The sequence below is a fragment of the Nothobranchius furzeri genome, chromosome 8, assembly GCF_043380555.1.
Source record: "Nothobranchius furzeri strain GRZ-AD chromosome 8, NfurGRZ-RIMD1, whole genome shotgun sequence".
Taxonomy (NCBI): domain Eukaryota; kingdom Metazoa; phylum Chordata; class Actinopteri; order Cyprinodontiformes; family Nothobranchiidae; genus Nothobranchius; species Nothobranchius furzeri.
In genome coordinates this window covers 58357626-58495125 of record NC_091748.1, presented here as the reverse complement: position 1 = coordinate 58495125, position 137500 = coordinate 58357626, and the positions used below count along the sequence as shown (strand labels likewise).

General features: G+C 41.3%; 2 protein-coding genes and 1 long non-coding RNA gene across 3 annotated transcripts; 2 read left to right on the top strand and 1 right to left on the bottom strand.

Annotated features, from left to right (window-relative positions):
* The first annotated feature begins 7168 nt into the window (after nucleotides 1-7168).
* On the top strand, nucleotides 7169-24285 carry LOC139061620 (uncharacterized). Its single transcript, XR_011521405.1, has 3 exons — nucleotides 7169-7302; nucleotides 7904-7953; nucleotides 24148-24285. It is a non-coding gene; the product is annotated as an uncharacterized lncRNA (long non-coding RNA).
* A 693-nt stretch (nucleotides 24286-24978) lies between these two features.
* LOC107392652 (cortexin-1) lies at nucleotides 24979-25637 on the top strand. The gene has a single exon (XM_015970544.3). It carries the CDS (start codon nucleotides 25200-25202, stop codon nucleotides 25488-25490), a length of 291 nt encoding a protein of 96 aa, XP_015826030.3. The 5' UTR covers nucleotides 24979-25199; the 3' UTR covers nucleotides 25491-25637.
* Nucleotides 25638-30629: 4992 nt separating this feature from the next.
* fbn2b (fibrillin 2b) lies at nucleotides 30630-117175 on the bottom strand. The gene is made up of 65 exons (XM_015970542.3): nucleotides 117057-117175; nucleotides 109551-109868; nucleotides 104569-104651; nucleotides 104341-104442; nucleotides 90754-90849; nucleotides 90460-90555; nucleotides 73673-73870; nucleotides 69522-69647; nucleotides 62847-62972; nucleotides 57481-57633; nucleotides 56664-56981; nucleotides 56438-56581; nucleotides 56146-56265; nucleotides 55929-56054; nucleotides 55726-55848; nucleotides 55344-55619; nucleotides 55205-55258; nucleotides 55009-55134; nucleotides 53453-53578; nucleotides 52518-52637; nucleotides 51532-51669; nucleotides 51107-51157; nucleotides 50867-50992; nucleotides 50555-50782; nucleotides 48942-49067; nucleotides 48735-48863; nucleotides 48495-48620; nucleotides 47939-48064; nucleotides 47719-47841; nucleotides 47512-47637; nucleotides 47229-47354; nucleotides 46512-46634; nucleotides 46274-46396; nucleotides 45965-46090; nucleotides 45752-45874; nucleotides 45365-45487; nucleotides 43078-43239; nucleotides 42895-42963; nucleotides 42693-42818; nucleotides 42485-42610; nucleotides 42264-42413; nucleotides 42108-42179; nucleotides 41898-42023; nucleotides 40629-40754; nucleotides 40105-40230; nucleotides 39903-40019; nucleotides 39115-39243; nucleotides 38892-39011; nucleotides 38640-38765; nucleotides 38404-38556; nucleotides 38261-38326; nucleotides 38036-38161; nucleotides 37033-37152; nucleotides 36829-36951; nucleotides 36569-36700; nucleotides 36373-36498; nucleotides 36013-36219; nucleotides 35751-35876; nucleotides 35497-35619; nucleotides 35186-35302; nucleotides 34917-35045; nucleotides 34691-34810; nucleotides 31589-31820; nucleotides 31314-31467; nucleotides 30630-31227 (listed from the first exon to the last, which is right to left on the bottom strand). Exons 2-65 carry the CDS (start codon nucleotides 109727-109729, stop codon nucleotides 30850-30852), a joined length of 8742 nt encoding a protein of 2913 aa, XP_015826028.3. The 5' UTR covers nucleotides 109730-109868; nucleotides 117057-117175; the 3' UTR covers nucleotides 30630-30849.
* Nucleotides 117176-137500: the final 20325 nt, after the last annotated feature.

The window sequence follows — 137500 nt, the reverse complement described above, 5'->3', positions numbered from 1 at the left end:
ATCTATCTATCTATCTATCTATCTATCTATCTATCTATCTATCTATCTATCTATCTATCTATCTATCTATCTATCTATCTATCTATCTATCTATCTATCTATCATTTATCTATCTATCTATCTATCTATCTATCTATCTATCTATCTATCTATCATCTATCTATCTATCTATCTATCTATCTATCTATCTATCTATCTATCTATCTATCTATCTATCTATCTATCTATCTATCTATCTATCATCTATCTATCTATCTATCATCTATCTATCTATCTATCATCTATCTTTCATCTATCTATCATCTATCTATCTATCTATCTATCTATCTATCTATCATCTATCTATCTATCTATCTATCTATCTATCTATCTATCTATCTATCTATCTATCTATCTATCTATCTATCTATCTATCTATCTATCTATCTATCGATCTATCTATCTATCTATCTATCTATCTATCTATCTATCTATCTATCTATCTATCTATCTATCTATCTATCTATCTATCTATCTATCTATCTATCTATCTATCATTTATCTATCTATCTATCTATCTATCTATCTATCTATCTATCTATCTATCTATCTATCTATCTATCTATCTATCTATCATCTATCTATCTATCTATCTATCTATCTATCTATCTATCTATCTATCTATCTATCTATCTATCTATCTATCTATCTATCTATCTATCTATCTATCTATCTATCTATCTATCATTTATCTATCTATCTATCTATCTATCTATCTATCTATCTATCTATCTATCTATCTATCTATCTATCTATCTATCTATCTATCGATCTATCTATCTATCTATCTATCTATCTATCTATCTATCTATCTATCTATCTATCTATCTATCTATCTATCTATCTATCTATCTATCTATCTATCTATCTATCTATCTATCATTTATCTATCTATCTATCTATCTATCTATCTATCTATCTTTCATCTATCTATCATCTATCTATCTATCTATCTATCTATCTATCTATCTATCTATCATCTATCTATCTATCTATCTATCTATCTATCTATCTATCTATCTATCTATCTATCTATCTATCTATCTATCTATCTATCTATCTATCTATCTATCTATCTATCTATCTATCATCTATCTATCTATCTTTCATCTATCTATCATCTATCTATCTATCTATCTATCTATCTATCTATCTATCTATCTATCTATCTATCTATCTATCTATCTATCTATCATCTATCTATCTATCTATCTATCTATCTATCTATCTATCTATCTATCTATCTATCTATCTATCTATCTATCTATCTATCTATCTATCTATCTATCTATCTATCTATCTATCTATCTATCTATCTATCTATCCATCTATCTATCATCTATCTATCTATCTATCTATCTATCTATCTATCTATCTATCTATCTATCTATCTATCTATCTATCTATCTATCTATCTATCTATCTATCTATCATCTATCTATCATCTATCTATCTATCTATCTATCTATCTATCTATCTATCTATCTATCTATCTATCTATCTATCTATCTATCTATCTATCTATCTATCTATCTATCTATCATCTATCTATCTATCTATCTATCTATCTATCTATCTATCTATCTATCTATCTATCTATCTATCTATCTATCTATCTATCTATCTATCATCTATCTATCTATCTATCTATCTATCTATCTATCTATCTATCTATCTATCTATCTATCTATCTATCTATCTATCTATCTATCTATCTATCATTTATCTATCATTTATGTATCTATCTATCTATCTATCTATCTATCTCTATCTATCTATCTATCTATCTATCTATCTATCTATCTATCTATCTATCTATCTATCTATCTATCTATCTATCTATCTATCTATCTATCTATCTATCTATCTATCTATCTATCTATCTATCTATCTATCTATCTATCTATCTATCTATCTATCTATCTATCTATCTATCATTTATCTATCTATCTATCTATCTATCTATCTATCTATCTATCTATCTATCTATCTATCTATCTATCTATCTATCTATCTATCTATCTATCTATCTATCTATCTATCATCTATCTATCTATCTATCATCTATCTTTCATCTATCTATCATCTATCTATCTATCTATCTATCTATCTATCTATCATCTATCTATCTATCTATCTATCTATCTATCTATCTATCTATCTATCTATCTATCTATCTATCTATCTATCTATCTATCATTTATCTATCTATCTATCTATCATCTATCTATCTATCTATCTATCTATCTATCTATCTATCTATCTATCTATCTATCTATCTATCTATCTATCTATCTATCTATCTATCATCTATCTATCTATCTATCATCTATCTTTCATCTATCTATCATCTATCTATCTATCTATCTATCTATCTATCTATCATCTATCTATCTATCTATCTATCTATCTATCTATCTATCTATCTATCTATCTATCTATCTATCTATCTATCTATCTATCTATCTATCTATCTATCTATCTATCGATCTATCGATCTATCTATCTATCTATCTATCTATCTATCTATCTATCTATCTATCTATCTATCTATCTATCTATCTATCTATCTATCTATCTATCTATCTATCTATCTATCATTTATCTATCTATCTATCTATACTCTATCTATCTATCTATCTATCTATCTATCTATCTATCTATCTATCTATCTATCTATCTATCCATCTATCTATCATCTATCTATCTATCTATCTATCTATCTATCTATCTATCTATCTATCTATCTATCTATCTATCTATCATCTATCTATCATCTATCTATCTATCTATCTATCTATCTATCTATCTATCTATCTATCTATCTATCTATCTATCTATCATCTATCTATCTATCTATCTATCTATCTATCTATCTATCTATCTATCTATCTATCTATCTATCTATCTATCTATCTATCTATCTATCTATCATCTATCTATCTATCTATCTATCTATCTATCTATCTATCTATCTATCTATCTATCTATCTATCTATCTATCTATCATCTATCTATCTATCTATCTATCTATCTATCTATCTATCTATCTATCTATCTATCTATCTATCTATCTATCTATCTATCTATCTATCTATCTATCTATCTATCTATCATTTATCTATCATTTATGTATCTATCTATCTATCTATCTATCTATCTATCTATCTATCTATCTATCTATCTATCTATCTATCTATCTATCTATCTATCTATCTATCTATCTATCTATCTATCTATCTATCTATCTATCTATCTATCTATCTATCTATCTATCATTTATCTATCTTTCATCTATCTATCTATCTATCTATCTATCTTTCATCTATCTATCATCTATCTATCTATCTATCTATCTATCTATCTATCTATCTATCTATCTATCTATCTATCTATCTATCTATCTATCTATCTATCTATCTATCTATCTATCTATCTATCTATCTATCTATCTATCTATCTATCTATCTATCTATCTATCTATCTATCTATCTATCTATCTATCTATCTATCTATCATCTATCTATCTATCTTTCATCTATCTATCATCTATCTATCTATCTATCTATCTATCTATCTATCTATCTATCTATCTATCTATCTATCATCTATCTATCTATCTATCTATCTATCTATCTATCTATCTATCTATCTATCTATCTATCTATCTATCTATCTATCTATCTATCTATCTATCTATCTATCTATCCATCTATCTATCATCTATCTATCTATCTATCTATCTATCTATCTATCTATCTATCTATCTATCTATCTATCTATCTATCTATCTATCTATCTATCTATCTATCTATCTATCTATCTATCATCTATCTATCATCTATCTATCTATCTATCTATCTATCTATCTATCTATCTATCTATCTATCTATCTATCTATCTATCTATCTATCATCTATCTATCTATCTATCTATCTATCTATCTATCTATCTATCTATCTATCTATCTATCTATCTATCTATCTATCTATCTATCTATCTATCTATCATCTATCTATCTATCTATCTATCTATCTATCTATCTATCTATCTATCTATCTATCTATCTATCTATCTATCTATCTATCATTTATCTATCATTTATGTATCTATCTATCTATCTATCTATCTATCTATCTATCTATCTATCTATCTATCTATCTATCTATCTATCTATCTATCTATCTATCTATCTATCTATCTATCTATCTATCTATCTATCTATCTATCTATCTATCTATCTATCTATCTATCTATCTATTTATCTATCTATCTATCTATCTATCTATCTATCTATCTATCTATCTATCTATCTATCTATCTATCTATCTATCTATCTATCTATCTATCTATCTATCTATCTATCTATCTATCTATCTATCTATCTATCTATCTATCTATCTATCTATCTATCTATCATCTATCTATCTATCTATCATCTATCTTTCATCTATCTATCATCTATCTATCTATCTATCTATCTATCTATCTATCATCTATCTATCTATCTATCTATCTATCTATCTATCTATCTATCTATCTATCTATCTATCTATCTATCTATCTATCATTTATCTATCTATCTATCTATCTATCTATCTATCTATCTATCTATCTATCTATCTATCTATCTATCTATCTATCTATCTATCTATCTATCTATCTATCTATCTATCTATCTATCTATCTATCTATCTATCTATCTATCTATCATCTATCTATCTATCTATCATCTATCTTTCATCTATCTATCATCTATCTATCTATCTATCTATCTATCTATCTATCTATCATCTATCTATCTATCTATCTATCTATCTATCTATCTATCTATCTATCTATCTATCTATCTATCTATCTATCTATCTATCTATCTATCTATCTATCTATCTATCTATCTATCTATCGATCTATCTATCTATCTATCTATCTATCTATCTATCTATCTATCTATCTATCTATCTATCTATCTATCTATCTATCTATCTATCTATCTATCTATCTATCTATCTATCATTTATCTATCTATCTATCTATACTCTATCTATCTATCTATCTATCTATCTATCTATCTATCTATCTATCTATCTATCTATCTATCTATCCATCTATCTATCATCTATCTATCTATCTATCTATCTATCTATCTATCTATCTATCTATCTATCTATCTATCATCTATCTATCATCTATCTATCTATCTATCTATCTATCTATCTATCTATCTATCTATCTATCTATCTATCTATCTATCTATCTATCTATCTATCTATCTATCTATCATCTATCTATCTATCTATCTATCTATCTATCTATCTATCTATCTATCTATCTATCTATCTATCTATCTATCTATCTATCTATCTATCTATCTATCTATCTATCTATCTATCTATCTATCTATCATCTATCTATCTATCTATCTATCTATCTATCTATCTATCTATCTATCTATCTATCTATCTATCTATCTATCTATCATCTATCTATCTATCTATCTATCTATCTATCTATCTATCTATCTATCTATCTATCTATCTATCTATCTATCTATCATTTATCTATCATTTATGTATCTATCTATCTATCTATCTATCTATCTATCTATCTATCTATCTATCTATCTATCTATCTATCTATCTATCTATCTATCTATCTATCTATCTATCTATCTATCTATCTATCTATCTATCTATCTATCTATCTATCTATCTATCTATCTATCTATCTATCTATCTATCTATCATCTATCTATCTATCTATCATCTATCTATCTATCTATCATCTATCTTTCATCTATCTATCATCTATCTATCTATCTATCTATCCATCTATCTATCTATCTATCTATCTATCTATCTATCTATCTATCTATCTATCTATCTATCTATCTATCTATCTATCATCTATCTATCTATCTATCTATCTATCTATCTATCTATCTATCTATCTATCTATCTATCTATCTATCATCTATCTATCTATCTATCTATCTATCTATCTATCTATCTATCTATCTATCATCTATCTATCTATCTATCTATCTATCTATCTATCTATCTATCTATCTATCTATCTATCTATCTATCTATCTATCTATCTATCTATCTATCTATCCATCTATCTATCTATCTATCTATCTATCTATCTATCTATCTATCTATCTATCTATCATTTATCTATCTATCTATCTATCTATCTATCTATCTATCTATCTATCTATCTATCTATCTATCTATCTATCTATCTATCTATCTATCTATCTATCTATCTATCTATCTATCTATCTATCTATCTATCTATCTATCTATCTATCATCTATCTATCTATCTATCTATCTATCTATCTATCTATCTATCTATCTATCTATCTATCTATCTATCTATCTATCATCTATCTATCTATCTATCTATCTATCTATCTATCTATCTATCTATCTATCTATCTATCTATCTATCTATCTATCTATCTATCTATCTATCTATCTATCTATCTATCTATCTATCTATCTATCATTAATCTATCTATCATTTATCTATCTATCTATCTATCTATCTATCTATCTATCTATCTATCTATCTATCTATCTATCTATCTATCTATCTATCTATCTATCTATCTATCTATCATTTATCTATCTATCTATCTATCTATCTATCTATCTATCTATCTATCTATCTATCTATCTATCTATCTATCTATCTATCTATCTATCTATCTATCTATCTATCTATCACTACTCTATGCTCAATATATAAAATGCAGAAAAACCTCATAAAAGTTCAAGAAAACTATAAACAGAGAATATAAAAGAAACAACTAAAAACAAACAGGTATAAGGGGATCAATTCAAAATGAGAGCAAAGGGAACAATACAAACACTAAAGAAACTGATGTAAAACAGCTCAAAAGTTATTTTATTAATAGTCTTCAACTTCATAGCTGACTGAACTTTCACACTAGGGGCAGAGTTCTGTGTTGCTCCTCCCTCATTCACTGGACATTTCATCAACACTCCCGTACGTAGCGTTGAGTCGAGGCTCTTCTGTGATTGGCTGAAGGCTCCCTGAGGGGAGAGGACTGGGTGGGTGGGGAGATTTAAAGAGCCTCCTCCTGCTCCTGGTCCTCTCCCGGAGAAAAAGCCACTCTGCAGCTTCAGAGTTGGAGACGCTGGAGGAGGAGGAGAAACAGGCTCAGTCCAAACTTTCAGGCTGTGTGAGGTGGTCTGCGGAGAGTGGACAGACATCTGGAAGCTCGAAACAGGTTGGTGGAAAATAACTAACTGAAGCAGTTCTCTGTTTATATATATATATATGAGAGCAGGATTTCACTCAAGCCTAAATCTGTGCCGTTGATTAAAGCATTGTGATGGCTTGTGTACTTCTCTATAAAAGTTTGCAGTGATTCAATTACTGGTTTTGCTAAAGTTTCACAAGATTTTCTGCTGCAGAAGTATGTTGTTTCCTTTTTACTGTAAATGATTAGACTACAAAACATAATGAGCCAAAATAAAAATAACTACGTCAATAACAACAACAACAACAACAACAACAACAATAATAATAATAATTATCTTATAACTGAATGTACAAGCAAAAAATTAAAATATTTCATCTGTTCATTTGCGAGGCTCTTTAGGATAATGTTTTCTAACTAAACCTTTTATTTAATGAAGCATTTCTTTATCTAAAGCTGTGAAACCAGATAAAAGACCAGTCTCTCTGGTTTCTAAACGGTTCTGTTTACTCTGATTTATTTCAAACTCAAAAACGTCAAACACAACAGAGAAGTCTCAGGAAGGTGTGCCTGCCTGTGTACCATGAAATTACTGCAACTGCCTTAAGATTCCCTTTTTTCCTTTCAGCTCGACGGAAGTCACCTTCAGGAAATATGGATCGAATCGTCCCGCTGAGGGTGAATATCTTCCCCCTACAGATCACCACACAAATGCACGCAGCTTGAAGAAGTCAGGTGAATTTAATTCAGAGCTGCCACTCTGAGTTAAATAATGAAATCTTCTTCATTTGGAATGTCATTAGCCTTTGTGGCTTTGCAGCAGATGCTGATGTCAGATCTGTGCCAGTACCTCATTTTCACATGTGACCAGTCCCTTACGGTTATTTGGATGCACTTTTTTTGTTTACCCAGCACGAGGAAATCTGTGCCAGGCTTTGGATGCACAACAGGCTTTCTGGCTCCTAGCACCCATGTTGTCTCACATTACAGCGACAATGCTAAATAATTCACTTCTTCACCGTAATGAGTGATCTAAGTTTTGGACCCTGGAATGTGATGGAGGTCTTGGCTCTTTCAGCCTAATGAAAGTTGTAATGGAACTCAGTCACCTCAGATGTCTGCAGCATGATATGTCTTGCACCAGTAGGGGCTCTGAGACATGTTTGTTTATCTGTTTACAGAATCAGGTTGAACTGAATTTAATAAAACGTTGCAGTGAGGTGGGTGCATAACAGTGCGGATTCAACCTGCTTTCTTTTGAACTGTGAAATAGCAAGCAGAGCATTGTACTTTCATGATGCACCCAGTAAAATTCAGCCCAATGGGTCAATTTCTTTTAAACAGTGTGGAGAAATATTTTATCAAAGGTTTGACTTGACATTTGGCTTCATTTACATCAAAGATACAATGGAAAATCTGCAAACAAACATTTTTACCTGTTTCTTAACAATGTTCTAACATAGAATAGCTATAAATATAATGTGGAGATTAATAAAATAATTAAGTGGTTCGCTCGCCTGTCTAAACTCCTCAGCCAATAACACGGCTCGGCCCTAAACCAACATCTGGACCATCCCAGCTACCCTGGGTCAGGGGTCCGTTACGTACTCACATATTTAGCAACAGAACACCACTGGTGTGAGAGGCTCTCTGCTCAATAATATCAGAGAAGGAGACACAGCCGGCTGCTACCACTTCAACTTTAGGACAAACTACCAGGCAGAGTCCCAAAAAGAAATCACGGACAACAAAAGACGTTTGGACGTAGAAAACAGCGACTCGTCTTTGGCGCTATCTTGTTTACTGTGGCAATGCAAGTTCCGGTATCAGGTGGGTGATAGCCGACGGGAGGGTTGAGAGTTCCGTGTTTGTGTTTAAAGCTGGCCTGTTTTGCAGATTTTCCTTAGAAAATTTAGCATTGCACAGTATTTGAAAAGCATGCACCATTAATATTGATAAATAGAGATTTGAGTTTTGGTCATATCCAGCTCTCAAGCAACTATTAATAACAAAATACATGTTGTTCAGTTTTTTGATTACCTTAGAATTAGGATTCTAGAGGTAAGAACTCTCCCATAGATGGCCTGTTAGTGATAAGGAGTTTGGGGTAAATGCCACATTTTTCTAATTTAAACTTGGCAAAGGAGAGTTCTCTGGCTTAAAAAACATCCAGGTTTTGAGTTTTAGATTGGCCAAACACTGCTCTGGGGCCTCATTTACCAAACTTGCTTACGCACAAAACGGGGTCAGAAAACTGCGTAAGCAACTTTCCACGCAAACTTTGGGATTTATGAAAGCAACCATAGCGGAAAAATGTGTGCAACTTTAAGTTGACTAAGGACCTGGCTTATGCACATTTTGAACATGGAGAGCACCTGCAGCGCTGCTGCTGAGAAGGATAAAATTATGAAATCCTGCAGCATTATCACTTGTACTGCTTCGTTTTCACACTGAACTCACCCCCCACATGCACACACATGCGCGCGAACACACATGTGCGCGAACACACACATGTGCGCACACTCACTCACACACACGTGCGCGCGCACACACAGCCTGAAGCACAGAATACAAAATGCAAATATCAGCAGGGGGACATATTGAGACAGAATGTCCTGCGTCTGTGACAGTGTGTGTCCTGTCACTGTGACCCGATTGACCATGCGCCCTGGCTACTTGTACAGGGAGATCTCCATTTGGCTCACTGGTTAGCGCATGTGACTTTCACCCAGGAGTCTGGAGATCAAATCTTGATTGGACCATATTTTTATATCCACCACAGATCTCTCTGAAGAATTCACAACATTGACGGCTTCAGCAACGCTGTGCCACTCCGTGGATTTTCTCTTATTTGTTTTGCAAAAGCACTTCCTTTCATTCCTCCACCTCACCCACAGGTACCTAAATTTCTGCTTCTGTGAAATTGCGCTTCCTTGATCTGTCTTGATCTACGGTCACCATGTCATTATCAGAGCGCTGCAACAGCCAGCTTATGTATATGCATGAGATCCACAAGGCACTTTGCACTATTTATGGCAGTATGGTGAGGGCGGGATGTGACTAAAATGCAGCTGAGAAACATTCTCGTTAGTCTCCAATTTATGAAGCGGAGATCGCGTGCAGCTGTGCATACTCCATGTTTGATAGATCACAAACCATGGCGTAAGTACTTTTTTTTGCTGAGCTTAAGTACGGTTTTAGTAAGGATTCTACGCAATGTTTGATAAATGAGACCCCAGATCCCTGAGGTCCAGTGACTAAAGTTGGTTGTGCAGCATCAGGCTAAAAACCAAAGGTGACAGATCATTTGCTGCTGTGGCCCCCAGACTCTGGAACTCTCTCCCCCTGAGCCTGAGATCAGTGGACTCAGTGGTCTCCTTTAAAAAGCAGCTGAAAACTCACTTGTTTAGGCTTTCGTGTGACCTTCTGTTCATCCTCTTCTTCCCCACTAGCGTCTTTTCATGCTGCTGTTACTATCAATTCTGTCTTTTCAGGCTCCCATGTTTACGTTTTTACTTTTAATAATTTAAATCTTAATTTTTCTTTCTTCTCTTCCATTTTTTATTATTATCTTTTAATACATTTTTTTTACTTTTATTTTCCAATGCAAAGCACCTTGTGATGTTTATTTTGAGAGGCGTAATATGAAAAATCCTTTTTACTTTTTATGCTGATTGTTGAATGATTTTGATCACCAGACAATAAAAATTAATGTAATAATGTTTCCCGTTTCTAGACCTTTTCCCTTTACATGGAGTCATCTCAACCTGACACTTGGAACAGTCCAGACTTCATTGCAGTTGCAGTTTTTTGTTTTGTTGGTTGTGATATTGATATTGTAGTTTTCAATGTATCATACAGCCCATGTTTACAAGTGCAAGCCTTTGCACTTCAATCTGGAATTTCTATAATAAATAAAATAATAATTATTTAGATTTAATTTGACTTAAAAGTGACTATTAAAAAAAACAAGAATTTTTTTCCCTAAGGCTTATAGAATAGAATAGACTTTATTGTAATTGCTCATGGCAATTAAATTACAGATGGTCCGCCATCAACAGTGCACAAGACAATAAATAACAATAAATATCAAAACCATAGAGGACTAAAACAATTTAAAAACATTTAGCCAAGAAAGTGCAGTGCAACCAGTGATTCAGATCTGCTAAAACAACAATTTAAAAGGATTTAAAACAGATTAACCCACATTACTGACGGGATGTGGGGGGTTGAATGGTGCTGTTGTGTTGAATGTTCAGATGGCCCAAGGGAAGAAGCTGTTGGAAAGTCTGGTGGTATGTGATTTAACTGACCTGAAGCGGCACCCTGAGGGCAACAGGTCAAACAGGCAGTGGGCAGGTTGGGTGGGATCACGGAGGATAGCAGCGGTTCTCTTCAGGCAGCGAGTTCTGTAGATGGCCTCCAGGGATGGCAGGGTGCAGCCAATAATCCCCTGGGCAGTGTTTATTGTCCTCTGAACAGCCTTCCTGTCCTCAGCAGTGGAGCCTGCATACCACACACTCAGAGAGTAGGTGAAGGTGCTCTCCACGGAGCAGTGGTAGAAAGCCAGCAGCAGTTTCTGATCCAGGCCACACCTTCTCAAGACCCGGAGAAAGTACAGCCGCTGCTGAGCCTTTTTAACCAAAGCTCTGGTGTTGGTAGACCAGGACAGGTCAGCAGAGATGATGGTGCCGAGGAACCTGATGAAGGGGACACAGTCCACACGCTCTCCATTTATGAGGAGGGGGCGTGTGTGTGACTGTGTCTCCTGAAATCCAGAATGAGCTCTATTGTTTTTTGTATATTCAGAGTGAGGTTGTTATCTGAGGACCACCTTGACAGATTACTGACCTCTGCCCGGTACCCTGCCTCATCTTCGTCTGTGATGAGGCCGACCACAGTGGTGTCATCAGCAAACTTGAAGATGGCAAGCCCCCTACTGTACTGAGCATTTCCTGTGACTACTTTTCTATAATAATCACTGCCAGCCCTCTAATTAAAATAAACACACAGGATGTGTTGTGTGACATGCCGGCAGGAAGCTGAGTGTCAACATGTAATGAGAGGAGAGATGAAAACCCAGGTAAGGTTTGGACCCACCAGTCAGGAAGTACAGCATTACAGGAGGCACATTAGAGAGTCAGCTGTCTCTCCGTTATTAGCTGTGATATCGGGTATCCCTCTGTTCTGCTGCCGTTTAAAAGCAGCTGAGTCACAGAATAACGTTAGTAAATTACTTTTTTTTGTTTTGCACAAACAAGGAATCATCTGTGTGTTTACTTCTTTGTGTTGCCTCCTGATTCTGAAACAGTCGAGCGTGGTTCAGTATGATTGTCCACACATAAACGTCCCACTCACTGTCCTCAAGAGCCACCTCCTGCAGAGCCATCGGGGAGGTGAAACAGCTGTGATGGAAATGAAGATATAACAAAATCATTGTGGGTTTCCTGACAAGTGGGAAGGAGGTAGTCCCACAAGTGGTTTTGATTTCTAGTTTAAGAGCAGCCATCAAATATTCATCAGCCATTCGTCTATCAGCCTTTGGTATCTGAGTCAGGGTCCAGGATTTATTCTCCTTCCCTCCAGACTGTACAGCAATCCCCTGCAGCTCCAGTCTATTAACGAATTTTGAAACTCCAGAAGGAGAATGAATCTGAATCCGATCTGCCTTCACTGCTGATGGGCTGTGAAGGCAGCTGCTCCTTTCTTCCTTCCTAGATGTGTTTGGCCTGAGGGGGCTGCACACCCCACCCATCTCTAATCTAATGTGTTTAAGGGACTGCCCTCTCATCAGGAGACTGGGTGATATGTTCAGGTTACACCGTGACTCTGCCTGTAATCGATGCTCAGGACTTTAACCAGTGGGTCCTTCAGCTTGTAGAGATCAGAACAGTCAGCAGCTTTCATCACGGAGTATCGATGGTTTTATTTTAATCTCAAACATGGACAATATTTACCCTGATTTTGTGTTTTCTCAGACAAGGATGTGGCACTGTTTCCTCTCTGGTTTCACATCCTGACTGAAGCATTTCTCTGATGTCTCTCACTATTTCTCTCCTCTGTCATTTCTGACTCTTTAATGCTGACTCTTGGCTGTCCTCCACCTTGGTCTTGTGCACGTGTTGTGTGGGCAGGCCATGTAATATATGTATGGTCTTCATCGTGAGTCAGTTGGCTGGTTCCGTTTTGTCCCAGTGGCACGGCTGCCTGATGGAAGGAAAGAAGTCATGTCCTCTGACATTTCCACGTTGGCCCTCACACACCTGTTTCTCTCATCCTGACCACATCTCAACTCTGGTTTTGAAACATCAGGATTCTCTTTTAGTTTATTATTCTTTGTCTGATTCTTCGTTTTCTTGAGGCAAAAGAAGTGTCCCTTTGCTGCCGACCTCCAGCGGCTTGTGAACCAGTTCCGTGTTTCATGCTCATCCTTGTGTGAATATTTCATGCCTTTGATTTGTGAATTAAATATAGGAAGATATGAATGGTCTAACATTTATTCACATTGACGGGTGGGACAAAAGTGATTAAAATGGTGATGGTGAGCAGGACAGAAAGATGTGGTCCTCTGCAGTTTGCTGTTTTGGGTCAAAGAGCTGCAGGCGACAAATGTCGTAGATTTTTAATTCAGCTCCCTCCAAGGGTTCATAGGAGAGGACGATATCATTAAATAGCCTGGAGAATCGTGACTTGGTGAAAGACGTTAGATTACATCTGAAACTTTCTTTTTCTCCTGGCTTTCTGTGGATCTGATCCCACTTTGTATTTTTTTAATGCACACTTTACCATACAGCAGATGACCCTGACAGGGGAGAAATCCTGTTACTGAACAAGCCCCGTTGTGTTGAAGTAAAATACAAAGCTTGTTTAGCATAAAAGAAATCTTGATCCGGAATATTGAATTCTCTCAGGGACGCTCACGTAAAGCCCTCAAGTTGCTGATAAAGAAAAAGGTGTTCATCTGCGCCGGTGATAAAATGATAAATTGTAGGCAGCTTTGAAGATGAAATTGCTCAGCTGCATTGCTGCTGTTGAAAATCACAAAGGACTTGTTTTCCACCCGTTGCTCCCTCATCTGTGCACAACTCCATTTGTCTTTCTCTCTGCAGAGGAATGCAAAGGTTTGGGCACCCCAGGAAAGTTTCTGTCTCTGCAATAACCTAAAGGAAAAGTTTTTATTTGATGTTTTTATTTTTATTTTTTCTGTGCCACCGTTGCAAAGTTGCGATTTTGTAAGTAAAAAAGGAAAAAAGTTCTAACTTCAAGTTAAATATTTACTAATAACTACTTTAATAAATGAAAATAAAAGATGATGCAAAAATGTAACACCTGAATTTTGCTAATGAAAATCTAAAGTCATTTATTTATGATTTGCAGGTCATAAAAGAGCCGTTCTGATGTTATCATTTGTTTAAAGACCAAAATGGTGCATCCACCCATCCACCCACCCACCTACCCACCCATCCATCCATCCATCCATCCATCCATCCATTTTTGACAGCTTATCCGGAGTCGGTTTGCAGGGGCAGCAACCTAAGCAGAGGCCCAAACTTCCTTCTCCCCAGCCACTTGGGCCAGCTCCTCCGGGGGAATCCCAAGGTGTTCCCTGCAGACATAGTTCCTCCAGTGTGCCCTGGGTCATCCTATAGGTCTCCTCCTGGTTGGACGTGCCTCACCAGGGAGACGTCCAGGAGGCATCCTAACTAGATGCCGAGCCAATTCAACTGGCTCCTTTCAATGTGGAGGAGCAGCGGGTCTACTCCGAGCCCCTCCAGGATGACCGAGCTTTTCACCTTATCTCTAAGTGAGAGCCCAGCTACCAGGTGGAGAAAATGCTTGTATCCATCATCTCATTCTTTACGTCACTACCCAAAGCTCGTAACCAGGTGAGGGTTGGAACGTAGATTGAACAGCAAATCAAGAGCTTCCCCTTCTGGCTCAGCTCTCTCTTCTCCATGACAGACCGATACTACATCCACTGCAGACACAGCACCAATCCGTCCATCGATCTCGCGCTCCGTTTTTCCCTCACTCGTGAACGAGACCCCGAGATGCTTAAACTCCTTACTTAAAATGGTGCATGAGTCTATAAAGATGTATCCATCCTCGTGGGAGGCAGTGTAACAAGGAACATCTGATTTGTAAAAACATGAAACAAATCAAAAGCATTCTGGCATCCCAAGAATCACACAGAATATAAGAAAAATCTGAAATTCCCACAAACAAAACCCTATGCACTTTTCAAGATTAGAAAATCTGACCTCACGAAGAAAAAAATCTGTTTACTCTGTAATTTTTGTTTCTTTTTGTCTTAAATCTCTAATTCCTGAAGATAATGAAGGTTTGCTGAAGGCATTATTTTTCATCTTTAACTTTATGACTTTTTTAAAAACCAGGTGTTTTTATTTTTATTTTTGCTTTAACTAGAAATAATAAAACCATATAGCACAAGGGGCTCTGAAAACTTAGAAAAAACTCTTACCAAACACTTCCAACTCCATTATTTCTTCATATATATTGATTTTATTTAAACTGGCCATCGATGAGGTGAATAAATCCTTAAACTGAGGAAGACCAACTTCACGAATCTGGCTGTTTTCATGTAAAAGGTGCAGGAATATAAAAAAAAATCTAAATATAAAGTGTATTGCCCTCTGAAGCATGCCGCCAACCTTTGTGTTTTAAAAGGTCAGCAGTGTTTTGTGCTCCCCTCCTGCAGCACTGCTTCTCATTTGCATATAGGCTCAGGAAAAGAACAGGGTCTTTATATCTGTCACACACACACTTTTTGCACGTGTGTGTGCTTGTGTGCGTGTACGTGTGTGTGCACGGAGCCAGCTGTGTTTGAAATGCAGAATGTTTTACTGCCAGACTTTATCTACAGACTGTCTGCCGGGCTAATTATAAGTGTGACTGTGTGAGGAGTTGGCTGGTTGGGAGCCAAGATGGGAGAAGGAATGACTCCAAAGACACTCCATCACACTCGGGTGCTACCTGCTGTAAACAGTCTCTATTAGGTTAGTAAGTCTGGAGAACATTTGCTCATTTCTGTGATTTATTTCCTTTAGAAAGTGTGATCATAAAAAGATGAGAGCTACTGTGATCTACTGTTTAAGCTACACATGTACATTTTAGATTAGGTTGGCATATTGGATAAAGGCTTGTTGTTATACACAGCTCAAGGTGACCTGGTCTCTATTGTCCTCATTAGCTGTCGACACTCAGCAGGTACAAACTCGTCGAGTTATATCTCTTAGAAAAATCAAATTTGTCAATTTGATTTATGGCAGTTTGTTCCAATTATTTTTCACCAGGATTGCCCATCCATGCGTGTGATTATTTGTACACATGTGTAGCTATGGTTAGTTGTAAACGTCATAGCTAGTGTGGAGTCTTGATGGGGAAGCCCATCTGAGATCGAGGTGGTCTGCAGCTCCGCTCTGCCTTTTCTTCAAGTCCACTTTATTTTTATAAGCAGTTAATTGGAAAGGGTTAATTCAATTCCCTGCAGACCAGGGCTGAGACGAACATTTACCATCTCTGCTTCTCTCTTGCTCCACTTGTTCTCTGGTGCTCTTTTCCTCCTTTCTTTTTTGCTTCTAAAGTCTAATTACTTTTAGAGAGTGGCTATAAATAATAACAAATCAGGGCTGTCTAAAGACTGAACCATGTGGCTGCTGGCTGGGCAGGGAAAGTTAAAGGGAAAGGACAGGTTTAGTCTGCAGATGTCCCGTTAACAAAATCAGACAGAATGGGTTGGATAGAGAAGAAAAAGACCATCAAAAACGAGCAAAGCCAGACGACCATCATGTGGAATTCAATTCCTGGTACTTCGCTACCTTCAAGATGCGTTACTGGTTTTCAACCAATCAGTCAGCATTGTTTATTTGGTTATTTTAAAGATAAGAAAATGAAAAAAAAATACACAATAATACAAGTATTACAAGTAGAATAACCAAAAGGTGTAGCTGAAGCATAGATTTTTATGCCTACCCTGTGAGGCCTGACTCGAGCTGAGCTGAACCGGAGCGAGAGTTCGGGATATTGCGTGTTTTTAAACCCAAGTCCGGAGTGACTGACGCCGGGCAGGTTGACACGCAGTTTGTTCTAGGAGTCAAACCGTATAATGACTGGAGAGCACGGCAGCTCCAAAAGGTAACAAGCTGACTTACTTTGATTCGGCAGGGTGAGTAGCACGGGCTGATCTGGTCAGAACGGGCTGAGGGATCGGGTTGGATCTGGTCGGAACTCGGAGCACAGTTCGGTTAGAACGATGACTGAGTGTTTGGCGTTGAACTGTACTTCCTTATGTAGATGTGGCAGGTGACGTGGGCCGGAAGACTGGTGCTGGGAATGCTGGGTAGTGGAGTTCGGTTGGCCTGAGTGGGTGTGTGGTCCTCCCCCGGAGGATGTCAAGGGTTGTGAAGGGGGCAGCGTGACAGGACGCCCCACCGGAGGGACGGCCCCAGAAGTCCCAGGGCGGCGGGCCCAGAAGTCCAAGATGAGCGAGGGGTCCATGATTGCACTTGCTAGCTCCCAGGAGCCTAAAGGCTCTGGAACCCTTTGCAGGTGTTTTGGATTCATCAGCAGATTAGATTGAGACACTTTGAGCCTAGATTGAACCTTTTCACAAATGTCTGAAATTTTGATTGTGGGGTTTTCATCTGCTGGGAGCCATAATCATCACAATTATAACAAATAAAGGCTTGAAATATCTGGCTATGCAGCTAATGAGTCTATCGCATACATTAGTTTCACCTTTTAAGATGGGACAGCAGCAGCTCAGGAGGTAGAATGGGTTGCCCAGTAATTGGAAGTTGCAGGTTCAATTCCGGCTCTGACCAGAGAATGCTAATATTGTGTCCTTGAGTAAGACACTTAACCCACCTTGCCTGCTGGTGGTGGTCGGAGGGACCTGCGGCACCTGTGCTGGGCAGCCTCGTCTCTGTCAGTGTGCCCCAGGGCAGCTGTGGCTACATCGTAGCTCATCACCACCAGCATGTGAATGGGTAAATGACTGGTTTTGTTGTGAAGCGCCTTCAATTCAATTCAATTCAATTAAAGAAAAACTTTATTAATCCCAGAGGGAAATTGGAGCTTCAGTACACACAATTCTGAGATCAGACATACATAAATAGGCATAGACACATGACAAGAATTGGTGACTGTGATCATTCTCAACCAGGGTCGCGCTACCTTAACAGAGATCAGAGGGTTTACATGAGGATTGGGTCAGGTGGAGGAAAAAAAAGCACTTAAGTTACCTTCCACAGGGAGGGCAGCTTTGCTATGCAAAAACACCTCAGACAGAAATGCTACAGACTTCAGACATCACACAACATAAGTGTCCACTAGGTAGGAAGGTAGGGTTGGGGACTATCCTCACATCAGTGCATGCAGCCGCGATAAGCAGCGCTCGTCACCTCCGTCTGGACAGGGGAAGGAGGTATTTGGGTTAGAGAGCACAGTGACTCCTGGAAACGGTTCAACGGCCTTCACCGGCCGCAGTACCGCCCAGGCAGGGATAGGGAGACAGAGTTACCATGGCGATGGCAGCATTCCACATTTCTTCTGAGGGGGGAGTAATCTCTTCAGCCTCACAGGCTCAAGGGCACCAGATTCAGATAAGAACTTGTTTTGGGGCCAGACAGAAATAATTTCCTTTCTGTCGATCTCCAACCCCTCTGAATCCAATAATAGCGTAGATTAATCTATCCCAATCCGTGCTGATCCGTCAACTCTATCCTTGATGGCATCAACCTTCTATGCCAGAGTCTGAATCTCAGCCAAAGTTCCAAGCTTTTGACTCATCTCGACAATTATATGAGTTTGTGCATTCACAGCGCAGTGTAATCCATCCCTGAGCTCCGGGATTGAGCCAATATTCCTCGACAGCTCATTAATTTTCTGTCAAGCCAGGTAGCCGCTCAGGCCAAACAGCACGAAACCTGACACCAACACCACGAATATCCAGATGTCTTCAGAATCCTCTACAGACTTTTGAGAGAGGCAGATCAGGTTCCACTGTTTCCAGGTGTCCATCATATGCCCAGCTGGCTCCGTCCCAGAGGGGCACCCGAGAGCCTCTTCTCCCGTTCTCATCGTTGAAAAAAATGTTGTCAATCGCGTTGAGAGACCAACTGACCAGGTCCATTTTGAATAATTTCCAGTTTCCAGAAAGAATGCAGAAGTGCCGTACACCCAAAGACAGACAAAGAGCCTTGGGATAAGATAAGGAGGAGAGGAGGAAAAAGGCGTCTAAACTCTCCAAGAGCCGGAAGAACAACCCTTGGGGGGTTGTAAAACCCTGAGAAAGTGGTATGCAAATACAGGCCAGTTACCATTTTTTTTATGGCTTTTTCAAGTCAGAGGACACAAATTGGAAACCCATGGATGGGCCCACTCTTAACCCCTGAGCCACTGTCACCCCTAATCTGAACAACAGCTAAAATGTCCTATTAATGGCCTCATTGATATTGCCATGTAAAGAAAACTCTACAAACAAAAAAATTGTAATATTTTAAGTAAGCCATTTTTTTGGATTACATTGGAAAGAGAAAATAAACCAAACCAGAGAAAAAGTCAGCCACGTGGGAGGTAACTAAATGTTATAAACTTTTAGTTATTAACTTTGATGAGTTCTGTTAGCTTCACAATTAGCTGCATGAGAAAATTATGTCTCTAAGGAGTTTCCTTCAGAAATACGGCCCACTTTCATTTAAGGCTTCCTGCTTCTGTTTGAGTGTGTGTGTGTGTGTGTGTGTGTGTGTGTGTGTGTTTGTGTGTGTGTGTGTGTGTGTGTGTGTGTGTGTGTGTGTGTGTGTGTGTGTGTGTGTGTGTGTGTGTGTGTGTGTATGAAATATTTGTCCGTTTCAGGTCTTTCAATGAAGACTGATTATTGTCTGCCCTACTTCCCTTCATTACTAGGTTTGTGTTCAGTGTAAAAAGCATCCTGGAGGATAGATGGAGTGGCTGCAAAATAATACACGACAAGGGCGGTGGGAGTGTGTGTGTGTGTGTGTGTGTGTGTGTGTGTGCGTGTGTGTGTGTGTGTGTGTGTGTGTTTGTACATGAGAAACTGGAAGGTGGAAGGATGACGGAGATTGCTCAGCTTATTTTCCTCCTTGTTACATTTTACTCCTTCCATCACTCCGTATCAGCCTAACATGCACCCCCCCACCACCCCCCCCACCCCCCCACCCCACACACACACACACTACAGGACTCCTGGGTCAGTGCATCTACTTCTGTAATTGTGACACGGTTCCTTTTTCTAAAAATATCTGGATTCAAAGCTATTTATGGATTCAGGTCACAATTTAAAAATAAATTACATTTAAGGTAGAAATGTACTGCATGTATGTATGATAAATATTATATTCTTATTTAAAAAAAGCATTTGCTTCTTATCTTTTAAGTATATATTTTTAATTGGTAATGAAAAAGAGAACTTATGTCCCTCCAAAACTCTAAACCACTGTGCATTTCCATTGCAGTCTTTCCATTCTTCATTTAGTTTTTTAAACAGCTTGGATGTCTTCTTTGTGTTTACAATGTGTATTTATTTGTGAGTTTCAGGGTACTGCAATATGCACAGAAAACATAGAGTCTTTGTACTTTTACACCTGTAGAATTACAAGTACTACCACACAGGAAATGCAATCATTTTTATCCTGTTTCCCAGTCTTTGGAAACTTTTGCATCAACAAAATTAGTCTCTGATACTAATTGGAGTCAGTGGCTTCGCCTTGTCAGCCTTTTTCCTGCAGCCCGGTTTGATCTGCTGCTTATTTAGGGCTCTTATTACCTTCAGCTTTGTCTTTTCTAGAGGTTTAGCATCATTTGTTATGATCAATGAAGACTGAAGATCAAAGAATTAAGTTTTTATTAAAAACAAATATCTGAGAATGAATTTAACACAATCTCTGCTTATTCTTTCCAAGTATCGTTTCTTTGCACTGAAATCTGAATGTTGAGGACTTTCTGATATTGTCTGCATGTAATCCACTGCAGATGGAGTACCTTTGCAAGTAGGCAATAACATAAAAGTACCTGATATACTTTTTGGAATTTTATATTTTCTTTTTTCTATAAAGACAGTTTTTAAAAGTCCATTTAAAACACAGAACAGGCATAAAGAGTCCTGGTTTGGACTTTCTTGAAGGAGTTTGCATGTTCTGTGTTTGTTTGGCTTTTATCTGAGGCTCAGGCTTTTACTGGGTCTGAAACATGCCTGTTAGGTTATCAGGGGATTCACAAAGAATTGTATGTGTGACTCTGTTTCCTTTTGGTAGATTTAAAAAGTGACAATGTGTATTTTTACAGTTAATCTCTGGAATTATTGTTTTAAAAATGAATTAAACAATGTCCAGTTGTTGAAAAATCCTGGCGGCTGTAAAACATATAACCATAAAAACCGGGTCTAAAATATATGGAAGCAGGTCTAAGTCTCTGGGTGACGCCATATTAGACAGAATGTTTCCTTCTAGCCTGTGAGGACATAATGCATTTACTAATTTGTAACAAACAGTTACAAAATTTTCTCCATTCATAATCATTGTTGTTTTACACATTTAACATTACGTTAGGGAGTCTGATGCGTTATTTTGCTGGAGGCTGTGCTCCCAGGGATTTTTGGCCCTCATGGCCATCTGTTGGTAAGGTCTTAGTCGAACACAAAAACACTGCTTGCTTGCAGTGATTCATGTACTGCTCCCTTTCACCAAGGAAAATACACACCGTCACTTTAAGGTGTTTTTGTCACCAAGGGTGCAGAATTGTTCCTTTTTAAAGACTCAATTTTGAACAGAGTGTGTGAAGCATGTTAGAGTTCAGGTTGAACAACGAAACAGTTCACTTCATGTTTGTCATTCCAGTAGGGATGAGTTCTTTGGATGTTGCTTGGCTTAATTTTTATTTAATATTTTAAAGGCAAAGTTCACTGAAAATCTGTTTTTTGCTTGTTCTTTTCTAAATATGTTCAGTCACTCTGAGTTTAACATGCAGGCTGAATGAGAGAATAGTCTTCTACCTCTTTTTCCTGCATAGTCAGTGGCATTAGCAGGTCATATTGCCAAATTAGCATTCATGGACTCTTGGCTCGTGAGGGGAAGGCTGTTGTTTATATAGCAGCCAAGGGAGAGCAGAGCCTGTCTCAGCTAGTAGAAGCTAATTGTTAGCATTAGCAACTCCACCACACAGCAGAACTCCTTCAGGCTTGTGTTTGTGGAGATTAAACATCATCTTAGAAAAGAAAATGGAGTCAGTGGTAGAGTTGTGTTGCTTGTTTTCTGCTCACCACTGAGTGAGTGAACTTGGTCTTTAAGATGTGTGAAAAGCCAAAACATTTTGGTATTTTGTCCTCAAAATGTTACGAAAGTCCATTTTCCTGAACAGTTTCAGTGATTGTACATTTTCAGGACTCTGTGTCTCACTCTGATAAAAGTCAATAAATATCTGGAAGTGGTTGCACGTCCGCAGCAGGTCTATTTTTGCTCACACACAAAGTGCACATTCATTCTGAATGTGAGTGTCACCTCCCAGGTGTGTCATCCTGCTGCCAGCCAGCCTGGTGCTGCGAGCACCCCGGAGACACCGGCTGATGAAGTGGCAGATAGAAAACCTTTGAACTGGACACAACAGAGAGGCAGAGGCAGGGATGGTGAGGAGGAGGGACTTTACCGTGGTAATGCAGAGAAGAGTTGGTGCAGATTGTGTCAGCGAGCTTCTCATCTCTCCTCTGTACTGCTGCCCATTTATCTACAGGACGCTCTACTCATCCATCTTTAGCTCCGCAGAAACTTCTGCTCAGCTCCCTCTTTTTTATCTTTATTGTCACGCTGAGCAGGAGGAGGTAGGACCCTAAACGCAGAAGCCAGAATGACTCGAGGCAAGAGCAGTTGAAAAAGGTAAAATCCGTTTATTAAGGTGGCACCACAAAATAACTTAGAGATGCAGGAGTCAAATCCAGAAAACTGAAAATCAGGAAGCCAAAAAACAAAAGCTGAATTATGAGCACAAAGACTAGAACATGACGAGGGAACAAAACAACGCTGACTCACAACAATGGACCAACAAACACCGAGGGATTTCACACAGGGCTTTCAGAGGGAGATGATCAGGGGAACAGGTGACAGGTGTGAGTGAGATCTGGAGGGAAGATAAACATTAACCTATAAAACACGGAATAACTAAACTTAAAGACTAAAGGCAAAAATAAACAACTAATAACTAGAGGGAAGCCTAGAGGGAGCTGGGAAAAATAATGGGACATAAGAGGAGAACCTGGAGGAGAACAGGAGGAGGCTGGGGACAGGGGGACAGAGGGACACAGAACATGACACTTTATAAGCAAAAACCATCTTCAACATCAACAGAATGTTCTTGGGCATCTAATTTATTCAAACTAATGATTTCATAATTTCTCCTACATACCTCACATTCTTTCAGTGATTTGAAACCCTGCCCACCATGGGAGGCATGATTATAAATTATTAATAAAGCTCCACGACACTTTGTCTTTGCCTCTGTAAAGTTATCAAACTAATGAAAGGGGGTCTTTAAAAGCCCACTGACGAATGGCGGTGAGGTAATGCGCCATCGTTGTTTATAATCATGCATTCATTACTGCTAATGTGGCCATAATGACACCATAATCAGCTTCCTAATTGAGTGTCATTACAGAGAATGCCTGTGCTGTGTTCTCCGTGCAGGTGGCTAATGTCGGCGTTACTTAAAGAGCAGAGGGTCATAATTATCACACCGAATGATGAAAGGAAGAGGGAAGGAGTTTGTCTTCCTGTTCTGTACAGCTGCATTTTAAATGCATCGATATTTTGGATTTTTCTAACCAGATGTTTCTGTTTGTTTTAGGTGCGGATACCTAGCTCGGTGTAACCCAAAGCATCTCACGCCCACTGGGAAAAACCTCTCAGATGAAGCCGCTTTTTTATTGACTGACAGCAAACATTTTCTACATTGTTGCTTCTCACGAGACCCAGCCGGTGTTTGGACACGATCATCAAGGAGGGAGAGGGATGGTGCAAGGAACTTCTCTTGATATTTGACAGCACTGCCCTGTTTATCCTGCTTCAGCTCGCCGGGAGAAGGGACGACTTTGCATTCAGCACAAAAAGGTTGAGTCCTTTAATATTCAGGGTCATTAATCAGCTGACCTCCAGATCTAATTAGCTGCAAGGAAAACAACCACATGAGTGCAAGCAGTCACGCACAGAGCCAGTTATTGGCCTCTGCAGATGCTTTAAATAGCCTGTTTGCAACACTCGTGTTAGCATCTCGGTTCAGTGGCACAACAACGAAGCAAGCTGGAAAACAGCCGAATCCATGGGTATTAGATGTCCATCTGCACTCTATCAGCTCTCTGAGACAACACTGACCTTGGCAGTGCAGAGTGATGTTTATGTGTGTTTGCATTAATGGGAGACATCGTCACGTCCTGCATGCTATGATCGAGAGAGAAGGAGGGAGCTGATGTGCAGCGCGGCTCTGATAAATAGAAAAATTACCGCCCCAGGCACGGCCACTAAAATAAGAAAGAAATGGAGCCACGTTGGACTCTTTTGGTGCACACAGGAAACTAGTTCATGCTCATTTAAAAGTCTTTGTGTGTGTTACATGTGTGTGTGTGTGTCAGATTAGAGTACAACCTGTCATTGTCAGGTTGAATTGATCAACATAAAGTAGCTACAACAAAAAAATGTAGGACAGTGTCAAAACACACACATCCTAAACAAACACACCCCATGAACTAAAGCCTGAAAGGGTCTCACATTTAACTTGCAAGCTATCATCTTTGGTTCTCCTCAAGATCCCTCATAAACACCATCTCCTCCTTTTCCACACCTCCACCCAACACAGCGACCATCCAGTCCGTGTGTAAGCCCTGTCTTTGGGCCTCGTGGAGGATGAATGATGTGGCCACACTCGACTACGAGGTGCTGCTGTCCCCGTCCAGCTCCTCCCTGCCCGGCAGTCCTGGCGGTGGCAGCAGCAGCGCCCCTCTGGCCTTGGTGGTGGTGGACACAGAACAGCGTACCGCCTTGGCTTTCGTAGGCCTCCTCATGCTCTTCTTGGTCTTCCTGCTGGTCAGATGCTTCAGGATCCTGCTGGACCCGTACAGCCGCATGCCTGCATCATCCTGGACTAACCACAAGGAGGGGCTGGAAAGGGGTCAGTTTGATTATGCACTGGTGTAGGGTGTGGAGGTGGTGTGGAAAAGGGGAGATTTCAATGCACACAGTCAAATTATTTTGTTTGGTTTGGATTGTGATAATACATGCTGTAAAACTTTGAATGCACTATAAAACATGCTTATTTTTGTTGGGTTTAAACTACTGGTGTAAAAATGAGGCTGCAGGACTAAAAACTACAACAGATGTGGTTCAACATGATGCTCATATTAAGATACTGGACCACCAAGGGCAGAAACCATGAGCTGCGCAGCTGCCTCAACCTGACCTACGATAACAGTCAACAACATCAACAAGATTTCTAGGAACATCACTCAGCACCTCCAACTGAAACCTCCATTACACGGGCAGATAAAGGAACTCGGGTGGAGGACAAACTCGGACGGAGTTTACATTTAAGCAGATGCCCCTTTAATGAAGCGAGATCCTGTTCAAAGTGCTGATCAAGGAGCACACGCAACCAGTTTCATTACTCCTCACTCCTGACACGATCCTCGAACTGCAGGACGCTTCCACCAGTTTTGTGTGTCGTGTCTACAACTGAGAAGCCATAACTATGTGCTCCTTTATTACTGCAAGTAGAGTTTATGTTCTGCTCTTTAGATGAAGCAAACCTTTAGGCTAAAAAGAAGCTTTATTTTTCTACTCTTCACTCAAGTTTTCAGAGTCTCCTGTTTTTCAATCCTTTTGTCTCTTTCTCTGAATATTCAAATCTCTTTGACTGCAGGGGTTTGAAGTAGCCATGCTGCCCTGTTTTAAAACAAACTGATTGCTTTGCTGTTTTGTAGTTGTAGGTTAAAGCAGCAAATAAAACAAAACTAAGCAAGACCTCCGTCCTCAATTACTCGTCCCTTATTGATCTAGTCGCAGGACTCTGTTGAGAGCTCACTGTTGATATTGGGAGATGAATAAAACAATTGCTACCTACCATTGCTGTGTTCTTTGCACTGCTTTTGTTAGTTATCGGTGCTTTCAGTGCTGTGAAAACGTTTTTGCCCTCTTACAGATTTGCCCTTTGATTTTTAGTCATACTTCAGTGTTAGATCAGCAAATTTAAATTTCAGAGCCATAATCTAAATACCAAATACCGTTTTCAAATCACAATTTTAATGTTTGGAAGAGAAAAAAAAATATGAACCAAGCCAACCAAAATCTATTTGTTGAAAACCCAGTAACTGCAAGGCAGCTAATGAGTCTCACAGAGGTTTCCCACCATGAAGAGGTCTGTAAAGGGTCAAAGGTCAGATATTGCCTCTAGAGATTTTTTTGATAGAGAACAGAATTTGTTGTTTTTTCGGTTACAGCAAGTGCATGTCCTGAGGGTGAAATGCAGTGTTTGAATCCAGATGGATCGGGCCACACATTTTGTCAGTCCACAGAACATTTTCCCAAAAGTGTTGGGAGGTTTTAGTCCTACAATTCTCTCATGATGCATTTTTGGCCAAACAGTTGAACCCTCATCTATGACCTGACCAAGTTAACTGATAAACTACTTATTAATTTTGAAATATGATTGGTTACTCTGGGTTTGAATGGGAACAAGGCAGTTTTGGTTCGCTTTTAGCACCCCTTAGTGTCCCTTTGTAGAACCAAAAGCAAAACCTTTCTTCCTTTGAGTTTTTCTTTTTAACACCATAATCTAACATTTGAAATGTTTCCCCAGCCTTCATCTGTGTCTACAGGAGGGATTCATCACTAAATTAAACAAATCAGCTGTGTTCATGATCTAAAACATGCAGGAACTGTGCTGGAAGCAGACTGCAGCAGCAGGTTTGTCAGCTCAATTTTTTTCTAAGTCCAACTGTCGGGGTCGGCAGTCTGAAGTTGCAAGTGAAATATTCTGGCCACAGGGGGCGATGGGGGCTGGGCGGCCTTTCAGTAATACTGTAAAAGGTCATTTTAGGACATAATGGCTAAAGAAAATTACTTAAAAATATGAAAAATTTGCAAAGTATCCCTTTAATGGGCAGGCTGACATGAAAATAGTTTTTACCCCTATTTCCTACACCGATAGAAATTAGACGAGGGAACTCTCGGATTAGCTGGTCAATTGCACGTCATATTGTCAAGTGATGGAATTACCCATCTTGATTCACAATGAGAAAGCCTTTTGTAGATTTGGCCCCCAGGAGAGAGCAGAGCATGCATCAGCTAGTAAAAGCTAACCGTTAGCTCCAAAACCTGCCGAGTTCCACTCAACTCTGCCCTGGCTCTCATCAACTTAACAAAACAGGAGCCCCTCAGATGAAGCCTGAGGTTTTTTTTCCCTACAGAGATTTAGTCACAAGGCATTCATTTATTCTAGAGAGCACCGCAAATGTGCTGAAGCTCAGCTGGAGCTCCAAAGTGTTTTTCTGAGTTGTTAAATTCCTTTAGGATGAAACAATGTGTACTGTTTTTTTTTTTTAGATCTTTTAGGCTACTTCTTGTTGTCAGATAGTTCCTATTGAAGATACTGTAATTCTTAACCAGTTTGGTGGAAATCAGGCTTGGGTATGATTATTATTATACCCAAGCCTGTATTATGATTACAGCGCCTTGTTTGGTTGTAATGCCTTGTGAATGCGCTTTATAAATAAAATTGGATTGGATTATTGAGATTGAAGTCAGATTAACTGATGTTACTTTATACTTTGATAAGGGGTAAAATTGGGCCAAGTTAGTTAGAAGATTTTTCTTTTCCCCCATAAATGAAAATATTACCGATCCCCATCTTGACCACTTTCTGCAGAGGAACAACCAAAAGCATCCTGACCAGCTACATCACTACGTGGTATGGCAGCTGCACCGCATTCTGTCAAAAAAGAGTGAGAACAGCTGAGAAGATCTTTGGTTCCCCCCCTCCTTCCAGGCTATCTATCCAATCCACCTGACTTGCAAAACAATGAGCATTGCAGGTGACTCCACCCATCGCTCCAACTGCTTCTTCAGTGTCCTGCCCCCCCAACACACACACACACACACACAGGGGAGAATGAGACTCCAGGCCAGAAGCATCAGACTGCGAGACAGCTTCATCCATCAGACTCAAATTCCCACTATCTCTATCCTTGTATTTACTCACCTTATTTTTGTCTGTCAAACTGACAAACACAAAACCAAAAGAAAACCTTAAGAGGGGTTAACACTTTTACCACAGCACTGCACATGCTAAATTTATTTAAAATAATAATAATAAAATAAAAGACAATGACACAACATTTAAAAATATAACCCATAATATTTTATTGCCATGAATGCCACTGGATGAAAGTATACAATATAGGAATCATTGATTTTACACACTGTCGTATGGTGTTACAGATCTTTGGTTTCCATCTTTGCGTGCCTTTTGATGCTCCATAATGGCTTATCTTTACTGATCCTTAGTTCTGTTGGTGCCACTGGATGATTGTCATCAGCTGTTTGAGTTAAACTCTTCCGACCTGGTGTCCAGCTTACAGTAAAAAATACTTTTAGGTTCTGAGACTGCAAAGAGATGATGAAGACAGTATTCAAGTTTGGTGGTGAAGCTGGGTTACAGTAAGCACACGCTGTTTAACACACAAAAAGTACAAACTGACAAAGATACAAAGTATAAAAAAGGTTTTTGTAAGAAATTGGTTATAAACGTTATTGACTGTTGGCTGTTACAGTGCAGCAACCCTGAACGATTAAACAGAATTATTTTCATTTAGCACCACCGATCCCATCATGGTATGACTGCAAGTCTGACGTTTTTTGGCTTTGTACAGACAATGTAGGTTTAAAACAAATCAGATGTTTTCCTTTTGAACAAATGGTCTGGTTTGTTTGTTACTGTTTACTTTTTGGGGGAAGTTTCTGCCCTGTACAAAACAAAGTCAACAACAACACCTTCAATCTTACTGTTTGCTGTTTTTGTGTTGTTATGATGGTGAAAGAAAAAAAATCTACATTTCATTTTAAAATATACAATTTAATTACCAAGAAGCAAATTTAATAATATTGGTTGTTCAGACAAAAAAACAAAAACAGACGCACACAACAATAAAACCTTGCAAAAAAAAAGTCACTTTTGCAATCCAGATTAAAGACTGCACTTGCTTTGTACAGCATAACCGATGGCATCATGTAGCACCTTTTTTCCTCCTAGAGAGAAAAATAATTACAAGTTATGAAGTATGACATGACATTCATTCATTTTTTTGTGAGGTTTTGTGTTCACCAATGCGTGCCCTTCCTTTCCAAAGTGGTTTAGGTTACAGCTCAACACACTGTGTAACTTTGAGACCGATTCTCTGCTGCGTTGTAAACGAGACTCGGCCCTCAGACGTCATGCTAACGATCTAAAGAAGTCAGATAAAGTCAGTTTCATTTCAGCTACATCTGTTCTCCTGAAGCTTGTACTAAAATCAGAAGAAAATAAAAGTCTCTCACAGTTGACACGAGAAGAAAAAGCTGGATCTCAGGTCCAGAATCAGTGCACCTGACGTCAAAATCCCTTAAAGGAGAAAAAATACAAACTCAACCTGATCTAGCTTCTTTCAAGTCTTTTAGCTACTGAACGGTGTTTCCCTGCTCGAGATGGGCGCTGAGGGACACTAGCACCCTCTTTTGTTGTAGAGTCATCATCACAGCATGGTGTCCACACTCAGCGAGAGGTACTGAGGTAACCAAACATGACAGCACACACACGCAAAGCACACGAATCCCTGCATCGCACTGCCCAGCGGGACAGAAACACAAGTCAGCCACATCAGAGCAGAGTACAGCCTGTTCTCTCATTCTCTCATCTGAAGATTGGATGGCATCCAGCTACATTAGTACAGAGTTATGAACGTAAGAACCTTAAATGCTGTGTAAATGTTGCAGTCCTTCGTGTTAATCTTTTTTTATTCAGAGAGCAGAAACACATAAAATGAAAAACTACATTACTGGGGGGGGGGGGGGGGGGGGGGGGGGGCTCTTTACCCCCAGTGTTAATTACAAGATCACAGAGAGGTGTAACTGTCCTTGGACCAGGTCTCTTAGACAATAGTTACACTTTTTTACACAAATGCAGACCTTCAGTTTAAATAATGTCACACATGTTGTAACAAGTGCTACATGATTCGTTACGTCTGCTGCTTTTACTGTATCAAGCCTCGGTCAAAGCACAAAAACACCTCTTTGCATCTAAAAGATGAGCGCTGGGTCAGGAGTGGTGTCAGCGTAGAAAAAAAAGACGTACAAAACATGAACCTATAACTTGACGACTAACAAAGGGGTGGTAAAGTTGGGTCGATCGTCTCAGTCTTTGATAGTCTGTAACAGCCCCGCTGGTTGGATGGTCCTTTAAGAGGAGAGGCGTCTGGCTGGAGAAGTTATTGAGTTAAAGGTTAAAACTCAGTTGCACACTCTGAGCTCAGTGCAGGTGGATGTGGAGCTTGATGCGCAGAGCGCCTCCTATTTCTCCCTGTAGGTAGTCACTATCGTGCTGCTTCTCTAGTTGATGTAGCCTGCGTGGCCCAAACAGCGGCAGACTGCTGATCTCTAGCCGGTACGATCCCGGCAGAGGCGGCCTGTTGCCAAGCCTGAGCACGCTCTTTCCATCACGGCTTTCAAATATGCGGAAGTGTTCATCGGCGTTGCCGTGGGTTATGATGTATCGCACGTGATGCGCTAGGGGCTGCAGGGCGGGGAGAAACTCCAGGATGGGCTCTTTGTCGAGCAGGGAGCCCAGCGACATGTTCATGGGGATGGATGCCTGGGTGTCCACACTGGCCATACTCACATGTGATTCCTATGGAGCATAAAAATACAAAGTGATTCACAGATATTCAAAAGCAGCCCACTTCAGACTGAGGACCTGATTGTGAACACACTTACCTGATTCAGCTCATTTCCATCAGTGTTGCGTTTTTGTCGCCCATTCTTTCCTCCTCCATTGATCTTGCACTCGTAGCAGGCCTCAGGAGAAAGGCTGTCATCCTCGTCTCCCTCCACAAGCTGGCCTGGGAAACCTGAGCCTGTTATACAGTGACTGCAAGAACACAGAAGAATAAATCATTCTCACTTCAACACAAAAAAACATCCACAGATCCTTTCCTGGGGCGAGTCATGATGCAATCTCCTGAATGTTATCTCCCTCTGCATTTCCTCACCCCTGTCCTGCTCTGAAGAAACCTCCAGGGCAGCCGCACAGGTAGCCTCCATCAGTGTTGGAGCAGCCATAGATGCAGGGGTTAGTGCCTGTCATACATTCATTCACATCCTGGCAGCCACCACTGTTCTGTTCAAAGTCAAAGCCGGACGGACACACACACTTGAAGCTGCCCAGCGTGTTGTAGCAGGAAGCTGAGCCACAAACCGTCCCGCCCTGGCACTCATTCTCATCTAAAGGAAAAAAGTAGGAGAGGTTTACAGACAGTCCCTGGTTAGGCTTTGAAGACAAGTAAACCTCTGAAACTGCTAGTATTGAGGTTAAACTTCTAAAACCAAACCTAATCAAGTTAAGTTATTTCTTCATGAAAACACCCTCACCATTTTTTCCACTGCAAGTGAAAGTGGTGCGAAATGGCGGCGAGATGTACTACGAGGCATTTAGCCGTCTTTATATAGCGTAGTGAACTAGACTAAATTCTTGCTTTGCATAGTTTGGTCTAGGGACACTCCATTGGAACTAGGGATGTCCCGATCAGCATTTTAGGCTCCAGATCCAATCTTTTAACTTCAAATCTGATCCGATTTCGAGTCCCGATCCGATAGTTTGCCTTTACTATTGAAATTAATAAAGCTGAAACATATTTTTAGCAAGTAACTCAAGTTAACGTTCTGAGACTGATTTAATTAATCAGCATTACCCTTATTGTTGTAAATACCATGAAATCGGCTTCGGTCAGGTGCTGCGTCCTTGTAGTCCCCAGCTCCCTCCTGGTTTCCCTCATGTTTCCCCCTAGTCACTTTATACTTAGTTATCCCATCCCATTTAGTTTAGTATCCCCATGGATTTTGTGTTTGTTCTGGTGTAGAGTTTCAGGTTTATTAGTTCTCTTATCTTTAGTTCTCTGTATAGTTTATCCAGTCTGTTTCTTCCTTTGTGTTCCTTCCCTATTTAGTTAATTAGTCTCTCCTGATCCCTTCAGCTTACTCCCCACACACCTGCTACTTGTTTCCCTAATTGCTTCCCTCTGTGTATAAAACCCTGTCTTGTCTCTCAGTGTTTGTTGGTCCATTGTATGTGGGTATTCTGCATCTTGGGTCCAACCCTCCTGCTCGCAGCATGACAGCTTCCTGTTTTGAGACCGTGTGTGTTAGATTTCTGGTAGCTTTATTATGCAGTGAATTGCTACCGTAAAGATGGACGCTAAAGTACAAAAATGATAGATTGTGGTTGGCTACAAAGAGCACAAGGTGGGCTGCAGCCAGTAACAGCAGCTCTCGCTTTGTTATGTTGGGGCTAAAAGGTGTGCCTGTGAACCAAGGTCGCACGTGCTCTGCAGAACGCCAGAGTCCTGTTTTGTCAGTTAAGGTTTGAGATCAGTTCCAGTAAGAATATTTATCTGAAGTCAACAGCAAGCTGTTTTGGTCCAGAATCTGCTGGAAACATGGTGGCTCCTAACCAGTTTCAACTCGTGTGTGTAAGGTCCATTTCCTGGTTATGAAAGGCTGGCGTCAGTAAAAATATTGAAATAGTTTCTGATTTGATGTGACTTAGGCTTTTTTGAGGAGGTTTGGCCAAAGGCTCTGGCATTTGGCAACCCGCTGTTCTAAATAACTTGCTTGTATAACTGAAAATAAAGCCCCAAGCTGTGATGGACAATTGTCTAATCCTTCGTGTCTTATTGAATCCATAAAAGGAACCCACACACTGCCGACCACGAAGGGAAAGTCTGCCTCCAGGTGTGAAGAAGCCATTTTGACACCTGTAATATTACTAGAGCCTGTAATAACACCAGAAGACATCATTTTGATGTCTTAACAGTGAGTGTAATGCATATACTTAATGTAATAAGTTAATAACACAACTGCTCAACCAAAATAAAGAATGGGATCAGAATCCCAGTTGCAGAGTTGAAAAATGGCAGTGAAGAAAAACAAGAGTCAAGTTCAGTTTTACTGATGACTGCTGCAGGGGTCTTGTTGCTGGAAGAGGACTTTGAGGCCGATTTTTCAGTCGAGTGCATGTATCAACATCATCAACAGCCCTTACGAGACGCACAGACTACTCCTCAGCCGTTTCATTCTCCAAACACATTGGAAACTTTGCTACCATCTTAGGTGCTTTTCTCTGTTCGTGGTGTGTGTGTGTGTGTGTATGTGTGTGTGTGTGTGTGTGTGTGTGTGTGTGTGTGTTTGTGCGCATTATAGTGCATTGTCTACCCGACCAAGAATCCTCAGAGGTGAGATCGCTGAGTGATCCATGACGGTGAATCTGCAGCAAGCATGCATCTGTGGTGTTCGGGTCTGCAGCTGTGTACTGTTGTGCAGTTCACACATGGGCATGGTGGGAGACAGGGTTTCATTCAGTCCAAGTTTGGGGCAGCAGTAGCTCAGGTGGTAGAGCAGGTTGCCTTATGGGTTCGATTCCAGCTCCCGTCAGGGGTATCCTACTGTTGTGTCCTTGGGCAAGACACTTCACCCAACTTGCCTGTGTTAGTTGTGGTCAGAGGGGCCGACAGTGCCAAATGGCAGCCTCGCCTCTGTCAGACCTCCCCAGGGCGGCTGTGGCTACAAGTAGCTTACCATCACTAGCAGTGTGTGAATGTGAGAGTGTGTGAAAGCGTCTTTGGGGGTCTTGACAAGCGCTATATAAGTTCAATGCATTATTATTATTATTAAGTGTCTTATCTCCAGGTAGAAGTAATGAGTCATGAAAAAAAATATGGATTTCAACATAAATTACATCTTGGTTGTGCCAATAGTAATATTTGATCAAAATGTGCCAACCGTTGCTCTGGAAGGTGTAAAATAGCATGACACACACCCTTTTGCCCTCCAGTTTCAGGGCATCGCAAAGATTACTCAACCAGGACAAACCGTGTCATTATCAGCCTCTATATCAGATTATATTCTATTCCATTCAACTTGGTAACGATTGGCTGATGAAAATTTCAGCAGATCTCTAAAAATACCACAGCTACAGCAATTCAAAAAGCCTTTCAAGTATCTTTTCCAGGTTTCTGTCTCCCAGCACAATTCCCTAGGATGTGCCCGTCCTGATAATCAGGATGGAGACCTCAGACTTTGGAGTGATGGTGACTCACCCACGCACTGGTTCCACTGGTAGTGCTGGACGTAACCCTGAGGGCAGCCACAGCGGAAGCCTCCCAGCATGTTCTGACAGCCGTGCTGACAGCGGTGGTTCCCACCACACTCATCAACATCTGATGGGAAAATGAACACAAGCTTGATTCCCTCCACACTCTCTGGTTTTATAAGAAGGCATCTTTTTCTACTAAAATACGTAAAAAGTATTTTGTGCCTGCTCACCCTCACACTCCATGCCCGAGCTGTCCAAGGAGAAACCTTTCGAGCATTCACAGTTGAAGCTTCCAGGAGTGTTTACACATGACGCCCGAGAACCACAAGCACTGTTCTGGGCTGCACACTCATTATTATCTGCAAAGAACGACAAATATACATTTAAAAAAAAAGCTTGAAATATATTGTGTATTTCCATTAAATCCATGTTATGACTTTTTAGTGTCCAGAAATCTGCACATATTTATAGATTTTCTCTGATGTGGATCTGGACTCACCAATGCAGGCAGTCTGATGCTGAGTGAAGCCAGCAGGACACTTGCAGTTGTAACCTCCGATGGTGTTAACACAGAGGAACTGGCAGTTGTGCTGCTTTGTTGCACACTCATCCAGATCTAATGAAAAGAAAAAAGAATCATGAAAATGTATGAAGCTTAAAATATAAAAATAGAATTAATAGAGTGAAAAGTAAGTTAAATCTTTAGCGTTATCATACATTTTTCAAGGTGAACAATAAATCTCTTGATAAAACTTTGCAATCAGCTGCAGATGCTAAACTACGTCCATGTGCAGCTCTGAGTGCTTCTACCTTTGCAGGTCTTTCCGTCTGGCTGCAGGATGTATCCTCGGGGGCAGGAGCACACGTAGCTGCCTTCTGTGTTCTTACACAAGAAATTACAGGGCTTTGGAGACAACGAGCACTCATCCATATCTGAAAAAAAATCATTGTGAGTAGAGATGCTGAAGGTCGACAACGATTACAAAACATCTGGTAATATGATTCATCATGGCAGCCTGCATGAGGGATAATTTAAGAGACATCAGGATGGAGATCAGCCTCACCGACGCAGGAGGTTGCAGTGAAGTCGGCCTTGTATCCCACGTTACAGTGGCAGCGGAAGGATCCGATGGTGTTGATGCACTGACCATTTCGGCACAGATCTGGCATCACTTGGCACTCGTTGATGTCTGGCAAAACAGACATTTGGAAAATGCTTTTTCAGAGTTAGAGAGTTTTCCTTTTGTTTCTTGAACTTGCCTTTTTTCATTTAGATTTATTTTTGAGTTCTTAAAAGTGACACTTCATGTTTGAGTACATTCTCACCTCGACCATCTGTGGTGTAGCCTGGTCCAAGTGGGCACATCTTCTTGTACTGTACGGTACCGGGGAGCGGGCACAGTTCACACTGTGATCCCCAGCCTCGACCCACATTACAGCAGCATTCTGACTTGGTCACACTGTTCCTGTTGGTGGATGACTGCTGGCACATTGTCTGCAGCACCTCCGTGTAGCAGAAACCCTTCCTGTTGTCTGAAGGACGAAAGGAAAACCATTTTCATATGCAGATAGATTTCTTACAAATTCTCTCTTTCTGTTAATCCTTCAGTTGTGTTTAGAATAAAGGGGAGGACATCTTAACCAGTTTTTTTAATTCCTGGAGTGTGAATCCAGGTGGTGTCTTACCAATACATTCAGTTTCTGTTGAGCTCGGCTCAAAGCCGTCATTGCACTCGCAGCGGTAGCTTCCCCCCGTGTTGATACAGCGACCGTTCTTGCAGATGCCAGGTTTGGCGCGACACTCGTTCAGGTCTGCAGAACAGATCGGGGATGAGAGGAGTAGAGATGAGCGCAGATCCTGCTAAATGTTATTATCACTCACCCATGCAACCCTCTCCATCTGGTCGCCGTTGCATGCCAGCAGGGCAGATGCACATGAAGGTTCCTATCAGGTTCTTGCAGGTCATGCCTTTAGAGTCGCAGTCATCCAGTCCCTCTGAGCACTCGTCCTGATCTTTTGGGGGATGAAAGAGTGAGGTAATTTATCAGAAATTTTAGATGCAATAAATATAATTCAATAACTTATCCTATTACACACAGAAATGGATCAAAAACAGAGTTGCAACGCAAAGCTGATCTCACCTCTGCACATTCGCTGGTCGTCTCTCAGCACATAACCAGCAGGACACATACACTCGTAGGACCCGAAGGTGTTGACACAACGGAAAGCACAAAGCAGAGGATTCTGGGAGCACTCATTGACATCTTGAGAAGAAAAGTAGTAAACTTATATTAAATCACTTCTTAATAATAAGCGTAACCATGCAGGCGAGTGTTTTCACTAACCTTCACATGTGATCATAGGTCCAGGCTCAAAGCCCTCCTGGCACGTACAGTCGAACCCTCCCACCACGTTGATGCAGGTTCCATTTCCACACGGGTTTCCTATGGAGCACTCATCGGTGTCTGCAGAAACAAACCATCATTTGAGTTGAACTTTACAATCATTAAGCAGAAGTTTAAACATCATGAGAAAATAGGCAAGTCCTCTTCTGAATATATAACAACAATTCTGAGCATTAATGCAGATTTTAGTAAGACAAAAATAAAATACAAAATATGCAAATCTGCAGACAAGAATTAGCACATACTGGCTCAAGAAAATGACTTAAAAATATGAAAAATGTTGCAAAGTATGGCTTTAATCATTAATATTCATGATATTTGGACATCTCATCTCTGATTGGCTAACAGCAGCACAACTCTTCCACTGCCTCCATTTGATTTGCAATGTTGATGTTTTACCTCCACAAACAACTCAAGCCTGAAGGAGTTCTGTCATGTTGTGGATTTGCTAATGCTAACAGTTAGCTTCTACTAGCTGAGACATGCTCTGCTCTCTCCTGGATACTAACACAGCCTTCTGCAGATGCGAGCTAAGGTGGGTGAATCCATGAACATTAATTTTCAGTGTGACATAGATCAGACTGGCTTTTCCTGACCCGAGCACTTCCCCATCTACTTTCTATCAGCAGCTAATGCAGGAAATAAGGGTAGAAGGCAACTTCCATGAGGCTTTTGCAAATCAGAGCCACTGATGGTATTTCAACAACAAGTAAAAGGCTTTTTTTTGTTGCTCTTTAAAGATTTATTCATTTTTGCATCTTTATGCCTTAACCCTCTCAGGCTCAAATTAAGTTTTGATAAAAGGAGGAACAACTAAGTCCTTCAGGGGTACTTCTGAGTTAAAAAATGCTCATGAAATGAAATACGTATGTGAAGTAACCAGGTAGGTAAGTTTTAACATTGCAAATCTGCAACGCCTGCCTCCAGAGGATTAACCACTCACCGATACAGTTGACTCCAGTGTAATCCAGGTTGTATCCAAACGGGCATTCACATCGGAAAGAACCGTCTGTGTTGATGCAAATCCCATTCTGACAGATTCCAGGGTTATCCAGACACTCGTTCATATCTGCTCACAGGAAAAGGAAAAACAGGTTGTTGCCCCACATCTGCACAAATGACCCTCTTCCCATTGTCTTTTTTAGGAGGTTGTTGTTGCAGCACTTACCCTCTCGAGTGTCGCCCAGTCCAGGCAGAGCTCCGTGACCATAGGGACACAGAGTGTTAAAGGCAGCTGAAAACCACCAAAGAAAAAAATTACTCACCACTTTAATATTTAAAAACTGTATTTTTTTATTTTTATTTGCACACCATCGCTCTCTCGTGGGCACAGCTCACAGGGAAGTCCCCATCCCTCTCCAGGCATCTTGCTGCAGCAGCACTTGGCTTTGGTGGTATTAAAGGCCTTGGGGAAGGAGCATTTGCCCGCCTCAAATTTGGTGAAACAGAAGCTCTCCCTGGTGTCTGCCAAGAGAAAAACAAACTTCCTGTCAAAATAGTTGCTTGAGATTTGCAGCATCTAAATGTTAAACAATAGCTTTTCTCACCGTAGCAACGCCGCTTGTTGTCAGAAAGAACAAAGCCCGGCTGGCAGGAGCACTGGAAGCTGCCAGGAGTGTTGGTGCAGGTGCCAAACTGGCAGATGTTTGGTTCTACATCACATTCGTTGATATCTAAGACAAAAAAAGTCAGAGTGCGTATAAATGCTCTTTTGGAGATTATTTCAGGATTCCTCGTGTCCAGGACACTGAATTTAATGATATAATTTACAGGTGTATTTTGATTAACACATGTTTTACCTAAACACTGCTCATTTTGCACCTCGTAGCCAGGAGGGCAAATACATCTGAAGGATCCATCCAGATTCTGACAAGTTCCTGGAGAGCATGTCCCAGGCAGGCTGATGCACTCATTAATATCTGCAAGAAACAGCACTGTTACGCTTTTGCAGCGCTAACATTTTATGAACTCTAAAAAGTCACACGTTCCCTAAATGTTTCTTTGTAATGCCATTAGAATTACCAATGCAATTCTTCCCATCCGGTGTGTTTTCGTAGCCCTCGAGGCAGAGACACTGGAAGGAACCAAGCCCGTTGATACAATGTCCATTCCTGCACACTTGGCCCTGGAGCGAAAAGCACTCATCTATGTCTGTGAGAGATGGAAGATCAAAGATGTTTTTGTTTCAGCAGCATCGATCAGAAGGACAAATAACACAGAATGGTAAAGTTTTCTGCCCGTGACATTAAAGAATACTAATAAAAGATGAGCAGAAAATCAAGGTAATACTGTAACTGTAAATGGCTAGCCTAGAGTCTAGACAGTCAAAATTAATTTGCTTTGCATGTCGTCTAGCCACGCTCCATTGGAACCTCCGCAGCCACGGCCAGTATTGTGGCTGGCCAATCACAGCGCGTTTCTTTAGAAAAACTATGTATTTTTGTCTTCTTCCATGACGTATGGCCATTGTGCTGACATCCGTAGCATTCCAATAACAGCACTCTATTGGTTTGGTCGGCCAATCGCAGCGCTCTATCAGTCAGGTGGGCAAGATGTTACAGTGACTGAGCAGACTACCCCATTGACTGACATCTGTAGCGATGAGTACGTTACGTTGTTTGTTGTCAGTTTAAAAGACAACTGTGGATCCCACTCCACGACTGAGAACTATCAATGGATCGTGGCCATATGTTATATATGGCTAGAAAAAGGCACTATGCTCTACTGAAATGCAAGGAATAAATGATGACAGCTGAACCAGTAAAGAGATGTTGACCATTGAAGGAAACAGCTTTGTGAACCACTCCTACCCATGCAGTCGTTGTTGTGTGTGAGTTCAAAGCCGGGGAAGCACAGACAGTTGTAGGACCCCACGGTGTTTTTACAGGTACCGTTACCGCATGGCTGTCTCTCACACTCATCAATGTCTAAAACACAAAACACACAACCTTTAATGTGGGTGAAAACATTCTGCAGATTTTTCTGACTCAGTCCGTTGTGTTTTCTCCTCACCCATGCACATCGTCTGATCAATGGAGGCTTTGAAGCCGTTGTGACAGAGACAGCGATAACTGCCCTGTGTGTCGATACACTGACCATGGCTGCACACGTTGGGAATCTCCTGGCACTCGTTACGATCTGGGAAAAAGTAAAGAGAATAATAAAAACTCATTAAAGTCATTCAGGAGGGTATGTTTTTCACTTTACAGTACGTATAAATGTGAACCAAACCAGGTCCTATGGGTCAACTTCATACATGTATGGAATGTCTCTCTGCTACAATACACCTGATTCAAATGGGTGGGTAACAAATGAATCAGGGTACTGGTGCCACTTTAAGTTCCTCTGTATACTAAAGGTCATTTAGAACACGATTATCTTTCTTTGATGTGTGCAAAATTAGCTCCTTGATTTTACTTAATGATATAGAAAATCATGAAATGAAAAGTCTGGACACCAATTAGAAACTAAAAAGAATTTGGATGTTTTTGGTCCCGATGGACTCGTGATTGCGCTATAACTTGTGTTGGACTCACCCAGACAGGCCCCGCTAGGGGACAGTTTGAATCCCTGTGAGCACTCGCAGCGGTAGCTGCCTGGAATGTTGATACAGTTTGCATTGCGCTGGCACAGGTTGTCCCCGCTGTTACACTCATCAATATCTGTGATAGAAGAAGGGAAGGAGAAAGCATCAATCATGGCCTCTTTAACTGTCTGGTCGGAGCAGGCTGTCAGCTTGTGGACAAGAATTAACACACACACACACACACACACACACACACACACACACACACACACACACACACACACACACACACACACACACACACACACACACATACACACACACACACACACACACACACACACACACACACACACACATACACACACACACACAACAGCGCCGGTTTGGCTCCGGTACAGTTCAGTCACCATCAGGTTCTAGATGACTGATGGTTCTGCAAGGTAATCCCATTCAGAGCCAGCACACGAGCCTTTAGAGAGACATCATTCATAATAATAAAGGATGCACTAAATTCAATGAGTGAGGCACGTCGTATAAAGTCAGCCAGAGGGTGAGAGTCACTGTATTTATGTGAGAGTACACACTGTTATTTCTGCTTGTGTATGTATGTTGATATGATTACATTAATTAACAGAAATGCTAGACTATGTGTCTTAACGCTGAATTACCAACTCCTGCATTGTCAAAACAAAACTGATGGTGTGGGAGGAGAAACCCATGTTTGTATTTTAGTTTTTGATTTTCATTTCCTGACAAAAGGTAATCTTCCATGAGCAGTACTCTAGAGTAACTCGAATCGGTGCAGCTCAGCCTGACAACCTTTTCCAACGGCACATTTGGGTATTTTTTATCTGATTATTTCCCAGTTTTCAGTCCTTGCTCCGCTGAGGTACCTGGCGGTGCTGAGTGGGGTCAGCATCGCAACTGCGGCCGCTGATTGGCTAGGAGGCGGAGTCACTGGTTGCTCCGGAGTTTTTTGCCTGCTGCTTCACTGCCTGCAACCATTTCCTGGGTCAGTTCAAGAAAATGCCTTAAAACTGAGCATAATGTCCCACAACACCACCATTTTTGTGCTGAATTGTGTTTCTGTGTAGCATACCACCTCCTCATGCTCTTTGCATGTTTCAGGCTAAGTAGTGCCTTTTGAAAACTATTGTAAGGGCCTCCAATGTGGACCCACTTATAAACGGGATCTTACACTAGCTAAAGTCTCTGTTTTCCTCTTTTGCAGCAGACAGATCAACGGACCAAATGGAGCAATAAGACAGAAACTAACCTTCACAAATCAGTAGTATGTTGTTGTAACTGAAGCCCATTGGACATTCACAGCGGAAACTTCCGATCTGGTTGATGCACACTCCGTTAGCACAGATACCAGGGATCTCCCTACACTCATCAATATCTGCAATAAGAAAAAGAAAAAAAGCATGCCATCATGCAACTTTTAGCTCCAACAATGTTAATTTGAAAGTTTATGCTAACTTACCAACTGGTTTCCCGGTGTGGATGTCAATGATGAAGCCAGGAGCCAGGTTACCACAGAGGCTCTGGTACTGAGCTGGAGGAATCGACACAGAGGAGAGGTTTTAATGACATTTATCCACGAAGTTAATGATAAAACTGAAGTTGTGTTGAAACTCACTGGTGGACGGAACAGGACAGGCCTCGCACGGTTTGTTCCACGCTTTGCCCACGTTGTAGGCGCAGCAGCACATCTTCTTGGTCATGTTGAACGACAGCTCGTTCTCGCAGGTGTCGTTAAAGTTGCGATAGCACACGCTTTTCCTCATATCTGCATTAAAAGGGAGTAAATCACACACAAGATCTGGCTCACGCTTCAACACCTGTGTTAATGTCACTCACCCATGCAATTGTTTCCTCCGTTGACCTGCATGTATTCTGGGGGACACACGCAGGTGTAGTTGCCATGAGTGTTGAAGCAGGTACCAGGACCACAGATTCCAATGTGAGTGGAGCACTCATCCACATCTGGAAATAAAGATAAGAAATACAACTAAGTAGGGAAAGCTGGATCTGCAACATGGGGTCTATCTGAAGACTGAGCAGATACCTTCACAGATGCGTGTCTCTTCATTCAGATAGTAGCCAGCTGGACATTCACACTGGAAACTACCAAAGGTGTTGATACAGTTGCCACCCTGGCAGAGACCTGGAAGCTCCATGCACTCATCAATATCTATAAAATAATTAGAATAATTACATCACTGTCCTTTTGGATCCAGCTGGAGAACAGACAAGACTGGATGGTTTACCTTCTAACAGAACGGTGATGGGGTTGGGTCTGAATCCCTCCCCTCCTGGACACAGAGTCTTATATTCCGCTACAAATAAATAAATAAATAAATAAACATGCCACAAAATCTATGTGACTTTCTAATAATTTTGCAACAATTAAACAGTTTGCATATTTTGTGTAGAGATCCTGTGGTGCGTACAGGAGTTGGATGTGGGGCAGAGTTCACAAGGGTTCCCCCAAGCTTTTCCATCAGAGCAGCAACAGGAAGCACGAGTAACTCCGACACCAATCTCTGCGTTGCAGGAGATTCCTCCGTCGCCACGAGGAAGAATATCCAAGAAACAGTTACCAACACGCGTATCTGAGAAGGAGGGAATGATGTGTGAGTTATAGAAGTTTTACATGCACAGCTGCAGGAATGAACGAGTCAGTCAGGTTTAATACTGCAGCACCCAGGGCCAGATTAACACTTTGTTGTACCCTGGGCAACAATATTCAAGGGCCCCATCATCACGACCCAAGGATCACCATAATATGGTCACATACAGGATATATTACTGTAATATGCAGTAAATATACTCAATACTTGAATGCCTGACTTCACGTAACCCGCTCAGGGTAACCTTTGACCCACCTTGTGTGGACTGACCAATAAGGAGAGGGTCTTAACTTGAGGCCCTCTCATCATTGGTCAGTCTGCATGAGACTGACTCTCAACTGACGTTCAAAGTCATAGGCAGCGAAGCGTCTCTGTGCAGCGCAAAAGCCCGGGTGGACAGTTTGTTTAATATAGGGTGACCATGTCGTTTTTGCCTTGGCCCCCAAAATGCCTTGAAACGGCCCTGGGTGTGTGACTGAGTTTTGAAGGTGATCTGACCTGTATCAGATGTATAAATATGACATGTGTGTAACTTATTGTTTTATACAGGTAAAAATGTGTAGTGGAGATAAATCTACCTACATTTTACTTTTTAGCACTTTGTTTTGTTTTCTTGTTTTTATTTAACTATTTTTCTGTCCTGTCTGTCTCTCATCTTCCTGCATCTCCTCTAAACTCTCCAGAAAAACTGCTGCCTGGATTCTTACTTTTTCACCTCATCAGTTACTTCTGAGCAGATCAAAGGGATCTCCTGACCGCAAAGCGGAGTGCATGTTTTGATGCTGCCTCAGTGAGGTGGAGTCATCGCAGCACAGGTGATGAGCTCCGCAGTAGCAGAGCGCTTCAGGCACAAATAAGACAGAAAGTAAAGAACATGTGAAGACGTGAACGATCGTGTATTAATAATTGTTTTTTGGTTGCGCCACTTTGAGAATGGACCGTGCGCTGGACGCAGCAGCCTGGAGCGCTGCACACCAACGATCATCGCTCTGTGCTCTCTGCTCAGAAGAGTCCATAAATGATGTAATATAGGTAGAACACGTTTTTTCCGGCTCCCCTGGATGTGTAGGATATCCAGCTCCCCCATAATTCGATCCCTGCTCCTGGATGAAAAACCGGACATTTTCATCAATACAAGAACCCCCCGGACGCCCGGACAGAGAGTGAAAAGTGGACATGTCCGGGGAAAACCGGACGTATGGTCACCCTAGTTTAATATAAAGCGGGAGATTACAGATACAGTATTTTGCTCGTGCCCTTGCTGCCCTGCGCCCTTTAGAGTTTGTGGACCCCTGGGCAATGGCCCAGTTGCCCATATGGTTAATCCGGCCTTGACAGCACCAAAATACTAAACTGTTTCCAGGAGTTTATTTTACATAGAGAGGGGCAGTTATCGGGTGCAATAGATGGCTTTTAAGGAAGAAAATGAATCAAAATCTTAACAATATTGAAGTATCAAAATGCTGTGGCATTTCCCGGGGTGCATGGATCTGACTACATTACACCAGTTATGGCATCTCTGCACTGGCTGCCAATCTCGTTCAGCCATACATTCAGAGATGTTGTCTGAGATCAGCGGATCAATCATTACTCAAGTTCCCGAAAGGGCGCTGCATCATGAGAGGGGAAAAGGCCTCTGCATTCTCGAGGCCCAGGTTGTGGAACGCCATGCCCTTGCAGGTTAAGCAAGACCACAACAACTCCCTTCTTTAAATCTCACCTGAAAACCCATTTTTATTACTTAGCTTCAAACCCGAATGCGAACCCAGCATTTGCTGAGCTGTAACTTCCAACATAGTAGTTCTGTGTCTACATCTAACTGTACGGTAGAACAGTGCCTTAGACTCTTTAACAATGTGTGTGTGTGTGTTCTTTAGTGTTGTTGCTAATGTGTGTGAGCAGCACTTTGTGCATCCTTGGTGTTGCATTTTAAATTGCTTTTACAAATAAAGTTGGTATGGGATGAGAACGGTACCTTTGTGTACTCGTTTAACCCTGGAAAACAATGTTTTTCCATCCTTCAAACATTATTTTACAAAAAAAAAATGACAGTCACTTTCATTAAAAGCGTTTTTGTAAACTTTCAAACCCTCTGGGCGTAACTCACCCACGCAGCCCACTCCAGTGGGGTTGAGCTCAAAGTCAGCAGGACAGTTACACAAATAGCTGCCTGGTATGTTCAAGCACAGTCCATTGAGACAGTTCACATGGTCGGCACACTCGTTGATGTCTGCAACACACACACACACACACTAAAATATGTGAACCTATTAGGTTATTTGAGAGGAAAACACATGAATTACTTTAATTTTTAATTATTATCATTAAACTGACGTTGACACATATTCCACTAATGCAGAAAAGGCGATATTAAAAAGTGGATGGTGTAACATTCGTACACATGTTATTAGACTAGACCAAAGACATATACCAACGGTATGATTGTGGTTTGGTAAGAAAACATCAACCAGACTCTGTTCCGTGCAACATTTACCCGTGCAGTTCCCTCCGCTGCGGTCCAGTTCGTAGCCTTCGTCACACACGCAGCGGAACATCCCTGGAAGGTTCTGGCACGTTCCAAACACACAGATGTTCTGAAAATTACACTCATCGATGTCTGTGGGTGGCAAAGGCAGCAAAGAAAAGGTGACACTGAAGTTGCATTTCTTTTCAAGGAAAGAGAAGAAGAGAGAAGCGAGAGCAGCACCTTGGCAGGCCTTGCTGTCCTCAGTGGGAGTGAAGCCCATTTCACACTCGCAGCGGTAGCCTCCAGGAGCATTCAGACACTGGCCGTTCTCACAGAGATTGACGTTATCGGCACACTCGTCCATGTCTAAAAGACAGCACAAAATACAATGATTAGATTTGTAAACAACATAAAGGCTTCACGGCTCTTTAGGAACTTAAGATTTACTAGAAAACAGAGGTATACTCAGTATTTGTCTGACTTTGAGGCTTGTATTTTTCATTCTATTCCTACACTAAAAGCAGGAAATGCTTTAATTTTCAGTCTTACCCAAGCACGAAAAGCCATCGCCGTTGAAGCCATCTTTGCACGCACACCTGTAGGACCCTGGCGTGTTGACACAGTCTGCATTGGGATGACAGCTGTGGTCCTCTGAGGAGCACTCATCATAATCTGCAGAAGGAAGACAAAAGAGTTCAACTTCAATGTGGAATGACAAATTATGTATTTCTCTTTTATGTATGAACTCATATTTATTAAGGAAACTATCTGATCACAACCTACTCACCTATGCACTTGATGCCGTCTCCCACCCAGCCATCTCGACAGCGACATTTGAAGCTTCCAGGCACGTTGATGCAAGCAGCATGCATGTCACAGTTATGAGCTCCGATCTCACACTCATCAACGTCTGGAGGGAAAATTACATAAATATTACAGCTGAAGGAGTATTTTAGACTTAATTTGATCAGATTTCAAATGTTGACTTGATATAACTGTGTCCAGAGATGTTAGATTGATCAACTGATTTTTGTTTTTATTGTTCATGTTAGGTCTAAAAGGTTCAATGCTGTAGAAGATTGATGAAATCAAAAGCTGATTTTACTTTTAAAGTGAAGGAACGTATTATTGCACTGATGATTTTTAACAAGCTGATTAAACACCTTTAATCAGATGTTTTTACATAAAATATTTTTATTATTTCAACTATTCTCTGCAAAAAAGAAAAACGTTGTTTCTGTTTTTTTCCCCACAAACCACTGCTTGGTCTTCATATCTGGATGTGACCCAGTGATGAATATTTAAAATAGAAAACTGAAGATTTTGTATGCATGAATGAACCGTTTGGACTCTTGGACACAGAGGTCCAAATCTCTAAGTGACAGCACAGCCTCTGATGTGTGTGTGTGTGTGTGTGTGTGTGTGTGTGCGTGCGTGCGTGCGTGCGTGCGTGCGTGTGTGTGTGTGTGTGTGTGCGTGCGTGCGTGCGTGCGTGCGTGTGTACCGGTACAGCCAGTAGATCCTTTTTTGACAAAGTATCCCAGCTGACAGTGGCAGATGAAGGAGCCTTTAGTGTTCTCACAGTCACCGTGGAGACAGATGTTTGGGTTCAAATCACATTCGTTCACATCTGAGCAAACAGGGATGGACAGACACAGAGGAGGTCAGAGTGACATAAAGAGGGTCTGACAGAAAAATGTATGTATCTAAATATAAGTCTAGTATGAATAAATTACTGCGTCAGACAGAGGAAAGAAAAGATTTTAAATAAGTGTTCAACCACCCACCGATACAGGTCCTCATGTCCATGGAAGCCATGAATCCATCAAAGCACAGACAGCGATATTCACCAGGAATGTTGGTGCACTGGCCTCCATCGCAGATACCTGGGGTCTCCTCACATTCATCAATGTCTATCGGAAATACAATAGGGAAACATTTACGCTGCACTATGTGGAGGTTTGGAAAGCATACACAAGGTGAAGTCTTGTTACCAGAGCAGGTCCTGAGGTCCGGCATCAGAGCGTAACCCTCACTGCAGCTACACTCATAGCTCCCGTCTGAGTTGGTGCAGTGAGTCTCACAGCCTCCGTTCATGATGGTGCACTCGTCGATATCTGCAGGTAGAGATGGCCTTAGCTTCAGATCTCAGACTGTCAGTCAGCAACATTTTGTTGTCCTGCATGTTAAGTCATGTATTTTTGGTCTGTTTACCAACGCAGCTCTGTCTGTCTGGTGTAGCCTGGTAGCCGGTGTTACAGGAGCACTGGTACGTCCCCGGCATGTTGACACACTGTCCATTTTTGCACAGGTTCTCACTCAGCTGACATTCATTCATATCTGAGGAAACAAACAAGTACGGTCCAGCTTTATCCACTTCAGACAAGGAAAATGTGGATTTTTTATTGAGCAAAACAAATAATTTTTTCATGGGATTTTGGTGATCTTTGCTGGATAAAGACCTAAAACAGAAAGAATATAAATCATGGTCTTCTGCCTTACGTTTTCACACCAACACATACGTGTTGCCAGCTCCCAAAACACATGAAATGAGTCTTTCTAACTCAGAGTCTCATTGTGAAGTAAAGTCTTCCATTACTTATTTGAAATTTGACATTTACTAATGTATGTTTATTATCTTGTTTTTCTCCCTCCAAATCTTGAAAAGAGAAAAACAAGTAGATGCATTTTGAACCCGGAACTGCTACAACTCCTACTTTCACTTTATAAATAACATCCATTCAGTGTGTGTGCAGCTTGTTTGCTCCACCTTCACAGACAGATGCGTCGTTGCTGAGGACGTATCCCGTGGGACATTCACACTCAAAACTTCCATCTGTGTTGAGGCAGGTTCCTCCATGACACAGCAGGGGATTCCTCTCACACTCATCAATGTCTGTCATCCGTTTGCAGGGGAGGACAAGAGAAACGATGGACAACGTGATGAGAAGGTAGTAGGATGAGTGCTCCTGAATTTCAGCTACATGTCAGAGTTGTGCTTCAAACGTACCCATGCAGTTCTTCATCATCATGAAGCCACTTTCGTAGCCTTCGAAGCACTCACACTCGAAGCTGCCGGGAGTGTTCACGCATGCACCATGTCCACACAGGTCAGGGGAGATACGGCACTCGTCGATGTCTGAAGTAAGAACACAACAGCTAAGTCTGTGTTTCCTGAACTGATGAAACGCTTGACTCCCACTGCCCTCGTTCCAACCTGTGCAGTTTCTCTCTTCAGCTGTGAGAGCGAAGCCGCTGTTGCACCGACACTTGAAACTGCCGATGGTATTTCTGCAGGTTCCATGCGTGCACAGACCCTGGAACACCTTACACTCGTTCACATCTGGAAGAAAACACACATGCAGTTCGGCTCTAATATAAATAGTAATTAAAAGTCAACTATAAGTAGAGGCTGCCCTTTTAATGGTTCTTAATTATGTTTTTTTTAGCTTGTGACGAGGGGGATGCTGTCATTCTTTTGACGTTAGATTTGTCTGCGGCCTTTGACACGGTCGATCATGACATACTTTTGGATCGGCTACAACATTGGGCGGGAATTACCGGTGCAGCCCTACAATGGCTACACTCCTGCTTATCCGACAGGAGTTTCTTTGTCAGTGTAGGTGAAACCTCCTCGACCTGGGCGGAATTCAAGTGGGGTGTGCCACAGGGGTCTGTACTGGGTCCGCTTCTTTTTGCCATCTACTTACTACCGTTGGGGAATCTTCTTCGGCGGTTCGGCATGCGTTTTCATTTTTATGCTGACGACTGTCGGATCTACCTCCCCCTTCAGCGGGGGGTCGATGGGTCAATAACAAAGCTTGTAGATGCCTTAGAGGATGTGCGCTCCTGGATGTCTACAAACTTTTTACATCTGAATGACGCTAAGACTGAAGTAATTGTACTTAGCCTGGCATGTCTACACACCCATGCGATACTGTGAATCTGGGCCTTTTAGCATCTAATATGAAGACCACCATCCGAAATTTGGGAGTGCAACTGGACACAGCCCTTAAATTCGACGCGCAAATCAACCAGGTTGGATGATCATGTTTTTTAACTTACGCCGACTAGCCAGAATTAAGCCCCTGCTGTCCAGAGTACATTTAGAGACTGCCACACATGCTTTTGTTCTTTCAAGGCTCGACTACTGCAATGCACTGTATGCCGGCCTTAGTCAGGGTGCGGTGGCACGCTTGCAGTTAGTACAAAACTCACCCACTAGGTTCCCGACAGGCACTAGGCGCAGGGAACATATCACCCCTGTGTTGGCATCCCTTCATTGGCTGCCTGTGCAATACAGGGCAAAATGCAAGGTCTTGGTACTGGCATACAAGGCCTTACAAGTAACTGCTCCAGCATATCTTGGCAACCTTTTGCATAGGCATGCCCCCTCGCGGGCCCTTCGCTCGGCCGACAGGGAGCTATTGATCGTTCCACGCACTGAGTGCAGGTAACGGTGGAACCGTGCGTTCTCAGTGTTAGCACCTGCACTTTGGAACCAGTTGCCTTTGGCGGCGCGCCAGTCACCCTCATTGGGGGTTTTTAAGACTCGCCTTAAGACCCATTTTTGTGTCGAGGCATTCCAGGATTAGCAAATTTTACCCAGTTTCGATGCCCCGGCCTCTTAATCTTTTTCAGGATTTTATTTTTTGCTTTTACTCTCCTTCTTTAATTGATTTTATGTTGGTTTTACGATTGTTATATCTTATTCTGATGGTTTTACGTTTTTATTGTGTTGTGTTAGGCACCTTGGGCATCTGCATTGGTCGCAGAAGGGGCTTTATAAATAAATGAAATGAAATGAAATAAGTAAACAGCTGATAATACCTTTGTAGAAGGGCCTGCCAGTCAGAATATCTCCCCTGTTAGCGAAGCCTCTGCCTCTGGGACAGATGGTGTTAAACTCAGGCGATCCTTCTTTGGGACACTCCTCACAGTCGACCCCCCAGGCCGCCCCCACAGCGCAGCAGCACATGTCCACACGGTACCTCCCTGGTAGAGGCTCACCACACTCATCCTCGTGCCACTTCTTGTAGCACTGCTCACTACGCATGTCTGTTAACAATTAGTCAAGAACATGTGAACTTTTACATTTAGGCTTCTTAAACAAGAGTTTAACACGCAATATTCTCTTCTTACCCACACACGTGCGACCGCTGCTGTCTAACGTCAAACCTGCAGCACACTCGCAGCGGAATGAGCCCTGTGTGTTCACACACCGCCCGTTCGTACACACTCCAGGGAACACCTCGCATTCGTTGATGTCTGCAGGCAGATGCATATTTTAATATAATATCATAGAGTAACAATAAAGAACAGGAACAAAATGACATCACATAGATTAGTGGGTGACACCATTGTGTGATAAAATATTCTTACCTTCACAGATGAGGCCCTTCATGCGAGCAAATCCTCGAGAACAAGCAGTATCTGAAGAGGTAGAGGACACTATCTGAATAAATGCTTAGCGTCTTTGCCTTTGGATGCTATTTACACCAGTTTGGATGTTCACAAAGTATATGTACTTTTTGTAAACTGTAGATGTGAAGTTTACTTACACCTGAACATCAACAGCACAGGTTAATTTTTTGACTTTGAAAAGTGACTTTGTTCTTCATTCATTAAGACCTGCGGCTCACTCTGAGAAGACATTTTTTTTCTCTCTGTCACTTCTGTCACTGCTGTGTCTGTTTGTGCAGCACAATCTATAGCTGAACATTTGCTAACCGCTCCAACCTTCTGAATGTCATGGCTGTCCCTGACCCAGCACACAATTAATGCTGTTTGTGTGTGTGAGGACTGACCAATCTCGCAGGGTTCACAGGGACTGCCCCAGGCTGCTCCCAGTGTTGAGCAGCACTCCGACTTCAGGGTGGCTCCATTGATGTTGACCTCACAGCGATTGTCCTGGATAGTGAGCCAGCAAGTGCTCTTCATGCTATCTGCAGAACCAAACACAGGCAGTGACTCAAAACGTTTCATGGAAACAAGCAGATGTTTACATTTCATTGTTCTCAACAGAACAAAATGAATTAATTTGGTTCATGTAATTAAAGAAAGTTTGATAATAAACACATTAGTGGAACAGGAGACATGAACAAAACAAATCTGCTCATTGGTAAGTTGTCAGAAAGTTTAACAAACTAAAAGCAACATTAAATATGAAAACATACTAAACTATAAAAACCTTTAACTCTAGACGTTTGCATTTATAAAAAAGCTGGTGAGTCATGAAGTTCCTGAAAACCACTGAAATATGGAAAAATGTATTTTCATAATTTATACAGCATTAAACATAAGTGAAATATTTGGACTCTAACAGAACCATTTCATGCAGCATGGATGCATATTTTCTAACTAATATACCATTACATTTTTATGGATTCTGCGTTGGGATGCAGCTTTTTCAAAAATGATTCCCACTCTGCCCACGGAAACAAACTTTTAAAACAAATGGCTCTTTAACTTCACAGAGAGGCTCACATTCCTCATGTCGTTTTAAATCTGGGGTGAATTTCTGTGAAGTAAAACAACCTCTTTGTGGATCAAGGCCGTGCCGGGAAGAATTTATCTAATAAATCGTCTGTGAGATCATCTGAGGACGATGATGTCTTTGAGTGGCTACTTAAACGTTGAGCTGCATTAGTATTTGTTTGGAAAAAAGGGGAGATTAAATCTGGATTATAACAATTTTAAATTAAAGACTTTTGCAGCTTGTTATGGTTGTTTTCTGTCCCGGACTTTTTGGCGTTGCATTAATGTGCATCAAGTATAAAAACGGATGACTTACCAACGCAGATGGTGTTCGTAGAGTCCAGTTTGCTGCCATGAGCGCACTCACAGTTGAATGAACCAGCTACGTTACGACACAGTCCGTTGATGCATGGGCTGGACTCGCATTCGTTTATATCTGAAACATGTGCACACACATGGCTGTTACGTTGAGAGCAGGAGGTTTGGACCCAAGATGCAGAATCCCCAGAACGACTCGAGGCAGGAGTGGTTTAAGAAAATAATTCCTTTATTTAAAGGAGGATGCACCAAAAGTCCAAAGGCACACAAACCAGTCTTAATCTCACAACACACTGAATGATCAAAAACAAAACAGAAGCTCACTCATGAGCACGAACTTGGTGAAACTCGAGAGGGACAGAACAATGCTGACACATGACAGACACATGACCATGACGATGGCATAATGGGACATCTTTACATCTGCGTTAACTTTTGGTAGTTTAAAGGGAGACTAGGCAGGTTTGACTTGTGTCTGTTTAGTAGAACCGAAAGCAAAACTGATCTCCTCACTGTGCAATCGTCTTTTTAACACCTTAGTCTAACAGCTGAAATGTCTCCCAGCATATGGTGTCTACAGGAATGACTCATCACTAAATTAAACAAATCAGCTGTGTTCATGATCTAAAACATGTAGGAAACGTGCTGGAGCCAGACTGCATTGTCAGGTATGTCAGCTCAATGTTTTGTGTGTAACAGGTGCCGGAATGGCACTCATGTTGCAAATGCGGTATTCTGGCCATAAAGGGTGGTGGGGAGTGACATTTTAGTGACATTGTAAAAGGTCATTTTAGCACATACTACTGGCTCAAGAAAATGATTTTACAATTTGAGAAAGTTGAGGTGCGTGTGATATCTATGTAAAAACGTATCTGTAATAGTTAAAAAATAAACGAGTTGCCATCACAGAAATGAATGTGACTGACTGCTCACCTTCACATGTCTCCGAGTCAGGTTTGAAGACAAACCCTTTAGGACAGGAACATGTATAGGAGCCGGGAGTGTTTCTGCACAGACCGTTGTCACAGAGCAGCCGGTTCACCAAACACTCGTTGATGTCTAAAACAGAAGATACACTGCTGATCATCATCGTTAGTCACCTCAGAAAAGTCAAGCAGAACCAAAATCAGAAGAAGTAAAAAGGAGAAATGTACGCCCATTTAGAATTTAATGCCAACAATTATGTAATTAATAAAAGTCAAGAGGTTTCATCATCCTGAGACACAATATCATCAGGCCTTCAGGCTGCAGTGTATTAAAACCAGATTCTGTTTGTGTCCTTTTCCAGGTTCGGAATCTGCCTGCAGTCCAAATCACCTACTGGAAACATCTGGGGGAAAATCATGAAATAGAAACACAATCCAAAAGAGCAGCTGCTGGAAGTATGTGGCTGGGAATAAAGGGAAAAAATAAGGAGTGGGACTCAATTAAAAATAATTAATCTAATTAATGAGAGGCTTAGAAATGATTCTTAATAATCGCATTTTAATCATTCAAGACAATTTGCCTCCAAGCTATTTTTTTTTTATTAAAAACGTCACTGAGGCACAGATGACACATTTCTGTAACCACAAGGTCTGTTTATTTACTTTGGTCTCATTATAAAAGTAACCATTGTGGTATTTATTGGGATGTGTAAATATTAGTTAATATTATTTGTTATTGATGAAGTGTCAATGGACATGGAACATTGTAAATGTTGTGTACTGAACTTAACACTAGGTGGCAGCAGAGCACTACTAATATATATAAAGGTGTAGTGTAGAGTTCAGTGGAAGTTCTGCTGCAGAATACACAGCAGTAAAAAATATGTCATTTTCTTTTCTAAATGAAGAGCGATTTGTCATGATGATTTATTTAATTTTAGATTTTGTTGTGTTTGCAGCATCTAAAAAGGGTTTACGTGGACTTGCAGCTCAGGCTCTGTAGTTCCTGTAAAAGTGCAGCTTGATCACATTCGATATATGGGGCTGAATTTGGGACGCTAGACTTTTTATGACCCATATATGGGGCGCTCGGGTTTAAGCATAAATGTTTTTACTGCATTTATTTTTCTAATTAAGTAATAGCAATTAATGCATTTAATTCCCACCCCTAGATAAAATGTTTCTTTAAAAAATGTCAAATGGGTTCCCACATTCTAAAACTTGATCCCGTCATCGTAATCAGAACTACAACATTGACAACACATTTCTGTTGATACCCAAAATGTTGTTATAAGCAACATATAAGCAACCTGCTAAACCAAATTCAGCAAGCTTCCCTTTAGATATTCTAAATTATTAAATCATGTATCCTGCAACTTAATAAAAAGGACAACAAGTAAAAATGTTTACAAGTGAAATTAAAAAGCCATAGCTAGAAGCTATTTCTTTTGATTGTGGCCAAGGTTGAGGTTTTGCCTTCCAGAATTGTTCCAAAGACCTAATTTACAGGATGTTGGATGAAGGTGACAACTAGAAAAACGTTGTGAACAAAATTGGACTCACCAACGCAGTTCTTGCCACTTGTGTCTGACTCGTAACCGATGTTGCAGATACAGCGGTAGCTTCCTCTGAGGTTCTCGCAAATACCATTCTGGCAAATGTCTGGGTCCAAGGCACACTCGTTGATGTCTAGAACACATCAGATGATATTCAGAAGATGTTCAGATAAATGATCACTTTGTGTGTAAGTGAAACACACCTCTTCCATCAGTTGTGATTCCAATTCCACTGCTGCAAACAGCCTGAAACTCAGCTGAAAGACACTTTGAATTAGTTGAACATGTCTTTTAACTTTGGTTTTGACCTAAAGGACGCACTTAGTCATACGTAAAAACTACCAGAGTTTCTGGATGGGCAGGGTTGGCAGGGCTCCCCAAAACCATGTTCAGGATTCGCACAGCAGCACTCAGACTTGGTCACAGCCCCCGGGAAAGGACGAGAGCACGTCCCCATTTTTATGGCACCGTAGCAGGTGGTTCTCATGTGTGTGTCCACACACACTCGCCCGTCCACATCAACAGCCAGGCCTGGCGGGCACTCACAGCGGAACGAGCCCTCTGAGTTGATGCAGCGCCCATTCATACAGATACCAGGGGTCTGACACTCATCGATGTCTGTTGATGAGATAAGATGTTCACATTAATTCATTCATTCATTTGACAGACTGATAAATACACAAAACAGATTCATTTAGAGCAAACCCAGTTCCCTGAGTCGTACCAGTGCAGTAACGTCCGTTAGGAGCTAACGCAAAGCCAGGTTTGCAAATGCACTTAAAGCTGCCGTCCTCGTTGATACACATGCCGTTGAGACACATGTTAGTAGTGGCACACTCATCGTGATCTGAAAAACAAGTTTTAACATTTTTATAAAGATAAAGGTTTATCTCAAGGTCAGACTCCTTTATAGTTTCTGCTGCTCACCAATGCAGTTCTTTCCATCTGGAGTGAGCTCAAAGCCAGCGTTACAGATACACTGAAAGCTGCCCTCCGTGTTGACACAGCGGCCGTTGCGACACATCACTCCGTTCACAATACACTCGTCAATATCTGAAGAGATGTAAAACAGGTTGTGTTAGTCCAAGTCATGAGTTTAAAGAAAACAATTTACATCAGAAGTCTAAAGAACGGTCAGACGGACCGATGCAGGCTTGTTTGGTGGGGGTTCCCTGGTATCCCTCATGACACTTGCAGTGGTAAGATCCAGGGGTGTTGACACAGTCTCCGTTGATACACGGGTTACTCACACACTCATCTACATCTAAACGATGGAGAATAGGAAGAAGAAGAATCAGCAAATTCAAGCAAATTCTTCCTGCTTGTATTAAATTCCTTAAACTAACATAAGAGGGCAGTGTGGTCTGTGAAATGCACCGTGATGCTGTCAGTCACTGTTAATCCAGTAAACTGAATGTGTGTGTGTTAATTCTCACCGATACACTCCCCACGAACGTCCTGCTTGTAGCCCATGTTGCACTCACAGCGGTAGCTTCCATGTAATGGAATACAGCGGCCGTTCAAACACAGGTGGGTGAAGTGTTTGCAAAAATCAATGGTTTCATTCTGAGAAACAGCCCCTTAGGACACACAACAGATTCAAAAACATCAATTAAAGTACAATAAAGTAGAGAATTAAAAGTGTTAAAATGAGTGTCTCACCTATGGTGAGTCCTCCTCCATTGCCTCCAAAAGTCCCCCCATTGCTCCCAAAAGTCCCACCATTTCCTCCAAAGGTCCCACCATTTCCACCGAACGTCCCTCCGTTTCCTCCAAAGGTCCCTCCATTGCCTCTGAAGGCCCCACCATTCTCTCCGATGCCCTCCCCTCCATTGCCACCAGTTCTACCATTACCGTTCCCATTAGGTACACCTGGGGGGAGCTGGAATCCAATGTTGCCATTGCTGGGGAAGTAACTACTGGGGAAGCTGTGAGGGAGGCCTTGTGGAACTCCAACAATACACAGATGCCTGTACTCATCTTATGGAGAGAAAAACACAAACAAAAAAGTCATATTTAGTATGTTTAAAACTATGTTTGCTGGCCTTTTCCTTTGACTGGTTTGGGAAAAGAGGAAAACAAAATAAAAACAAGGTCTGATCTGCTTCAGTGTCCACATTCAGCATGCGAATGATGGTCTGAAACTAAAAAATGATAAGCATGTTCCCCATTTAGTTTGTAACAATCACTGGCACACATGGTAAATGGCCTGTATTTGATATCACATCTTAGTTTAGTGGTGGAAGAAGCAGCTCTGTAACTGATCAGCGATGAATAACACAAACTCACGCACAAGAATACTTTGGAATAACAGCCTAAATGAAGAGATGATGGGTAATTGAATCTTTTCCATCTTTTTTGGACTTTGATCATGACTCCATGCTCTCCAGCTTGAGTTGATGGTCTTTCTCCAGAGCAGCAAACTCTTACTTGATGCCTTCCATTTGTGGGGAGTCAGTGTCTACTCGCGCATGCTCACCAGAACCTCTGACAGGACACATCTCCGGGATCTGACCCAACGCCCAGCAGCGACCCGTCTCACAGCAGCATTGCATCTTGGTGTACTGGCGGTTCAGCTGTGCAGCACAGCGGCCGTTAGCAATTTCAGAGAAACAGGTGCCCACACGCTGATCTGAGAGCAGAAGAAAGAGACGTATCAGTAAAACAGTGACACGAGTTAACACTCAAAACTAACAGAGATATTTTACTTCTTTCTATTTATGTTAGAGATAAATATTTAGTGTCACATTAAAGTGAGAGGACTTTTATGACCAGACAGCAGCATCAAACATCAGAATGTAAAATACAGTCAGCATCATACATCTGTTGGTGTTTACACGTCCTAGCATTAAAACAAATTACACTGATAGGTGCATATTTATGAATGCTGCATCACATTTCTGCTAATGGAGTGCCATTAACATGGGTGAGAAATTCAAGAATCTTGAAGGCTAGTCAGATGAGTGATCTGCACTTTTTCATGGTGCTCGAGAAGGAAACCTCTTTATGGGTTCCCAGCAGGGGGAAAGGGGGTTGCCCAAGGCCTCTCCAACACATTGGCATCTGAAGGGCCCCCCAAAAAGGGGTCATGTTCAGTACAGTCCTCAAGATCAAAATGAATTCTGGAATTGAACTAAAAAAAAAAAAACCCTTAGAAAGAGAACAAAGAATTGAGCAGCAACCTGTGGGGACCGTTTTAGAAAGTGAGCAGCATATGCAGAAGAAACGTTTTGCAGAAAGGGGGAGAAAATAGGGTGGAGGGAGTCGATTAGGCCTCTAATGAGCCAGAAGTCTGGAATTAATCAGTTCCATGTGGGGCGATTCCTGCTAATTAGATCGAACACAAGGGGCTATGCTACGTCTGCAGAGCAGCGCTCCGGCATATATGGACCGGTGCTTATCCACCAGCATGTACACAAACCGCAACACGGCCCAAAGGAATGACGAAGCTAGAGGCGCGGTGGGGTGGAGGGAATGGGAGGGGGTGACTGGGAAGGATTTGCTGATGAAGATGACGAAGACTTAAATTAGATCCAGATGCAGTTTGCTCGCTAGAGTTAGGCTGCTACACGAGCCTTCGTTTGGTTAGGTGCTTATGCAGACTGACTGACTAGACAGGTCTTTTTCTTCACGTAGGCTCTGAGTACTTTCAGTTTACATACACACACACACACACACACATGCACGCGCGCGCACGCACACACACACACATCACAGAGCAGTGCTTCCCACAAACCACAGGGCACAGTAAAGCCTCAAAACCAGAACAAACTGTCAAGAAACCCATTGTGTTGTTCTCTTTATGTTCAAGAACATTGAAAATGTAATCAGGTTTATTTCTACCCTATTTTTTAAATCCAGGCTTGAATGTTAGTCTGACCTCAGAATGCTGGTTAGGATGCCAATTTAAAACAGATTACGCCACACCTAGTTTAGCTTTCTAGAGCTGAAACACCGAGGTGGAGCGCGGATTGTTTCTGTATTGGTGCATCTGCTCGAACAAAAGCTATTTAAGAAAAGTTTGAAGAACTAGAGGTTAGAGGGTGTGAGAGTATGAACACAGACACAAGAAGAAAGTTGTTAAATTGGGATTAAAAATTAGATGAGCTGAAAATATTCACTGGTCTGACGTAAATAATCGCTGTTTCCTCTGTAAGTTCATAAAATGTTAGCTGAGGGAATGTTTATGTTTATTTATTTGGCAGACGCTTTTATCCAAAGCAACATACAATTTTTAACATATAGGACATGTTGTGATCTGTGGGGGGAACCGGAGGAAACCTACGCATGCATGGAGAGGACATGCAACTCCAAGCAGAAAGGCTGCAGTTGAGTTTCAAACCTGCAACCTTTTTGCTGCGAGGCAACAGTGCTAAAAACTGTGCCAACACGCAGCATAATATCTGTGGTGACTGGATGAGACAAACAGAAAAAAACTGACCAAGGTTGATCACCTCATGGAAAAGAAGGATAAAAGGCAGAAGAACAAAAACTCATTTCACAATGTGTTCTTTTGTCCTATTGTGTCAATTTAAAGACAATTATAACACCTTGAGGGAACAAGCATTTTAATCTGGGAGAAAGATCCTTTGTGAACACTTAACGAGCAACTAAAACAACTCATCAAATAAAAGGACTTTACAAGGGAATGTGACAAAAAAGAATAACATCTTCAAGGTGAGGAAAACTCATTTAATCAACATATTTGCAGTGTTCTCTGGCAGGAATGAATGCCTTGCAAGTCGTACGCTGGGGAAAAAAAACAGAAACACCTGCTTCAGTACGAACAAGTCTGCCACATCAGAGGAGAGCAGGATTTGGAGTCCTATTTCCTGATATTTGGATATCTTGCCTTGGATTGGATAACAGCAACTTGGCTCTATCACTGACTGCTCTGCAACATCTTGTAACGTCCAGGAATGGTCAGTTTTCACCTACAGATTGGCCTACATGCCACCGGGCATCTACAGTCATGAATCTGCCTCTGTGCGTCTCTTAATCTTCCAGGCTGCAGGAAAAGATTCGACACTGCGTGTTTACACTCAGATTGTCAACATCATGTTCCCTTCTCAAGGCTCTTCTCTGCCAAGCCTGTCTGCTCATCTAGACTGTCCTGCACAGAATAAAGGACTGAACCGTTATAATAGTAAATAATCATATGATTGAATGAACAATAATGGTTGATGAATATTAATAATGTTTTGATTAATCGGTGCTTAAATTAATAAGGCTGATTAATCTGTGCTTGAATTAATGAAGTTGAAATGAATGTTATTATGATGATCAGTAATGTTTGGTTTAACAAGTGAATCATTTTCTACACTCAGACACAATGTTCTTTAGAGATAAATTAAAGTTAAATAACATCACTGCACATAGATATTTTCTTAGCCACAAATCAGAGCATCCTGTATCTGAAAGAAGGCGTGATGTTCTGAGGGTTTGTTGTTAACGCCCCTAACATGGCACGTCCCGATTGGCCAAGTAAATCATAATATGAGAATATTAAAACAGAATCACTGGGGAGTGATTGATCATTCCAGCATTCTGTGAGATTCAGCATCCTGTTAGTTGAGCTAACTCTGACTGGCCATCGTAGGAACACTCTCTAGCCACCGCATCTCTTGACAAGCTTTCGACGAGCTAAAAGCTGCCTGCAGTGACACAGCAAAACGGTCCCTTCAGCTATTCAGAAACAGCTGTTCTAGACGCAAAGAATTTCATCTATCTGTTGTGATCAGGGAGACGACTCTGGACTGACCTGGTCGTACTGCGGTCTTTTCTACGGACGTCGGTACCTTGGAGTCAGCCCCCCCCCCCCCCCCCCCCCCCCCCCCCCAACATCTCGGATCCGAAAGGGAGTCTCCTCAGGGGTACGTAGAACACAACATGGTTGCGTCTGATGCCGTTTTAATGAGAACCAACTTCATAGTTTAATGCAAACCAAATTCTTTTCCACACCCAGAACTCAGTTCTTCTAGATACAAGGTTCTGATAAACACACACCATTCAATCACCATACATCACATCCCATCCACTTAGATGCATCCATCTCAGTCGTCTTAGTTAACTTGTCATATTTTTATTTGTTTAGAAAATACATTTCTTGCCTTTATAAACCTGACTCTGTCTGAATTGAGACAAAGTGGGTTTGATCCCTGAAAAAGCAAAGAATCCTAGAATCTTCTGATTAAACATCCAAAGACCAAGCAGGTTGAAATTCTGTATTTATATAGAATAACACAGCTTATTGGTCATAAGTAAAGGTAATATATTAGGCCTAAAAGCAACAATATTTACCCCCCTACAATCTACACAAATAACACAAGTCTGGAGGAGCTTCTGCGGTGTGGTTGAGTTTGGATTGTGGTTAGCTTCTGTTAGCCGAGACATTTTCTGCTGATTCTGGACGATAAAACAACAACAGCCTTCCCCGTCGCGAGACCAGATGGGTGAGTTCAAGCAACCGCTTGACGTGGATCTGCCAGGCTTGTCAAATCCCAGCGTTTCACCGTCTATTTCCTATCAGAAGCTAATGCAGGAGATAGGTGTAGGAGACTATTTTCATGTTCAACCTGCATGAAGATCTGTATGTTAACGACTGTATCAGAAATGATCACTAAAAAATGTTTTTTCAGTGAACCGCACCTTAAAAAACATCTGTCGGGGGTTAAAAAATAAAACTGAAAAAGCTCTGAAAAGGTTTGAGAACTGATTAACACTAGACTAGACTTATATTAATTTAGCATTGTGGTCATTTAACTCAGTGAAACTGTTTGATAAGAAAATGTTTCACATGAAACATTTTACAAGTTAGATGTCTGTCTGGCTCATACTAACCGTTAGCTCATCAGTCTTGTTGGTTGTAAACTCTGTTTCTCCAAAAAACGGCAATCCAGGTAGTCTAAAATGCTAAGATAGGAATTATTTATAATGAATACATCTAAACACACTTCGAATTGGCCCAAAACGCCTTTCAAAGCCCCAAGTCAATATATCCCATCAGCTGGCATCCAAAAATGTGTGGAAATCTCTGAGAAAAGAATGTTTACTGAGTGACTGCTTTTAAACCAGACACTCAGTCATTGAAGCGTTTATGTTTTCTATTATGTTTCTTGCTTTTTGCTGTGCAACACCATGTGTTTGTTTCCTCAGAACGATCAGTTTACGTCTGACAAGCTCATAAGCCACCAGTGAGATCACCTCTCGTGTCAAATGTTGGTATTCATGATCTGAGTGTCTTTGATAAATTCTACCCAAATACTGGGTCACATTTTCCTAAACAAATCTGTTGTTTTCCATGAATACAAGGAAATCCGATATTCCACCACTAGGAAACGTAATGGAATATTAGATTTGAGAACAAAACAAACATCTCTCTTTGATTACAGCAGTCTGAGTGCTGAGACGAGTCTGTCTTTCTCCCATAAATCTGAAAAGGTAAAAGAGGCCAATCTTGATTTGTCCATTTCTTAGAGTACGGTGAAATAAAACCACGCCTGGCTCTTTTTCACTGTAGCTGCAATGATGGGGGAGCGTGGCAGGAATACATGAGCACCTGGTACAGTTTCCGTGGACATGACAGTGAATTATGTGATGTGTGTGAGTCAGACGAGCACCAAACATTGGTGTAGATTAATGTTGTCGAGGCCAAACAGTGCGTGCAAGTGTGTTTGCACATGGTGACCACAGGTCTGCAGGCTGGCTTCACTCATCAGAACCTTACTCACAGGAAGCAGGGATGAAGGCAAATTACCAGCCAGATGTGAAGCGCTCAGCTTGCTGAAGAAATGCACTCTTAAGAGTGAAAGGTGCAAACGATGTTGGAGTTTCTGGATGACTCACCCACACATCTGGATCCATCGGTGGTAGAGATGTAGCCTCGTGGACAGGTGCAGACATAACTACCGGCGGTGTTGGTGCACTCTCCGCCATCGCACGCACCAGGAATGGTGCTGCATTCATCGATATCTGAAACACAGTCACATCATAAACACCTCAGATCACTACGTGTGCTGGCTTGCACGTGTTTGATGTGTCTGTGTTTGGCAGTGACATCCAACAGTAGGAAGTCATCACAAAACTTTTAAATAAACCAACAAATCTACAGGTTTTTCTTTTGACGATTGAATGAAAAAATATTGTTTTTTACACTCGCTAAAGATTATTTCCTTGCAGCCTTCTACTATTCTCCACCCACCCACTATCTCCTGTTGGAACAGATGTGGGTCCTGCAAACACTGCAAAGAACACAACAAGGGTTCGGAGGTTGCCACAGAGCCTCAAACACCCCCCTGCCCCTCAAGTTAATCTGATACCAGCCTAATAACCAAAAGCATTTATTGGTATTATCCCAGAATCCAGTTCTCGAGAACATTTACAGATTATCTTTGTTCATTCACTTGAGACAAAAGTAAAGACTCCCCACCAGACTGGAGGTCATAATTTAATGGATTTTTACAAAATGGCTAACTAAAACATGAAAGGGTTGGGTAGATTAAATACATATCATTTATTTAGATCAGAAGATGCATAACTGATCTCTGTGTGTGTGTGTGTGCGTGTGTGTGTGTGTGAGTGACATTTCAGATGTTTGAGGCTCCCTGTCAGTGTAGTCGACTTCATAAAAGTTATATTTTTCTGTGGTTTTACAATAAGTGTCAAAGCCTTCGCAGTATTACTCTGTTTCTGCAGAGGTGTTACAGCCAAGCCAACATTATTTATAAAGCACTTTAAAAACAGCCCTCACTGACCAAAGTGCTGAACATAAAACATAAAAGCATAAAACAGAATAAAATAGAATGCAGTATGAAAGTTAAAAGCACACTAAAATAAAACACTAAAATCAAATAGAAATCCTAAACTTCACACGGCGTCGAAAGCCAAGCTAAAAAGGTGGGTCTTTAAAGATGATTTAAAAGTTTACAGTGAGGAAGCCTTTCTAAGATGTGTCGGCAAAGAGCTCCATAGTCTGGGAGCAGCAACAGTGAAGGCCCTATCCCCTCTGAGCTTGCGCTGTGTCCTTGGAACATCCAGGAGCAACTGGTCAGATGACCTGAGCGACCGAGAGGAGGAGAGAATGTGCAATAGCTCAGAGAGGTAGGGCAGGGCAAGACCGTTTAAAGACTTAAAAACAATTAAAAGAAGTTTAAAATGAACCCTGAATGGACAGGCAGCCAGTGCAGTGAAGATAAAACAGGAGTGATGTGTTCACTCCTCCCTGTACCAGTTAAAAGTCGAGCAGCAGCATTTTGCACCCGCTGAAGTGGAGACAGTGAGGACTGGCTCATACCAAAATACAAAGCATTACAGTAATCCAGACGAGTTGTAATAAAAGCATGGATTACAGTTTTGTTATGGAAAAACGTATGTTTATTAATTCTTGATCATGGACTCAATCAACTGAATGTAAATGTATTGCTCTATGCCTCTCTGCATGCTCACTCATTCAGACACACCCACACAAGCCACTCACACACACACACACACACACACACACACACACACACACACACACACACACACACACACACATTCTTGACTTCCCACACACACACACTCACACAATCTCTCCCTCTCTATAAATAAACTCTGTGACCGGATGTTTGGTGCATTTTGCCTCGTGCATCTGCCACAGTTATAACCGTTTGACTTGTTCATTGTCTCCCTTTTCTCTCCGACCATAGGAAATGGGTTATTGATAAACATATTGATAAAATCCATGACAAGTTTTAAATCCTCTCTAGTTAAAATGTGCTTTACCTTTGCACTGGATTTGACAACAGCACTGATCTGACTGTCCAACCTAAAATCACTATCCATTTTAGAACCCAAGTTGGTCGCTGTTAAATGGCCTGTATTTTATTTTGTTGGCTGTTGGCTTTCTGTGCAGTGCCAGGGGGCCTAAGTCCATAGGAGTGGGCCTGCTGGAGGTACCTGTCTTTTTCCCATTAAAATTTAAAAAGTTAAAAGCCATCCAAGATTTTACCTCATCCAAACAAACCGCTAGACAGGTGAGCTAAAAGTGAAACATTTGAAATGTATCTCAGTGGAGTGCACATAACTTCAATCTGTGTGTTCTTTGTGTCGGCGTCTTAATATGTAGCAACACCCAGCTCAGGAAGCCGTGCTGACGTGTGTCAGTGGCAGAAGGCCTGAGTCTGGCTAAAAAAACACAGCCAAATAAAAGTGTCAGCAGCGTCAGCACGCCAGACGTTGCCCTAAACACGCCTGTGTGTGCAAACGGAAACGTGTGTCACCTGTATAAATGTCCACAACGAACGCATTAAAGCTGCCATGTGTTTCAAAACGAGTGTGTCATCAGAATGTAAAAAACTATGCTTTTTTCCACTATTTCATTTTACAATGAAGCTGAACTAATGCAGCCGCATGAAGCTGTCAGTAACGGAGCGTTTGTGTTGTGTGAATCTGTAGGTTTCAGCACTGCAGGGAGGTCTGTGTAATGAGAAAGTCGTGTTTTTGTTCATTACTAGCAGCTGGTTTATGGAAGAAAATGGATGGAGGCAAAAAAAAGCTACAAGATTAAGTACAGTCTGGCCCATAAAACCAAGAGCTTTGTTGCGTCTAAAGCACCAATGACATTTTAACCGCACTTAATGGCACCCGCTCCAAAACCTCAATAATTCCACCGGTACAGCTCTCTGTGAGGTTGTTTGTGTGTTAGCTACAGTAAACTGGCTTTTCAGTGAAAGCTCTTCCCAAAGGACCTGGTCTGACTGTTTGTGAGATTTTACTAAACACGCGTTTCCTGCAGATCCTTGACCTACAAAGTATCACACAACAGAGCTTTTGTTTCTACAACCTTTCAGAACACTTCACCCCACCCCTCATATCCTACACCGGTAAAAGTGAACAAACGGCACATTGAATCACTACACTCTTCAGACAAAAACATGTTTTCTGAAAAAAGGGAGAAAGATCTAGTAACTGTGAAAACCCACAATCACATTACTTTGAATTGTTAATCATATTAGGAAGTATTTTAATCCTTTATGATTATTGGGTTTGATAAATCCAATCCAGAAACTCCGCTGCCAAACAGTTAAACGCTATTTTGAGAATCACATAAATGTGGCATGTTATCAGTCAAATAAATGATACAATTCGTTTGTTTAATTTAACAATAATGTAACAAGAGAGCAGCCCAAATGGCTTCAGAACCAAATGTGTTAAATTAACCAGTCCTTATTTTCCATTACAGCCATGAGCCCTCCATCCAGGGAGTCTGTCTGCTTCTTTATTTGTTCAAGATCAACTTCCATCAGAGCAGAAAGAAGTGGCCTCCAAATGTTGTTCCTGGAGGTGTTTTGTCTTCCCTCACTGTAAATCTGACATTTAAGCGTAACCCACAGTTCTTTAGCAAGAGTTAAGTAAGTGAAAAAAAAAGGGCTAGGCCAATATTCAGTCGTCTTTGAGCCCTTTGTTGGCTGGACATTCAGTTCAGACTTGGACGCACATAGTGAAGATCTGTCCTGGAGAACTATTAGGTCTAAGTCCTGAAAGCCGTCCTAGATATGTAAATATACAGTCTGAGCTCAGTCATGGGGCGTATTCTACAGTTAACTTTCAAAGTGTCTCCAAACGTAATTGGACAGTGCTGGGACCAATCAGAACATTGAACAACGTGACGTATTCACCACAACAGAAGTCCCCCATATACCATCAGTAGTAGTAAAAAGAAGAAACAAATATGCTTTTTAAATAAATGACTTTAGTAGATCTATCAGCTCACGTCTCAAAAAAAAAAGCCCAAGTCTAAATCATCCAAAGTTGAAGCCAAAGCCATTCCAAACAAATGTTACTGAGTCTACGCCATCTTTGTAGTTTTTTTTTCATTGCAGCTCTGCTGCCAAAGCCCACCCATTGTCCCTCTACACACAAACAATGCTGTGATTGTACACAAAACTGTTTAGTCCAATAGTAGACCTACAATGGAGCGTGGCTCGACCGACGTGCAGAGCAAAATCTTTTGCTACCACTGTGGTTAGTATAGATTTTTAGGCCAGTTGGGTCCATGATGTTGCAGACTTTGTTCTGTAAAACTTCAAGTCTTGACCAGAAATGTATATTGACTCGAGTTAGTCCTTTCAGAAAAATGCGCCATCTCCTCTTGCAGGCAATCACAAGCAGATTAGATATCTCTAATCCTTAAAACCACGCAAAAGTACAAAAGAAGGTCTGGAGAACTACTGCTAAAAACGACATTACAAAGATTGCAAAACACTTTGGTTTCAATGGAAGCAGAGTATAAAAAAGAGGAGATGTGTTAGCTATTAGGCTGTTACGCTTCTCATCACAAACTCATCAGTCTAAACTGGTTGGGATTACTCAGAGGATTCAGAGACTAGATGGGAGAAAAAGAAGTTGCTTAACATTTAGACCCTTGGCTTCTTGGATTTGAGTGTCCTTGGTGTGTGCAGCTTTGATTCAGATCTCTCTGCTGTGTTATATCAGCAGGAAGGCACGGACAGCATCCACATCCAAATCCCTGTGAGCAGAGCTCAGCATCTCTGGAAACGTTCACTCTCTTCTCACCAGAGGTGGCATTCCCCCCAAAGCCACATCAGAGACTTAGATTTTAGTGAATTTATAGAAGTCATCCTCCCGATTTCCTCCTTTATTCACTCGGTCATAAATCAACTATTGGTTCGTCATGTTAATTGCCTCCAATGAATCTAAATGTGGAAACACTGGTTTCCAGCACATACAAACACCTCTGCTACAAGCTAATAAAAGTCAAAATTGGATAATAATTCATGCACTGTGAGACAGTGCAGGCCTTGTCTCGTTCAGTGGAATAAATTTCATCTGGATGAAGAGGTTTAGAAATTTTTTTTGTAATCCTCCCAGAAGACTGAGAACACATCGGCTTCGGTCCAACAGACACAACCCCTGACTGGTTAACCATCAGGCTGTTTAGCTTGTGCATTGTTTAAATTCCAGCCAATCAACAAGCTTTAATGCAAATCCGCTCCGATGAGAGCCAACACATTTCCATAAGTGTGTGTTTAAACTTACACTTAAACTTTAAGCGCCTGTGAACATTTTCAGACCGATCCCAAAAACCCTACAGTCACCAGAGAGGGAACGCTCATGAAGATCTGACGGGGTTTATGCATGTTGTTTGGTTTGTTGTTATAACATGCATTGCTGAGTAGGCCAGTAATAATTGTGAACTCATCAGACGCTAAAAGACACTTATTCAGTGCTTTCATGTCTTTTATGACTGGGGGGTGGGGGGGTGGGGGGGGGGGTGGGGGGGCAAATATACCGGCGCACTATTTCCAGGAACTAGCAGCATTACAGCTGAGCTTAAGATTTGTTTCCTGATAATTGGACATCTCACCTCAAATTGGAAAACAGCAATGCGACTTTACCACTGACTTACAACATTAATTTTTTTTATCTCTGTAAATAACTAAAGCCTGGAGGAGTTTCTGCCATTTGGTGAAGTTGCTACAAAACAAAACACCAATAGGACTAAGATCAAAAAGAAAAAAATTGATAGTAGCAAACTAAAATAAAAAACAACTATTAAGATCAGTTCAAACCAGTCACTAGGACTAGGTGAAAGCCAGACAATAAAAACAAGTCTTCAGGCGACTCTTAAAAGCAGCCAAAGATGGATGGAGACAGCTTAATGTTCAGAGGTCACTTGTTCCAGATGGACGGTGCTAAAACAGAAAATGCCCTATCCCCACATTTCCTGGACCTGGAGCAAAGAACAATTAGCAGGAACTGATCTGCAGAGCGCTATGACTTAGAGGGTACATGTCTTTCTAACAGATTCCCAAGGTATGGAGGGCCACTGCCCTGAAAAACTGATAAACAAAAAAAGGAGTTTAAATTGTGCCCTATAGGGGGCGCTGTTGAGCTGGCGATGGAGTGAGACGTGTTTAGTTGCGCTCCCGTCGAACTTCTTTCTTTATTTCTTTATTTTAAATTAATATGTGCACAATATATTTAACAATTGACTAATCTGCTCTGAAAACATTTCCAGAGCTTAGAGAAATTCTACATTTGAGTGAATGGCAACGAATCTGCGTAAATTTCAATACACTGGAGCAGCGAACACGAGGCCTAACACCGCTGGGAGCCACACTGCTACCAGCACCGGGGCAAGAGCATCTCCACCACAGCTACGGTCAGCTAACGTTAAATCAGAGATGGACGCTAAGTCCCTGAAGTTGGAGATTCTGCTCTAGCTGAAAACTGACATTTCAACGGTGGTAAAATCAGAAATGAAGAACGCACTGGCTGACGACTTCGACTTCCTTAAAAACGAGCTACAGGCGTTGAAGGCAGAAGTTAAAAACAACATGGCAGTGGTTCAATCTGAGATCGACCAAGTAAAAACCACAGTCCGAGACATGGATTGTCAGCATGGTCAGATGAGGTGGTGACTTTACAGACCACAGTGATTAAATTTTACTGTCACCGTCATATATTTCCACCCTACGTATAACAACATTGTCACAGATTTCTATTCCAGTGATTCACCTTCACATTTGTGGCTGGTTTCACTCTGACGGTGGCCAGCGGGGCATTTGCATTCGTAGGATCCAACTGTGTTGATGCAGTTTCCTCCGGCACACAGACCTGGAACCGCCTGGCACTCATCCACATCTGGGAAGAGGGAGGGAAAAAAAGAAAGGCATTTCTGAGAACAAGCAAAAACTGTTCAGTCTTATTTCAGTGTGCAGAAACGCGGCTGTGATGTCTAAGACCACGTCCATGAAGACTGACTCCAGCTCTTATTGAAACAGGAAATGACTTTTTAAATGTATGTTTTTCCCAGAAATCTATGAGTCACTTTTACCAGTATTAAGTGGGTCAGTTCTTGTAAAAAGCATGAATACTTCTGATCACACACACACATGCACAAACTCACGCGCACACACAGTAGGTTTATATTCACATCAGTGTCAGTCCCTGATCTGGGTCCAAGTATTCTGAGCTTCCAGCTACGCTTTCAAAAAGTGTCTCAGAGCAGCTGCACGCACGCACAACAATGCTACATAAAAACATGTTTCTAATAATCTAAATGGTGCAATTGCCATTGATTGAAACAGTTTTAGGTGCTGTCAAACTCTAAAAAAGTAAAAACCTGCATCAGAAAGAAAGGGATTTGTGGCCAACATCCTGACGTGGAGCCTGGAATCCTTACATTTGGATTCATGGTCATGTGTGCTTTGTACTGCTGCCAGAGAGACATTGCTCGAGGCTCTCTGGTGATTCAGTGCCTTGAGTGTGTGCATGTGTGTGAAAGCGTGTGAGTGGAAACAGAAAAAAGGGGAACACAAAAAGTGAAATTCAGAGACTAAAGAGCACAATTTGTAAAAAAAATTGAAGTCTGAGAAGAGTTATGTGAGTCATAGAGATGAGTTCCCATATTACTCTGGCATGCCTTGAACATATGAGCAACCAGGCAGCACTGATGAAAGAAGCCATGCAAAAGTGTTGAATCAACCCTTGCTTCCAAGGAGCCGGACTGGGGCTGATCCGGTAATACTCCAAGCTTTTATAAAGATCTTACAAAACCGACTGCTGCTTTAGCCATTTTCAGTCCACCTGACCATTATTGGAGAAGGAACTGTTTTAGATTCGTTCTCTGACCTGTAGGTCCTTCCTCCTGTGTTCAAGCACATGCAGCAACACACACGTATGTCATCATTATCAGATACAACATTGGGCAAAAGGGAGTGAAGAAGCATTCAAGTAAAAAAATATTTGTAAGTGCTTGAGAACGTTTTTTAAAAAGTTGATTCAAAATACTTTAAAAACTGTGTAAAAAAGCTGATGAAGGGGGTGTGTGAGGTTGAGAGGTTCTGACTAGATATAGTCGGACTCACCTCAACGCATGGCTCTGGCTCCGGAACCAGTTTCCTTGAGAGGGGTTGGACTTTCTACCACTCTGGAGTTGCCCCCACTAAGAGGCGCCGAGCAGGGGTGGGCATACTAGTTGCCCCCCATCTTGATGTCTGTACGTTGGGGTTTACCCCAGTTACCAAGAGGGTAGCCTACATCCGCCTACGTGTGGGGGGACGGGTCCTGACTGTGGTCTGTGCTTATGCACCAAACTACAGTTCAGACTACCCATCCTTTTTGGAGACCTTGGAGGAGGTGCTGAAGAGCGTTCCTTCCGGTGACTCCGTCATTCAGCAGGGGGACTTTAACGCTCACGTGGTCAACCACAGTGAGACCTGGAGAGGTGTGGTTGGGAGGAATGGCCCCCCTGATCTGAATTGAGTGGTGTTTTGTTATTGGACTTCTTTGTCAGTCATGGATTGTCCATAATGAACACCTTGTTCAGACATAAAGGTGTCCATATGTGCTCCTGGCACCAGGATACCGTAGGCCGCAGCTCGATGATCGACTTTGTTGTCGTTTCGTCTGATCTGCAGCCACATGTCTTGGACACTCGGGTGAGGGGAGGGGCGGAGCTGTCAACTGACCACTGCCTGGTGGTGAGCTGGCTCTGATGGTGGGTGAGGACCTGGCAGGCCCAAACGTATTGCGAGGGTCTGCTGGGAATGTCTGGCAGAGTCTCCTGTCAGAAGGAGCTTTAATTCCCATCTCTGACAGAACTTTCAAACCGTGCTGGGGGAGGCGGGGGACATTGAGTCCTAATGGGCCCTGTTCTATGCCTTCATTGTTTTGGCAGTCAGCCAGAGCTATGGTCACAGGGTTGTCGATGCCTGTCATGGTGGCAACCTCCAAACCTGATGGTGGACACCAGCGGTTAGCAGCGTTCCCCCTGCGTAGGCGCTGCGCTGAAATTCCAGTGTCACGCCTATGAGATTCCACCCCAACACACGCAAACACATTAAACGGCAGAAAAATGGTCCGTGAGCAACGAAACACCCCCCACCCATCCCACGTGACATGGCCGGAAAATTTTCTGGGAAAGCACTGGGTTAGGGATGCTGTCAAGCTGAAGAAAGAGTCCTATCAGGTCTGTTGGCCTGTGGGACTCCAGAGGCAGCTCATAGGCATGGCTCAGTCAAGGTGTTGACGGGATCCGTTTTGGTGGCCTGAGGATCGGGTGTCTGCTTTTTTCAGATGATGTGGTCCGTTGGCTTCATCAGAACATGATCTCCAGCTTTCGCTGGAGCAGTTTACAGCAGAAGCATGTGAAGCAGCTGGGATGAGAATCAGCTCCTCTAAATCCGAGACCCTGGTCTTGAGTCGGAAAAGGGTAGAATGCCGTCTCCGGGTCTGTCTCCGGGTCAGGGATGAGGTCCTGCCCCAAGTGGAGGAGTTAAAGTATCTCAAGTCTTGTTCATGAGTGAGGGAAAGATGGAGCACAATTTTTGAACGTATACTTCGTCAGATCATTCATCCTCCAGCAAAATGACAATACAGCGTCGCCCAGAGACTTAGACCCGCCCCCATGTAGTTTAGACCTGATTTGTATGGTTATATGTTATGAAGCAGCCAATATTTTTCAACAACTGGGCATCTTTTTATTAATTTTAACACTATTTCGATGTATATTCCAGAGACTAATGATAAAAACTACACATTGTCTCTTTAAGTATCAGGTTGTACAGGGAGTCCATGTTGAGCAAGAAATAACTATCAATATTAACTTTTCAGTAGTAAACCATTAATGCATCTTAAAAACTCCAAACCTATTTGCATAAAGCTGAAGTTCTTTTCCCTAATAAGAATAACATTTCTGCTCATCATAATGTTTGGTGTTAGGTAAAAGAAAAGCTGTATGGAGCCATTATCGGGGCTGAGGAGGGGGCGTGACCTCCATATGTGTCATCTATTGATGTAAGCTCATTGTTTAGTCTGGCTGGGGTCACGGATTATTACAGAGCCACACATGGAGCAAATGTCCAGCTTTTTTATTTATGTTATGTCTACAAATTTCCTGTAAGCCAATCTGAAATGAATAGCAACAGATAAACTTTGCTCATAATGTGGTTTAAATAATTACAGCATCTTGGAGCTTTACAGCAAAAACAAGAGATATCTTGAGTTGTCTTTAACTAAGTCCAGCTCCAAAACAAAGTACATCCTTGGAATCCCCTTTTTGAAGAGCCTTCATGGTACATGCCATTCCTCCTCTGTAATCATGGTTTTCTGTTTACACTTTTGGAGTCTTAAAGCCAAAAGCCAGGACAACAGAAACAACGTGATGTCACAGTTTCTTTTACAGAACCAGTTTATTGCCCAGCAAAGACTCCCAGCTGTCTAGTAAAATAAATTTAGGCTGGAAAAGAAGTCCATTTAACAACAGGAAAGGGTTTCTGTTTCAGTGAGTTCTTTATGCTTTTAGATGAGCAGATGCATTTTTAACACTACATATAAAAAGGAGAAGAAGGAAGGAAGTTTTGATAGTGTTTGGATTGTTAACTGTTTTTATTTCTCTAGAGGAGAGTTCTAAAATAAAGATCTAGCTTGAGTCCGAGTGGTTGTTCTCGTGTGTCGTCGGTGTTGTTAACACTGGATTGCGGATGTTGTTCAGCAGGAATGTCAGCTCAAATGATGAAGGACAAAGTAATGGTTAGGACGTTTATCACAGTGGCTGTGTGTGTGCGTGCACGTGTGTTGGCCTCCTTCATATGTAGCTGTTGACAACGTGTTTAAAAGAAGATCTGCCAGGCGTGTACTCGTGAAGAGGAGGAGTGAGGTCTGACCTTGGCAGGCTCCGGTGCGGATGTTGGGGATGAAGCCTCGTCTGCAGGGGTGCGGCTGGGCAGGACACTGCTCACAGGGGTGGCCCCACGCTCGGCCAATCGTGGCACAGCACAGAGTTTTGGTGCAGACAATCCCACTGAGCTGGCCCTGGCACATCTGGTTGTTCACCTGGGTGAAACATGGTCCGGTTCTGTAGTCTGTGGTCAGGGAGGGACATGGACGCTTTGTTAGTTGGTTGATTCAATAAATGATAATAAAGCAGTGACTCATTTCCTCATGCACATCTGGAGCAACATTAAACAAAACCAGCCTAAGTGCCAGAATAAGAGTAAGAAATCCGTTCTTGATCTGATCACGTTTGACTTTTCTTTCTTTTCCTTTGTTTCACATTTCCTTTCTTTCTTTCTTTCTTTCTTTCTTTCTTTCTTTCTTTCTTTCAATGCGTGACTGAGTCACAAAAAAGTGAAGAAGTGGAGCAATTTACACAATTCGGATAAGAAAAACAAAAGTTTGTTGCTAAGGATATCTAAACTGATATCTCCAGACATCATCCTATTGTTCAGATTAAACAGAAGATTGTTTCCTTCAGAAAGGCTTTAGGATTTAAATCATTCCTAAGTATTTCATCTTCATGTATGTGCAAAGTAGGACTACTCATGTTGTCTCTCTCATCCATTATTTTGCAGTTTGAAAAAGGCAGCTTTAGCAAATACAAAGTACATTTAAAAAATGTGCAAAAACAAAAACATGTTGATCTCAATTTGTTAATTCATCTGGAATAAAAATAGAACAGAAAAATCTCCCAGATGTCAGATCTGAAGACTTCTCTCTTTGGGTGAAAATGATGAATGAACACAGTCAGTGACACTTGATGCAACACAAACAGCACGTGTGAACACAGGTTGCTCAGCTTCAGTGATGTCCGTGCTCTTCTTTGCAAAAATTCCTCCATGAATCAACTACCTCATGTGAAACCATTTCAGATACAAGCTGTTCCTTCTTTCACTCTCATTCAACCTAATGAGGAATTCCCCGTGGGAGAAGCCTTTATTGAATTCCAGTGGCGCCAAACTTAATATAGCCTTCATTTCTTTTAAAGTAGACTGTTAGATTATCACAGTGGAGATGAAAGACAAACCAGGGCAGTGCTGCTTGCCTGCTCGGCTCTGAAGGACAGGGTGAGATGAAATGATAGTATTCAGTGGTCACGTCTGCTGGGAGTTGCTCAGCAGACTTGCATTGTTACTTTGTGCATATGACAGAGGGTCACAAGTTACGGCGCAAAATAGCTAAGGATTAGAGAAGAAAGTAGGTCAAAGTGAGCATGCAGAAGGCAGATCAGGACTGAAGCCAGCTCTGCCTCGCATGCATCTGTCTTCATTTCTCTTTGCCCACTTTAAGTCTTCCTGTCTTCAGACTCTCTGCTTGACTGTCTGTCAGCTTCTCTTTGATCTCTCATCCTCTTGTGACCTGACTGGCACCGTGCACAGCAGACTTTGAAAAGACCTAAATCAGTTACCCAATAAAAAAAGACCAGAATCAACATAAAAGTTTATCTCCTCGTACTTTGCATGTTGGGCTTGCATGCAAACTTTGCTCAAAGGTTTTAAAATTGAAGTGAATAAATGAACAAGTTTGAAAACGTTTGCAACTGAACTAATTCCATTGCTTTAATGTGGCATTAAAGAGTTTTAAACACTTTAAGCTAAAGTTAAAGCCCCATTAGTTGTCCGCTGTGTGAAATTTGTTCTCTGCATTCGACCCATTTGCTGCGGGAGTGGTGAGCTGCAGACACAGCCGTACTTGGGAACCACTTGGTGGTTTAACCCCCAAATTGAATCCCTTAATGAGTGTCAAGCGGGGAGGCACTGGGTCCCATTTTTTAAGTCTTCAGTATGACCTGACCATGGATTTCAACCCATGATCCCCTAGCCTCCAGGCAGACACTCGTACCACTAGACCACTGAGCTGTTTATCTATAAGCTATTGCTTTAAAATTGGTTTCAGTGATTCTTGAGCCATAAACCTGACCAACTTCACATTGGACATCCTCTGTCACCCTATACTGATGAGCAACAGCAATTAACCATTTTCTGGTTTGTGTAGATAGAAACACTAATGGTAAAAAGATGTTAACTGTGCCAGTAGCTGATATAAAGGCTAGCAGTTAGCTTTTTCTAGGTGCCAATCATATGTCTTTGGAGGCGAAGCAAAGAGCTAAAAATAGAGTTAACATCGGTGCGGCCTACACTAGTCGGAAGGAGCTGAGGGACCCTACAAAATCAAGGACTGATGGTGACCTGGCTTTGTTGCTACTGGATTTGTAAGTAATAATATATATTTTTGGTCTAACGGTGTGGTTTTATTTTGGCTTTGTTGCTTATTTACTATCACTCAACCCATTTTAGCAATAGCTCATTGTTAGCACTAACTACAGCAGGCAGCACCATTGTTCACAACAGTTCAATTCCACTTTTAACCATTAGGAGGAAGAGGCGGGACACTTATTAAGTGCTACTTTAATTTGTGAAAGATGCTCCTACTTTAACAGACATGCAATGTATGTGGTGAAGAATAAACATTTAATGATGCAGTGTTGTTAATGTTAATAGTTAATATCAGAAATGCTAATAAGAAGCTTTTTTATAAGCCATCAGTAATATAGATTAAACTTTTTAGTGCATTTAAAGTCATTTAAGACATGTTAATGATGGAATGTTAAGAAAGATAACACATTGTTTTATCCAGATATATCCACCATTTTTCTAACTCAAACATCAGGCTAACTGATGGATGATTGGTTGGATAATTTTGGTCCAGTTGGTTTACAAAAATGTATTAGTTTATGTTAATGTTTGACATTAAAGTGATACTTTGCAACTTTTCATAAGTTTAAATGTTTTTCTTGAGCCCATATGTGCTAATGAACCTTTACAGGGTTAACGAAAGGACACCCAGCCCCTGTCGCCACCAGTGGCCAGAATATTCTCTTGCCACTTCAGTTGGGACTTAAAAAAATTTGCTGACCTGGCACTGCAATTTGCTTCCAGCAAGGTTCCTGCATGCTTTAGATCATGAACACAGCTGATTTGTTTATTAATCACTCCTGTGGACACTAAGAAGGCTGGGGAGACATTTCAGCTGTTAGGTTAAGGCAGGCCCGGAGTGGCTAATCGGGAGGGTCTGGAGAATTCCCGGTGGGCCGCGCAATGTTTGGGCCTCATGGGCCAGTGCTCTCGTTTTTGTTTTTTATCATTTTATTTTTATTTTTTGGTGCCGGTGTTCAGTCATGGCACTGAGGCCGCCGGGCTGATCACATACGCTCCTCCCGGCTGTCTCTGGCTGGATCTACCTGCAGGCTGCAGCTCGTTTTTTTCCCCCGTATGCGCCTGTGCGCACCACGTGACCACGCAGTTGACGGAAAGATGGAAAGTAGAAAGAGCAAGGGTGGCGCGGAGAAGGCAAGAATTAAAAAGAGGAAAGCGTTGGAAACAGATGCAGCCAAGGCCGGATTAACCATATGGGCAACTGGGCAATTGACCAGGGCCCACGAACTCTAAGGGGCCCAGGGCAGCAAGCGCACGAGCAAAATACTGTAGGCATGTCTGTAATCTCCTGCTTTATATTAAACTAGGGTGACCGTATGTCCGGTTTTCCCCGGACATGTCCACTTTTCACTCTCTGTCCGGGCGTCCGGACTGGGGGTCCGCGGTCGTATTGATGAAAATGTCCGGCTTTTCATCCAGGAGCAGGGATCGAATTATGGGGGAGCTGTATATCTTACACATCCAGGGGAGCCGGAAACAAGTTTTCTATCTATATTACATCATTTGTGGACTCTTCTGAGCAGAGAGCACAGAGAGCGGCACAGCGCGTTCTTGCGCAGCTCTCCAGGCAGCTGCGTCCAGCGCACGGTCCATTCTCAAAGTGGCGCAACCAAAAAACTATAATTAGCACACGATCATTCATGTCCGCACATATTCTCTATTTTCTGTCTTATTTGTGCCTGAAGCGCTCTGCTGCTGCGCAGCTCATCACTTGTGCTGCGCGGTGCTGCGGTGATTTCACCTCACTGACGCAGCATCGAAAGGCGCACTCCGCTTTGCGGTCAGGAGATCCATTTGATCTGCTCAAAAGTAACTGATGAGGTGAAAAAGTAAGAATCCTGGCAGCAGTTTTTTTCTGGAGAGTTTAGAGGAGACGCAGGAAGATGAGAGACAGACAGGACAGGAAAATAGTTAAATAAAAACAAGAAAACAAAACTAAGTGTGGAAAAGTAAAATGTAGGTAGATTTATCTCCACTACGTGTTTCTACCTGTATAAAACAATAAGTTATACACATGTAATATTTATACATCTGATACAATTCAAATCACCTTCAAAACTCAGTCAAACACCCAGGGCCGTTTCAAGACATTTTGGGGGCCAAGGCAAAATGACCCCCCCCCCCCCCCCCCACCCACCCCATAACTGGGCTCCCCAGAAGCCTCTGTGTAATTCACACCCTCTCCAGGAGCATTAGTTATACAGTGTTTATAAAAGCTCCTCAGACATTACTGACATGTTCTAATATTATCAGATGAAAAACTAAATTATCAGACATGCTGTCTCATCTGCTTCTTTTCTAAACTTGCAAAAAGTAACAAAACCATCTGAAAGCCACTATTTGTGGATTCTCTGAAAGTTTCCATGGAGTGTGGGACAACTTATTTTTTCATTGATCCTATCGTCTAATCTCACAGCTGAAACAAGCATCCTTAATAATCTGTGCACAGGAAGCTTACCAATGCTGAAGTAAAACAAACGGTATAATAATTTATTATTATTAAAACCTTGTTGCAGCACTAAAGCAGAAAAATTAGATTTTCCAATACATATGCTAAATATTTAAATATGAATTGTTTTAGAGCCCTTTTATTGGCAGAATCTGATATTAATTTAGTTCTTACAAAAAAATGGGTCCCAGCGTGGTTTGTGTGGCGTTGCCATAGTGTGACGTCATAGGCACAGATCCCCTGTCCTCTTGTTTGGAAATGGAAATGTGATCACCCTATATTCAACAAACTGTCCACCCGGGCTTTTGCGCTGCACAGAGACGCTTCGCTGCCTATGACTGAACGTCAGTTGAGAGTCAGTCTCATGCAGACTGACCAATGAAGAGAGGGCCTCAAGTTAAGACCCTCTCCTCATTGGTCAGTCCACACAAGGTGGGTCAAAGGTTACCCTGAGCGGGTTACGTGATGGTAGGCATTCAAGTATTGAGTATTTTTACTGCATATTACAGTAATATATCCTGTATGTGACCATATTATGGTGATCCTTGGGTCGTGATGATGGGGCCCTTGAATATTGTTGCCCAGGGTACAACGAAGTCTTAATCTGGCCCTGGATGCAGCTAAATGTGCAAAAATGAGCACCTTTTTTTTCTCAAACAAGCTCGCGGTCTTTAACTTCAAATGAAGATAAAACGGGTAAGGCAAGTCAAGATGTTAAACTTTACCGGCTGCAAATCACCATTCAAGTTAATTAAGCATCAATAATGAATTATATGGCATCATGACATAACGTTGTGTAATATAATTTACAGTATGATGTGACTGATGCCACCAAACTGTCTTGTCAGAGTCAAACACAAGATCCAGTAGGCCTAATAAGCACCAGGCAGAAACCCACAATTCCAGAGCGGGCATGTACAGGTAGGATTACTTATTGAGTCAGTGAACTGAATATTATTAAAATTTATATGATGAAAACTATCCTGGCTCTATAATAGATGATTCAGCATTGATCAGAAAGCGTGTAAAAAAGGAAAATGAATGCTGAATTGTGACCATTTTCACACAATGTAGTGTCAGAAGAAGAGCCAGGAGCCAGCAGTGAGGGTATTGCTCCTGTTGGGATAGAAGGTGAGCCAACTCATGCGCAAACATCAGTTTCATTATAATAATTTTAATTTCCAAATAATAGTAGTGACCTGTTGTATTTTTATTAGTAAATGCACAAAGCCCACAACAGATAGCTATTAGAATGAAAGTAAAATGAAATAAGCCTGCATATTTTGCCATAGAAAATATTTTAATTGGTTACAAAGATGTGTTTTCCATATCAAATGTGCTAAAGCTTTACAGATGATTATTTTAATTGTGTGCAGGTGAGTCTAGGGAAACTGGAAAAAGTGTGAAAGGGAGTGCTGAGTCATTTCATTTTAAAGGTTTGAAAATCTCAGAACAGCTGTTTGAACAGAATGTAGATTGTTATATTGTTAGAGAATGTGTTGTAAAGAACAATGTTGGAGATGTGCACTGATGTTCAAATAAACCTACATTGTAAAGCAACTCTTTCTTGCTTTACAAGAAAGAGTTGCTCTTTCTTGTAAAGCAACTCAACTCTTTCAACTCTTTCTTGCTTTACAATTACAAGGCTTTACCGAGTAGTGTGCTTTTGTAGACTATACATATAAAGTTCTAACATGATTTTAATAATAATTCGTTAAGTGGGCCGGTCTGGGGTCTGAAACTCCAGGGCTGAAAATGTGTCCCACTCCGGCCCTGGGTTAAGGTGTTAAAAAGACGAAAGTATAGCGAGGAGATACGTTTTGCTTTTGGTGCTACATGAGGGGGTGCTAAAAGCAAGCAAAATTGCCCAGTTTCTCCTTAAATTTGAGCCCAATTTTAGACTTGTGTATACTTTTTTCATCATTTTTAAAATATTGTATGAATTACACAGTCTAAGTTAAATTAGTAAATAAGCTGAATTTGATTGAAATAAAAAAGTTATTTTAACCAAAGTTTTTTTGGTGTAAGGCACCTGACTTTTAACATTGATCACTTTAAACCAATTTTTGAGTAGAGCACTTTAGCCAACATATTAAACCATCAATCAAACCAGGTTGGCCAAAACAGACACGTGGTTGAATTGATAAAAATATGTACATTTACAAGTTTTAGCACAAAGGTACATGTTAAAGTAAATCCATTTCCAATAAAAACATAACTTTATATAAACATTTTAGCTGCATTTATTTTATGTTTGCAAGGAAAAAAGGCCAGAAATTGTAAATGTATATAGTTCATTGAGTTTGTTTGTTGGTTGTTCCTTACACAAGAATGAAAACCAGAGGTCAACAATCCTTTCCCATTTCTCTGCAGTCAGCTTACTTTAAAGGCTGACCTTTAAAAAACTGTTAAAACTAGGGATGCTGCAATCTGATCATGTGATTGGAAATCAGGCCCAATCGCATGATTTTTAAAAGCTCAGAATCAGGTGAAAAGATCTGATTTAACTTTTTAAAACAACATATATGATTTCTTCAATTCATCCTGACAAAGATTTTCAAATGGAAAAACAGTGGCTTACTTTTAATTTCTGTTTCATCCCCATTTATAATATTAAAACGTTTTGAATCAATGCACTTCCTAAACAAGCAAAAGTGAAACTTATTTTAATGCTTTACTGGAAAGTATCGGATCAGTACACGGTACCGACGGATACTCAAGATCAAATGACTCACAGTCGGATCGGAAATATAAATCATGATCGGAACATCTCTTGTTAAAACTCATCTTTTTAAACTTTTTTATACATGATCATTGAGTTTTCTATTTGCTTGATTTTTTTTTTTTGTTATCGTGACATCTTTGTGCAGCACCATGTGACCCATGAATTGACGGGTGCTATACAGGTAAAGGTTTACTTTAAGGATAAGAAGACAACAGCACTACAATGTTTACTAATATAAAAATTAAAGAAATATGTTTATCAGTAAACCATGATGTAAGTATGTTTATAATTGTTTCAGTGCAATAGTGCCACATAGAGAAAGGAAAAATAAACAAAACCTCTCTGACATCTATGTTTGCAATCTATTTAATACGAGGCAGGGGGCTTAGGTTCAAAGCTTTATTCTTTAGAAACAAGTCTTTCATCTGGATAGAAAGACTGAAAATGAAAACAAGATCAATAAAAATAAAACCCATGAACAAAGACATTTCATTTCTTTGCCTTTAATCTTTGTTTCATCAAGAATGAACTAACTTTTCCCCTTGAATCTTAAGCAGCACTAGAAAGCCAAAGACAGCAGCCAAGTTCAGCTGTGTTTGCATGTGGGCCGAATTAAATATATATGCATCCACATTCTTTCTCTAGCGCTGACCCTCTCTTGGCCGTCTCACATGTGGACACAAGAATGCACATATTTTTCTGTGTTCAGACACAAGCCTGAAGGGCAGCGCAGCGTCTGTCCGAGCTGATCGGAGCCGCAATAAAAGTTGCATTCAAACACAAAAATAACTGAGAATGGAGCCCGTCCGTCCCATTCAAAGCCAAAACATGACGTAACCCCAATGTGTCAACACGCTTTGTTTGTTTGGTACATACGAAATATTAATTTCATGCATCTATCAAGAGGTTAGCCAATGTGTCAGAGCATGACAGTTTGCACATCTGTGTGTTATACATGTAAAATTATTGGACAAGTGCAAACACACAGAGCGGCACATTACGTCCAGCTGACAACATCTGGAAACAGTTTGGTCTAATTAAGAGTTCAGATTGCAGAACAGATCAAACCATTCTCCAAAGTTCTCTTCAGTCCTTCCTCATGAATCCACTATTAATCACTTCTGTCTCTGGTGAATGCCTCTCCTGTCTCATTCATAGTCTATAAATAAGTCACTCCCTCGTGCTAATGAGGACTCTCCCACTTCTACTTGGACTTAATGAAGTTTTCCCACAATTGTTTTTATTTTCTCAACACAAAAGTTTAAATGTATCGCTGTTAATTGTGATGATTTTTTACATAAGTAATCCACATAAGGAAGTGATCTAAAACACACAATCTTCCATCAGACTGCTTCACTCTTTGCTCAAGAGAGATTTCACTAAAAGGCGGAGAACATTACATTTTCAATCCAGTCTAGAACTTTTTTTCTTATTGGTCTCGTCCAGCTAGGGAATTACTCAGATGGGATCTGGACTCTAGGAGGAAAGAAAAGATTGGAAGAGAAATGGTAAAAGGGAGGGAAAAACGAATTTCAGACTCATAAATGCCCAAGCATGAAACTCCTAAATGGGAAAGTAAGAGGAGATAAGAAATGTGTGTGTGTGTGTGTGTGTGTGTGTGTGTGTGTGTGTGTGTGTGTGTGTGTGTGTGTGTTTCTGAGTGCCTACTGGGATATTTATCTCCATCCTGGCCAACCATGGTGGTTCCTGTTTGTCGTATCAGCATCATTATCAACATGCTTGTTGCTACTAAAGCGTTTGCTGCTTTGTTTCACTCAAATGTGACTAAATGTTCTGTGCTGCATAAGCACCGATAAGCACACACACACACACACACACACACACACACACACACACAGAGAGAGAGAGAGAGAGAGAGAAAGAGGGAGAGAGAGAGAGAGAGAGAGAGAGAGAGAGAGAGAGAACTGTGGGAGAAATCCAGCAAAGACTGTAGATCTGAAAGCCTCCTGCTAACTGAAGCTTGTGAACTTTCACACGGTTCTCAGATAACTTTGGCATATTGGCACATGGAGTTACTGCTCTGTGGCATTGGGTTGTAACGCAGCACTTCCTCTCTTGAAGTTTCTACACCTCGTCTATTGTGCTGTAAAAATCCATCTTGACATCTACAGAGAAACTTTCCCCCAGCATGCTCCAGCTGTAGAACAATAACGCAGACCAAACTGAGGCCCTGTCCACAAGTAGCCGGGGATCTGCCAAAACGTAGATATTTTTCTACGTTTTGGCCTGTCATCCACACGAAAACGGATTTTTTTTCACACGAAAACGGATCTTTTTAAAAACTCCGGCCAAAGTGAAGATCTGCGTTTTCTCCGTTTTGGGTGTCTGCGTGTGGACAGACAAAACCGGAGTATTAAGGTCCGCAACGTCACTTTCCGCAACAAAAAAAAAATGCTGACATCACGTGTGCGACCTGTGTTTACACTAGCCAACAGCATGGAAGCCCTCAGAGCTGCGCTCTGTCACTACCCGATCCATCAATTGTCCAAGCGCTTTTTGCTTGTTTGTGTTTGCAAGCGGAATTACTGCTCCTTGCGGAAGACCACAGACGAAGGACGAGGTTAAGAATGGGGGAAGTACTGCCGCCTACAGGTCTGGCATGTCCTTTACAACATATTTATCCGGGTACGTGTGGACAGAGTTTGTTTTTAAAACACGGTGGTGTGGATGCAAGTTTTTGGAGGGGCGGATATTCGTTTTTAAATAAACCCGGCTACGTGTGGACTAGGCCTCAGTGCAGACACCGCTGAATGGCTTCAGACTCAGTCAACAACAGCCACTCAAGAAACATTTTATGTATTTGAATAGGAAGAAAGTGGGGTGAGGGGGGAATGCTACTGTCATCATCTACAAGTGAGGTGAAATGGTTTGGATCTCTCAGGTTTCATAGTGGTACTTTGCTTAAATTGAGTATGTATTGTTTATTTTGTTTGTTCATTCATTTATGAGTTTGTTGTCTATTCCATGTTTGCCATGACATTTAACCTTATCTCCCAATCTCCACCTCATCTGTGAAGAGAGTTTCAGCTTGTTTAGTCAAGTCCAGCAGTCTTTGGACCGTCTCCTACGTAGATCCAGGTGTGGGATGGGAATATCACAGTGCAGAGATTGCTTAGAAAAGGCAGCAGGCATGTGTGAGTGTGCTCATAGAGTTGAGAGAAGACTTTTGGAGGGTGCCTGGTGTTAAAAAAGGCAGCAAAGAAGCCACTTCTCTCAAAGAAAACAAATCTGCTATGAAGCTAAAAGTCCCGGAATTTGTACTGCTCAGGTTCTGCCATGAGTAAAGAACCCATGGGGTCACATAGATGGGTTTGCTCCTGAACCAAGGGAGTGGACTTGCTCAAAGTTTAGCCTCAGAACAGCATGAATGAGTAAAGGTACCTAAATGTCCTCTGAGAGGGCCTCCTCCCAACCCTCCAATAACAACTTGGTGATGAACAATGTCTTTTCCAGTGTGATGGAGCATCATGTCCTAACGCTTGTGTGGCTCAAGGAACAGAACGTTAACTTTTTTGGGTCCTAGACCTTAATTCCACTGAATGAGGCAGAAACCCCCCTGAACAAACTGCGAACACTGATTATGAAGGAGCTGGATGTCATCAGTCAGGATATGGGCCAGTATGTCAGGATGAGTCGTGGAGGTCTTGGGGAAGAAGGTCCAACACTAAAAATATGCTTTCATACAATTGATACCATCTAAAGGCTTTTGAAACTCATGAACTGTTTTTAAATCTACTCTAGTATAATATAGAGTGAAACATTTTATCTGAGAACAGTTTGCAGAGCTCAGAGTAACAAACTTTTCTGTTTAAAATCGGCAAGATAAAAAAAAACTGTTAATTTTTGTCTCAACTCGGTTCCTATTTTCTCCTTTGTTCTGGCTGAAAGGGTTTGATGCGTGCCTCCACACACGGGTCATCATGATGCCAAAACAGACTCATTGTAGATCAAATTTAGCAAGGCTCCGACATGGCTGACTCAAACTAAACTGTTTTTCACAAAGCCTGACCTATGTTTGTTCTCAAGTCCCACCAAATCATTCAACAGTATAGAAATCATGTCCAGTGTTTTGTTTTCTTTTTGTTCAGAGTCAAAAGAGCAGGAATAGCACCGCTCACGACAATTAACTGAATTCTTCTGTGGGACTGATCCTCTGATACTGAATGTTTTTAAATGCTGGACAAAACAAAGATTATAATAACACGGGATGAGTCTGATGCATCTGACATAGTGAGATGTCAAATATTAGAACGGTTGTTAGCTGTTTAAAGCCACAGTTAGTAATTTAAGGGGGTGGACTGGGGGGAGAAAACACCAAAGAGTTCCTGAGCCTGGCCGTGTCTGCAGCTCACCACTTTACCAGGGGATGTGTCAAATGTAGAGAACAAATGTTAATACTTTTTAAATATTTCCCATCAAAGTCTATTCAAAATGTTCTTATTAGCTTGAAATTTTACATATTTATTTACATAAACTGTGGTCAATGCCCCATAGTCACGCGCCATCTAGAAACACCGTAGTTATTTAGGAACATATGATGCTCTGTGTTTCGTGTTAACGCTTTGACATGAAAGTTCTCATTCTTAAGCCTGGTTTATGCTTCTCCGTCAGCTCCGCAAGGGACAGACACGCACGGATTGACGGAAGCGTTTTGCTCTTTTACTTCTCCGTCTCCTGGAGAGTGTTGCAAAGCAATTGCCCGGCAGGACCACAGAGGGCGTAGCGCTGTTCTGTGGTATCCTGTCATACATCGGTCCAAGATAGCGTGTTTATATTGTGTTTTTTGTGTATATAAAAGACTTTTAACACGGACGTATTTGTCTCTCATTCTCTCACCTCTTAATGCGCTCGCCACCTCTAAACCCACGTTTCCTGTCATTTCCGTCCACAAATAAAACACTTGCTGTGCATCTTTTCACTCCTCCATTCACGGGAGGATTAAACGTTCATATATTTAGTTTTTTCGCGAAGTATTCTTCAAGCTTCTCTGTGTCTGCCGCTAGTTATCCTCGGCTCTCTTTGCAATGGCGGCGCTGTAAACAACAGCGGCGTCCTGACCAATCACAAGCTTGCGTAATCCGTCTCGTTCGACGGATGTTTAAAAAAGTGGGCTCGACTCCGTACGTACTTGCGTGCCTGCCAGAGCCCTACGCAAGGATGAATAATGGCGTTGCGTGTCTCCGCACTGACGCAGACGGAGAAGCATAAATCAGGCTTAGGTGTTGTGAGGGTTAGGGTTTTCTCCATGGCAGCCTGTCTGGTTTGGGTAAGTTCTGCTACTTATCCTATGGGTAGCTTGCCCTGCTCTTACCGCATGTGATCGCTGAATTGAAAGCTGAAAGTCATTTGCAACTATGGCGGTGCGCATATATGAGGCCACAGGGGACAGGGAGACGAGTGACACGACAGATGCGTAATGTGTGGCTAAAGCAGCAGCACTGGAGCACGAAGACAGCAGCTGCTGCAAATGACTGATCAGACCCGCTGTACATATATTCACAGGACACAGGCAGAGAACACTCTGACCCCTGAGAGAGAGGCTGACTGCAGGAAGCAGCAGAAACAGTAAATAAAACATGCAGATGGTTGAAAGCTCATGTGGTGTTTTCACATTGACGTTTTGATGCATGTGGGCTGCTGTAGCTGCAATACCTACTCTGAACCGCGTGGCGCCAATGAGTCAAATGTTTTTACACCCTAGGGCTTTAACTGAGATTTCCATAAGGGGGAGACTAATGTTTTTAATCAAATGCTGTTGGATGGAACAAAAAACCTACCGCAAATTTTACTGCAGTTCACCCTCGGGGAAACAGAAAAAAATGCACAAACCCTTGATTAAACTGGAGCAGTTGGTTTTTCTCCTAAAATCGTTTCTGATGGTGCCGCTAGAGAACCAAAAATAACATGTTAATCAAAGATCCCACCATTCAGTCCAATGTTGGTTTAGGCATTTTAGTCAAAACCAAAGTGCTGAAGCAAAACACAGAACATGTTACTAACCCTGAAAATAAAAGCTCAAATAGAGCAAAAAAAAAAAAAACACGAAGAGAATAAAAACCGTTTCAGCCAACAGATCGACTTCAAAGGAGGTTGGCTCCAATTATATTTCATGCTAAGTCAGCAACCCCACAAATAGGTTGCTTGCGCGCGCGCGCGCACACACACACACACACACACACACAGAGGTTTCCTATGATCCCATCCACACCCATATCCCCCTCATGGTTGACTTTCACTGCTTTTTTAATCACAGCTCATCAGCGAGTCTTCTCACTGAATCATGCAGTAAATCTGATGACTCAGTTGAACAAACTCTAAAACCACAATAAGAACACCGGCGGACACGGCAGGATCGCGGAGGTCTGCTCAGATCCAACCAGAGGTTATAGAAACAAATAGTTCACAATCATAAATGTGCAGCTGAGACCTGCTTGGCAGCATTGCTGTAATAAATACACAAATATCTAAATTATTATGTCTAAACTTCATTTTACATCCCATCCTGGCAAGAAAAGATGTTAATGCCTGTTACCAATATGATTCCTTATAATTCAATGAATTGATTTCACAAACCCAGACAATCACATCTCCTTTTCTGAAGGATATTTGGCAAAAGAAATACAGTCAAATAGAGATTTATGTGCATTTCCCTCAAGAGTAATTAAAAGTCTTTTGGTCGGGCTGCTGCTCCAGCATGGGCAGTGCTTCTGGTCCCCTCCTTCTGGTTTTGTGTACACAGCTGGGAAATCCATTTTCATTTTCACCCTATTCCCTCTCACCCTCCTCCACCTTGTTTCATTCCCCATCATCTCCACGACAAGTCCACAAACAAACCCGACTCTGTCTATCCAGTTGTGTGACACAGAGGGTATGTCCTACCGGGTGTTTTGAAAAAACTTTGGAAAAATGTAGATTTTATTTAAAGAAAATATTTGAAAGTAATGGAGTCAAGGAAATCGCTGTGGTAGGTGAAGTTAAAATCAGGGATGAAAGAGACAAAACAGGCAAAACACAGCCAAACAAGAAGTGTGAGCGTGTGAGAAGAAGAGTGCTTGTGGTTATTTTTACACACACACACACACACACACACACACACACACACACACACACACACACACACACACACACACACACACACACACATCTGCACTGAAGAAAAGAAGAATGCGGAAGAAAGGCTTAGAAAAGTTGATTACAATTACAGGCTTACAGCGCATGCCAGCAGGATGAAGCAGAGTGATGGAAACTGGTAGTTTGGAGTCAGCATAGGTGACATTAATAGCAATAAAGCTTCTCCTCCTCTTGCAACACAAAGGGCCATGTTAAACATCCTTTAGCTCCAACTATTGCAACCATACAAGAGATAAATTCCCATGTATGATAAATGATAATGATAAATGTCCCGCACTTGTATAGCGCCTCTCAGGGTAAGGACTTCAAAGCGCTTTACACTGCATTGTATCATTCATCCGTTCACACACACATTCACACACTGATGGTGATGAGCTACGGTGTAGCCACAGCTGCCCTGGGGCGCACTGACAGAGGTGAGGCTGCCGAGCACAGGCGCCAATGGTCCCTCCGACCACCACCAACAGGTAAGGTGGGTTAAGTGTCTTGCCCATGGACACAACAGTAGAATTCTCGGTCTGGAGCCAGGATCGAACCTGCAACCTTCCGATTACTGGACAACCCACTCAACCTGTTGAGCTACTGATGCCCTCCTATGGATATCTGAAGTCATCCATAATTCTCACAAAAGTAGAAGCTTGTCTGAACTCATATAAACAACCTTAAAACCACGACTACAGCCTGATTCAGGCTTCCCCGTCAGCTCCAAAAGGGAGAGACACGCACGCACGGACGGAGCTGTTTACCCCTCATACTTCTCCGTCTCCTGGGGAGTGTTGCAAAGCAATTCCCCGCCAGGACAACAGAGGACGTAGCGCTGTTCTGTGGTATCCTGTCATGTATCCGGTCCAAGATGGTGTGTTTATATTGTGTTTTTTGTATACAAGAGACTTTTTAACATAGACAAATTTGTCCCTCATCCTCCTGCACCTCTTAATGCGCTCGCCACCTCTAAACCCACGTTTCCTGTCATTTCCATCCACAAATAAAACGCTTGCTGCGCATCTTTTCACTCCTCCAGTCACGGGGAATTAAATGTTCATATTTTTAGAGTTTTTTCACGAGGTATTCTTCAAGCTTCTCCGTGTCTGCCGCTAGTTATTCTTGGCTCTCTATGTTTTTGAGGGTGCAATGGCGGCGATGTAGACGACAGCGGCATCCTGACCGATCACAAGCTTGAGTTCTCCGTCTCCACGGACGGATGTTTAGAAAAGAGAGCTTGACTCCGTCCGTCCTTGCGGGGACTCTCCAGCAGGCCCGCAAGGACGGATAATGGCGTTGCGTGTCTCCGCACTGGCGCAGACGCAGAGGCATGAATCAGACTTAGAGTCTGGTTCTCTCTACATTTTTTAAATTGTTGGAAGATTTTCAAAATATGAGCGATCCCACACATAGTTATAAAAAAAAATCACATGTGTCAGTTTTTGTCCGACAGTGTGAGGTGTGGGACCACACAGCAAAGACAACACATTACACACACAACCGGGAACACTAACATTCTCAGGTTCGACAGGAAATCTCACAAAAACCTCTCAAGATCAAATGTGGCGTTGAAGTAAACAAACATGGCCGACGAGGAAGAGAGTTCCCCTGACTCCCTGCATCTGACAAGCACACTGCAGGTGGTGACAATGCTAACATTAACATTAAAATACATAGAAAGATCCAAGCATGACTTTAGACTCTCTCAAGACATTTGCATCCCTTTGTTAAAACATTATTCATCATTTCCTTTCAACTTTTTCAGCATAGAATCAACATTTTATAAGAGGATTATCCCAAAGCTAGCAGCACGCTAACTGTGTTTAGTCACCAAAACACCCTTCATATGGATGAGAGCTGCAAACAGCAGAAAATTATTGTTTTACAAATTATTAATTAGTGTAGCGCAAATCTTCAGTCTGTCAATCTGTGTGGTGTTTTCATACCTAAGCCGATGTATTGTTGTCTCTTATTAAAGAAAATCATTTGTGTCACACAATAAAAAGCTCGTAGAACATTTTAGTTCCCTTTAGTTTACTGGTCTAAAGTAGGAGTTCGAGTGGTAGGCACCTGGTCTATCTATAAGGTCAAAACTCATTGTGCAGAAACATAAAACATTGTTTAAACCTGAAACTAAGTATGATCTCTTACCTCTCTCGCATTGTGGGCCAGTGAATCCGTAGACACAAGCACATCTGTTGGGTCCAATGCAGCGCCCGCCATTCTGGCAGCCATTTTCACACACAGCTGACAAAAATAAAGAGAAGACGAGTTACACAACTGCTTCATTCTAATGTTTTTTTTTTTCACCAACACAAATCTTAAAGGATACTGCCCAAGCACAAAGTTATAAAGTCCAAGTTTCTCCATGTACAAACTTACAGAGAGCCCAATCCTAACACATTCATATTTGTAGATGTAGATGGTGCACCAGGCTGTACTCACGTTGTCCACAGTGACTTCCTGTGTATCCCTTGGTACAGGAGCAGGAGTCCTCTTGACAGCTGCCTCCGTTCATACACCTGACATTACACGACTGGACTGTAGGACAGAAGAAAATTATCTGGTGAGACGAAAATTACAGGATCAAATCAGAGTCAATACCATTCACGTACATTATATTACTGCTGGTTATTGTTAAGGTTATTCTTGAGTCAGTGGGCTGTGAGAAAACCACTGAACATGTCTTTAGTTTTAAACAAGGTAATCCTAATTTATTTCTACGATTTAGAGCATCAATCTGACAATAAAGTATTAGGTTGCACCAGAGATATGGGATGTTGTGGTATGGCTATGTCAGCACAGGCAAAGATAGGCTACTGTGATCTCCACGGTCAGCCATTAAGGTGTTGACGAGGGTCTCAAATGTCCCCATGCTCCTTATTTATGAGCAGCCTCTAAAAGGTGAAGATATTTTCAGACTTGTTATATATCTTTTGTTTGGAGTAGGACTTCTTGACTTCTGATGGAAGGTAAAGAGTTCATGATTGCAAACTAAATCCTTGACTAAATTGAATCTGTAACTGTATTTATAACAACAAAAGTGAAATAAGGCCTCAAAATGATAAATGTATCATCTGTCTGAGTATCGTAGAAGGAGCTGGACAACATTGTGTAAATGTGCTTAAAGGTGCAATATGTAAGAATGAAGTTGACAAGCAATGACGATTCATACACAGTAAGTCGATAAGTAGATAAATACAATGTCATATCTGGAGTTAGCACTCTTAGGTGTTTTACGGTAGGGAGCTCTTACTACACTTATTAAGGTAATATGCTTCCAACATTGCTATCAGTTTGATGTTATATTTCTGAACGACTCGTATAGGAACTAAAATGCCACAATTCACTCATTATTCACTTCAAACACACTTTGCTGTATTATTTAAGACATTTTTAAAGCTGACGATTTGCTTCTTATTCACAGATACAGTGGGGCAAAAAAGTATTTAGTCAGCCACCGAATGTGCAAGTTCTCCCACTTAAAATGATGACAGAGGTCAGTAATTTACATCATAGGTACACTTCAACTGTGAGAGACAGAAAGTGAAAAAAAAATCCATGAATTCACATGGCAGGATTTTTAAATAATTTATTTGTAAATCAGGGTGGAAAATAAGTATTTGGTCACTTCAAACAAGGAAAATCTCTGGCTCTCACAGACCTGTAACGTCTTCTTTAAGAAGCTTTTCTGTCCTCCACTCGTTACCTGTATTAATGGCACCTGTTTGAACTCATTATCTGTATAAAAGACACCTGTCCACAGCCTCAAACAGTCAGACTCCAAACTCCACTATGGCCAAGACCAAAGAGCTTTCGAAGGACACCAGTAAAAGAATTGTAGACTTGCACCAGGCTGGGAAGAGTGAATCTACAATAGGCAAGCAGCTTGGTGTGAAAAAATCAACTGTGGGAGCAATTATCAGAAAATGGAAGACATACAAGACCACTGATAATCTCCCTCGATCTGGGGCTCCACACAAGATCTCATCCCGTGAGGTCAAACTGATCATGAGAACAGTGAGCAAGAATCCCAGAACCACACGGGGGGACCTGGTGAATGACCTGCAGAGAGCTGGGACCACAGTAACAAAGGTCACCATCAGTAACACACTACAACGGCAGGGAATCAAATCCTGCAGTGCCAGACGTGTTCCGCTGCTGAAGCCAGTGCATGTCCAGGCCCATCTGAAGTTTGCCAGAGAGCACATGGATGATACAGCAGAGGATTGGGAGAATGTCATGTGGTCAGATGAAACCAAAGTAGAACTTTTTGGTATAAACTCAACTCGTCGTGTTTGGAGAAAGAAGAATACTGAGTTGCATCCCAAGAACATCATACCTACTGTGAGGCATGGGGGTGGGAACATCATGCTTTGGGGCTGTTTTTCTGCTAAGGGTATAGGACGACTGATCCGTGTTAAGGACAGAATGAATGGGGCCATGTATCGTGAGATTCTGAGCCAAAACCTCATTCCATCAGTGAGAGCTTTGAAGATGAAACGTGGCTGGGTCTTCCAACACGACAATGATCCCAAACACACCGCCCGGGCAACAAAGGAGTGGCTCCGTAAGAAGCATTTGAAAGTCCTGGAGTGGCCTAGCCAGTCTCCAGACCTCAACCCCATAGAAAATCTGTGGAGGGAGTTGAAAGTCTGTGTTGCTCGGCGACAGCCCCAAATCATCACTGCTCTCGAGAAGATCTGCATGGAGGAATGGGCCAAAATACCAGCTACTGTGTGTGCAAACCTGGTAAAGACCTATAGTAATCGTTTGAATTCTGCTATTACCAACAAAGGTTATGTTGCAAAGTATTGAGTTGAATTTTTGTTATTGACCAAATACTTATTTTCCACCCTGATTTACAAATAAATTCTTTAAAAATCCTGCCATGTGAATTCATGGATTTATTTTCACATTCTGTCTCTCACAGTTGAAATGTACCTATGATGAAAATTACTGGGAGGCTGGGATCCTGTTTCCCCAGCAAGAGCAGCCATGTACAGCGCTCAGTCACTGTAGCCACAGGTGGGAGGGAGTTCTCGGGAGAAGCACAGAGCACATTGACTCCTGCAGGTTGATGACCTCACCAGGCTGAAGTCCACCAATCCGAAGGTGTGTGTGTGTGTGGGGGGGGGGGGGGGGGGGGGTTCACAGCATCTGTCTGCATTCCTTCGTGGGGGTTGATGTTAGCATCTCAAGGCTGCTCTGGCGTCAGATTCGGATGACAAGACTTTGTTTGGGTCAGGCTGAGATAATTTTCCTCTCTGCCTTCAGTCTTTACTGATCATTCCAGTCCTTTAGTGAAGCCAATTTAGGTTTTTAAAACTTGCCCATACCGTCCGGTGACCCTCTCCGAGATGACATCCCTTTTGCGCACTAACACCGGTATCGCAGCTAGAACATTGTCCAGCTCGCGATTCACCTCGAGTAACGTCCCAGTCTGTGAGGTCTCCATACGGACGGTGCTTTCCGTGGGTGCGGGTCGCCCTCCAATCGCTCCCGTCTTCCCAAATTTCCAGAAAACCAGATATCCTCCCACTCCAATCAGAAGAAATCCAGTGATCATCAGGCCAAATATCCACACGTCTTCAACGTCCTCAATGGACAGCTGGGAGAGGCATACGATCTTCCACTCCCATCAGGAATCCAGCATATACCCCGCCGGGTGTGTCCGCTGCGGGCATGTGGGAGCCCCCTGCTCTGTTCTCATTGTTGAAAAAATCTTATCAAACGCGTTGAATGACCAGTTTATCAAATCCATGGTTAAAAATAGGGTTTTTCAGAAGAAATGCAGAGAAGTGCTCTGTGGGCAGACAGGACAAAGAGCCTTGGGAAAAAAAGATAAAGGAGCAAAAAGAGAAGTGTCTGTACTCTGTGAGTGCGGGGAAGAGAAGTGAAGAAAAGCGTCAGTTTTCACCATCTAATTGACACAGCATAACCTTTCATACACGCCAGAGCTGCAAAGTCAAGGTTACACCAGCTGGAGGATCCAGACACACAAATCAACCTTTTGCTCACTTATTGGTCGTCAAAGCAGACATAAATAAACTGTGAAGGTCTCCCGCAAAAGCCGTTCTCTCTGCCCCAGACTGCTGGATTCCTCACTCTGAATAAGTGAATCCACACGAATCCTACAAGGCTTTACAACTTATAAGTTAATTAATTATATGGTTGAATGAGCAAGATGTTTAAATGAAAAGTTTGAATAACCTGTGCTTAAATCAATGAAGTTGAAATGAATATTGCTCTTATAATGATCCATCTTATGATAAGTATGTGTTTGATTTAACAAGTTAATCATTATCTACACTCATACACATCTTCATGAGACACAAAGTAAGGTTAAGGTTCACCTCACATAAGTGTTTTAAACCATTCTCATTCACAGTGTTACAAACATTTTTATATCTGAGAAGGACGTGGCTTTCTGAGGGATGTTGGTAAATACCCAGAAACGTGTCAAATTCTGATTGGCCAAACTTGGCCAGAATCATAACAAAGTAGTTTAATAAAACAAGAATTACTTCCCGAGTAATTCAGTTTCTAGCCGAGTTCTGAATGAGCCAATTTGGGAAAAGCATCCTTTAGACATCTCTTCTGACATACAGTCAAAACCTGTTTGCACGCTGCAAGCTGACACAGCCAGATGGCTCCCTAGGAGCCACATCTACTTTGTACGCAAACAAGAATTCCAGCTACTGTTGTGACCTGGAGACATCTCAAGACTGGACGGTTCGTATTGGAGTTAATCTACGAAATCCCGGTGCCGTGAGATCCACCCAACTTCTGACAGTCCGGATTTGCTGGGGGTCTCCATCAGGGTTTGTAGACACAACAGATTACGTCTGATTCTGTTTAATTAATAATCAACTCTCTAGTTTATAGCAGACAACAAATTATTTGACACCCAGATTTCACAATTTCTTTCAGATACAAAGATTTTGATAAACATCTATCTTACATCACACCACCTATATATATATATATATATATATATATATATATACACACACATATATATTTATGTGTGTGTATATATATATATATATATATATATATATATATATATATATATATATATATATACACACACATATATATTTATGTGTGTATATATATATATATATATATATATATATATACACACATATATATTTATGTGTGTGTGTCATGTGTGCATGCAGACATGCGTGCATGCATGTGTAACACTTTTGAAAAATGGTTACAAGTTTACAATGCAACAGATCTATTGAGACTTCTTCCTCTCCATATTTTTCCATCTTACCTTTTACTCTTAAACATTTCTCCCCCCCCCCCCCCCCCCCCCCCCCCGTTCCATATTTGGGATTCAGAACAGTGCACCAAATGGAGAAAGGACTGAGTTGCACCAGACATTAAGACTTTTCCAAAGAGCAGAAATTTCAACCTCTGCAATCCACACCCTTACTTTGAAGATACTTAAATGACTCATGTGAGTCACAATAAGTTACTTTTCTCTTGAGCAGCTTCTCATTTTGATCACCCACATCTGCCTTACTGGAAGCTAGGACTGAAATGACTTTTGTTGCATGAGCCAAATCACAAAAGCATGAATTCTGGATGTGGATCTTTAGTATTTTCGGTAAATGTGGGGCAAAGGTGTAATTCACCAAGAAGGCCTGTCATGGCTTTAATTTGTTCCACGTTCATTGTCCAATGCACTTAAGAGCTCCAAAAAATGTTCTCATGTGAAACACTTGGCAGTCCCTGTGTATGGATTTGGCAGGACCTAATTCTTTCTTGCAATATACGATGATAAATGAAAGCAAATAGTTTGGGACTCTTGGGAAGCCTGTGTTTACAGGTTAGTGTATCAGTGTGATGTTTTTGTCATTCTCAACCTTCTTCTTGTTTACTTAGAAAGGAGATGGAGATTCCTCTCAGGTTTCAGCCTCTGTTTCATTCTTAAACATGTGTTTAAAAACTACACACTGTGACCGGCTTTCTTCAGTCGCAGCCAGAAATAGAAGCTGTGTGTGAAACATGAATAATGGTTGCCCTGAGTTTTTCCTGCTGCAGAACAAACCATGAAGAAAAACGGTTCCAGTGTGCTGCAGCTAAGACTTCCCTAAAGAGGAAGGCAATTTGAATCCACTTTCTTCTCCCACAAAAATGCACTTTAAGTAGGTCCAGGACGTATGGGGAAATACTTTGACTTGGCGGCAGTAGACGTTGCAGTGAGACACTCTTTAGTCCACTTGTTGAACTCTATGAACCCCAAAAGAGAGACTGATGAGATAGTGAGTGGAAAGATTGTAGGACTTGCACAGATCCACCCAACGTTTTCTCTTTCACAGGAACAAAGACAGAGGAAGTATCTGGAAAGCTGCATGTGGACAGGAACTTTACTGGAGATTACCATTTGTATATTTTCTAGACGTTGACTTAGGGGAGTCTTCTACAGCTTTATGGTGACACAATGCACCTCTGTATTTTGGCGGTGTTGTCGGTGAGCTGCTCACATCTGGGTGTTTTTTACGAGATGCTGAGAAACACAGGAAGTGTTTGTGTGTGTTTGCAAGGGACAATGTGCACCTGGTGAAAAACTGCAGAGCTTTATACCTGTTTTGTCTCTAGTTGTATGAACCTGGAACAGTTCAGCCATAGTTTTAGCAAGAATGAACAGTTTAGCAAACATGCATGCTGCATGAAATGGTCAAAACAAACTTGAGAGCCAAGAAGTCTTTTACATTTACAAAAATGTAGTTTTCAGTGGAGTTTATCTAACTCCAGACACTCACACCACCAATTTTCTGGGTGAATTGGAGCAACGTATTCACCTAAATTGTTTGCTGATTAAAAGACAGAGCATTACCTTGCAGTCAAGACCGATGTTGGGGATGGTTTCTAATTAAAAACCCTCTCTTTGTTTCCTCCTGCTTCCCATCAGCCGCCAATGGAGGCCTGTCAGTCTAAAGACAGCTGTTTCTCAACATTAAGGTGAGAACATCCCTGGTAATGATTTCATAATTATGGTTATAGGAAGACAAGGTTATAGAAACAACCTTATACGAGCTTTAGCACAGCTGCTCTGTCCTAAATGTATCTACTTGATCGCTAACTTACAGCGTGAACTCTTGTTGTCTGGGAAGTTACTAGAATTTCAGGTTATTCAAAAAAAGTCAGTGCTTTGCTCAAAAAACCCAAAAGAAATCTGTTTCTGTAACCTTCCCCCAAAGCCTGCCATCTCTTCCACCAAAACTTGTGTTTGTTTTGTTCTTTAGTAAACAGAAGAGAGTCCAGGAAGAGCTAATTGAAAAAACACATCTGAATATCTATGTGGAGAAAACAACCACAGACATGTTAACTGTGTGAAGACCGTATCAAATCTGTAGACAATTTATTTTAATCTCTGTAATCCACAACCAAGACATAGGACATAAATATGCCGTTCAAAAGCCAGCAAACCAGGCTGCCAGATTTAGACTGTGTAATTAGAGCAGATTAAATTGGTGTTTGGAAAATGGATAAACATTAAACTGCAGTTTGGTTTGACTGCACTAAATTGTTTAATTACAAGATGGAATCTTTCCAAGAAGGAGCTGGCACCTGATGGAGGACAAACACTAAAATGAAAGTGTCTGCCTTCTCCTGTTGGAATCTAAAGTGTATGAAGTGTAACGTGGCATTTCTAGGCAAAAATCTCATAACTGATAACTAAGGTTCCTGGATTTCACTTCTACTGAAACTACAGCAATTCAATACGTTTAAAAAGGCTAAACAATGTAGCTTGAAGTTGGCATACGCTCGTTATTTCAACAAATCTCCTGTGGTCTCTACAGTATGAATGAGTGCCTTGTGAGTCGTTTTCTGTAGAAAATAGCTCTGGCGCTCCTGTTTCTTGAATTAGAAGTTAGTCAAAGGAGTGGCGGGTTGAAAACAACCGAATTTGGAGTCTTACTGATTAATATCCATGATATTCAAACATCTCGCCTCTGACTGGTTAACAGCAATGCACCTCCATTTGTTCTTCTTTTTTGCGTAAAAAATACAAGACTGATGTTTAATCTCCACAAACAACACAAACCGGAGAGAGTTCTGCCATGTAGTGTGGTTGCTAATGCTAACGGTTAGCTTCCACTAGCTGAGACGTGCTTTGCTCTCTCCTGGTGGCTAAATCAACAACACGAGCCAAGATGGCTGAGTCGATGAATGCAAAATTTCAGCGTCAAGTAGACGTGGCCTTTTCTGACCTGAGCATTTTCATGATCAGCATGCATGTGAAACTGAACAATCAGACTTTAAAGAGAGCAGGTATTATTCATTTCTCAGTAAACCTCTGCTTTATAGTGATGATAACTGACTTTACTATTCTCTAAAACATGAAATGAGTCAACATTCTGAGTGAGAGAATGCCTTTCTGCTTATGGTTTGAGTAGAAATGCCCTTTTATATTGATACATTTCCATTTACACTAGGGATGGACAATATATCGGCATCAATATCGGTATCGGCCGATTTTAGTCATTTTTTAACTTATCAGCATCAGTTCGATAAATAAAACTGGGCCAATATTAACAACCAATATTTTTTCCATCTCGTCTCCATTTTTTTGCCCATTTCAGAGGGTGAGGGGGTGATGTGTAATTGTTTAGTCATGTGAACAGTGAATGAATTCATCTCTGAGCCATATTTGTTTGTGTTGTGTGTACATAAAATAACACAAATTCAGCTTTCATAATTTTCATTCTATACAAAATCTGCAGATTTTAGAGGCATTAATGTCAGTATATCGGTATCGGCAAATATTGGTTATCGGCCATAACAGTGATCTTAATATCGGATATCGGCCCAAAAATTTCACATCGGTGCATTACTAATTAACACATACATTCTGACATGTTCTATAAGTTTGTTCTCATTTGGGATCTGATTTACTAAATCTTTTTGTAGCCTGCGTTTCTATTAAACAGGAACAAATACTATGTGTATTGGTCTTAAAACCCTCAAGATGGATTATGTGGACATGAAGAGGGTGCTGCCAACCATTTAGCAAACAAACAGCCTATTTTTATGCAATGTTGAACATGTTTGTGTCTGCTAATAGTTGATGTTAACAGTAACTCAGGAATAGACAGAGTGCAAACATGACACCAAAAGTGTAATTGAAGGTTTTATCGGGTGACGTGAGTTAAGATATTGTAGCAAATCTTATTTTTATTTTTCTCTCTTTTTTATGACTGTTGTATATGAAATGGAAAGCCATATTTAGATGTGCATTTTGTTGTAAAAAAAATTAAACTGCTCACACGCGATGATCAAATTTGTGTCAGATGTCTGAAAGCAGTGAAGAAATTTCCATTTCTAAAGCAGGGGGGTCAAGAATCTGGTCACTAGACTTCATTAAAAAGATAACATAACATTCTATGTCATTTCAGTGAAGATAAGTAGAGGCTATGAATGGATCATATAGAGAACAGGGTCCTTAGTTTCCTGTCTCAGAGCGTTTTGACAACAACTGAGATCCAAATGGTCTTCTTCTGCTACTTTTTCCTAACAAGAACCACCAAAACGCCCTAAATCCTAGCAGAGAAAGGTAAGAATTGCTGTGTGATGATTAAGTTCGGTCCAGCTCTGCAAAGTTGTCACACCAGTTTATCGCTTCACTTTCTGCTGTTGGTCATTCCTCTGGAGGCCATGGCTTCACAGCTTTTGCCAAAGGCCTGTCTGTCCTGGTCACATGGAGTTTTTCTCCACTTCGCCTTTCCTACTCTTCCTCTGTCCCTCCCTATAGCTGGAACAAATGTTATTTTCCACATCTGGGTTGCAGCCAGAATATCCTCTCTCCGTGTCTGTTTAAATTTGAGCACAAGTGTCTATGCATCTGTCTATCTGTGTGTACAAATCACTGCGAGTGAAAAATGTGTGTCTTTGTGGGTTTGGTGGAATGTGAGCATGAGTAAGGGGTCTGATGGGGGCCAGGCATGACTGATGAGCTGACTCTGAATGACTAAAGCAGCGGAGCTGAACTCACGATGTGTGCGTTCCCACAGTGGTTGTCCTCACCATGTCCAACACGTAACAATTTATACAGAAACACTACACACACTGTTGCAATCTCATACAGCCCATTTGATTTCACACACACCGTGTATGAAACACTTCAATTCAGTCCAAACACACATCCTGAGTGGTCTGCAACAAAACCCAGTAGATTGAACCACGGTAGCCAGATTTTCTGATTTAATCCTGACAAACCCTGTGACCTGCAGGCTATGGCGCACACCTGTGGCTTTACTCGATATTTTTACACTGGATAAAATACTATTCTCTTACTACTTAACAAAGGTGAACGCTGCAGTTTTATTACAGAGGTAATTTTCATAATCAGGACCCTTCATCCGCTGCATGGTGGGGCAGCTGGTGGCACTGTTGCCTTGCAGCAAGAAGGTTGCAGGTTTGAATCCTGGCTTTCTGTACAAATGTAGGGTATTCTCCTATGCATGCGTGGGTTTTCTCTGGGTGCTCTGGTTTTCTCCCGCAGACAAAAAACATGCATGATCCAGTATACTGGAGACTGAGTGAGTGAGTGAGTGAGTGAGTGAGTGAGTGAGTGAGTGAGTGAGTGAGTGAGTGAGTGAGTGAGTTTAAAAGGAATGAGCAGGGTTTTAATGTAAACACTGTAAAAACTGATTAGTTCAGCTTACTTTAAAAGAACATGCAAACCAATTGCACTTAAAATAATAAGTACATAGAACTAGGCGATTATGTGTTGGAGCAACTAATACTTACTAAGCACTAAAACACAAGTTACTTGCACTAATACAAATACCACAAAGTTTGATTTGGTAACTGAACTAGTTTTTGAGTTATAAATACATAAGTTGTAGTAAACTGTAAGCATTTTAAGTGCTTTTTACTAGTTTGTCACAGTTATAGGTACTTAAATTTATTATCCCATTAGTACTAATCAGGTACTGATGGATGACTAATGGGACTATTTGGTGGTTTAACCCCCCAATCCAACCCCTTAAGGCTGAGTGTCAAGCAGGAAGGCATTGGGTCCCATTTTTAAAGTCTTTGGTATAACCCGACTGGGATTTGAACTCTGATCACCCAGTCCCAGGGCAGACACTCATACCACTAGGCCACTGAGAAGGTGTGCATTACTTTATTGCCTTTTACTTTCTATGCATTCGTAACTCTAACACATAATTACTTAGGCCTGTGTACTAGAGTGAGTCTAAGTCAGTTCAGTCTTAACATCCATCTTATGTTGAACAAATGCTTGTTTTTGATCTGATAACACTGAAATACTTCCAACAGTGGAGTTTATTTTTATTTTTATTTGATTTATTATTCAAAAAAATCTAAGAGCTGTTGGGTAACTTGGTTAAAAAGAAAAACATAAGTCTGTTGTTATTTTTTTCTCACACTTCAGGTGCTGAGTGATCTCCATCCATCCATCCATTTTCATCCGCTTATCCAGAGTCGGGTCATGGGGCAGTAGCCTAAGGCGAGAGGCCCAGACTTCCCTTTCCCCAGCCACTTGGGCAAGCTCCTCTGGGGGAATCCCAAGGCGTTCCCTGGCCAGGTGAGACACATAGTCCCTCCACCGTGTCCTGGGTCTACCTTTAGGTCTCCTCCCGATTGGACGTGCCCGGAAAACCTCACCAGGGAGGTGTCCAGAAGGCATCCTGACCAGATGTCCGAGCCACCTCAACTGGCTCCTCTCGATGTGGAGGAGCAGCAGGTCTACTCCGAGCCCCTCCCGAATGACCGAGCTTCTTACTCTATCTCTAAGGGAGAGCCCAGCCACTCTTCGGAGAAAACTCATTTCGGCCACTTGTATCCGCGATCTCGTTCTTTCGGTCACTACCCAAAGCTCATGACCATAGATGAGGGTAGGAACGTAGATCAACCGGTAAATTGAGAGCTTCGCCTTCTGACTCAGCTCTTTCTTCACCACGACAGACAACAACGCCAGTACAACGCCCGCATCACTGCAGATACAGCACCAATCCGCCTATCGATCTCATGCTCCAGTTTTCCCTCACTCGTGCACAAGACCCCGAGATACTTAAACTCTTCCACTTGGAGCAGGGCCTCATCCCTGACCCGGAGAAGGCATTCTATCCTTTTCCAAATCAAGACCATGGTCTCAGATTTAGAGGAGCTGATTCTCATCTCAGCTGCTTCACACTCGTCTGCGAACCGCTCCAGCGAAAGCTGAAGATAACATTATGATGAAGCCAACAGGACCACATCATCTGCAAAAAGCCGAGACCTGATCCTCAGGCCACCAAAACGGATGCCCTCCACACCTTGGCTGCGCCTAGAAATCCTGTCCATAAAGGTTATGAACAGAATCGGTGACAAAGGGCAGCCTTGGCGGAGACCAACTCTCACTGGGAACGAGCCCGGCTTACTGCCGGCAATGTGGGCCATGCTCTGACACCGGTCATACAGGGACCTAACAGCCCATATCAGAGGACCTGGTACCCCAAACTCCCGGAGTACCCCACACAGGGCCACGGTCAAATGCCTTCTCCAAATCCACGAAACACATGTAGACTGGTTGGGCAATTTCCCACGCACCCTCCAGGATCCCCCTAAGGGTATAGAGCTGGTCCAGTGTTCCACGGCCAGGACGAAAACCACATTGCTCCTCCTGAATCTGAGGTTCAACTATCCGACAGACCCTCCTCTCCAGAACCCCTGAATAGACCTTACCAGGAAGGCTCAGAAATGTGATTCCCTGTAGTTGGAACACACCCTGCGGTCCCCCTTTTTAAATAAGGGGACCACCAACCCGGTCTGCCAGTCCAGTGGGACTGCCCCTGATGTCCACGCGATATTGCAGCCAACACAGCCCCACAACATCCAGAGCCTTAAGGAACTCCGGGCGGATCTCATCCACCCCCGGAGCCTTGCCACAGAGGAGCTTTTTAACCACCTCAGTGACCTCAGCACCAGAGATTTGAGAGGCCAACCCAAAGACAGGCACAGACCACAGACAGAACCCGTTCCATCACACGTAGACGACGGGGGGGGGGCTACCCTCTCATTCACTGGGGTAAACCAGAGCCATGCATTGAGGTGAGTCCGACTATATCTAGTCGGAACCTCTCAACCTCACACACCAACTCAGGCTCCTCCCCCACCAGAGAGGTGACATTCCATGGGCCAAGAGCCAGCTTCTGTAGCCAAGGATCAGACCGCTTAGGTCCCCGCCCTCGACTACCACTCCTCACACACTACACCTGACCCCTTTGACCCCTTCCACGAGTGGTGAGCCCATGGGAAGGGGGACCCACATTTCCTCTTCGGGCTGTGCCCGGCCAGGCTCCATGGGTGAAAGCCCGGCCACCAGGCGCTCGCCAACGTGCCCCACCTCCAGGCCTGGCTCCAGAGGGGGGGCCCCAGTGACCCACGTCCGGGTGAGGAAACATGGTTTCCATTTATATAATTCATCATAAGAGGTCTTCGGGCTGCTCTTTGTCTGATCCCTCACCTAGGACCTGTTTGCTGAGTGATCTTTGACTGGATAATGACGCTACCGTAGGTCATTCATCCCCTCTGCAGTAAGAGTATATAACTCCACAGTTTAACTGGTACTGGCATTATCCTGTTACACAATGACATCAATGCAACACTCAGTATGTGTTCAATACTTGTGCAATACCGGATTTACATAGTATATCTGTGTCTCTTACAGTATGCTGCATAGTTCTGGAACCCACGTTTTTCATATTTATTCATGGTTTTTAGTGGTCAAAGGTTATTTACTGCCTATGTGTACATGTACCTTTGTTATTATTTTTCTTCTAATTATTCTCTAAGTGTTTGTGCTGCTGTAACAAGTGAATTTCCCCATTGTAGGATCAATAACGTCTATTCTATTGTATTCTATTCTATTCTGATTTAATGACTGTAAAATACTGACTAAAATCCTAACAAGTCAAATTCCATGTGCATTAATTTTCTTCTGCATACTAGCTTTATATCAAGGATTGTTTGAGTTTCAATAACTTCATATGTTTGACCCACTTCCCACTCCGGCTCCACAGCTGGGAGAGAGCTGGCCATTGGAACAGGTACACATGTTGGGTCTGGAACAGAAGCCATCACCGCATGAATTCCTGCAGATTGCTGCAGAAGAATGAGAACAGAGAGAAGAGGTTAAAATATCTTTGTCTTTTTATGTCTTAATTGTCCAGATCAATCTTTTTTTTCTGTTCAGCTTTGTGGTTTTGGCTTAAAGATGGAGAAACTTACGAACAATACATTGGTTCCCTCCAGACAGAGTCTTCCATCCTGGGCAGCAGTATGAATGGTAGCGAGAGCCACACACATTGGGTCTGTTAGGCACAAAAGCAAAGAGCAAACACGCTTACTAGTCACTAAAACCTCCCAAACATATAAGTGTAAAAAATCCCAGAACAAAAACATCGTGGGTTCTTTTCTGAGCTTCCCCGGCTCAGCAAAACCAATTCTGTCAGGATGAACAACATAAACTTTTACACAAAGCCTCATCAGAGAATGGATGAAGGCATCAGGGTAAAACAAAGGAGAAGAAATATGAGAAGCCATCAACATAAACAGTAAGTGCGTGTTTTCTTTTTGCTCTTAGATTTAACAACTGACAAATACCCCACACTGTTCAATGAGCCAGGAACAAACTGACCCAGTCTGACAGATGTGAGAGTCATCACAGCGCGCGGAGCCCTCAGCTGGCCTGACAGGTTAGCCACAAAGCTTTCCTCTGAGGAAATGGCAAAACCACATCTAAAAATGACTGACTCTGCTCACACACACACTCACAAACACACATAAACATGGAGAAAACGGAGTCATGCAGCTGCTTTACAAGCTAATGTTATGACACTGCTGTTTTAGTCATCTGATAATAATTACAAACCTGACTCAGTTTATTTAGAGATGTAGTAAAAGAGTCCAGATTCATGAAGTTTATTGATGGGAGAGTAAGACTGTGTCCTTCTAGTGAAAACACTCTAACATACATGCCATGTGAAGCTCTTTCACTTAAAGACTCTAACAGTGTGGCTGCACTAAGTGACCTTTTTAAAGCTTGTAAAAACATGTAATTGTGGTCATCTGATTTGGTGTTTCTCTTTCTGCTTGGACTGGGATGTGAGAGACCCCAGCTTGGTAAATTGGGATTAAGTCTGATCCAGATGCTAAACTGATTTGCCACCATCGTCCAGATGATTTGTACCTGAGGACAGAATTTATTGCATCCTGGGGACAGAAGCTGTTTTTAATAAAACTAAATTGTCCAGTGAATAGGTTAAAGAAAATAAATAGCAGCAGAGATTGTAGAGACTAGAATTCAGTGACACCGTAAAACAGAAACAGACATAACTTGATCATTAACTCATTCACAACCAATAACGACTAAAGTCGTCACTTGCATGTTTTTACTGTGTGGGCATCGGAACGAGCCCCGCACCGTGAGAAAAAACATCTCAGCTCTAAAGCCGTTCTTCATCCGCATACGCCACACGTCACACGATCAGGAAGCAGAAAATTCATGTCATTTTGGGCTGCTGCTGTAAAAAAAAGTGAGGCGCGAACTGGAAAAGCTTCTGCCGATCACAATTCGACAACGGATTATGAAAGAACGGATAACGCTTGAAACGCGCGGATTCTTCCTGATGTCTGGTGTCATACAGGAACAGTTAAGTGATATTTAGTTTGGTATCTTTTATTGTCACAGTCAACTTGTAACAGAAGATCTTCCTCTCCTCTTCACCTGTTAGTAACCATAGCAACCCTGCATTGTCAAAGACAACAGATGAAACATTTGATGACTTTAGAAACGTTCACACTTCAAACCAAAATAGCAACAGCAGGAAGGACTTGATAAATGGTAAATGACCTGCACTTGCATAGTGCCTTTCTGAGTCAGAGGACTCCAAAGCGCTTTATACTTCAGTGTATTGTAGAGGGTAAATGTTGTTGGTCTGACAGTATCATTCACACATGCACACACACACACACACACACACATTCATACACTGGTGGAGATGAACTATAATTTGGCCAGCTGCTCTGGAGCACACTGACGGAGGTGAGAGTGTTGAGCACAGGCACCACCGGTCCCTCCAACCACCAGCAGGATGGTGAAGTGTCTTGCCCAAGGACATAACAATTGACATGACTGTGGGAGCCTGAGTTTGAACCTGCAACCCGAATACTTGGCAAACGTCTAACCCCTGATTTACTGTTGCCTGCAGACATGCATCTGAGATCAAGAGACATTTATGCTGAATAATTAGGTTAAGAATGTGTATGTCAAATAGGTGAAAGAAAGGTAGTTAGCAGGAGGAAATATGGTGGAAAACCAAAACAAGGTAGAGCAAGTGTTTGTTTTTTCTCCTGTTTTTTCTCCCGTGTCCTGTCTGGCTGTGAAGCAAACAGAATTGATGTCTGAATGCTGATAGCATTCGTCACAGATTTACTCTCAGGTGAAGCATAAAAGCTTTAATGTCACGCCTGATACTTAAAACTTGATTGTTATTGTTTTTGGATGCTTTTTAATTCTGACCAGAAAGGGAGACAGAGGTGAAAGAGAAAGGAAAAGAAAGTGTTTTAATGGGGGCTGCATTCCATTCCTGTTGCTGTGGATGAACTAACCCACATCATGCCCAATTTCACTTCACATCAAGCAAGATATCTATGTCACATAACCAAAGTGACACTGATTCTGAATTATTCCCTTGTCTTAACTACAAATGTACAACTGTAGTTAGTTTTCTGACAGGCTCACATGCATACGTTGCACGTGGCCATCAGCTCCTGCATGTACTTTCTGCAAGTCTCAGCATCCTTAGTTTTTATTTATGCTTGTTTATCTAATTAACCTAATGAGTTAAAATGCCAATAATGAGGCTAAACCTGTGTATATATGTCGACGTACTAAACTCATAAAACAGACCAATGTTTCTGTTATTTTTGACATATTGCTGCAATCTCTACGCACAGTAAATGTCCTTCTACACTTATGGCATGTTTTTTATTACTGAAAACGGATGTCTTATCTCTTAGTCTCCATGAAGAAAGGAAAATGTTTAAAGAATTTCATCAAAATCATTGCAGTATCTGAACGATAAGCATTTGCCATTCAGAAAATTTTTCCCTTTGTAGCCCATTCTCAGCCTGCGTAGACATCGAACATTTGTACACGCATAAAAACAAAATGTAATGTGCAAAAACAGAAAATGCATTTGCTAACTGCTTGCACGTGCAAAACAAAAATCATACAACTTCTTTAGTGAATTTTTTCCCTTTTTTAAGTGCATTATGTGGTTTTAATGCGTTTATTTTTGCATGACATACAGATATAATTTTTTTTATCCTGTTAATTTTGAAACGTGCCAAAACATGGTGTAAAAGGCTTCACTCAGGCCATCGGGAAGGGGAATGACATTATCCTGGAAGCAGCTGGAGTGACTAAATGTAATTTTCTGCTTTCAGGGTGACTGAGTATCTGACAAGTTAGCTAGAATCTAAGGAAATTGTACAAAGCTATGTCAAAAAAGTGGAAACACAAATAAAAGAAGAGCTCACACTAGTCAGAAAGTGTAACTCTAGCATTGGAGTGATGTTATCACCATAAACACACACCTTTAGCAACAAATCAGCAGCAAAGGAGATGTAAAAATAAATAAAAGTCCCACAATTTCCCAATTTCATTGTAAATCCAGACAGTTAGTCAGCAGCCCAGAAAGTCATTAAGCCAGCCTGAGGTCTGATCAGATCCCACTCTTGAGTGGACTCGTGCCAGCGTGCCCCGAGAGCCAATAAATCAGCGTCGGTAAGGATCAGACCCTTTGCTACCAAAGGAACACCAGGGGATATGGAGCACCAGCCTGAAAATAAACACTACACTCAAGCACAAGGCCAGAATAATGACCATCATTAAACACACGTCTACACATCCAGCACAGAAAGCCTCTGGGACCCACACTGTGCTGCTGCTCACGGTCCACTGGTGTAACGAGCCTGCACGCTCCATAGCTACATTACAAATATAATTTAACAGAAAGAAGACCTCCTCGTGGCAAATGGGACACCTTCTCTTGCAAGAGAAAAAAATAGACCCACGTAGATAAGCGACTTTGATCTAGTTCATATAAACACTAAATAAATTTTAGGAAATCAAATGGAAACTGAAACTGAAAATACCTCTCACACAGTAGGTCTGTGTGCTTAGAAAAAATAAAGGTTTTCTCCAGTTATTTATAATTTAAGTGTGCAAATAACACTTTAAATTACTACTGTGAAACATCAACTCTTGGCAGGAATAATAAAGATCTCCCAGACAGTTTTTTACCAATTTTGTCTTCATTTCATCCCTCATTTCCTTTGCAGTTCTGTTACCTCTTCAGCCACTTTGTCACCTACAGCAGTCAAGCAAATGCCCTTTTTCATTCCCCCTGTGGTGATACAAATACCTCATTTCCTGTGTCTTGGCACTGGGGGGACCGTAAGCTGGGACAGATGGGACACTGATTGGAATAACTGATGCAGACACTAAAACCTGGCTCCAAGAAAACACTCCTTGTTTTTCAAGAACTGGTGAAATTTAGGAAAAGAGCTCTTTGCTCCATTGGAACACTTTCCTCATAATGTTTGGTTAATATGCTGAAAAGCTGCAGATGCGCGCTGGAACAGAGAGTTTCCACTGGTGAGGGGATTCCTGCATCTTACCCAATCCTCACAAATAAACAAAACCCACATGAGCATTAATGGTCTCATGTTACTGCTAGTTCATGTGCACTTAAACAGCAGGGTCCATGAGTTCTCCACAGCGGTGCTGAAATATTGGCTACTTTTCAACACACACCTGGGAATCTGGGTCAGGCTTTACCCATCATCCCTTCGTGGGATGCACAGAAAGCAGTGTTTTTCTCTTTCCTGTGAAAATGTCAATTTGCAGCGAATTTATCAGGATTTCAGTGTGTTAACAATGAACATGTGCTGTTTGGGGGAAAACAGTGCAGGAGTATTCACCAATATCATTCAGGGGAAGAGGAGCTTTGTCCTGAGCCCAGAAACAACAGCAGCTGAAAGATTTCCTTCAGGAAATCTGAGAGAAAAAGTATTTTGATTCTAAAACTTCTCAAACTTCTGCTGCTTTTTGACAAAACTTAATTTTTAGCACCTTTGTAAATCTTTGCAACATTATGAAAATAATTATTTCTTAAACTGAATGTTGGATTATGGATTCTCACCCTCTCAGCGTCTCCTGGCCTCTGCGCCGAACCCGCTGCACTTCTCTCTGGTCCACCGTCCCCGTGAAGGGGCTAGCTTGGTATGGTCCATTCCCATTCTGCTCACCAACAACGTGAACCACCCCGAGGCACACCGCCGCCCATCCAAGCAGCGCCTGAGCCAGCTTCCCTGATCCCATTGGTCGTCCTCACTATCCCTCCAGTTGAATCCCCTCTCACTCCGGCTCAGACTCCGAGTTCACCGTGCAGGCCCCAACTAAGCACCAGGATCAAGATCTGGATCCAAAACAACTTTTGGTGTGCACTCCAGGGTCGGGGCTAGAAAAAGAAAGAACAAAATTAGAGTTGAGATGCACAAGAAGAAAATGATACAAGTCAAATAAATAAATCTAAATCATTATGAAACACTATTTTAGCTCTTTTTATGACACTTTTTTTTTGTTTTGTTGTTTAAAGGGAACTTCAAAATCCACTCAGTCTCACATTTCTTTTTCTTATGTATGACTAACAGAAGAACAAACCTAGAAGGCTATCTTAACTTTTGTGTGCTTGCTTGTCTGTTGTTTGTTTGGCTGGTTACTTGTTCCTCTAGTTAGTTTAATGTGTTGTCATTAAGGTAAATCCTTTTCTAAAAAAGGTCAAAGACTCCTAAAAATCCTCACAAAGTGGTTGAAGATGCTGGTTAATAATTAACTGGAAATTTATATTGATATTTCACCCAAAAAAGGTTGTGAAAACTTAGAATTTGCAATGATTTATCATTGTGGTGTGGTCAGATTTGCTCAAGCTTGTCTTCATTATTGAGCTCGCTGTGCCCTGGAAGAGTGCAATTGAGGAGGCCTATGAACAAAATAAGCCGGGGTACGCTGAGCTGGCAGCCGAGGTGCAACATCAAGGCTGAAAAGTGAAGGTATGCCCAGTGGAAGTAGGCTGCAGAGGGTTTGTAGCTACCTCGACATACAGGCTACTCAGGGAGATGTGTGTGAGGGAAGGGCCACCAGCAGGCAGTCAAAGACCTCTTCAGGACCCCTGAAAACATGAGCCAGTGGCGGCAGATAAAGAGAAGGGACTCCAACTGGGCCCTCAGCTGAGTTGATGGCATCTAGGGGTGAACCTGGGATGCTGGGATTAACTGCTAAACCCTCTGGAGGCGATGTGCACTTATCAGAGAAACACCTATGAAGGAGGGCGCCCACTTGACAACCCAAAGGATGCCATTACTCAACTGACCACCCCGCAGAGTTTCATCGGTGCCTCAGTAGTAAGGGAGACTAACATCTAATCCTACACAATAGATCAGCTCAATATTCAGACACAACTGATCAGTACACATAAACCATCTTTAGACTTTTAACATCAGCAATGGTTTCTTCCCAGCTCTATATGATTCATCTCCAAATCATTGAAAGTCTTCACTTTTAGCCTGTGGGAGTTGATTGGAGGGGCTCCTCTGTGTAATTTATGTTGATGCATTCCTTTTGAATAACTCAGTTGGTGCCAAGTTGGTTTATCATAATTTTAGCCCTTGGGTGAAAGAATAAATGAATTATTAAGTTTTAATTTAAGTTTAAATATTTGAATCTAGTGCAATTTACATGAACTATTATCAGATGATACCTGTCACGTTGAGGGTGTGGATGGCGGCGGACCATGAGCGGAGGAGCTGACAGGAGGCAAAAATGCAGGCACGGATGAAATAAAAATGGTTTTAATGGTGGAGGGAGAAGGACAGAAGAAAACAACGCTGACAACAAACAATGATCCGACAAAGACTCAAACGAAACAATCAGGGACGCATGGGCGGATTAACAAGGGGTAGGTGAGAACAATAAAGACTAATTAAGGGCAGGGGAGAGACACAGTCAGGGAGGCAGGAGGAGATTGTGACAATGCCCAGTTAAAGATGCAACAGAAAATTTGGAAAACAAATTTGCTTCATTTTTTCACACGTCTTAACAACGTTGTAACATAACATAGCTATAAATATATTGTGGAGATTTTTCAAAAATGAAAAAAAAAATGAATAAGGTGGTTCTCTCGCATTTGTCTAAAAACCTTTGCCAATAACTAGTTTCAGACTGATAGCAACTATTGGTCCATCTGGTTGTCCCTGGGTCCTACACTCATTAAGTACTCTGTATTTAGCAACAGAACACCACTGGTGTGAGATGGTAAATGTTAAATGTCCTGTATTTATATAGCACCTGCTTAGGGTTCTACAACCGCCCAAGGCGCTTCACTACACAATCAGTCATTCACCCATTCACACACACACATTCACACGTGGGTGGTGATGAGCTACGATGTAGCCACAGCTGCGCTGGAGTGCACGGACAGAGGTGAGGTCTGCCAAACAAAGGCACCACCGTTCCCTCCGACCACCAGCAGCAGGCAAGGCGAGTTACCTGCCTTGCCCAAGGACACAACAGCAGCATTCTCTGGTCGGAGACAAGATTGAACCTGCAATCTTACGATTACTGAACAACCCGCTTTACCTCCTGAAGATGTTTTCTGCTCAATAATGTTAGAGAAGGAGAAACAGCCTTCAAGGACAAACTGCCAGAGTCCCAAAAAGGAAAAACAGTATTTGAAGTAACAAACAACAAAAGAAAAACCTAGAAAACAGTGCCTGGTGTTTAGCGCTATCTCGTTTCCTCTGGCAACGTGGGTTTCTGGTTCGAGCAGAAGCATCTCAAGGAAGATACCTGAGGGCAGAGGTGAGTGTTCCGTAGGGCTGCCACAGATGACTATTTTATTAGTCGACTAATCGCCAGTTTTGTTAATTAGTCGACTAATTGTGCCATGCATAAAAGTATAGCTTATTGCATCAGGATGCTCTAATATACCCATCATTAACTTCTAGTTTGAAGTGAGATTAGCTATGTCCATCTAATAATAAAGACATGATTATAGCTTATCAAATTCATGTAGTAACCTGTTCATACAAATGCTACACAGTCAAATGAAGTCAAATTACACAAAAATGACTTGTGCTCACAAATGCATACAGCTAAAATATCATTTTTGGCTTTGTAACAAACTCGTCACTGTAATGTAGCAGGATAAAATAAATCACTAGTGTTTGTAACATTAGAGCATGTGTGAAATATATACATGTTCTAAAGGTAATAACATCACCATCACTATTGTTGCTGCTACACCTATGAATACAAGGAACTCTCTGTTGATGTTAGCGCTAGCAAGAGGTAGGTAACTTACAGAGGCGACTGTCCCTCTTCATTCTCCGCCATGACTTGTTTCTTTTTAAGATGTTCATGCATCGCCATTGTGCACCCGTGAAATGAGTCTCACTTTCTAAATTTTGCACTCTACTTGCTTCTCTTTTGTCTTTGCAAAATGCTCCCAAACTTTTAAGTAAAGTAGCCGACTCGCATAATGTCTTATCTCTCTGGTGATCCGAAGGCTGATCTGGATGGCAACTACTACGCATCAAGCAGAAAGACAGAAAACAGCAGAAGGTGCCACAACAGGCAAGATGGAGTAAACAACGCATCAACTACTAAATTTATTGTAAACTATTTTGTTTTGTTAGTCTCCTACCATTAACATTAAAAGGTTAGCACAGGAAAATAATCATAAGCCACTAAAATTGGAACAACCACTTGCTGATTCTATCTGCCAATCAGAGGCTCCTATGCTAGGTGTGAACTTCCACCAGCCAATCAGTCTGTCATGGGTGTGTTGAGTTGGCTTAGCACCAAACTGCACGCCGTTGAGCAGGGCAGAAGAAAATGATCGACTCAGCACTGATAAATTACAGATAACGCAAAAGTAAACACAACCAGCCCACCCAGCCCAGATCGAGCTGACCCAAGTGGAAATGTGCTACAAAATGTTGCTTTGGGCAACTTTAAGAAGCAAAGTAAGAGTGAAATCATGTGGTCAAACGTAACTGCAGTCCATATCTGGGAGAGCGGGTAAAGGAGGATCCATTTCAAACTCCGAATGTCTCGTTAAAGTTGCTATCCGGAGTTTCCCCCTTTCAGGAATTGTGTATGATCTTTCAAAAATATATAGAGATTGTCTAATCATGTCCTCTAACATAATGTAGGAAATACATCTTGCTTTTTTTTTTTTTTTTTTGCTAAGCCCTCCCTCTGTCCCCTAGAGCTCAATGCAATATAAACTGAGTGCCAGTCAGCACTAACCAATAGTGTTAGACTAATACTTACATACAGACATTAATTACAGGGCATGCTCTAGCATTTAAGCACGTACCTCGGTTGATGCAGAGTTACAACTTTTCTCATGGACAAGTACGTTTTTAAAATATAAATATATGAATACACAACATAACGTGAACATAACTGTTAAATAGGGCTGGGGGTAAACGATTATTTTTAAAACGATTATTCTGACGATTATTTTATCGAATAGTCGACTATTCTAATGACTATTTAGAAAATTAATCTAATGATTATTTTTCTATTGCACAATTAACAAAAACCAGAAAATCTCAAATAAATTCCTCAAAAAAAATTGATAAATTCTTACTGTAAGAGAATAAACACTACAGGCCTTCCATTTTGTATAACACTGCGTTTATTGTGTTGCGGTTGGTTATGTTCTGATGACGTGTAGAACTTGGGAGTGCAGGCTGCTGCCTGAGAGGTGGTAGAAGATGGAGTGTCTCCATGCTGCTTTGTTTTGGTCACTTATGTGCGTGAGGCGAGTGGTCTTACGGGTTAAACCAAACTCAAGGTGATATTTTACACTAAACCGAAAACCCACAACACTCTAAATGTAATAAAAGGGAGATCTACACCACAAAAAAGATGAACTCTAAACCAAAACGTAACAGCTTATCCCAACGCAAGAAGCTGTTAGCGAAGATGCTAACAGTAGCTTTACCAACGTTAAGTTCAAGTTACCAAGTTTAAATAAACCAAAAACACCCAGCAGCAAACAGACCAGCACGGAGGAGAGACTGCTACCACCAAAACAGCTCTCCTCATGTCTGAAAGAAGCTCCTTTATGAAGGGAGAAGCGCTCCCGGTGATTTTCTACATCTGCGATAGACACGAAGCAGCGCATCTGACCCCGGAAGTTGTTGTCCGTTGCCGGGAGACGAAGGGGCAAAACAGGAAAATAATCTAGTAGTGGACGGACGTTGTTCCGGGTCTTCGGTATTTGGCGGAGATGTTAGTGAAGGCGGAGAAGAGGGCGAACTAGAGGAAGAACAGGCAGATTCCTCCTCTATTTACAAACTCCTGGGGATGCAACAAGTGGGCGCGGTGCGTCGACTTCCGGATCTGACGTCGACAAATTTTTAGAATCGAGCCGTCGACTTCGTCGAGGCTTCGCTACAGCCCTACTGTTAAACAATATGTTTTAGCTGTGATTTTTTACCTAGAGGAGTGCGTTCATGAACAAGAGGCATTGCTTTCAGCCTTTAATATAGAAATGAAATTAGGTTGTGATGTGATATGCTTGTCAGCCACTAGATGGTGCAATCTAATAAAAGAAAAACTACAGACAGCTACTTTAATGGAAGAAAAATGCCACAATTTACTAATTTTTCACTCCACGCATACATTTCACATTAAAATTGTGTTGATAGAAATTGAAAAAGTAGCTTGACATATTTTAAGAGCTGACAATTTGCTTCTAATTCACCAATAGCATTTTAAGCTAAATGTTAGCCTCTAGCTTACTTTGCCCGATTTTAGAGTAAAACAAAAAAATGTTGTGACTTCTGAGGGGTGCAAGAAATGGGTCGATCCACAGCACTGGAGCTTTTAGTCGGCCGGTGTTGAATGACAAATGCCTGTGCTGCAGCGTTAGCTTGCTGCAGATTCCGCAACTTATCCCCCTTTTGTAATTTTTTTTATTGGGTTGAGATTACATGAATGAGACATTAGACTGTTTTGTGACAATTTCACCATATAATTCTTACAAATTGCATCTTTAATACTTTATTAATGATAGATTAGTCAGAAAGCTAAAGCTTGCTTTGTGCTAAACAAGAGAAAAAAATATTTTATTACCATTATGCACTCCTTTAAAAACCAGCATAAAGATCATCTGTTCAGGCCAGATATACTGTTCAGATATACTGTTCAGGCTGTATATGCATGTCGATGGTTCAGGCTGGCTTTTGCATGACCTTCGATTGATTCTTCATGACCACTCTCTTTCTAAGAGGTGGGAAAGGCAGAACTGGTATACCAGTTCTGCCTTTCCCACCTCTTTTTAATTCATTTTCTCTTTCCCTTTCCTCACATTTTTAATCACAATTTCTTTACACTTTTCTCATTTTCATAACATTTTAGTTATTTTGGAATCTTTTTCTCTTCTTGTGAAGCTCCTCGTGACTTTTATCTTGAAAGGCCCTATATGAATGATTGTTTATTCTTCTTTGTCACTGATTATTACTAATAAATATACTGAGTTCTCCAATTGTTTGAGAAGAGTCTGGATTCAACCTGAACATTCTAGGAATCTGTATTAATGACCTTTGAAATCAAAGCCATCTGGACTCCAACTGCACTGGACAGTCATGAGGTTTCATTTTCTCTCCTTCTCAGCCTCAATATCAAGCTCCAAGTTTAACTGTGAACTGTGGCCCCCTGGTGATGAACAACTTTTACCCTCTAAACTACATCATGTAGGCTGGAGAAGAGACAGAAGAGGAAGTGTGGCCCAAATCCACAGCTAAGACTCAAGTATAGTGGAAAGGTAAATGCAATAAAAACACAGAGACAGGCTGCTGACATTATATTATTAGGATTTTATAGGCTATGTAAACATGAATTTAAGATGGTCTTTGTCTGCATTAAGCCCAGAATGACATAAATGATTTTTGCCCCTCAATTTGGATGATTTAAGTTGGCGGGATCAGCGCCGAACAAATGAAATGCGATCAATTACTCAACACTTCTGCAACAACTGTGTGCTGTCAAAGGAAAGCAGGTAAAGGAGGATCATCCGGCTGGGACCAAAAATAACGCATCTAAGAAAAAAAAACCTTCCCGTGTGCAACTCAAACTCTAGAAAATGCGATTTTGCATTTTAGGCACAATAAAGTGATTTGTTGATTTAAAAGGTAAACCATGCAACACACAAGCTGAGCTGACAGGAACACAGATAATATGCCCCACGATATTTGCAGCTTTGTGCATGCCAACACAATTTTATGAATGAAGGAAAACCCGCAACACCATCTCCGATTCACACTAGACATGCTCAAAGTAATGCGTCCCTAGAAACTCTTTATCATTATTTAAACGCCAAAAAGTGAAACAATTAGGCTACAATTTCAAATATATATATACTTCGTTGCCGTTTTTCCCCAACAGTCGGTAAAAAGAAGAAATGTTCAACTTTCTGTAACTCCGCATCCTAAATCATTCAGTCCCCCTTTCTAAAAGCAGCCACGCGTAAAAGAGGATAATCTCCGTGAAGCAGCGGGCTCCTGAAACAATAGCCACTATCAAAGTCATTCATACCCAAATTGTTGTTATCAAGAGATCACAAACAAAATACCTTGCAGCAGTCGGAGTGCCTCCGCGTCGAGGAGCCCAGCAATTTGAGACAGGATATGTGCGCTCCTGAGCGGAATTATTGAACTATACAGCCTTGTGAGAAAAGGAGAAAAGTGAAGGAATTGCCCCGTTTCAGGGAGGGGAGGGGACACGAAGTGAGACAGAGGGGGTAGTAAAGGACTGCAGGACTAACCCACATTCCTCAAGAGTTGTTCCAACAGGGGCCAAGCAGCTAAACTCCTGACACGGATTCACCATCAGTCTGGACTGACATAAACAAATAAATAAATATATAAATAAGGGGGAAAAAACACCTTCAGGATGAGAAGACTCTGTGAAGAAAATTTAAAAATATTTTAATTTGCTTTCTGTAAAATCTGTTAAAATGATCAACCACTGCTTTTTATGGCTGCGGATTTTATTCTAATTATTTTAAAGTGAGAAATTATTGTGTTTAAAAGACATTCTGGGTGTATGAGGTTCCGAATGTGCCAAAACTATTTGTCCATTTGTTTAGTTCACACGTCCACTGCACAAGTGAGTTGACATTTGGGTTAAGTGGTACTGGTGTGTCTGTGGTAACAAATAGCATTTTATTTATACATTGTGCAATAATACATTTATTTTGATTTAATTGTTCTGTAATGTTGGAAAGCTATGGTCTTCCAATGTCTTATCACTTTTGTATAAAATCTTTTTGCCTGAAGCTGGGCGGACACTGCGCGACTTTTTCACTCGTATAGCACTCAGCTTCAGCTCAAACTGTACGACTTCCTCGCAGGGCAGATCTCATGAGCCATGCTCACATGGATGCGGCCTGACTGCTCACACTGTACGTCTGGTAGCAACACGTCGGACCTAAAAATATGCTAAAAGTAGCAGTTTTCACACAACACGTCAGACTTTTTTGTCTTGTTTTGCCTGTTGTCCTTTGGGAGTGCTGCAGGAGGACACACAGGGATTAATGAGGGTTGGATGAGGAAAACGAAATAAAGAAAGTAAATCTGTGTTTTGTGATCAGTTTAATTTGAAATGAACACGACAAGCACGCTTTCTTGACTATCTTTGTGAGTAAAAAAAATATGTGTGGAAATAAAAATTAACAACGTGTGTTATTAGGGAAATAGCGGGCGAGCAGCGTTGATGCAGGATTGCGCATGCACAGTGAGCGATTTTGATACATTTTTGGGTCGCAGCTGCTCGCAGCGCCGCTTCAACAGTGCGATACCCTCACGAGGGACGAGCAAAATATCAAACACGCCAGAAGTCCGTGCGAGCTCACGACTGCTGATCGGTAGCTGGTCACGTGGTGTTAAACGCCTCTAGTAACCCCCTGTACACTACACGACGCTCAGTGCAAATCTCTCCCCAATCTTGTGGATTCTCGCACGAGTGGAAAATCGGCTCAAAAAAGTGAAAAAGTCGCACAGTGTACGCCCGGCTTAAAGGCATCAGATAGGCTGACGAAACAGCCAACAACAGAGATGAGGTGATGAGAAAATGTTTTTTAACTGGCATAGTCAGATGACATCAGGTAACAACATCATTTAACAACATCAGGTAATAACATCAGTTAACAACATCAGGTAACAGCATTGTTTAACAACATCGTGTAACAACATCAGGGAATACATCAAGCAACTACATCATGTAACAAAATAAAGCAACAACATCAAATAACAACATCATGTAACAATATCATGTTTTTAAACTGTTACGAGAATTTGGGGTCATTTTAATTCTGTAAAGGACTTTTAATTTAAAACAGCTGTATAAATAAAATCTGATCGATTGATTGACAACATCAGTTAACAACATCGAGTATCAATACAGTCTGACAGCAGGCTAAAATGACAGAACAAGGCAACATAAGGTGACAATGGCTATACAATGGCTAAAGACTACATGATGTGTTGAAAGGTTTTAATAAGAGAATAAGAACAGGCCGACAACAAGTTTTAAGGACAAAGTAACAAAAACATATTTTTGGCACATTCGCACTCCGAGGAGGCTGTGTGCTGGTAATGACCCTCAGCCTCCACAGTACCATTTAATGTTCATTTATTTGTTTATTTTTGAAAATTGACTGAGATATCAACATTTTTGTGTTTTTGAAGGCAGCTGTGGTTGCCATCTTGAACCAAATGTGATGATGTGATTTGCGATAAACAGAAAAAAAAAAGAATGCCATCAATTTGCCACAGCCGTGGCAGCATCAGAGAGCCTTAGGCCGTTTATAAGTAGTCAGACTGTGGCAGTAATGTTGCACAATCATGTACTTTTCACAAAAGATTTTGGTGACATAAGGGGGTATGGGGTGCTCTGCTGCGGACTTTCTTTTATCTCGGACATAACTTGCATTTTATTGCAATTACGGCGTGTCTTGTAAAAAAGCTAATAACTGCAGAAGCTTTTCCGCTTTGCACCTTGCTTTAGGCACAGCACCGTCCCAAAACAATCTCCTAATTCACTGATTGTCTGCTTCATGATCACGTGACGTGTGAGACACACGGGTGAAAAGCAACTTTAGAACTGTGATGTTTACTCTCAAGGTGTGCGAGCTCGTTCACAGGCCTACCCCATTAAAAGACACAAATGTTGACTTTAACCACCTTAGAGTTTCTGCCCTGGGACTGGGAAATCGGGGTTCAAAACCTGTTGGGTCACATAAAAGACTTAAAAACTGGGATCTAATGCCTCCCTGCGTGACACACAGCTTTGAGGTGTTGGATTGGGTGGTTAAACCACCAAATAGTTCCCGAGCGCAGCCAGAGCTGCAGCTCACCGCTCCCCATTGCGCTGGGTCAGATGCAGAGATTAATTTCACAAGTGTGTGATGACGACTATGGGACTTTAACTGTAACTTTACGTCATGTTGGCTCTATTCTGGTGATTTAGCCTAAACTCACAGGTTCTCCTTAAGTGTCAAACTCTCCCAGTACAAACAGTCCTCCCGTTAACCACCTCTCTGCTCCTGACTGACACACGCTTGTGCTTTGTTGCCACAAGTGCCGAACAGGAAGTGAACAAAGAGAGAGTGGCCATCTGGGTGGTATATGAGTGACGACAGCTGAGCACATCTCAGATGTTGCAGCTTTTAAAGCTGATTTCATCACTCAAGTCTTCATGGAGGGAGACTGAATGAACCAGGGAAATGAGGGTGATGCTAATTCATAGTTGCATCTATAGTTTTTGTGCTGGACTATAAAGCGGTTTAGATTATTTACTGTTAAACTTACTTTTGTTATCACATCACAACCTATGATTTGTCTCTGTTTCAGATGAGGCAGCAGCTACTTTATATGATCTCATCAAGGTTTTTAAATTTTTGTTTCCTACATGTTTAGCATAAATGGTTTTGTGTGTACTATAAATGTTCTGCATGTTAATTATCCTGTCATAAGTTCTCTGTGACAGCTAGGTTTGGCTTGTGGTCTTTAAAAAGCCCAGGACTCTTGCAAACATCATGGTTGGACACATATGTTCTTGTGGTTGTTTTCTGGCTGTCTGCAAACCTTGTCTTGTTTAGGATGTTTTGTGTTTCCTTACAGCATGTTTTCGTTATTTGGCTGTACATTTCTATGACATATGTTCCCTCTATAGTAGTTTATTTACTGTTTCTGAAGTGTGTTAATTGTTTTTTTTATTTTATTTTATTCTATTTTATTTATTTATTTATTTGCATTTTGTGGTAGTTATATGCAAATGCTCTTCTGTAAAGTCTTGCCACTATGAATATGTTGTTTATTTAAGTTTGTCTGTAGTTGTTCCATGTCATTTCATTGTCCCATTCTTGGTAATTTATGTTTTTATTTGTTTATTTATTTTTTTATTGCTTTCTTCTCATTTAATATTTCTTCCTACTGTCAACCGCTCTTTGCTGGATGTGTGAATCTTTTAGGATGCAATTTCCTCAGGACTTATTCTGTCATCAATGACCTAATGCTTACTTTGTTGTAATATTCTTCAACATGGTAAAGTGAATTTTTTTTCCACACAACTTTTGTTAATGTCAGTGTTTTTCATCTGGTGCGTGACAAGCCCTACTGAGTCAAACCTGTGAACAACCACTGTCTCTCAGGATGGAGTAATTGTGTTTGCCACCACAAGTACAATCATTATATGTGGCTATGTCTTGTCGTGTGTGTGTGTGTGTGTGTGTGTGTGTGTGTGTGTGTGTGTGTGTGTGTGTGTGTGTGTGTGTGTGTGTGTGTGTGTGTGTGTGTGTGTGTGTGTGTGTGTGTGTGTGTGTGTGTGTGTGTGTGTACTGACAGGGTCATAAATACTTTTTTACACCATGAGGTATTAGGTAGATCAGAAGGAATCTGGAAATCCTCTCGTGTCTTTCCCTTGAAATTTCTATCTGAGCTATAAAAAAAGGAGTTTTGTGGTAACTCTGTTTGTTTTCATGATGAACAACTGTAAGAAATTGCAAACATGTGCATGATGTGTTTTGTTATTCAAATTTACTAAAGGAAATTCAATCCAGAACATCAGGATTTTCTGGGAGAAGTTCCTGTAGTTTTCAGTTATAAGGGAACAAATTAACATTCTTCTCAGATAGAACTATATTTTGTTTGTAGTGACAGAATATTAAAGTATTTTATACAGTATATGTTATACTGTTTCACATTGTGCTGTATGGTATACTTTTGTACCATGTTACATTACATTGTTTTTCTTATTTATCACGTATCATTTTGAATATCACCTTGTTGCGTTATGTTGTCTAGCGTTCTATTGAATTTCATTGTTGCACGTTGTACTGTATTGTAAATAAAGTTAAAGTCCCATTGGTCATCATCACACACTGGTGAAGTTAGATTTCTGCATTTGGTCTATCTCCATGGGGAGCAGTGTGCTGCAGCCATAGACATATTTACTGGACAATCCATGTCCATAGGCTCGAATTATAAGTTTTTGTGCCCAAATGGGAGGTTCCCACCACTGCCATTTTGGCCGTGTCACAGGTCCCGTCACATCCAATCAATCCAAAAATGAGATAAAATGGTGGAGCTAAGAGTGGGGCTGTTACTTTTGGAACAGAGTTGGAACAAATGAATCAGTGTAGCTTCGAGCTAACTTTGCTAACCCAAGAAGCTAAGAAGAGCTCTTGGACCAGGGTCTCCCACCTGCACGGTAGACTGGCTCCCATGCGAGGCTGTAGTCATGCTGATCACCTGTGGAGATCTAATATGGACTGGGACTCTTGAATTACAAGCGGAGCCTCAGACCGCTGCGATCGTAACCGGGCGCTGTGGCCTTTTACATCTGCTCATGCTATAAGCAGGACACTAGCTACTGTACATGCTAACCCAAAGCTAACAGAGTTTTCCAGCCGTTTTCAGCCAGAAAAATGTGACAGAGCAACTCCAAAGTAAATGCACCCCCGGCCTGCTTAGTGACAAAATCATTACTAAGCTGACATAGGATATCAGGCTTCGTTGGTCCACTGCGGTGAAAGATCCGCGTTCCCGCCATTGTTGATGGTCCCTTCTTTGGGAGCTGGATATCAGCGGGACATTAGCTACATACTAACCCGAAGCTAACAGTTTTTCCAGGTGTTGTCAGCGAGAAAAATGCAGTTGAGCACCTCAAAAGTGAAGCAGCGTCAACAAAAAGAACTGCAGTGTTTCTGTGGTCTCTCTCGGAGATCCAGCATGACTACAGCCTCGCTTCGGAGCCAGCCCAGCTGCCCCGGGAGATGGGAACAGGCAGCCGCCTGCTATATTTACTTTTTCGATATCACCTTGTGTTGTAGCATATCAGATTGTAACATAACATTATATTTTGCCATATCATAAATCACATTAAAATAAAGTTGGATCATTTCCTGTACACTAAATATATATTTTCTTTTGCTTCACACAGTAGCCCTTTCCGTTTTGTTTCTTCTAGCATGGATTCCACGTACGTCCTGCTAGATGATTTGCAGCGAGTCTCACAGTCTCACACTGACACCATGCGTGGCTGGGATGGATGACACGAAAGAAGTGGATACTGTTAGATTCAAGTTACTGCATTTTTGTTTGAGTCCCTTTTGTCTCTCTTTTATGTCGCCCTTGTTTCAGTCCTTCCCTCCTGCCTATAAACCAAACCACATTTCACGGAGTATCTCTCTACAGTGAGACCTCACCACTGTCCGGAGTGAATTGCACTCTCAAAGCTCTGGGAAATGCTTTAGTAGTCCTCCCCCATCTCTTTTACACTGCACTTCATTTTTCCACAATTGGAAATAAATACATGAACATATACAGACATCACATTTTAGCCTAATACAAACAGAAAAACCTTGATGTTTAGGCTAACTAAATTATTTCATTACTGTCTATGATTATGTTTGTTATTATCACAGAGTCTCTATCATATAATCAGCACTGAGTCACCTATTCCATCGTTTCTTGACTCACATGGGATCATTTTATAAAATGTTCTAAACCTTCATCTGAACTTGAAAGTTTACTGAATTCTCAAAGCATTGCCTAATTTCTCTTAACGCTAAACAATTAAAACAAGAGTTACAACCAGCATCTGATCTGAAGTTCTTTACCAGGAGGCAGGAGAATTGTCACTGAGCTAAATCACTTCCATAACAGCCTGTCAGGAAGGAAGGATGCGTGGCCAGAATTAGTCATGCTGTTCCGCTGCCCACGGGGGTGAAACGGTGCAAATGTGGGTCATCATGGACTGGACACAACTGGTAGAGGTAATCAAAAAGGGTTTAGAACTTCCATTCAGTAAAAAGTTGTTATATTTCTCAAAACGTCCTTAAGGGATATGGTCTCCAAACAACTCCAGAATGTAATGCTGCCAGCGTTTACTGTTCCCACAAGAGCAATCCATGAAAGTTCTGTCTAAAAATACTGTATCTGGTCTTGAAAATGTACAAGTTGATATTAATCACAGGAAGATTTCAAGTTTTACGAGGTGTTTAAGTCTGCAGCAACTCTGCCACACTTTATCTCATGCCTGAAGAAAAATGCTACTCAGTGACTTTTTGTAAGTTACACTTCTTTTACAAATAACTTTTCCTAAAACCATGATAAGATCAAATCAAATAGATCAAAAATGACTTTGTTTAATGCAAACAAATTGTGTAAATGTGCCTAATCTATATTAATTCATTTGTAATGAAAAATATGGCAGCAGGTTTTTTTTTTTTTTAGGCTTGTTAGTGCCTTAAATGGTTCCTGGGGGCACCAGGTGTCACAACGTGCCGGTGAGTGAGACGGAGGTGAGGATCCAAGTGCAGGGGAAGAAACAGGCAGGGAGGCAGACAGGAACATTTAAAACACTGATTTAATGGAGGACATGCAGGACAATGGAACAATGAGCCAGGCAGACAAACTGGACTAACAGGGTTTAAATACAGGAGGAGCTGGGACCTTGGGTGATGGGGAGATGAGAGGCAGGTGGGAGCAATTAACATGGACACAGGACTGAACAGAATGGAGAGACAGGACAGGGTGTGACATCAGGTTGGTGATCTCTACTATAGAAGATGCTCATTTTTCCTCTCATATCCAGGATTTTCAGTCTTGTTCCAAATCTGATGATCATTGGTGAGAGTTAGAACACGGACAGACCAATAAAACAAAAGATCCTTCTTCCAGATCAAATGCATCTTCATTAAGACTTCAGCAACACCCTGTATACTGCAGAACGAGTTGTGATCCATCAGTCCCCTCATACGTAATCCTACCAACACGTGAACAAGACCCCAACATATTTGACCTTTTATGTCTCAAGCAAAAGCTGACACACCGTTATGTCCTCCCCTACAGCTTCAAACAAGTAGTTTTCTGGTTGATTTCAGGTTTGTTCTTGTGCATAAAGCTCTAGACAATGAGAGGGAAAGCTTGACAAGAGGAACAAATGTGTCATTTGGTTGTTTTTGTGTCTGAGACTGTGTACACAGATATTTCAGTTTGAGGGAAATGAGACATGAGACATGGGAATGTTTGCTTGGTAGAAAACTGGAGAAAAATGAGTAAAAACTACAGGGTTGAAGTTGTTTCAATCCCGGTGGTTAAACAAAGAAACATTAAAGGAAATCATGTTGTTTCAAGCGTTTCTTCTCAGTTTTGGACAAATGAAGCAATAATGAGTCTCAGTGAACACTCAGGGTCCTCAAATATTCCAGAATTCCTGACGCATGGATCATTGACTTTCTTGGTTCCAACTTTCCAAGTGGATTTGTACTTCTCCCTGTCTCTGTAGCTTGTTATATATTTTGGCTGAGGCTAGCTTTAGGGACACGGGTGCTTGGTGTGAGCACACACAACTGTGCACATGGCTGTGGTGAGGTGGAGCTGGGGGTTTTGAGGCTAGTTGAAGGGTGTCATCATGGTCTTCTGGTTTGTGGCTGGAGCCTGTGGGGTCAGGGTGGAGTGTGACCGACTTGGATGATCCCGGCTGGGAATCTTGTGGTTCACCGATGGTTTTTCCTGAACGGATGAAAATACGATTGCAACACTGTGGATACACAATCAGATAGATAAACACATAGACTCACAATTTCCCTTCCCTAACTCAGTCTTTCCATCACTTTGATTAAACGAATTTCTTGCCTCACCTTTCCTCGAGCATTGTTGTTTTTTTTTTATTTCTTTTTCAGAGCTAACGCCACACAGCTGCAATGCCCCAGTGATGCAGCGGGAGAGGAATGTAGAACTTCAAGGTAAAACAAGGGCAGAGACAAAGGATGTCAGTGTTCAGAGGGGACAGAGAATACGTGATCTCATGAAAGAACGCATGAACACATCTGTGTCTCTGCAGGGTTGGTCTGATTTGAGGAAGAAAGATTTCCATCATGTCCGCCACCTTAATGTTTCAGAACTGAGGGAAGACGAGGAGGATATACGTGATCTTGCACCGTAGTGACTGAGCATATGGTAACTCTGCACAGCTGACAATGCAATAGTTAAAAGTACTACAAAACACAGCGAAGAGAGGCATGGAACAAGTTTGATTTTGGCTGAGGTTTAAATGACTTTGATTACAGTGGACCATGGAGAAATACATTTTGGGCACAGTTGTGAAATTCCTTAAGTCTTTTGACTGTAAAAGACACATGTTTAGGTAGGGAAAAGACAAAATGAGGTTAACATACAGTAAATGCAGTGAGATTCCAAGTTGGAGGAAAGAATCCTCAGACTTCTTGCTAGCAGTTTAAGAAGCTAATGGCTTTCAGATGTGTGCAAAGTCCTTTGTATTTTCAAAGGAGCATAAAACATTCCTTCTCAGAGGAATCCAAACAACGGCTGGAATTCACTCACTGAAACCTCACAGCAGCAGTTGGAAGTACTGTTAATCTCATGTTCCCTGTTCCTTCAAGTATTTAAAGTTTTACATCCACAAACAGTCCTGTATTTTTTCACTAAATCTTCTTTAATCTTGCGGGCTCCATAAAGTTCAGCAGCACTGATGTTTTCTCTTGCTGTAGTGGGTGCACGGGGCTGGGTGGGGGGCTGTGCTCTCCCTATTTCCTGTTCAAACCTTGGGGGAGCCAGGATTTGGACGAGGTGAGGTCATTTCTTGTTCCAACTGTAAAGTTGAGTGGGAAGGAAAGAGGGAGCAGTGGAGTGCTGCAGCTTTTCCCTCCACGCTCAGACACATTATAGCTGCTTTGATTCAGACCAAAGATCTCTGCATCCGTTATGCACAAGTAAAATGAGAAGTAAGGGTGTGTTTTATGTGAGTAGCGTGTTTGTGTCATGAGGTCACCTAAATGTTACCACCTCCTATAAGATTCATCAAGAGTGACAAGTTTGAACTTTGACATAAGAGAAGCTTGTTGATGTCATCTATCTGTGACCTTCTTCACCATTAATGACCAAAAATACATTTATAGGTTGACAATGCAGTCATTATCAGTCAGCAGAACAGCGGAGATTATCTAAGGAGTTTCTAGACTTCAGCAACTTGACATGTTTTGGCCTTTCAGTTGACCATGACCTCTTCTGAATAGTATAAAATATTTAAGAGTGAGCCGTCGTACCGCTCAAGCTTAATCAGATCTAACCCATGCACAAGTTGCAAAAATGGTTACAAATGTTCAAGGATGGAGGATGATTGTAGAAGACCAAAGTTTTCTGGATAAAAATGGAAGACTCTGGTTCTCTCTCCCCCTGAGCCTGAGATCAGTGGACTCAGTGGTCTCCTTTAAAAAGAAGCTGAAAACTCACTTGTTCATGCTGGCTTTGGTGTGACCTTCATCACTCTCTCATGTTCTGCTTTTACTATCAACTCCGCCTTTCCCGGGATCCAATGATCTAAACATAATGTACGTTGCTATAATTCAGCAGCGAGGTGTGTTGAAGCTGTCGTCAGCTGATCGGGATCTAAAGAGGCAGATATTTACTTCCAAGCGCATCAGGGGCAGCGAGGAACGAGAAAGTTATGATCAGGGTGGAGTCTACACCAGATTTGCTGCTGCAGGCGTGACTTGCAGCCATCACCTTCTTGACGTGTGTCACGGTCTGCCTCTATCAGCAGGTGAGGTAACCTGGCAGTCAGCTGTTTGTGTTGCAGGTGGGCGTGGCACGAGCTCCAGTTGATCCTGATTCCGCTAATCAGAGGGTAGCTTCTAGCCCAGTACATTACCTGATCTTCCAACGAACTTGTTCTGAGATCCTGTATGCTCTTGTTTCTAGTATCGCGCCTCACATCCTCTAACCACGCCTGGAGTTGTCTTCCTCGTCCCGGCGCTCAGGATCCTCTGGCCTCCACTCTCCTCGCTCTGCTTGCCTGCCTGCAAACCTACACTCTGGACTCACACAACCTTCTCCTGTCCACCTCCTCTACAACCATCGGACCTGCCGCCTCTCCTCCACTGAACTTCACCCAGTCCACCACCGCTAAGAACTGGTTTAAGACCGTAAGAACAATTCAAACACCAAACGTATTATTCTCTTGGTTCTCTGATTCCGCCTTGTATTCACTATTGTTTATTCTTTCGTTTTAGAATTCCGGTCCGTTCCTGTTCCTGCTTTTCTGGAGCAGCGCCATTAGTTTTTCCTTAGCTTCATTTATTAAAATATTTTACTCTTTTACTTACCTGGTTTCACGTGTTGTTCTTTGTGTCCTGAGTAAAGCACCTTGCCCACAACATGACAACATGACAGCAGGACTTACCATGTAAAGAAGGTCTTCTCACCTGTTCACCGCTCAGACATCAGATCATCATTTCCTTGTCATAATATTTATTCTTCCGATCATCCTCCAGTCACCCTACTGGAACCAGTTAGTGTTCCTGATCATTTCTGTAGTCCCGCTGTAACACTCTCTGGAAAGTTAGTATATTTAAGTCCTAGATCATATTTGTGCCTGTTCTAGTCTAATTTTAACCCTTCCACTGTCTTCATGGGTGGCCATGCGAGGAAAGTTGACCATTGAGCAGGATTGATGGTTTATCCTTTGAGGTCCACATGGCAGGGGTGAGGTATTGCTCACTCCTCACCTCTGCCACGTGGACCTCAAAGGATAAACCATCAATCCTGCTCAATGGTCAACTTTCCTCGCGGTGTCACCCATAAAGACAGTGGGAGGGTTAAAGGATTTTTATTTAAAGAAATGCTTTTACAACATTATGAGAAATCAAAATGCTAATAAAAACACTCAATTATACAAACAAGTGTAATGAATCAAAAGGGTCAGTTTTCACCATCTAATTGACACAGCATAACCTTTCATACATGCCAGAGCTGCAAAGTCAAGGTTACGCCAGCTGGAGGATCCAGACGCACAAATCAACCTTTTGCTCACTTATTGTTCTTCAGTGCAGACATAAATAAACTGTCAAGGTCTCCCGTAAAAGCCCTTCTATCTGCTAAAAGTCAGACTGCTGGATTCCTCACTCGAAATGAAAGTGAACCCACACGAATCCTACAAGTCTTTACAACTTATAAGTTAATTAATCAAATGGTTAAATGAACAAGATGTTTAAATAAAATGTTTGAATAATCTACTAGCTACTATGCACGGGGATAAGAAGCGCGGCATCTGTGTCGAAAAAATGAACACAGCTTCAGACGTGATGCCTGGAATATTAACCAAAAAGGTATTCTCTCCGGTATGAACTTCTGAATTGCGTCCGGAATTTGGCATTGGGTCGTAATTTTAATCGCAGCTGTAGATCATTGCCCCTGAGAGCAAGCATGGCAAGCCAGACTAAATAAATAAATTATGTAGTCTAGCAACGCTCCATTGATGGCCGTGGGGCTGGATCTACCACTGTCTTTCAAATGATCTTTGCATGCTACTAGACAATGAACAAAGTGACGCACTCACTGCAACGGATGTTGGTAAACGAGGCGATCCGCAGTTGAAGAAGGTAAAAATACACCCTTTTTTCTAGAAAAAGAACTTAAGTACATCTCTCTGTTCCTGATTCTGATAAAGCTCAAGTCCAAATAGTCCAAAATGGATGTAAAAGCCATTTCAAATGAGCTGTTGCCATCTTGTTTCACTCCTGTTGCATCATCCTGCCCACCAGATGAATAGAGGGCCCTGATTGGCCCACAAAGCAGATAAAGCGCTGTGATTGGTTCACAAAGCAGATAGAGCACTATGATTTGCCCACCATTATGGACCAATCACAGCTCTCTATGTGTTTGAAACCCCTCTAGAGAGCTGTGATTGGCCAGCCAGAATCCCGTCTATAAGTCTGTAAACGGTCTGTTCTACCGTTTCACTCAATATAAAAATGATTATTTTTATAAATGACCGCATATCCACTCCATCACATCTCATTATTCATATCTTGTCATGTATAGTCATTTGTTTAGAAACAACTATATACTATATTATCTTATACTATACTATACTATACATAAATATATATATATATATATATATATGTTTTTTATTATATATATATATATATGTATATATATATATATATATATATATATATATATATATATATATATATATATATATATATATATATATATATATATATATATATATATATATATATGTATTACTAAATACTTGACTCTGTCTGAATTAATACGAAGTGTGTTTATGGTCCCTGAACAAGTAAAAGTAACTATAATCTTATGATTAAACTTCAAAAATCAATCAGGTTGATATTTCATATTTATATGGAATAATCAAACCTTATTGGTCATAATTAATTAGCAGTTTTTTTATTTGTTCTTTTCCATCAGACGCTATCTATGTGGGTCTATCATCAAATGCCTTGTGTGTGTGTGTGTTGATACTTTGCAGAGTTTTGCCAGATGTCCTCGCATCCTGGGATAACATCACTGCTTCATCACCTGGTTCTGCTGCTCTGGGTTCCAGTTCTTCTGGAATTATGGGCATCCTACGGTTTTCCTGCTATGGTTTCCTGGTTCACTACGGATCGCAATGGATTACTGGGATCTGGTCTGTTTCTGTTCATGGATCTGGTTTCCTTCTCATCGTGGTCCCTGCAGATTTTGCTAAATAGGATTACTATTTCCTGATTGGGATATCTACTGACTATTCTTCTGTGTGGGGGGTTGCTTTTCCTCACTTCTGATGCTTTGGTGCCTGAGAACTAACTCTGTCTTCCTCTGCTGAGTCCTCAGGGGCTCTAAGATTGTCCTACACCTCGTGGTCTTCTGCCATGACCCCGTGACCTTGGAGGGGGTGGGGGGTGGGGGGGTGGGGGGGGGGGGTTGCAACGTACCAAAAGGGTCAATTTTCACCTATATATTGACCAACATAGTGACCTTTCATCTACAGCATAAATCCACTTTCTGTTTGGCCCTCTAAATCCAGAAGGTTCTGCACAGCGCATGTTTGCATGCAAAGACAAAACATCCAGACAATCATTCTCTCCCAAGGTTCCTGCACTCTCTGTGAAAGCCAGACATCAACATTCTTCACTCTAAGTGAAGACTCCATGATATTATAGTTCTAAGTTAAATAATCTTATATGATGAGTGAACAAGATGTTTAAATCAAATGTTTGAATAATCTGTGCTTAAATCAATGAATGAAATGAATATTGTTCTTACAATGATCCATTTACATCACAAGTGAGTATATGTTTGATTTAACAAGTTAATCATTGTTTACACTCATTCACATTACAATAAGATACTTATTAAAGTTAAAATGCACCTCACATAAAAGTTTTAAGGCATTCTCATTCACAGTGTTAAAAACATCTTTGTATTGGCAAGAAGGCGTGGCTTTCTGAGGAATGTTTTGGTAAAGCCTTCCAGACATGGCACATTCTGATTTGCCAGAATACGCCAGAAATTATAAATAATGAGTTTATTAAAACAGGATTTACTTCCCGATTAATTCAGTTTACAGCTGAGCCCCGATTTGGCTAAATCGGGAAAGAAGCCTATTTTGAAACAAACTCCATTGACCTTAAGTCAAAACCTTTCTGCGACGCTGCAAGTGATTACAGACACAACAGCTCTTTCCAGAGCTACTTCAACTCTCAGACATCCACCTTGGACACCTAATCTGCAGACCCCGGGTTGCAGCTCATGGCCGGGGAAGCTGAACTCATAGGAAGCTACTGATCTCTGAGTATTGTGGTTTTGACGTCCGGTGACCTCACCACTCAGACGACAAACCTCCGGACAGGTGTTTTACTTACTTACTTACACTTGTTTCTATTGCATATTTATTGTATGTGTAAATAAAGGTGAGAGATGTATTTAAAACTGCAAAAATAAATATTTTTGTTCATGTGTCTTAACAGTGCTCTAACAGAATATAGCTAAAAATTATATTGTGAAGATACAAATCAAAACAAAACTATTGGTTTGCTCACATTTCTCTAAAACCCCCAGGCAATAACAATGTTTTGGACTGAAAGTAACTATTAGAGGTTGTCAAAATGCTGCACTTCCACACTTCTCTGGATCCTGGTGATCGGAGGATTGCAAGATCGATTCCAGGTCCTCCCAGTGTATTATTATTACAAACTCCAGAGATACATTTGTGTCCTTAAGTTATCGGTTTGAGTGCTGGGAAAACCCCAAAAGTCATTTTTATGAATGTAAAACTATTTTCTTTTGTACTTCAGATGTGTTGGACGAACAGAACACAAAGTCCAAATAGAAGACGACTGGTCCTTTCCGCTGTATTCATAAAATGTTAAGAGGAAAAATGTTTAAACGCCTGAAATGTTCTACCTGCTCATCACGTTTTCTTCATCACCGTGTATCTACTAACAAAGTCTGTCTGGTAGTTTTTTCAGTGTGAATCACCAAAAGTAGAAGAACCAAATGCATTAAAAAAAGGCTGCAAAGAAAAGAAAAAAAGTTCCTTAGTGTACAAGTTCTAGTAAAACAAGCCAAATGAAGTCTTTATGTGAACCTGAAGCCCGTTTGGGGTCAATCCTCCATCTCCATTAAATGTGTGCTTTGCGCTGAGACCTATTAAAGCTGAATATCAATGGACCACCCAGGACTTTTACTCAAACCAAAGTAAGAGGGGGTTTGAGTGGAAGCATGGAGTTGAACATATGCAGCAACAAGAGCAGAGATCTCAGAAGAGAATGTGTCCAGTTTCACAATCTGACATGATTACACTCACAAAAGGTCGGTTGGCTTGTTGTTGGCCCTGTGAGGATTAAAATGGTTCTCATATTTAAATCGTTCTAAAATGTTAAACTGTGTGCAGTCTCAATTTAATGCTGTGGTCCCATAAGCTGGGTCAATTTCCAAATGGGGGCTTGTCCGGAATCTGTTCAACTATTGGAAGAGGGCTGTAACATTATTCACAAAGTGTCAAATAACAATCCCTGAAGTGCTGAAAGCGTAGAATGTTTTTACCTTCATCAAATAAACTGATTAGTTGTAAATTCAACGTTTCAGCTTCACAAAAGTTTTCTTGTTTGTTGATGTTTATGTTCCAACTTCTTTGTTTCTCTTTGCTCCAGCCTGTTTTCAAACTACATTAAGGTTTTAAATTCGTCAGAGTTCCATTTCACTGATAATTTCCATAGTATTGTAACTCTTGTGGACACAGGTTTGCAAATCCACCCTCCCTTGAAAGTTTTAATTTTAAATCCATGCAAATCGCTCACTTTCCAACCATCTAAACCAGAAGGAGCTCACTCCCGATCTCCAACATGTGTTTTCTCTGTGTAGACAAGTGCGGTCCTGCTCAGCTGGGCCGTCGCTGCTCATCACCTCAGCGGAGCTCCAACACAGAGCCCTTTGAAGTGCCGAGGGCCCCCCACATGGAGAAAGCAGCTCTGTTGGTACATAAGCAGACAGAGCCTTGAGGGCAGGAGGGGAGGGGCTGTGACGATGAAAGACAGAGCTGTGGCAGTCCAGCTGTTTGTTCTTACATCCCAACACTAATCAACTGTAAGAGTCAATATTTGGTGTGTTGTGTGTCAGGTTTAGGCAGACTCTGTGAACTCTGGAAAGAGCCTGCGAGGTCGCTCAGCTGCAAGTTAATCATTTTTGTGGTTTTTTAAACTGTGCAAATCTCACAATCAGTGATTGAAAATTCCCTTTAACATGAACATTTCTCTGGTGCTACAGTGGAAGTGAGAAAGGCTTTCCATATCTCAGTCTCAAACCTCTGGGATGTTTCAGACATCTGCTCTGATCTGTTTGACCTAATTAGCATAAATGACTCTCAGTAAATATAATATATTATTTACTAAGAATATAAGAAGAAATAAGAACAAATCACCAAAAAATACCTGGAAAATATTTAAATTAAGACTCAGTTTGCAGTTTATAACATCTTAATTGTGTTTTATAAATTAGAATTGAGGGAATGGTAATAAGCACTGTGTGTGTGTGTGTGTGTGTGTGTGTGTGTGTGTGTGTGTGTGTGTGTGTGTGTGTGTGTGTGTGTGTGTGTGCGCGTGTGTGTGTGTGTGTGTGTGTGTGTGTGTGTGTGTGTGTGTGTGTGTGTGTGTGTGTGTGTGTGTGTGTGATCACCATAATTGGAGGACCGGCCTAAGGAATGTGACTCCTGCTGGTTGTTCTCCCTCCAGCCCCGTCCATCTTCATTATGGCCATACCCTAATACTGGTCATGTGATTTACAGCCACAAGTCCCAACTCCACAGATATAGGGCAAATTCCTGAAAGAGGATCAGTTAAGCTTTTATACCAGCAGGGTTCACGAGCCCAGAGGACAGAAGGTAAGAGAGAGGAAATGAAGCTGTAAACTAAATGTGACAGTGTGAGCGTCCTGTCACAGTGTCCCGATTGATCATGCGCCCTGGCTACTTGGCCAAGGGGCTGTCTCTTTGGCTGACTGGTTAGCGCGCATGACTCTCACCCGGGAGTCTGAGGATCGAATCCCGCCTGGGCCCTCGTTTCTCCACCTTGCCACATTTGGCGTTGTCGGCAGGATCCATGTAGTACTGTCAAGCAGGTCCATGGATGTGAAGTTTGTGGCACCCTGCGCGGGAGCACGAGGACGTCCTTGTGGAAAGAGGGGGGAAGATGTGGCAGTGTGAGTGTCCTGTCACAGTGACCTGGTTGATCATGCTCCCAGGCTACTTGGCCAAGGGGATGTCCCTTTGGCATACTGGTTAGCGCGCATAACTCTCACCCGGGAGTCTGGGGATCAAATCCCGCCCTGGCCCTCGTTTCTACCCCTTGCCATATAGAGATTTTAGATATTCGATCAGTCAAATTATGCTGATACTTAAGAATACACGATGCAGAGGGAAAACAACTGACATGTAAATATGTATCATTTTTCTGATTAGTCTAACATATGTGCAAACTTTTAACACAGCAGCTTGTGAAATAATCACAATGCTGTTTGTACAGTCACTAATTTCTCAACTACTTTTGCATTTTCAGTCAGCTGTTACATCTTAAAAGTGTGGTTTACTCATTTATTCCATAAATCTGCAGTGTTCTCTAGTGTAAATCAATGTCTCATGAATCATTTTTTTAAAAAGCTGTAATGCTCCTGTTCTGATATGCAGAGGTTTGCTGATGCAGAGGTGAGTTTAAAACAGCAGGATTACTCATTAGTATTAATGGTAAGAACACACCTCGCTTCTGATTGGCTGACAGAACACATTCAGCCATGTTGCAAAGTCACTATCACCAAGACACTCTCTGCTCTCTCCTCACTGCATAAAAAATAAAAAAGCCCTCCTGTGGGCGGGCACGAGTCAAGATGGGGGAGGCCATAAATGCAAATTCACAGTGTGACACAGATATGTGAGGATTTTCAAATCCTAGCATTTCATTGTCTATTTCCGATCAGAAGCAAATGCGGGAGATACGTGCAGAAGACATGAAAAACTCTGAGCAACTGATTATAATCAGAATAATAATTTTAAAACGTTTTTTTCAGTGAACCACACCTTTAATCTAATTACAAAAAAAACATGAAACGTGATCTAAAATGATAATTTCTGAAGAGTATTTTAGGTGTTTTGTCAGTTTAATCCTTTTCTAGCTGTTTTTTGTTTCCCAACACTCACTGGCAGTTTTCTTGTAAAGTTAAATTAGAGAGAAACTGCAAACTTTAACCTTTAATATAAGTGTACACATACCTGCTGCAAGGTCAAAGGTTAAGGTTTATGAGAGCAGAACAGTACCATTGTTTGACATTTATTGACCAAAACCCAACTTACTTGACATCTTATTGTATATTTTTCTGTAATTAGGAACAAATAATACAACAATGAAAATGGTGATCAAAAATCAATGAAAGCACAAAATGGGCTTCCAAACTGAACCCAACTCTGAAATTCTGCATTACGGAACAACAATGCTGTGTCCCTTTACTGAAAATAACATATTAACATATTTTGTGGCTATTTCAAAAATGACTGACACCAATTTGGCTTTTATCTGAAGAATGGTGTGTTATTTGTGTGTTTCAGCTGCCCACAAGTATCTGAAACATCTCCTGAAGCTGGTCTAATTTGACGTTTTGATGAATGCAATCGAAGAAAAAAAAACACCTGAAAAAATCAGGGAGAGGTTAATAAAACAATGTCAAGTCCAGACTTTTGAGGAGGGGGTGAGCGTTTGGAGTCTTCAAAAACTCCCAATTTTTGTTGGCACAAGACCTTATAGCAGATTTCAGGTCAGTCTAATGAAACAACCAGCAACAGTTACCAGGTTTCAGCTGTCGCTGTGCTCAAATTGTGACAAAAGTTAATTTTTTTTGTTAATTCAGTTGCGGGTTTACATTATTTATGCATTAGAAATCATACCTATAAAATAAAATATTTGAATGTTTCTGTAATTAAACCAAGCAGAACATTTAAATGTATTAGAAAACTTCAGAACTGGACTTTTTAAACACAATTCAAACAAACATCCATCCATCCATTGTCTGAACCCGCTTGTCCATGTAGGGTCGCGGGGGGGGGGGGGGGGGGGGGGGGCTGGTGCCTATCTCCAGCAGTCAACAGGCAATCAGGCGGGGTACACCCTGGACAGAGAGCCAGTCCATCGCAGGGCAACACAGAGACACGCAGGACAAACAGTCATGCACACACACACTCACACCTAAGGACAGTTTAGACAGACCAATCAACCTAACAGTCATGTTTTTGGACTGTGGGAGGAAGCCGGAGTACCTGGAGAGAACACACCTATGCACAGGGAGAACATGCAAACTCCATGCAGAAAGATCCCTGGCCAGGAAGCAAACCCAGGACCTTCTTGCTGCAAGGCAACAGCTCTAACGCTACTGTGCAGCCCTCAAGCAAACATGTTAAATTATTTTATTTACATCAAATCAGTCATGTTAGAATTGAATTCTAACAGCAGCTGAATAGAGCCTGTGTTCTCATAAACATTGTTTAACTGGTTCAGATGGAAATGGATTGTGGAAAATGTGGGAAATGGCTGGAAAGCCTAAAACTGCTGGACCATACCACGTTCTTTTCTTTGAAAGCTGGAGGATGTGTATGTAATGGGAGGAGACGTAGAAAAACATTTAAGTAGCGATGAGTGATATATTTTTAAATAGCTGGCTTGTTTCCCAACCTGCGTACAGAATAAGCACGCTGAAAATTCATATTCACCAATGTCTTTTTGTGTTCAATGGTTTCAAAATAACAACATAGATAATCCCTCTTTGAAAAGTAACATTTGAGCATCAAAACATTCCTGACTGCTTCTGCAGATGCTAGATAAAAGTTCTTCTCTCAGAAGGTTAGTGCAGTGCGTTGCAAAGACAGCCTAGCGACTACAAGCTAGAAAGTTAAAACCATTTCTAAAATTGACAGGTAGCCAATGCAGAATAGCCAGAAATGATGTCACGTGTTCATATTTCCTCTTGCCTTGTGAGAGTCTTGCTGCAGCTGAACGAGCTGCAGGCAAGCCACAGTACCTTGACTTGCTCCAAATAAAACAGAGTTACAGTAGTCTAGGCACGAGTCAAAGAAGGCATGAACAACAGCTTCAAGATCTCGTCTGGTCAGAAACGGCTTTATTTAGCCAAGCGTATCAAATGATAAAAGAGAAGAAGATAC

Bases quoted from the DNA above. Each gene is read 5' to 3' on its own strand.
- LOC107392652 (XM_015970544.3), top strand. From the start codon at position 25,200: ATGAATGATGTGGCCACACTCGACTACGAGGTGCTGCTGTCCCCGTCC.
- fbn2b (XM_015970542.3), bottom strand. From the start codon at position 109,729: ATGGGATCAGGGAAGCTGGCTCAGGCGCTGCTTGGATGGGCGGCGGTG. The intron at 51,158-51,531 runs GTCAGTCCTCAC...CTACCTCTTCAG, and splicing joins CTGTGAACCCTGCGAGATTG to ATACTGCTTGTTCTCGAGGA. The intron at 39,012-39,114 runs GTAATTCTAATG...TGTTTCTTGCAG, and splicing joins GGATGGGAAGAATTGCATTG to ATATTAATGAGTGCATCAGC.